The sequence below is a fragment of the Eubalaena glacialis genome, chromosome 13, assembly GCF_028564815.1.
Source record: "Eubalaena glacialis isolate mEubGla1 chromosome 13, mEubGla1.1.hap2.+ XY, whole genome shotgun sequence".
In the NCBI taxonomy this organism is placed as follows: domain Eukaryota; kingdom Metazoa; phylum Chordata; class Mammalia; order Artiodactyla; family Balaenidae; genus Eubalaena; species Eubalaena glacialis.
Genome location: NC_083728.1, coordinates 24,456,480 through 24,600,113, shown reverse-complemented (window position 1 = coordinate 24,600,113; position 143,634 = coordinate 24,456,480). Strand labels below are relative to the sequence as shown.

The window sequence follows — 143,634 nt, the reverse complement described above, 5'->3', positions numbered from 1 at the left end:
GTTGTGGTGCGCGGGCTCAGTAGTCGCGGTGTGTGGGCTTAGTTGCCCCGCGACATGTGGGGTCTTAATTCCCCGACCAGGGATCGAACCCGCGTCCCCTGCATTGGAAGGTGGATTCTTTTTTTTTTTTTTTTTTTTAATTAATTAATTTATTTTTTGGCTGCATTGGGTCTTCGTTGTTGCTGTGCGCGGGCTTTCTCTAGTTGTGGCGAGCGGGGGCTATTCTTTGTTGCGGTGTACGGGCTTCTCACTGTGGTGGCTTCTCTTGTTGTGGAGCACGGGGTCTAGGCACGCGGGCTTCGGTAGTTGTGGCACACAGGCTCAGTAGCTGTGGCTCACGGGCTCTAAAGCACAGGCTCAGTAGTTGTGGCACACAGGCTTAGTCGCTCCGCGGCATGTGGGATCTTCCCAGACCAGGGCTCGAACCCGTGTCCCCTGCATTGTCAGGCAGATTCTTAATCACTGTGCCACCAGGGAAGTCCGAGTCTGGGGTTTTATGATACTAAAATTCTGTATGAACATTTTCTATTCCTCAGATTCTCTGATTGTGAGATTGTGAAATTCTGAGATAATACATTTGACCGCTCCTATGATGCTGTGAGTACAGTGGACTCCTTGGCCCTGTGGCCTCACGAGCCAGCTGGTCAAAGAGAGCCTCACCGCCTTTCAAAGCGGAGGTTATTTTGAGGGCTTTGTGCAGGCCTCATGGCAGCGCATCCCGGGGCAGGAGCACCGGTGTGTCTGCTGAGGCACCACCTGGCCTTGGGTTTCGCTCTGTTCCAGAAGCCACAGGCCTGTTGGACAGGCTTCAGAGAGTGGCAGGTGGCAGCAAGAGAAGGAGGCAGAGGGAAAGATCTGAGGGAGGAAGATGGCATTCCCCACTTGCCGCTCTGCCCCCAGCTCTTTGTAGGAAGGCGGGGGAACGCTATTTTGGAGGCTTGGGAAGGAGGAAGTTGCTCGCACTTAATCCCAGACCTGATGCAGAGGGTGATTGCGGGTAGAACTTGGAGACCTTAGTTTCGGCTCCAGCTCTGTGACCTTGGGCAATCGCTGCCTCTCTCTGGGCCTGTTCTCCCTGGGGGCCCTTCCAGGTCTAGTTCAGCCTCCTGGAGGTGCCTCCTGGGTCTCTTCCCAGGGACTGTCAGTGAAAGGAAGCTAGATTAGCACTTTAAAGTATTATTTTTGAGTGCCTACCTTGGGAAATGTCACACGTTATTCACTCCTTCATTCATTCAACAAAAACATAGTTCCTCTAACCCAAACTTGTGCTAAGCACAGAAAAGAAAAAAAAAAAAAGAAAAGCCCCAGCTTTTGTTTCTCAAATTGCATTAATTAATAGTTCATTCATTCATTCAACGAAGTCCCAGTCCTGCCTCACAGTTTGCTATAGTTTGCAAGTTACTCGATTTATCTCTGTACCTTTTCCCTCGTCTGTAAAATTGGGATCAATCATTTCTGATTACCTCACAGAGTTGTTTTGAGAATCAAATTTATTTTTTTAAAAAAAGAAAGTGAACACTGTGAAAATTATAAACGTTTATACCAGTGCATGTTATTGTTGTTATTTTGTCTTTTGTTATTGATTTCCGAGTGTGGACAACCTAGGTGATGTAAAGCATACAAAATGAGTAAGACCTGGTTAAGTCCCTCAAGGGGCTTTTAATATTTGGTTAAAATAGTCTCTGTCTCCTTTTCTCTCTATTGCCAAAGGCAACTGCTTTCAACAACTGCAAATGAGGCCAGACTGTTTTTCCCCCAGCATCTCAATCTGTAGTTCAGTGAGCTGGTCATTAGGACAGCACAGAGACATGAAATGCAAGGATGGCCCTTCCAATCAGCCATGATCTTTTAAATCTCCTATCCTGGCCCCTATTTTATATCCCCAATGAAGTCCCAGGCTCACTGTTCCCTAATGCAACTTAACCTGACAACAAACAGTTATCAGGATTTACTTAGTTCCAAGCACAGGGCTAGCTTCTAAGGACACGATGATGAATACAAAACAGTTCCTGTCCTCAAAGAATTTACTATTTACTAGAGACAACAGACTAATAGATTTCAAATCACAATACAGTGTAGTTAAATGCTGCAGATAATTACACTCCAAGTCCTACAGTTGTTCAGCCACTTTTTGAACACCTGGAGTGAAAGAGAATTTACTGTCTTCCAAGCTATGCCTTTCTACCATGGGATAGTTCTCATTCATTCATTCAACAAATCATTCTTGAACACCTTCTGAGTCAGGCACTGTGCTGGCACTGGGGATACAGGCAAGGTTCCTGTCCTTATGGAGTTAGAATCTGGTAAGAGACACAAAGAATAAACAAAAAGCTACTATATGATGTCATTTCAGGCAATGATAAAGGATATAAAGAAAAATTAAGCAGGATAAACAGAAAGAGGTGGGATGGGGAGGCGGAGATTATTTTAGAGAGGGTGGCAGGGAAGTCCTCTTGGAAAGGGTGACATTTGAGAAGAGACCTTCATGAAGTAAGGGAACAAACCGTGTGAAGAAGAAGGGCATGGCAAGCAGAGGACACAGCAAATGCAAAACCCTGAAGTTGAATGATTTTAGCATGTTCAAGGCACAGCAGGGAGGCCACTGGAGCTGGAGCAGAGTGCCTGTGGGGAAGCAGGGGGTGCCGTGTCGTCACACGTAGGTGGGGGCTAGATCGCGGATCACGCAGTGGCTGTGGGCCAAGGTGAGGAGTTTGGGTTTTATTCTAGGTGATTGGGGAAATCATTGGAAGGTTTTAAAGCAGGGAGTGATGTGATCTAATTTCATTTACAGAGCATTTCCGCACGCATTCCCTCCTTGGCGGCTCCCCACAAGCTAAGACCAGCGAGAACCAGAATTCTCATGTTGCTGATGAGGAAACTGAGGTTCACATTGACTCAGTCGCTTGCCCGGGCTCCTATGATTAGTGATGAAGCTGGAACTAGCAAGCCCGTGTCTTCTGACTCCCAGTCTCTTATGCAGCAGCGCTTCTTCATATTCAGTTAGGAGTGAATGAAGTGATGAATTGAGCAGTCGATCATGTTCCTTTCGGGGACCCCATCAGAGCCAGGGGCCCAGAGTCTAGGTTGAGCGTGCACGTTGCCATTCACCCTGGGACCAGGGAGCTGCAGTGCCTTCCTAGAGTGTCCAGGGACCACAGTGTTGGTGTGTTTGTGTGTCCTCTCTCTGCCCAGGTGGATGAAGAAACCCCGATGTGGTGTCCCTGATCACCCGCACTTGAGCCGAAGGCGGAGAAACAAGCGCTATGCCCTGACGGGACAGAAGTGGCGGCAGAAGCACATCACCTACAGGTGCCTCAACTCCCTCTCCTCCTCCTTGGCTTTGGCTCCACCCTCACTCTGATTTTTCCTGGCCTGAGTTTCTGAGGCTCACACTGTAGGTGGGTCTGTGATCAGGGCCAGGCTCTGAGACCCCATGACTTTGTTCTCCTTGTAGCATCCAGAGGATGCTATGTCTCCAGCTTCAGGTTTGTTTGGTCCTTTAGGGGCTCATGAGTTATGCTCTGTTCAGATTCCTAGAGTTTTTAGTTACGGAAAGTGGGGTATGTTTGGTAACTTTCACCTGGGATAAAGAACCATGGCTGAACTCATCCTCCCTACCGCTGCTTGCCAAACCCCACTCCCTCTGATCTGGATCCCTTCCCCACTTAGCCTGATTGATGGACTTCAGCCGAGATTCCCAGCACAGAGTTCCAGTTGTTTCTTAAGGAGCATAAAAAGCTGGGAACTGAATTGCAACAGTTGTCATCCCTTGACTGTCTGGGCAAAGCAGGATCAGGCTCCAAGTCAGCCCAGTGACCAAGGGCAGGGATGATGGAACCCATCACAGCAGACGCAGACATCAGGATTCAGATGGGGTGGGGTCAGGGCCAGGCATAGGGCAGGCTCAGCTGGGCCCTGTTTGGCACCTCTCACGTCTCTGATTCCGTCTCAGGTGGATCCCTGGGTTCAGGAGTAGGATCTGAGACAGAGATCCTTTGGGTTGAGCTAAGGACTCTCCTGCTCACAAGCTGTAGAGACCAGAACAGGATTTTTTTCAGAAATCTGACAAGAGGAGGAAACTTAAGAAGAATCTGGGTTAGTAACTGGGTAGACTTAGAGTCTCCTGAAGAGTAGAGTTAGAAGTGGCTTCTAACCCAATTCTAACCTTAACTTCCATCACGCAACCTCTCTGGGCTCCAGTTTCCTTACCTGTAGAATGGGTGAATAGTCTTTGCCCCAGGTGTTCATGGGGCAGAGCAGCCAGAAGTGGTGATGCTCCATCGTGGAGAACCATGCAATATGGATACAGTAACCTTACATAGTTAAACCTATAACTGATTCAATCACACGCCACCCTATACCAGCTTCTATGTAGACAAACAGTAGTAGTTGGTGCCAAAGATTTTTTTACAGGATATTTCACTTAAACTCTCCACTGTTTAAGTGGTTTTTTAAAAAATATTTATTTATTTAATTTATTTATTTGGTTGTGCTGGGTCTTAGCTGTGGCTCGCGGGCTCCTTAGTTGCGGCAGGTGGACTCCTTAGTTGTGGCATGTGAACTCTTAGTTGCGACATGTGGGATCTAGTTCCCTGACCAGGGATCAAACCCGGGCACCCTGCATTGGAAGCATGGAGTCTTAACCGCTGCACCACCAGGGAAGTCCCTGTTTAAGTGTTTTTATAAATTTTATAAATGTACCTTTTTATGTATTGGGAGAAAAACTTAAAATTTAGGAAATGCCATGCACAACTTAATTTTTTTTCTACAAATTCAACACAAACTTTTTCAGAGATCAAATATAAAAACACTAAGTAAAAGGCAGGGGTGGGGACCCAGAGCCCTGCCCACCCAACCTCTTCATCAACCCCTGAGGTACCTCAGCAGAGTTCTAGGCCCACATGGCCTCTGGTGTTCCTTTTAGCTCTGCTGGTCTCTGATTCTTGGTCTGTTCCTCCCTATCAATCCTCCCCTCTCTCACCAGCATTCACAACTACACCCCAAAGGTGGGTGAGTTAGACACGCGGAAAGCTATTCGACAGGCTTTCGATGTGTGGCAGAAGGTGACCCCGCTGACCTTTGAAGAGGTGCCCTACCATGAAATCAAAAGTGACCGGAAGGAGGCCGACATCATGATCTTCTTTGCTTCTGGCTTCCATGGCGACAGCTCCCCGTTTGATGGCGAAGGGGGATTCTTGGCTCATGCCTACTTCCCTGGCCCAGGGATTGGTGGAGACACTCACTTTGATTCAGACGAGCCATGGACATTAGGAAATGCCAACCACGATGGTAAGGTCATGAGGGGACAGGGGGTTACTTGGCTGTCAGGGAAAGAAGCCCTGAGGAAGAGCTTGGAGGATACCACAGTTGAGTTTCCTGGTTTCTAGAGCTTCTTGTCCAGGAACTAAGGCCCTAAGAGGGTGGGAACTGCGGTCTCTGATAATATTCAACAGTTGATCCATCAGGGCCAGGGCCAGGGAGATGGGTCAGATCACTTAGTAAATGGTCTAATTGGATTGAGTTAGGAGGAAAGTTTAGGCCATGAATAAGACGATAAAGTAATGGATCAGAGGCTGGAGGAAACGGTTAAAAGGCTTAAAGCTGAAAGTGGTAGGCTCTGGCCTGACTGATGAGGGCTTCAAAGGCCATGCTGTGGGAAAACATGACAGACTTTCTCCCTTATGTCAACCTCACAAGTGAATAATAGGCCCCGTAGTTACTCTAGCATCCTCTCTGCAGTAATCGTAACAATACTCCTCAGGTTGCAAGAGTTCCTCATCAGTACTTACTTGCAAGGCAACTGCTTAGTAAGTAGGCAACTGTACATCATTATGCCCTTTTTTAAGATGAAGAGTTTGAGGCTCAGATGGCATAGCTGGTAGGCAGCAGTGCCAGGGCTCAAACTATAGTTCAACCACTGGCCATGTGACGAGGAGCGCATCATTCACCCTCAGTCTCCTCATCTGTCAGATGAGGGGCTGGATTAGGTGACTTCTGAAGTCCCTTCCGACTCTAATGGAACATGATGCACGTGTTCGAACATTTAAAAAAGACACAGTCTCTGCCCTTTGGAAGTCCAGAGTTGCGTCGGGGAGACAGACGTATACATAAGTCACACTGTTGCAAGGCAGACTGTACTGAAGGACGCAGCAGAAGTACCAAGAAAATGCAGTAGGACTCTGGAGGAAAGAGGGACAGAGGATTCAATTCAATTCTATTTTAGATTATAATAGATTAGAATTAGTATGTTAATATTCTAAGGCCCATGTCAAGTGTTTTCCACATACTGTATAATATGTATATGTTATTATCATCCCCATTTTACAGATAGATAAACTGAGGTGTAGAGAAACAGTAAGTAACCTACTAAGGTCCCACAGTTGGTGAATGGGGAAATACGTTTTCGAACCCGGACATGACGATTCCAGAGCCCATACCCTTTGCTACCATGCTGTTTCCATGGCTCTCCAACTGCAGGGCACACCAGAATCACCTAGAAACCTTTTTTAAGAATTCAGATTCCAGGCTCCAGGCCCCTAACCTCTTGCTATTCTGATTCTCTGGTTCTGGGTTCAGGCCTGGGAATCTGCATGTGGTCTCATAAATTCCCCAAGTGCTTCTGAGGCAGGCATCCATTACCTTGAGAAACACTGTCTTAATCCCCAGAGTTTCCCTAACTTGCCTGATCATAAGAATCAACCAGGTTCTTTTTATAAACATGAATTCCCAGGCCCTTCCCCTGGAAATTCCAATTCTTAAGCTTAGGCAAGTTGGGGAAACACTAGGCCTTCTTTTTCCTTGGCGATGCTTCAGGCTGAGAGCAGACTTTAAAGGCCCATTTCCTCAGAGGCTGTGTCTGCTGTCTGTAGGTGGGGACTGCCTCCTTGAAAGCATTTCATATCATTGCATGGATCCGGGATCACGACTCTTGGCCTGTCTGTCAAAGGGTGGTTCAGGAGGTGATGTGGCCAAGGCTCAGCCTAGGCAAAGTTATGAAACTGCTACATTTCTCTTTGTCCCCCACCCTCTTCTTTGGTCCTCTTTCCTATCCAGCTCCATTTCCTCAGCCCAGGAGTCCTTTCCCTTATGTCTTGGATGTGTTTCCTGGCTTTCTGAACACCTATTCTTTATCTTGTTCTTATTCTTGGATCAGTGTCAACCAATGGTGGTCTGTGCTAACTGATAAAGTGTGATGAGAGGAGAACTAACATTTTTGAGCCACTGTTATGTGCCAGGCACTGTTAGCTGATCACAGTCATAGCCCTGATAGAGATACATGAATTATTAAGGACATTCCTCCTCTACCCTGCCCTTCCCAGCTCTGGGTGTGCACTTCCCACACCTGCTCCTTGCTGGTGGAGACCTTGGACCAGTCTCAAAATCCTGAGAACTTCTGGTGGTGTGTGTGGGAAAGAGCTGGGACCTGTGGATGGGCACCATCCCAGCACCCTCTCATCTGTCCCACTCCATCCTGACGAATGACCAAGAATTCGGATAGAAATTCCAAGATAGCTAATGTCTTCTTTGGACGAGAGTCAGGACTTTGCTCTGGAAAACCAAGCATGAACTATCCAGATGCAGCTCATAACCCCAGCAATAGACTGCTAGGAACCGGAAGGCAGCCATTGCCATAGGATGGCCTTTGCAAGGAGAGGAAAGGAACCAAGATTGATTGAGCACCTATATGTTATCTCGTTTAATTTCCACATAAACTCAGCGAGGGCGTGAGTGCAGCCTCCCGGACATTTTTGTTTATTAGCTTTCTTCTCTATTCTAAATTTCCATTATGGAAAATTTTAAACTTAGCAAGTAGGGAGAATGATAATGTGAACCCCCCCCCAGGCACCCATCACCCTGCTTCAGCAGTTATCAACATTACGTCAGTGCTGTTTCATCTACCCTCCCTGACCCCCTGTATTTTTTGGTGATGTATTTTAAGGAAAATCTCAGGTCTCACCTCTAAATACTCTAGTACATACCTCTAACAGATTATCTTTAACACAACCACAAAATCATGACCAACCCGACAAAATTAACAATAATTTCTTAAAATCCAATACCCAGTTTGTGTTCATTTTCCCAAATTACCTCAAAAATGTCTTTAACGGTTGTTTGCTTGTATCAGGATCCAAAGGGCATCCACACATCATTCGTCTCTTAAGTCCCTTTTCATTTACAGCAGTCACCTTGCTTCTCTTTTCTCTCTGCATTTGTTGAAGAAATTACTTATCTATTTTATAGATAGCAGTGTGTATATGTCGATCCCAATCTTCCAATTTATCCCTCGCCCCTCCTTACCCCATGGTAACCGTAAGTTTATTTTCTACATCTATAACTATGTCTGTTTTGCAGATAAGTTCATTTGTACCCTTTTTTTTAGATTCCACATATAAGCAATATCATATGATATTTGTCTTTCTCTGTCTGACTTACGATCACTTTTACCATGTCTCTCTTCCCCATATAGCCTGAATAGATCTACAGGCCTGACTGGATTGACTTTTATGGAGAGAATGCTTCCCAGTTGGTGCTGGTCCCCCCGTTGCATCACGTTAGGAAGCACGTGTGACACAGGCCGTCCCACTCTTAGTGACGTGAAGGTTGAGCGGTTGCTTCAGGTGTGTCAGCCTGACCCAACCACTATAAGATTCCCACGGGGGACTTTATTTTAAAAAGGTTGCCTGAGCCCTAACCGCAAACTCCTGAATCAGAATCCCCTCCACCTGTGTGTTGAAAAGGCTCTCCTGGCGAACCACTAGAATGTAAAGGGGATTCTGATTCTCCACCACTTTGGAGTCTGTGTGAAGGGCGATCTGGCCCACCACACCTTTAAGCTGATTTCGGGGATTCTCCCAGGCACCCTGTGTCCTCATCCCTTTCCAATGGGTCAAGCAGTGAAGTCAGCAGAATTCGCTAAGCTCTGCTGGGGAGGGAGCCCAGCCTGGGGAAGGTGACAAGACGGGAAGAGTCATGGGGACCAGCCCTTCACAGGGGACAGTCCTTCTGCAGTTACTACAGTGATTCCTCCCCACCCTGGGAGCTAGACTGGGCAGGGTGGTGAGGAAAGGAAAGTTCTGAGTGGTTAAGACGTTCACACAGTAAGCGGCAGAAGAATAGAGAAGAAAGCCAACAAACAAAAATTCCCGGGAGGCTGCATCACGCCCTCGCTGGGTTTATGTGGAAATTAAACGAGATAATATATAGGTGCTCAATCAATCTCGGTTCCTTTGCTGTCCTTCCAAAAACCATCCTAGGGCAATGGCTGCGTTCCGGTTCCTAGCGGTCTATTGCTGGGGTTATGAACTGCGTCTGGATAGTTCATGCTTGGTTTTCCAGAGCAAAGTCCTGACTCTCATCCAAGAAGACATTAGCTGTCTCAAACCCAGGACTCCGAATTTTTAACAATCACCCCAGTTGATTCTGCTGCCGATGGTCCAAAGACAACACCTGGAAAAATACTGAACATTTGGCACTGTTCCATCCTGGCTTGTCCAGCACAGAGCTTTCCCTCAAGGAGCTCATAGTCCTGGGGCAGAAGAGAGTGTGTGCTCCTGGCTATGACGTAGGGTGGAAAGTGGTCAGGGCCATAAAGATGGTACAGATACACTGCTGGGAGAGTGTATAGGAGGAAGCAGTCACTGCTGGTTAGGGAAATCAAGGAAGGCTCCCTGGAGGATGTGGCATTCAGCTGAACTTTGAAGGAGTAAGGTTATTCCAGGTAGAGGGGACAGCATTGGCAAAAGAATAGAGGCAAAAGGAAATGTTGTAACCTTTGGGAGGTTTCAGGAGTCAATGAGATGGGACTCACCAAAGATGGAGGTCCCAAGAGAAGGAAATGAATCAGAGACAAGATACACTGGAGTAGCCAAGTAGACTGTTGGGTGCTTGCTAGGAAGCCCAAAGACTTGAGCTCCCAGCTCAAGGGAACTCTCCCTGTTGAGGATGCTGGTCCTTCATACATAGCTTAACGTGACCTTGCTAATTAACCGTGATAGTTCTGTGCCTGGAGGTGGTGTGAGTGCTTTCTGTACCTTGCCTCATTAATCTTCACCCCATTCTTATGATGAAGGTACCATTAATCCCTTTGTTTTACAGAGGAAGAGATTTAAAATGTCACACTGCTAGGACATGGCAGAGCCGGGAGTCACGGCAGTCAGACGCCCAGGGACTGCACTTCTGACCACTCTGCTTCTCTGCCTTTTGCCCTCTTGGGTGGTGAAGCCCTTACCAGCCTCCTGCCCATTAAGCATGTGGGTCTTCTCCATCCTTCTGCTTTTTCTGGAGTTCTCCTGCCCCTCCCCACTCTCCTTCCATCTCCCCAGAGCAGCCCCCACTTAACAGGTCTCTCGGGATTCTGTGCAGTAGGATGCCAGCTCCCCAGCTCTCCTCTGCCTTTTGGTCCCTGGAACAAACCCACAGACCCCTTTCCTTCAAGGGCTTACTCCTGTTCTCTGCAGAGACCCAGCACAGAGGCTAACAGAGTAATAGACACAGGCTGAGGACAAAGGTTTAGAGTCTAGCCAGGTGCCCAGAGCCCTGCTCCCTGGTTCTCAGCTGAAATCCCTGTGGATGCTCCCTGAGGAAGAGCCTAGTCAGGAGACAAGAGGCCCAAACAGCTTGTCCCAGGTCACAGAACGGGCCAGGAGCAGAGCCAGGACTGGACCCCAGGAAGCAGGGCTGCCTTCCATTGGTGCTAGCAGCCACCTTTGTTTGGGATGGAGCTCAGAGATGAGCTCACCCTTCCCCGCTGCCAGAGGGGCCAGGACCTGAGGAGGGAACTGGGGGCGGCCTGGCCTCCTCATGCCAGCTTGCCCTGCCCCAGCAGAAGGCCAGCCCCAGGCTCTTGGCCAAACTTCCCCTGATCTTGCCCATCCACCCTTCGCTGAAGGTAATGGTGGTGTCCGCAGAGTGGCAGGCATGCACGTGTGTGACTGAGTACGCCCCATTGGGCTCTTCTCTCTTCCCGAGACCTTAGCCAGGAAGGCCAGACACAATCCCCAGCCTCATCTGACCCTCGTGGGGCCCTCAGCCGGGCTGGGGTAGGGCAGCTTGGCCAGTGCCACTGGGGCCAGAGCACTAGGGCTCCTGACCACCTCCTGGGCTCTTGGCAGCCTCCCCTGCACTTCAAGGTGGCAGGACTGGACTGTGACATGCCTTAGGGCTGGGCAACAGAGGCAGGGCTCAAGGGACATTCAAATGCCAGAGGTCGAGGCAAGCAGGAGTCTATAACTGGACATAATATGAGTCAGGACTGTTGATTCGACGGCCTGCTCAACTCCCTGCCCCTTGCATGTCTTTCCCAAAGCCAGGGCTGCTTAATCCCCCCCCAAAGTCAGGCCTTGCTGTCCCAGGCCTGACCCAGAAGTTCAAGGGAGTTGGCTTTAAGAGGATCTGGTTGCTGGGACCCCAAGGGCCTTGTGCTTCCTTTCTGGTCAATGGGCTTGTTCCAGGGACCAAGCTGCTGTCTTATGCATGGTGACAGCAGCTGCCATGCAGCCTCATGCCCTCTACACGTCTTATCCTATCCAGTCCTCACACAACCCTCTGAAGTAGGTATGACCTCCGCGTTGTACAAACAAGGAAATTGGGGCTCAGGGGGTAGACCTTCTGACCAAATTCACAAAGCTCATTGGGGTAGAGCTGGAAATGAACGAGACCTGTCCCATTCAGGGGCCCAGGCTCACGACCACTCTGCCGTGTTGCTGCCTCAGCTTCACCCTCGGGATCCCGTGTCCCACTTTCAGTACCTGGACCTTTTGTTTTCACTCACATTCGAATCCCTGCGTTGATCTTGGCCATAGTTCAGTCCTTTCAGGACTGAGAGCTGCTGCACGACCAAGGCTCCGCCTGCCACTGGGTCTCTGAAGATGACCGCCAGCCTGCTGCCCCCAGGACTCCCCTCTGCCCGTCGCACCCCCTCTGCCTTGGCTCAGGCTCTTTTCATCTCTCACCGGGACCCTCACACTGGCTTCCAGACAGACCCCACTGATCCCCCTGCCTCTGGTCTCATCACCCTCTAATCCTTCCTCCAACTGCAGCCAGAGTGATTTCATCATGTCACCACCACCCCCCCAACACCAACCTGCTTAAACCCCCCACTGGCCAAGAAGCCAATCCAAATTCCTTTGCGTGGCATCACAAGCCCTGCTTGCCAGCCTGGCTGACCTCATCTCCCTCCGGCCCTCCCCTCCTGCTTTGCTCCGGAGCCAAGTGGAATGAAACTGCTTGTCCCTGGACGTTGTTCATAGCATTCTCTCAGCCAGGAATGCCACCCCCGCCCCTCTTCCTCTCCTTCCCACTGAATCCATTCTGCTGACTAACTTCTTATCTTTCTAGACTCACCTTAAGCTTCACCTTCATGACGCTTTCCCTGAACATCTTCCTTCAAGCGTAAATGACTCCTTCCTCCTCGGAGTCCTCACTCGACCCTTATAGACAGCTGTAGAAGCACCTGGAACACTAATTTCACTTATTTTGTTTCTCTGTCCCTATCCACCACTATATGGAGAGTTCTGGAAGGCAGGGGTGTGTATGTCCCAGTGTCCGGGACAGGGCCTGGCACAAAGCTTATGCTAGGTGTTTGCTGAAGTAATGGATTGACTGACTGACTGACTGACACCTGAGTGGGCGCCCTGGGCACCTCCCCATCTCCTCCTCCACAGGGAATGACCTCTTCCTGGTGGCTGTGCATGAGCTGGGCCACGCGCTGGGACTGGAGCACTCCAACGACCCCAGCGCCATCATGGCACCCTTCTACCAGTACATGGAAACACACAACTTCAAGCTGCCTCAGGATGATCTCCAGGGCATCCAGAAGATCTACGGTGTGTGGCAGGGGAGCAGGGCCACCGTTCCTTCCTTGGGCTGGGCCATGACTGCCTGCCTGTTGGGGCGGGGGGTTGGGGGGAGGCCGGGGACCTGGGCCTCTGACTGCTGTCTGCAAGGCTCCTCCCCCACCCCCCTCCTTCCCTGCACACTTGGGAAACCTAGGGGAGGGTCTGAGCTGCAACTGGGAGGGACAAAAGTGAACAGAGAGCCGCCCATTCCCCCTACTCTACCCGCCTCCCCCCCTCCACCCACCTCCCTCTCACCTCCTGTGGTTCCCTCTCAAGGGGTCCCACCTCTAGCCAAGAGACTCACCCATCTGCCCAAGTAATGGTGATACAATAGGATAAGTATTATTACCAGAGCTTTTTTCTTAAACAAGAAAAAAAGACAAACTAGGCTGATATCTTGCTAAGATTTGAGGGGCCTGCTACCAGGCCACCCCATTCTCTGTTCACACCGGTGTGGGAAGTTCTTGTTCTTGTCAAGTCGGTTGAGACGGGCAGACCAGTTTATTACGGCAAACGCATGTCCACATGGCACGGTCCCTACAGCCCCCAGGCTGTGGAGTACGGGAGGAGGGCTCCCTCTGGAGGCTCTGAGGACCTCACAGAGGAGGTCGCCCCATCCAAAGCCTGGAGGATGGGCAGGATCTCCACAGGTGAGGCAGCAGAGGACTGGATAGGTGGTGGGGACTAGGAGGTATTTTGAAAATAAAATGGACCCTATTTGCTGATAGATTAGACACAGGGGTGAGGTTTCTGGCTTTTGTAATTGTGGAGCAATAGATTGACCTCTGTAGCTCAGAGATCTGGGCTGGAATATTGATCTGGGATCTTTGGTGTTCAATACGGTAGCCACTAGCCACATGTGGCTATTTAAATTTATATTAATTAGAATTAAATAAAATTAAAATCTCAGTTCTTCTGCTGCACTAATAACTAGTTGCTCATTTCAAGTGCTCGATAGCCACACATGGCTAGAGGCTTCTGTATTGGACAGTGCAGATATATAGAACATTTATGTAATCACAGAACGTTCTATGGGACGGCTTGAACAGAGGTCTTTAAAGCCATGAACCTGGAAGAGATCACTTCGGGTAGTGATTCTCAACTTGGCAGTCCATTGGAATCACCTTGGGATTTCAATTTAAAAAAATACTGATACCCAGCCTTCACCCCCAGAAATTTGGTTTTAATTGGTCTGGGGTGACTTCTGAACATCAGGGGTTTTAAAAGTTCCCCAGGTGATCCTAATATGCAGCCCAAGTTGAGAAGCACTGACCTAGGGACCAAAATAGAGAGAAACAGACAGACAGACAGAGAGAGCGAGAGAGAGAGAGAGAAGGGGAGGGGAGGGGAGAGGAGAGGACCCAGGGGCATGCCGACCTTTAGAGCCAGGTGGATGAGGAAAGGCTGCCAGCAAAGCAGGCTGAGAAGGAACAGTACACGAGGTAGGAGGAAAACCAAGAGAGTGCAGGTTCTGGAAAAGAGAGAAGAGTGTTTTAAGGAAAGTGTGTGTATGATCTTGCTACTCAAAGTGTGGGCCTCAGACCAGTAACTTTGGCATCACCTGAGAGCCTGAAGAAACACAGAATCTAAGGCCCCACCCCAGACCCTCTGAGTCACAATCTGCATTTTATCAAGATCCCTGAATGATTCATATGGACATCAAAGTTTGGGTCAAGTCATGTTGGATTTGGCAACAGGGAGGTCATTGGTGATCTTGACAGCAGTTTCATTGGGTGACGAGGCAGAGGCCATATTGGAGCAGGATAAAGAATGGGGGGAGCAGACAGAGAGGGTAGGGGACACTGAGCCTAAGAAGGGACATGTCCTCTCTCATAACAGGAGAGAAGAAAGAGAAGATACCAGATTTGGGGGTGGAAAGATGGGAGTTCCCATCTAATGGCTCTTTTCATGGATTTTCTCAAAGACTGGGGGAGTAAACAATGGGAGAGGGGGGACAAGAGGCTGGAGTGTGACAGGCTTGTCTCAGAGTTGCCCAGGTGATGATGAGGCAATGGCAGCGGGGGGCAGGGCATGCCTGGCCCTTCTCTAAGATGTAGCCCCTCTCTCCAGGACCCCCCGCGGAGCCCCTGGAGCCCACAAGGCCCCTCCCCACACTCCCCGTCCGCAGGATCCACTCACCGTCTGAGAGGAAGCATGAGCGCCAGCCCAGGCCCCCTCGGCCGCCCCTGGGGGACCAGCCAGCCACACCGGGCGCCAAACCCAACATCTGTGACGGCAACTTCGACACGGTGGCCCTCTTCCGGGGCGAGATGTTTGTGTTTAAGGTAGGACCTCGGTGCTGCCCTCCCACTCCTTCCCCCACCACGGGGCGGGAGAGAGCTGCTGCTCTGGGATTAGGCCTGCTGTGGGGCCTGGAGGGGAGCTAGCCCAGCGGCCAGGCCATGGGGTCTCTTCCTGGTGCTGCTGGGTGAATGGACTTGTTTCCAAGAGGGAGGGGGGAAGTGGTGACCCTGCCCCTTCCCAAGGGTTAACGCTGGGGGAAAAGTGCTGGAGACCGGCCTCTGGTCTGTGACTCTGAGCAAGTCACCTCCCTTGTCTGGACCTCAGTTTCTCCATCTGAGAGCTGGGAGAGTCATTTCTCTAACGAAGGGCGTGTGCAGATCAAAGGAGTCATGGCTGTGAAGATGTTGGCTTGGAGTAGGGGCTGGCACAGCAGTGGCTGCATCTGTCTCCGGATCCTGCCAGGGCTGGTTCAGAGGAGCGCCTGACAGGAAGCTGGCCAGGCAACGTCTTGTCCCCTGGCCTGTGTCTGTCCCTTTAGCCATGGGTTGCAGGGTGGCAGCCTGCTCAGTGTGTTGCAGTTGGGTTCTCAGGGAAGCAGGCTCTGGGACAGTGTTTGGGATGCAGGATTTTGACTAGGGAGCACCTTTGGGATCCACATCTGTGGGAAGGAGGGGAAGGAAGCACGATGGGGCAGGAGAAGATAAGCAGCAACTAGACCCACTGCAGACCCGGCCACGCCCACAGCGAGTTCTGGAGCTAGAATGGCCCGTCAGAGTTGTCCCGTGTTGGGCCCCAAATGGCTGGAACTTTATTCAGTCAATGGATGAGGGAGGGCATGACCTTGAGGGAGCTCTCTGGAGCTAGGCCATCCCCAGCGAGGTTGACAGTTGAAAACTGCCTGCTGACCACACTCCCGGCCACCAGCACAAGAGGCCCTGCGCTGACAGCGTGTCTCTGTCACACTGGCTGGTTGCGGAGAGCTGCCCCACTCACCTTGTGGAATTCTCCCCAGCAAGCTTTGAGCTCTCACCAAGAATCAGGCGACAGGGGTCAGCCCCAGTCCTGCTCTCACTGCGTGGGTCAAGGAGAGTCACTTGGCCTTCCTTAAGACTCTGTGTATCTCAGATCTACTTAAACAGGAGTTGCGAAAGTCAAAATAAGGTTTAAAAAACTGGATGTGAAAGTACTTCGTAAAACACCTTAAAAAAAAAAAAAAACTTCTAGCTTTTGTACCTTTTTTTTTGGCTGCGTTGGGTCTTCGTTGCTGCGCACGGGCTTTCTCTAGTTGTGGCGAGCAGGGGCTACTCTTCGTTGTGGTGCATGGGCTTCTCATTGTGGTGGCTTCTCTTGTTGCAGAGCACGGGCTCTAGGTGCACGGGCTTCACTAGTTGTGGCATGCGGGCTCAGTAGTTGTGGCTCGTGGGCTCTAGAGCATAGCCTCAGTAGTTGTGGCGCACAGGCTTAGTTGCTCCGCGTCATGTGGAATCTTCCCGGACCAGGGCTTGAACCCGTGTTCCCTGCATTGGCAGGCGGATTCTTAACCACTGCGCCACCAGGGAAGCCCCTGTACAATTTTTATGTATCATGTTCATTCTTCTGCACCCTTGGATCCTCCAACTGAACGGTTCCTAAGCAAGTCTGGGTTTTATCATTCCCATTCACACATAAGAAAACCGAGGTCCTAGGAGGTTACAGGCCTCGCCCAGACTGCCTACCAACCAGGGCTGCAGTGGGACCAGGCACCAATTTGAGGAGGAGGGCTTTTTTCACATTCTTGGCCTATTGAGCTGCCATTTACTTAACGTTGACTATGTGCCCTGTACTGTTCTAGGCACTTCACCTATAATCTCTCATCTGACCCCCCCACTATTACCCCCCTTTGCAGGTGAGGCTCTTTAAGTACTGAACCCCAGGTCATGCAACTGTAAGAGGAGGAAACTGAATTCACACCCGGGGCTTGGGGGAATTTCCACGGCTTGCTTCCCACAGACCTTACCCTGCTGGCTGGAGCCAGCCATGAGGCGGGCACTCTGCCCAGGCTCAGTGACCAACCCCTGCTTCCCACCAGCCTGCGGAGGGGCCCCGCTGACGTCGGTGACTCTCCGCTGCCCTCATGTGGTCATCCCAGGCCTTGCATCATCCCTTCCAGCTACCCGACGCTTCCTCTGCCCACCAGGCCTGTCTGCTGGCTCTGTCTCATGGCCCCTTGGGCAGCAAGAGCCATCAGGAGCCTTAAGTGAAGAGAGTTGATGGGCATTTTATCTTCCTCATTGGGCTTTGAAAGATAGAAGCAGTAAATGGACAGACTTCAGGGAGGGTTGCAAGGCTGGGCCCAGGGGAACGTGTTGGGTTGTTGGGGCCTGAGCCCCAGGGCTGAGATCACTGGGTTCAAAGGCTATGCCTCTTTCTTTCCTTGCCTTAACCCCCAGGATCGCTGGTTCTGGCGCCTGCGCAATAACCGGGTACAGGAGGGCTACCCCATGCAGATCGAGCAGTTCTGGAAAGGCCTGCCCGCCCGCATAGACGCAGCCTATGAAAGGGCTGATGGAAGATTTGTCTTCTTCAAAGGTAACGTGGCCTGTGCAGAAGGACCTGGCATGCTTTCCTGCCCTTCTCGGGACCCCCTTTTTCCACCTGTAAACTGGAAGAGGCAGGGTGGGAGGCAGATGAGCTGCAAGGGTCCTTCTGGCCCTAACAGAAACACTGCCATCTGACAGGACGATCCCTGCAGGCAGGGAAATTAAGTCAGGGAGTGATTGTTGAGGGTCTGTATGTGCCGAAGGTGGTGGGGTGACAAGCCTCTCACCCCCACAAAGTAGAGGGTGGTGCAGACAACTGAAGACCATCCAGTGCTCCATGGAAAGCCACCCTGTGAGTTCTGTAAGAGCCCGGAGGGGGGAGGTCACGCATGCTGGAGAGGCCAGGGGAGGAGGGGGAACCAGGTGTATGGCAGGCCCTCCCTGTGCTAGGTTGTTTCACTTCGATTATCTTGACTTGGGCCAGGCCTCAGAAGAGTAAGATTCAGATAGTGAGGAGCGAGAAAAGCATTCCAAGGGGAAGGAACAGCATGGGCAAAGGAGTAGTTCAAAGGGCTTTAGAAGACCCACCAGACAGCCATGGAGCCCCACCAGAGAGCTGTGAGAAGTGGCCTGGAAAGGTAGTTTAGGGGAGAGTCCTGAGGAGCCCTGGCTGCCCAGCCAGACTGTGGTCTTAATCCATTAGGGCAATGCTGGAAGTTCACTGTTTGTCTCTGAGCAGCAGAGAGCCAGAGGGCAGGCAGCAATCCAGGCAGAGGCAGGAGGCCGTTTCTGAGATGGCTGCTGGAGTTGAGGAGAGCGATGTCTGTAAGGCCTGTACCAGGGAGGAGCAGTGAGGCTAGGCGGTTGACAAGGCCTTGTGAGAGGCTAAGTGCTGAGAGGAGAAGGAAAGAGAGGTTGATGCCACCTTCTTGGGGACCCTGGGAGGCAGACAGGTGGTGAAGGAGGGAGCCCCTGGGGTGGAGAGGAGGAACTCCGGAAGCCGACCTAGAAATGCCCAGAGGACGGTGGGCAATCAGGGTCCTGGGCCTGGTGCCCAGATTCACTGGGAGAGTGGCAGCCTCAGAGTTGGGTGTCACTGGTAGAAGGTGGGGGGAGTACTAGTGTGTGTATGAAGCCATGAGAGGCTGAGGTCACCCGGAAAGGAAAAAGGAGCAAGTCACATGAAAGGAAAAGAGGGTGGGGCACGGAGCCTGGGCAGCGTGGGGCGAGCTGCCCAGGATCTGAGACTGGATTCTGGCTTCTTGCCCCCTAAGCTCTGCCTGGGCCAAGGGGCCTCAGCCTCCTCCGCCACAGGGATCAAGCAGGACCAGGGCTGTCTCCCCCTGACACTGGCTCCATGACTGACTTCGGTCCCAGTGGATGATGGGCAAGTGGCTCTATCCACAACCTCCAGCACGAATGACCGGGGAGGGCTAATCCTGGGTTCCTCTTGGCCACAGGTGACAAGTACTGGGTGTTTAAGGAGGTGACGGTGGAGCCTGGGTACCCCCACAGCCTGGGGGAGCTGGGCAGCTGTCTGCCCCGAGAAGGCATTGACACAGCTCTGCGCTGGGAACCTGTGGGCAAGACCTACTTTTTCAAAGGCGAGCGGTACTGGCGCTACAGCGAGGAGCGGCGGGCCACGGACCCTGGCTATCCCAAGCCCATCACCGTGTGGAAGGGCATCCCCCAGGCTCCACAAGGGGCCTTCATCAGCAAGGAAGGATGTACGTAAGAACCCGGCCGGGTTTTGTGAAGGGGGGTCTGATTTCACGTGGGTCTCACCGGGGCCCACGGGCATACTCTCAGGGTATCCAGGTTTGAGAAACACTGCCTGGTGGCAAAGACAACTGCCTCATATCGACCCATGTTCACCCAGTAAATTAATCCTCTCTTACCAGCGGCCAAGTCACAATTTCTCATCTGTAGGGATCATTCGCAATTGAGAGATGTTTTCATAGACTGACTTCATTCCCTCAGATAGCACTTCTCAAACAGTGGCCCTCAGGTGTACTCTAGGAGTCCCTCAAGTTATCAGATCTGAAATGATGGATGTGGTGGTTCAAAGGTGCTTTTTCACAGGGCTTAAAGAGAGCAGCATTTTCTAATTATGAGACATTTCCTAAGCTCCTCCTGGAGGCCAGGCTGACTCACAGCCTCTCCCCCCTCCGGACTAGAAGCTTCTCAAGAAGAGGGGCTGGGACTTGCCAGGTGCAGAGTGGCTATCCATGGATATTTGTTCCATCTCCGCTCATCTGGTCAAAAGCACAGACCCTGGAGCCAGCCTGGCTGGTTTCATATCCCACCTCCACTACTTATTAGGAGTTTGTGCAAATCACTTAAGTTTCCTCAGTTTCTTCATCTGTAAAATGGGGATAATAATGGTACCTACCTCATAGGGCTTTGTGAGGATTAAGTAAGATAAATTATGTAGAGCACTTGGCCCATGCCATGTAAGTTTTAGCTGTTATCATCATTATCTTGTTGGGGTGTTTTAGTTTTTATGGAATGACAGGTGTCATTCATTCACTCCACAATAATTGCTGAGAGCCAGGTTGTATGGGAGGGCTGGGGATGGAGCTTGGAACAAGACTTGCCTTGCATCCTTGGCTCCCAGTCTAGAGGCAAAAAACAAAGTGGCAACAAATGCAATAACGGAAAGCATTTGTGAGAGAGCATCTAGGCAGAGGGCCATGTGAGAGAGGGTCGTCAGGAAGAGCTCTCCAAGGAGACATCACCGGTAAGAAAGCCAGCAGCCACAGGGGCAGAGCTGCTATTTGGTGGCTCTCCTGTGTACCTGATGCTTTACACACATGGTCTCACTTTCTGGGGAGCCTCAGAGACAGGTGACATCAAGAACTTTAGCCAATGAAAATCCCAGCCAAGGTGGGGAGCCGGCCAATAGGAGAGCGTGAGTTGCTCTGTGTCTGTGGACTGGCGGGGCGATAAGGCTGCTGCAGGGAGCCTTGTGGTGGTTGCCAAGCCCTGCTGCCTCTTTTCCTTCCAGCCCCTCCCCCAGCAGGGTCCCAGCAACCCTGCAATCTGTGTTGCACAGTCACGTGTGCCAAGCCAAAAATGTCCATGATAACTGCGAAGAGGTGGTGCCCTCCGTCAACAGGAGAAATCTTGCTCCCTGCCTCCCTTGGCTCAGGCAGAAGCTGGCTCAGCCCTAGAGCTATGGAGACAGTGCCGTCCAAGCCTTACGCTGGGGGCTTGATCTGACTCACATGGGGGAGGGGGGAGGCTATGGGCACACTATAGCAGAGCTGGGACCAGGGCTGAGAAGAGTCCTGTCTGGGAAGCACAAAATGAGCTTACCAATGCTACTTCCAGCCCCTCAGTGGCTTCCCAGCACCTTTGAGATGACAGGGTGGGCTGCTCCAGGTCCCAGGTGCCTCTCTGCAGCTGGGCGGGTCATCCTCAACAAGCCACACCACTTGTAGGGTGTGCGAAGCGCCGCAGGCCTACCTCCAAGAGTTCCAACACGCCCCCACCACATCATGTGCCCACCGGCCTTTCAGAGATCCTCTTGGGCTCCTCCCAGGTGGGAGAGGCGCCCCTCCTCCACGCTGCCACAGCACCCTGGGCCCGCTCACGCTGGCGCAGAACAGGTGCAGGGAAGTGTCTGGGATGGTGATGATGGGCCGTGTTTCTGCAGATTACACCTACTTCTACAAGGGCCGGGACTACTGGAAATTCGACAACCAGAAACTAAGCGTGGAGCCAGGCTACCCGCGCAACATCCTGCGTGACTGGATGGGCTGCAACCAGAAGGAGGTGGAGAGGCGCAAGGAGCGGCGGCTGCCCCAGGACGATGTGGACATCATGGTGACCATCAACGACATGCCAGGCTCTGTGAATGCAGTGGCCGTGGTCATCCCCTGCATCCTGTCCCTCTGCATCCTGGTGCTGGTCTACACCATCTTCCAGTTCAAGAACAAGGCAGGCCCTCAGCCTGTCACCTACTATAAGCGGCCAGTCCAGGAGTGGGTGTGAGCAGCCCAGAGCCCTCTCTGTCCACTCGGTCTGGCCAGCCAGGCCCTTCCTCACCAGGGTCTGAAGGGCAGCTCTGGCAACTGCCCACCGGGGCCAGCATGGCCCTAGGCCAGGGGTCATGTAGCTGAAGTGGTGGTGCATTGGCCTAGGCTGAGCATGGGGCAGGGAGTGATGGCAGCTGTGCACCAGGGTGGGTGTCTGGCACCCAGCTGCCAGCCTTCTGTCCTGGGTAAACTGCTCCCTACTCAAGGGAATAGGCCAGGCCCCATCAGGAGGCAGGGACCATGCCAGGAGGAGGCCCATGGTCACTGCGCCCTATGGCGTCCATGAGGTACCACAGCACCATCCGTACTTGGCTGGACCCAGCACCTTCTGTGAGAAGCCAGCACTAGCGCTCTCAGCCCCATCTGGGAGATGCCACCAGTCCTGGTCCCCCATTGCCAACACCTGCTGGTCAGATGTCCCCCCACCCCTACCCCACTGTCCTCCAAGGCTACAGGACCCCTGCTGCCGACACAGTGGGCAACAAGCCTGGGTTTCCTCTGCTGGCAACAGCAGATCCCTCAGGAAACCTGCTCCACACGTCAGGGTCTCCTCTGAGACCCAGGATTTAGGGTCACATGCTGCAGGCAGGGCTGTGGCCCAGCTGGGTCTGACAAGGACCCAGCTGTCATGTCGTGAATACTTCAATGTCCTGTCACTATTGTTTAAAGTCCCATTCTGCAAAGGCTGCTTGAGGCTTTAGGTGAATTAGAGGTGACTGTCTTGGTGATGAGGCCAGCCCTCCCCCCAGCGATAAGGACCAAGGTGCTGTTAAGGCCACTCTAGTGCCCAGACACGCCAGGAGCTGGGCCCTGCTAATGAGGCTAAAGGGCTGGAGCAGGAGCTGACCCCATCTCTGGAGGCTGATCTGAGTTTGTAGCTGTCCTCCACTCTCCCGTTCCTCTCCCCATCCCCCAAGTCCCTGGCCCTGCTCCAGCCTGTCGCTTGTGGCCTGAGGGCTCAGCCTGACTAGTGAGGTGAGACGGAAACAGGTCCAGGCCAACATTCTCACGGCCTTGGGGTAAGGGGCCCAGGGCAGCCTTCTGAAGTGCTCAGAGCCCACACCCCTAGCTACCCTGAGACCAATTCAATCTCTCAGCCCAGAAGCAGTGTTTATACCATAAGCTTGGCCCCTGCTAACCCAGCTCTCTGGGCCCATCACCCTGCATTGCTCTTCGGAAAAGGGCAGCCACAACTGGTAACAACCCCAAGCCTAGGGGCCCGCCCCTCACTGTCTCTGGCAGGAATTCCTAGAGCTCGGCTTGCCTCGCTCCAACCCAGTAAGAGGCAGCCCTGCTTGTCACTAAGGAGCCGGAGGCAAGACCAATGGGTTCAACTATCTCCACTGGCTCCCTGCCAAATCCGAGCGGCGGTGTCAGTCTTCAGGGTGTTGGCAGGGCCTCTGAGCCTGCATGGGCCTTGCCCCCACCCCGTGGCCTCTGGGCTTTGAGTCTGCTTAACCTGTAGCAGACAGGGACTCTGGGAGCTGTCTTGAGCAAAATCTCTCATCCCAGAGACACCTATATGGGTCCACTGTGTTCCCTGTCATCAACCTTCTGTTTTTTTCTCATTTTGGCCAAGGGCGGGCTCCCTGGGACGGGTGGGGAACAACTGCAGAGATATTAGTGATTCATAGGTTTGTACAGTGTTTTATACTTTGCAAAGCACTTTATTAGCTCACCCCTGTCTGCTCACATGTAACTCATGCAGTCCCTGGGAGGCCAAGGATAACTCTCACTGTGCCCTCAAATGAAGCACAGAAAGGCTGTTACTTGCCCAGGCCATCCAGTGGGCTTGCCAGACCCCTCTAGGGTCCAAGATGAGATCAGAAGTGTCTCTTTTATCCATCTTTTCTTGGCCTCCCTTCTCCCCTTCCGGGTCCCTCTCCACTCCTCAGGTTGGTGCTCTCACTTCTTGAAAGCTCTAGGCCCCCCAGGCTCCCACTGGCTCCTGATACTACCGAGGTCAGCTGAGAAAGAGCAGGAGATGGAGGCAGGCAGCCCAGGCTGCAGATGTGAGGGATGCAGGGCCAGGCCCAGAGAGGGCTCAGCCTGGAGGCTTCCAATCATGGATTCTCCTGCCTTGTGGTCATCCGTTTGTCCATCATCCCAGGACAGGGCAGACAGAGGGGCAAAGCACTGGGGGCCCCAGAGCCCAGCTTCCCCTCAGTCTGGGGAACATCACAGCATTTCAGTGTCAGTCACATTTTAAACTGATCAGCCTTTGTATAATGTTTTTTAAATCATTTCTAAATAAAACAAAAATACAGAGTGTGTCATTTCCCTGGGATGTGGGAACAAGGATCAGGTTCTGGGTGGCCTTAAGAAGTTTCTGGGAGACAGGGTGCTTTGGGGTGTCTGGGAGCTGCCCCATGCATCTCATCTGCCAGCCCAAAAATCAGATGCCCCCTCTCTCCAAAAGGCTGGCCCTGGAGGCCCTCTGTTACTGGGGTCTCAGGAAAACAGCCAGATAATGCCAGGGTGGCACCCAGGATGGCGGAGCAACCCCTCCCAGGAGAGGTATGGGCAGGTTCACTGTGGCAAGGTCTTCTTTGAAGTCAAGGCACATGGTGCCATGACCAAGGACAAAAGCAAGAGCCCAGTTCTTGGCAACAGGGAAAAATGAGGTGAAATTAGGTCAGCAGCCTTAGGGTCTTCTTACCAAGAGCCCTGGCCTGGTTCTGGAAGCCAGTGACAGGGAAGGCTGCCCCAGCACCCAGACGGCTGGAGAAACTGGGGGGTGGGGATGAACACAAAGGTCTGAGCTGGTCTGGGTGCAGGCTGAGAAGCCAACGAATCTGGGGTAGCGGGAGGGGCCAGAGGCAAGACGGTGCCCCAAGGCGAGACTGCGGAGGAGGCTTCCTTCCAGTCCCCAGCGAGCTCCCCGAGTCTCCGCGCGTCTCCGGGGTGGCGGAAGGTGGGGAGAGACGACAAGGACCAGGACCCGAGCAGGAGAGGCGGACGGGATGACAGGAGGCGGCGGGCGGTAAGTGCGGAGAGCGACGAGTCAGTACCAGGAGGTGCAGACGACAAGGAAGCGCACGTCGTCCAGCGGCCCCCAAGGGCCGGGCTCTGGCCAGGGCCGCCCAGGGCCCTCGGGCGCCGCGGGCTGGGGTTGGGGGTGGGTCTGGGGTTGGGTCTGAGGTTGGGGCTGGGGCTGGGGCTGGGGCTGGGGCTGGGGCTGGGGCTGGGGCTGGGGCTGCGCCGGCTGCGCGGCGCCCTGGCCAACGCTCAGCTGAGCTCCCATGTTCTGCAGGACGAGAGGCCCGTCAGGTACGGGACGGGCCGCACGCCACCCCCGCCCCGGCCCGGCCCGGCCCGAACCGACCCTCACCTCGCACCGCCCGAGCCGCCGATCGGAATCCCAGCGCCGGCCTCCTCTCCCGGCTCGCCTGCGCAGCGCCGTCTGGAAGGACTGGCGTCGTGACGCCACGGCGCACGAACCCCGCCCTCCGACCGCCAGCGACGAAGGTTTCAGGGTACAGGGGCGGGACCCAGCCAACCCGACCCCACCCACCAGCAACCGGCCAAACCCGCCCCGAAGTCCCGGGGCCCCGCCCCGCGAGCAGCTCGGAGACGCTTGGAGCCGCCCCAGCTACTCATGCCTCTCCAGCCCGGTTCCGCACCCACCGAAGGCCCTAAAGAAACGGGCCTACCGAGACTGGTCTGAGGCGGTCCTGGGCACCTAACAGCCAGGCCAGCAAACCTCCATCCACCCTGGGTCAAAGAGGACAAGACTGCCCTGTAGCCAGGTGCCCAGAGCCCTTCAGGATCCTCACACTGGCCTAGGGAGAGTTGAAACAGACTCTCATCTTTGAAGCCAAAAGTATGAGGCTGAAGTTGTGTGGAAAACGGGAGAAGTACAGTGGAGAGTGCTGCTTCCTCTTGTCCTGGGATGAAACCGCCCATCTGGTGATGGGGGGAGAGGAGTGGGAGACTGTAGAACTAAGGGGTGTGTGTGCATCCTACCCCACCTCCCCCCTGGAACAATGGTGCGGGGCTGAGTGCAGGCGGAGGTCCCCAAATAACACATTCAGAATGGCCGGAAGAAGCTGCCCTTTAATGGGTTGGCACAGACAACACAGCTCTCAGCCAGAAGCCATAGGACCTGCCGGCCAGCATGTGGCAGATTTTTGCAGTAACTATAGATTCAGGAGATGGGCACAGGTGAAGAAGGGCTGGGCATCCAGCCACTGAGTCCAGGTGAGCTCTCTGCCACCGCCCTGCCAGCATCCAGGACAGACCGGGTGGGGCGTGGAGACGGAGCCAAAGTCCAGAGCCAGGAGCCCATGGAAGAGTATGGAAGGTGACTCAGGTGAGGCTAGAGAGAGAAGGAGCATTGTCAGTAGGTGCTTCACAGAGCACAGCTCACCCTCCATTCTCAAGGTGCTTGCCTCCACCCTTACCCCCAGGACCTCTGTTCCAGCTCAGCCCCGAAGGGCCACACACAGAGCCCCTTCCAGATTCCACTGCTCCCACAAGTCACAAATCCAGTCTAGCACTCTCAGTGCTTAAAAACTAAAAGTAACTCCTCCACTCGGGTGGGTGAACTCAATAACTTATTCAAATCGTTATTGATCATAAATCAGAGCCTCACAGGTCAAGCCCAACAGACATTAGACAAGGGAACAAACAAGGTGGCTCAGAGAGGGGAAGGGACACGTCCAGGCCCCAAATCCTCTAGTGGCAGGGCCAGAACATTCTTCCTGGAGGTGATAATCACGTGCATGATTATAAAAGTGAAGTACGTATTTCTTTTTTTCGGCCGCGCCTCGCGGCTTGCAGGATTTTAGCTCCCCGAACAGGGACTGAACCCGGGCCCTTGGCAGTGAAAGCACCAAGTCCTAACCACTGGACTGCCAGGGAATTCCCTGAAGTACATATTTCTTTTTGGGTTTTTTTGTTTGCTTTTTTTTGTTATCTGAAGTTTTTATTTCTCTCTTTAAAGTACTAAAAAAGTTGGATTCTATCTTAGTTTTCCTAGGATTGGCTTTTCCTCATAATATCTTAAATAGAAGAAATGAAAGAACTTTGGGGAAGTTGAAGTACATATTTCTAATCCCCTACCTGACACCTTCCTTGTAAGGTCTCATGGGCACCTCAAACTCAACAGGTTCAAAACGAAAAGAGGCTAATGAGTTTTGTCTCTTCTTTTCCAACACCCATTTTTTTTTTTTTGTATTAATGTAATTTATTGCATTACAAGATGCAAGTAGAAAAACAATTTGGTCATTTCAATATATGCAGAAAAGAGATATGAAGAAATTCAATACTCTTTTGTTAAAAACAAAACAAAATGACAGCAACAACAACAAAAAACCCGTAAAATAATATTAGAATTTTAGTCTGATACATAGTTTAAAGGTGAAAGGTCTGAAACATTCCCTTTAAAGTCAGGAAAAAAAACAGGGTTACTTATTCTCTCCACTTCAACATTTTCTGGACCTCCTATGCAATGCAAGATTCTGAGGAACAGAAATAAGGAAGAAATAAAACTTTTCTGATGACTAAATCATCTGACTAGAAAATATGTGTACACAAAATATTAGAATAAGATTTGAGCAAAATTGCAGGATTATGAATAAATATATACAAAGAATGGCATTTATTGCTCAACACTGCTAATTTTCAGAGAAATGCAAATCAAAGCCACAATGAGATACCACCACACACCTGTCAGAATGACTGTCATCAAAAAGACAAGAGATAAATATTGGCGAGGATGTGGAGGAAAGGAAACCCTCCTACACTGTTGGTGGGATGTAAATTGGTGCATCCACTATGGAAAACAGTATGGAGGTTCCTCAAACAACTAAAAATAGAACTAACATATGATCCAGCAATTTCACCGCTGTATATATATCTAAAGAAAACAAAAACACTAATTCAAAAAGATACATGCACCCCAATATTCACAGCAGCATCATTTACAATAGCCAAGACATGGAAGCAACCCAAGTGCCCAACAGACAAATGGATAAAGGAGATGTATAACGTACACACACACACCACACACAATGGAATATTACTCAGCTATACAAAAATTGAAATTCTACCATTTGCAACAATGTGGATGGACCTAGAGAGTATCACGCTTAGTGAAATAAGTCAGACAGAGAAAGACAAACACTCCTATGTTATCACTTATATGTGGAATCTAAAAAATTAAACAAATGAATGTACATAACAAGACAGATGCAGACTCACAGATATAGAGAACAAACTAGTGGTTACCAGTAGGGAGATGGAGGGGGGAATCCAACACCCATTTCTTTATTTGAACTAACTGCAATGCTGACCAGGGCTGCTGACTGTAGGCAGTTGTGCCTGGCAGTTTCTGAAGTTTCACCATTAAATACAACATTTGCTGTAGTTTAGCAGGTAACAATTATCAGGTTACAGAAATTTCTTTCTGTTCTTAGGTTGCTAAGAAGTTTTTTTTGTTTTGTTCTTTAATTAAATGGTTAATTGTGGAAGTACTGTTTTCTTTATGAGGTTCAATGTTCCAAAAGGGGAGGAAGGGTATATTTTATTCATCACCCCATCACTACTGTCTGGCACATAGTAGGTGCTCAAAAAAAAGTTGTTGAACAAATAACAAAACCACTGGTACCACTTTCCTGTTCAGACCCTTTCAACTGCTCTCCAGTGCTGACAGCAGAGTTTGTCAGTGTGGTCTCCAAACTGCCCTCATCAGAATCACCCAGGAAAGATTATTAAAACAACCACACATGGTTGGCTCCCACGCCAAACTGAGGGAATCAGTATCTGAGGGGTGATGGCAAGAATCTACGTTAACAAGTATCCGAACATAAACCGAAGGTCAAAACACCTACAGTCAAAACTTCTCGACATGGGTATTCAGAGTCCTCAACACTGGGAATAAAACCTTTCCCCTTCACACCTTGCACACTTCCCCATCCCTGGTTCTGTCTAAAGTGGGGCATCCCCACCCTATCTTCGCATATTCAATTACCTACTCATTCCCTGAAGCCCAGACTAAATGATCTGTCCTCCCCAAAGCCTTCCTGGATTCCAGAAAGTGTATCACAGGAGCTTCCAAAATCACAAAAGGCACCTTTTACTTCTTCTTTGAAGGTAGCTAAGTTATATATGGCCACTACATCTTCTCTCCCCTGCTACAATCTAAGTCCCTCTCAGAGGCAGGATGTAGCACTAAGTTGCCTGACTATCCCACATGGAGTCTTGTCCATAGGGTTCAATGAACACCAAGCAATTGAATGAATGAAGGAGGGAAAATGAAGGGAAATTCTGCCCCTGGTAAGTAGGGAGTCTGCTACTGGACACTTGCTCTACTTTGGGGTTTCTATCCTCATAAAGACTCCTGTGCTCAAGACAGTACGGTACTGGCACAAAAACAGAAATATAGATCAATGGAACAGGATAGAAAGCCCAGAGATAAACCCACGCACATATGGTCACCTTATCTTTGATAAAGGAGGCAAGACAAGACAGCCTCTTCAGTAAGTGGTGCTGGGAAAACTGGACAGCTACATGTAAAAGTATGAAATTAGAACACTCCCTAACACCATACACAAAAATAAACTCAAAATGGATTAAAGACCTAAATGTAAGCCCAGACACTATCAAAACTCTTAGAGGAAAACATAGGCAGAACACTCTATGACATAAATCACAGCAAGATCCTTTTTGACCCAGCTCCTAGAGAAATGGAAATAAAAACAAAAATAAACAAATGGGACCTAATGAAACTTAAAAGCTTTTGCACAGCAAAGGAAACCATAAACAAGACCAAAAGACAACCCTCAGAATGGGAGAAAATATTTGCAAATGAAGCAACTGACAAAGGATTAATCTCCAAAATTTACAAGCAGCTAATGCAGCTCAATAACAAAAAAACAAACAACCCAATCCAAAAATGGGCAGAAGACCTAAATAGACATTTCTCCAAAGAAGATATACAGATTGCCAACAAACACATGAAAGAATGCTCAACATCATTAATCATTAGAGAAATGCAAATCAAAACTACAATGAGATATCATCTCACACCAGTCAGAATGGCCATCATCAAAAAATCCAGAAACAATAAATGCTGGAGAGTGTGTGGAGAAAAGGGAACACTCTTGCACTGTTGGTGGGAATGTAAATTGATACAGCCACTATGGAGAACAGTATGGAGGTTCCTTTAAAAACTAAAAATAGAAATACCATATGACCCAGCAATCCCACTACTGGGCATATACCCTGAGAAAACCATAATTCAAAAAGAGTCATGTACCGAAATGTTCATTGCAGCTCTATTCACAATAGCTAGGACATGGAAGCAACCTAAGTGTCCATCAACAGATGAATGGATAAAGAAGATGTGGCACATATATACAATGGAATATTACTCAGCCATAAAAAGAAATGAAATTGAGTTATTTGTAGTGAGGTGGATGGACCTAGAGTCTGTCATACAGAGTGAAGTAAGTCAGAAAGAGAAAAACAAATACCGTATGCTAACACACATATATGGAATCTAAGAGAAAAAAAAAAAGGTCATGAAGAACCTAGGGGCAAGACGGGAATAAAGACGCAGGCCTACTAGAGAATGGACTTGAGGATATGGGGAGGGGGAAGGGTAAGCTGTGACAAAGTGAGAGAGTGGCATGGACATATATACACTACCAAACGTAAAACAGATAGCTAGTGGGAAGCAGCTGCATAGCACAGGGAGATCAGCTTGGTGGTTTGTGACCACCTAGAGGGGTGGGATAGGGAGGGTGGGAGGGAGGGAGACGCAAGAGGGAAGAGATATGGGAACATATGTATATGCATAACTGATTCACTTTGTTATAAAGCAGAAACTAACACACCATTGTAAAGCAATTATACTCCAATAAAGATGTTAAAAAAAAGAAAAAAAAATAGACTCCTGTGCTAGCTGGGTATGGCGTGCCTTGAGAAGGATCCTAAATGGGGGGGTGGGGGGGGGACACTAAATATCCAGCACCTGCTGCTCTTCCAAAGGAAGAGATTCTAGAGCCTAACACCCCAGAACCTTCCAGGGTTAGGGCCCAAGAACCCACTCTTGTTTTAAACCCACAAAGTCCAGATGACGGTGATTCTGATGCATTCCCCACACCCCTGAGTCCCTTAGGCACCTGGGTCTCCTCCGTTCCTTAAAGAAGCCTTCCCTCCTTCCTTCAATTAAAAAGCTCTTTCCTGTCTCAGGCTACTGGCTGGGGACACTGACACACAGGCAAATACAAACTGCAAAAGCATGTGGTCAGTGATAAAATAAGACAGACTACAGAAGGGATACACTGAGCCAGCGTCTTCAAAGACGGCAGTGGGCAGATACTCAGGCAATGCTTGTGGACTGTACCCTATGCCTGCTCAGCAGTGTGCAGATGTGGCCTCACATGCAAGGAGAACCTACCAGTATGAATACAGTGTGGCTCCCATTACAGGTGGCATCTCCCTCCCCTCCCTTCCCCTCCCCTCAAAAGAAGAGAGGCCCAGATACCTGTCAATGAGGGAATCCCGCATGCTGGTAGCAATGGTGCTAGGCTGGGCTTCATTCAGCTTGAAAACACTCTCCACCACTGACAGCTCTGTGCTGGTTGTGTCCAGGCCACAGAAGGCACACCAGTCGTTCACTACCATCCCAGCGGCGATCACCTCGCTGCCTCGGTTCACAGTGCCCGCCTGCCAAGGGACGGCTCAGTGTGGGTCATGGCGCCAACAGCCAAAGTCATGAGGACTCTCCCCAAACGCTTCTCCCTGACCCTCAGCCCAAACCCAAACTGTGACAGGTAATAATCTAGATTCCCGAATACTGGGCAAAGGGATCTGCTCCAGCAGGAGACAGAGCTCAGAGAACAAGACTGCTTACCACAAGGGGGACCTGAAGGAGAGAGGCCAGCTCATCCTGGTCTTCAATTGAAGTCTTGGGATGCACCAGCCCTCCCTGATTGCTGAAGACACAGTAGCTTCCTACCAGCACCTGGTCAGCTACTGTCTGTCTGAAGACTTCCACCTTTAGCACATCAGCCAGGATTTCTTCTGTTTCCTGTCAGCCAAAGGTACTGTGCTCAGCCCCCAGAACAAGCAGATCAAAGAACCCAGGGCCTCCACACCCAGACCCACCCAGGGCATGACTCCCTAAGCTCATTCCGCTGCTATGTAGCTGCATATGGAAGCTTCACCCAGAAAAAGGAGGAAATACAGCTTGAAGCAGAGTCTAGACCAGCTATGGAGCCCCTAATATCCATGCATGCCCTGAAGAGCCAGAGGCTGGTCTCCACATTACCCTCCTTTCCTCTAACCCACAGGCAAGAGTTCACCTGTCAATCTTCTCTCCTAGCCCTGGCTTCAAGACCAGATGGGTCAATCTCCCTGATTCTGAAGGACTAATACACTCCCTAGCTTCTTTCGGACACTGATCACACCATGGAAGGCCTCTGTTCACTATTCCAACCAGTGTCTGAACTGCAGGAGCCCAGGTATAAAGAGAAACCACAAGAGATACCCCTAATTCCTGTCTGATGGGCAAGAATGGTGGCTAACCACTGACTCGGCTAATATCCTGTGACTCCTGGGCCACCTCACCCTGTCCAGGTCTGGGTGGACTAAGGCCACGTAGTCATTGCAGGTGGTGACATTGCCCAGGGCTGATAGCCGCTCCTCCACCCGCCGGATCTGCACTGAGTCTGGGAGGCAGTTGCGAATGTGTTGCAGCTCCTGGTCGGTGGCGTTGCTGGGCACCAGGAGACCATGCCTGTTCCCTGGGGAGACCCAAGTTAGGGAAGGTGGGACAAGGATGGACCATGAATACACAAGATGCCTGCTGAGCCCTGGGGGCTGGGGATACAATCCAGCCCAATTAGCTTCCCCAGCAAAGCTTTAGACCCAGACCCCAGTTTACTCCAAACCACTGATCCATACAACACCCGGGGGACCAGGAGTCCCACTGGGCAGGCCAGAGATGGCCTAGGAGTTTGTCCCAACACATCCTGCCCAATTCGCCATCATCAGCCAGGAGGAACCAGGACTGACAGGAAGGGCTCTTGGGCATTAGTTGTATTTTAAGAAACTGAAGTAACACTCCATACCTACCAGAATGGTGAAATTTTTTAAAAGAATGTCAATACCAAGTGTTGGCAAAGATATATGGAGCAACCAATAGGAGTATAAACTGGACAACCACTTCAGATAAGTATGTGGCATCATCTACTACATTGAATACCCAGCCATTCCTCTCCTAGGTACTATATATACAATAGAAATCCATACATTTGTTCACTAAGAAACATAGCAGCAATGCTCATAACAGACCAAACTGAAAACTACCCAAATACCCACTATCAACAGAATGAATGAATACACCGTGGTATACTTACACAAAACAGTACACGGCAACATGAATGAACCACAATTATCTTGTGACAACAATGACTAAACCTCTGCCTAACTCTGCAAGGACACAACTCTGAACTTCTCAACTATGGGTTTCTCCCATCATTAAAAAAAACCCACCAAAGGTCAGGTTAAGTTCTCCCTTGTTACATAAGAACTAGCTTCAAGTCCAAAGGTCATGGTTAGGGATAAGAATGTTCTGCCTGAATACGAAAATACTCAGAGTCCAAGATCATCAGGCTTATGATTAAAAATAAAGGAACAAACTCCTATTTGAGCAAAACTAGAAAGAAGGGGAGGCAGTAAAGGCAGACAGATCCAGCTCAAAGAAAGGACAAATGGCCAGAGTCAACCGCGGTGAGATATAGGGGTACATGGTAAAGGGAACTGAAGATTGAAATGGGTAACTGAACAGTATGCCCCAGAATCTTAGCTTGTAGTTTTTTAGAGGCAGAAATAGACGCTCAGAAAGTGGAAGCAATTTGCCCTGAGTCAGTGGCCGGGGAGAGATGACAATCCAATCTTCCCTCACACCAGGTGTGGAACTGGGCGAGTCACTTGGGTTCTTTGAGTCTCAGCTTCCTCATCAGTCAAATTAGGACAATAATGCCGACCTCCCAGGGTCTTCGTGAACAAGGACTGAAACAAGGGTAAAAGTGAAAGCCCTTAATGTTATTTGTGATTACAATGATCCAGAAGCCTTTGCCAGGGGTTGTCCCTGATCTGTTGACACTTAGGGTCCAGCACAGGCCTGAGAGATTCTGTAGTCCCTGGAGATAATGGATGAAAGCCTGGGAATCCCTGGGTCACCCGGGGTCCCTTCTAGGGGTATAATTAAAGGCGCTGGGAGGCTCCATTTCCTCCCTCGGCGACTTCCAACTAGCTTACCCACACACATGCGCCCGATGATGCGGCAGCCGGCGATGGAGGCGTGCACCACAGGGATGGTATCAGCAAGCTCACCCTCGAACACACTGTAGGGACAAGGACTCGGTGGTCACGGGGCTGGGGGGCCTGAGCCCTCCCTCTGCCCGAGCCCCAGACTCCCAAGTACCCCTCCCAGCCACCCACCCACACGCTGCCCGCGGGCCCGGGGCTCCCGCCGCACCTATAGAAGTTCTCCGACCCTCCGATGGCCACCAGGCAGTAGGTGTTGGTAAGTTTAGCAAAGCAGCCGATCTCACAGTTGTTCTCGAACGACGCTCGGACCGCCATGAGGCCTAGGGGCTGCGGGACAGGGAGCTCAGGGCCGGCGGATCCTCTCCCGGGACAGGGTGCCCGGGCTTCGACCCTGGGTCCGGGTCCGGGTCCCCCGGCCTCCGCGCCTCAGGCCCCGCCGCGACCCCGCCCCTCTCGGCCCCCAGCCCTCGGGGCCCGCCCACCTAGCCCCTCCCGACACGCCGGCCCCGAATTCTTCGGCCCCCACCCCTCACGACCCAGGGCACCCCGAGCTGACCCTGCTGCTGTCCCGCCACAACCGCTCACCACGTAAACGCTACCTCCGCACGCGGCAAAAGACCTCCTCGGCCCTCGGTAGGTTTCCGTTTCCGCCTCCGCCCTGGGAGACTTCCGAGAGAACGCGACGCACGCTGCCACGCATGCGACCACTCTAGCGCCAGCCTCTGGGCGGACTCTATGGCTGCAAGTGGTCTGGTCTCTACCCCGCCTGGCCCCGCCTCCAGCAAGCTCGCATTCATTCATTTATTCATTCAGTCAGGAGCTTTGTAGGAGATAATATCGACCCAGACCTGTGCTGGTTGGATGTGAGGCATCAGAATGGAGGAGCCAGGGATGTCTCGCAGCAGATGGGTTGATGATAGAGTGATATCTTAGTTCCCCCACCAGGCATCAAACCCTCGCCCCCTGCATTGCAAGCGGGAAGTCTTAACCACTGGACCGTCAGGGAAGTCCCAGATGGAGTTATACCTTGAAGTAAAGCCTGAAGAAGAAGAGCAGGTGTGGGAGAGGTGAGGGACAGTGAGGTGTGGGACAGATGCCCAGGCCGGATCTGGAGCCCAGGGGAGACGGAAGGGCTGAGATGTGGAGCTGAAGCCTGGGGTGGATGAAGTCACCCACGGAGAAGGTGTCCATCAGGGAGAAGTAAGACCACGACAGAGGCTGGAGAAGGAGGCGCGGCCAGAGGAGGAAAGGAAACCATGCCTAAGAAGGTATTGGAGAGGAGAGGATGGACGAAGCCGGGTGTCAGGGAGGGTCCAGAGTGGGCAAGGGTGTAGGGGCTGATGGGCAGCCACTTTCTGCCTCCCTCCCCCACCCCTGACCCCGCCACGCCCGCAGATGGTGGCAGTCAAGAGACCCGCTCTGTGGACGGATGAACTTGGCCCACATTTTGTACAAAAGCCCCAGAGTCTCTCAGAATGTCACTCTCAGCGAGCGCAGAGGGAAGCTTGGAGCCCCTTTCCTCCCCACCCCCCAGCCCTCCTGCAGCCGTCCACTCTCCTCCAAGGACCTCTCCATAGTTGGCCTGAATGGCGCCCTTCCCCTGTCCCCAACCTGCAGTTTCATTAACTCTGCCTTCTTCAGGATACACCAGGCTGCTGCTGGGTCATAGCATGTCTGCTTTTATTGATTTGTATCACATATACTGTCCCCGGCAGGTCGCAAGCTCAGGAAAAGGACCTACATCTGACAGAGCCTATACTTCTAGGGACACTCAGCAAAATGATGCTGGTGTGTGTGTGTGTGTCCACGTCCTCTCCATCCTCCCAGGTTCATCTCAGACCCACTCATTCAGTCCTCTCCCTGGTCTCTCTTCAGCTGGTTCCCTCTACCAGGAATTCCTCTAACCCTCGCCTCCATCTATCCAAGTCCTTCCCACCCTTCAAGGCTTGGCTCAAAGGCTGCCTCCTCTAAGAAACTTTTCTCACCACTCCATCATCACCACCACTTGCTGGCCTTCATTCTCTACCACCTTCTGTCACTGGTTAGCCTTTAATTAGATACACCAATCGTTTATGCATTGAATCCTTGTCTCCCAGGGACTGAGTCTGATTCATTTCTCAACCCTATGGCATGTCCACCACAGGACTGGGTACACAGCTTAGGTACAAAAAGATACTGAAAAAAAAAAAAAAAGATACTGGTTGGTGCATGCATGCCTGTGTGTGTGTGTGTGTGTGTGTGTGTGTGTGTGTGTGTGGTTATGTGCATATTTATGGTCTGTGGCTCCTAAGGGGTCTACGGCGTGCACCGAATGTAGCCATTCATTTAGCCAAATGACATTTATTGAGTACCTATAACTAGAATCCTGAGTGTTTTGGTTTATCACATGGACTGCATCTGTGGGTGTACAGTTTGTGGGTGTGAACCCTGTCAGTGTGCAGTGTATATTGTGCAGGCATTTGGAGCATCTCTGTTATATGAGGATTTTGTGTGCATGGGGACATGGGAACTGTTGATATTGTGTGTCCTGTCTGTGCAAAAACACGATCTTAAGAAATGAAGAGTCAGAGACACAGATTTGAGCCCCTGTCACTTACTCGGACCTGATTCCAAGCAAGTCATCAAACTTGCTGGGTCCCAGCTTCTAAATTTATATTATAGGGAAAATAATATCTATGATCCTAGAATTGTACGCCTACTAGAGCTCTATCTCGTAGGGTATTGTGAGGATGAAGGATGAGAAGTAACTGGTGAGAAGGGCTCAGCACAGTGACAAACGGCAGGTGCCCAGTAACTGTGGGTTCCATTTCCCCATATGTGTGCATGTACGTGTGTGAGCAAGAATCCCAAGCCCAAGGAATGTCTAACCTGGGCCTCTAGACTCCCTCTCCTCCCCATAAGGCCCCTGCTCGAGCTCCCACCCCAGAGTCTGGGACCTGAGCCAATCTAGAGTCACAGTGGATGGAGGACGGACATGTCCTTTCTGGGAGCAGAACTACAACTCAAAGCGGCTTTGGAGCAGCTTGGACTTGGACTTGTTGTACTGAGTAATGAGGTCCAGTTTGCTGTGGCCCAGGGTCAGCCGTTTCTCATCCCCAGACAGGCCATTGCTACTGCCTTTGCGCTGGCCACCTGTGGGGCCCCCGGGGAGGCCAGGCTCAGGTCCCTGCCTGGTGCCCTGTAACTGATGATACTTGATGATGAGGTCCAGCTGGCTGTGGCCCAGAGTCAGCCACTTCTCATCCCCAGAGTCCACTCCAGGCTTTCTGGCAGGGCTCGGTCTGGGGAGATCATTGGACCCAGGCCCCTCACCCCGGAATGGGCCAAACTTCATGATGAGGTCCAGCTGGCTGTGTCCCAGGGTCTGCCGTTGTTCGTCTGGACCCTGCTTGCCAGGCCTGGCCAAGGAGTTGGCTTCAAGGGGCACTCTGGAGCCCCCAGCCTTGGGGGACTGTACCTGGAGGTCCATTTGGCCATGGCTGTGGTCTGGGGACAGCCTCTTGTCCTCTGGGGTCCGATTGCCAGGCCTGGGGGAACCTGACTCAGGGGGACCCCTGGCACCCTGGGCCTGGGGCAGGAGATCCAGCTGGTTGTATCTCTGATTTGAGGCCAACCTCCTGTCCTCTGGGGCCTGCTCACTAGGCCAAAGGGAGCCTGAGTTGGGGGTCACCCCAGAATCAGGGCCTCCTGCTTCTCGTGCGCTGGGGAAGGGGACGAGGAGATCCAGCTGGCCATGGCTCTGACTCAGAGACACCTTATTCTCCTCCGCTGCCTCCAGGGCTGTGCCGGGTACCCAGCGGCCTCTTGGGGGGCTAGGCTCCTGGCTTCCTGTGACCCCATTCTCTGGGAGCCGGGACAGAGCTGAGACACACCGGGGAAAGGAGAGGAGGGGGCGAGGGCGAGCAAGCAGAGGTGACTCCCCTGCCAGGGTCACAGGGCTGCTGCTATTGTGCTTGAGGGCAGGGGAGAACTGGGACCAGGGGGACGCCCCCAGCTTGCTCAGTTTGGCCCAGTAGGGCCCAAGCAGGGGGCCGTGGTTAGGGTCTGACAGCTGGCATTGCAGGGAGGGCTGGCCATCGGCCTCACAGCGGGCAGGGCCCGGGGAGGAGGATCCCATACCCATGTCACTGCAGCCGCCGCCTCTTGGCAGAGCGGGGTAGGAGGAGTGACCCATGTGAGGTGAGCACTTGATGCTGCTGAGGCTGGTGCTGGAGCGCGACGAGGATGTGGTGCTGGGGATGCCGGGCCCGAAGGCCAGGGCCACTGGGGGAGGGCACGGTGCCCTGGGAGACAGGGGATCTTCACCTCCGCAGAAGCCCTCCACGGGCCGGGACTCGGCATAAAGACAGCGGAACTCCCGGTCAAAGTCTTCCACGATGCGGCCCCTCAGCTGCAGCACCATGCTCGTGTGGGCCTGGCTGCAAAGCCAGGTGAAGCTGGGGGCAGAGGGTCAGGGTCAAGAGGCAAAGTGCAGGACCTTGGGGCCAGGCAGGAGTCACAAACAGGGGAGCAAGACAAAACCACCACCACCCCGAGGGCCCAAGTGAGGGGGCAGAGCTCTGACTCCGGAGTCTGTTCTAGCCCTAGGTCAGCTTAGTGGACTTCGGCACGTGGTTTCGCATCTCAGCCTCAACTTCCCATCTGTAAAATGGACCAAGGGCCAGGTTCCCTGAAGTCCCTCCAATTCCGAGGTGCAAGAGTTATTTTCTATGCCAAGGGCATCAAAGTAATCCTTCCACAGAGTGAGCTCCTCCAGGGCCCAGCCCAGGGCTGTCTTGCTCCCCACACTGGCCCCTGGGCCCTGCACCATGCCTGGCACATGGCGGCTGCTCAGTTCATGGTGGAAGGGATGGATGAAGGAAGGAAAGTTCAAAGCTGCCAGGTCCCAGGCACCCTCGCAAGCTGGTGGCTCAGCCCCAGGCACCCTCCCCGCCATCCACTTGCTCACCTGTAGCTGCCCGCCACCACCTGCTCACAGTCAATGATGGCGAACTTCTCCAGGGCCTGCCCCGTGAAGCGGCGGCCTGCCTTGCTGCAGTATGTGTCCCCACACGTGCTCCGCACACGCATGTTCTGGGCCAAGGAGGGAGGGAGGTTGGGAATCACCTTTAGAGGACGGGGCTCAAGCCATGTCTAAATCCCCTGGGGTCTCTGACCCAAAATAGCTAGGAGAACCCGGCCTCCCACTCCCATTGACCCCCGATGCTCACGAACCACCCAACTGACTCTCCTGCCCTCCCTGACTCCTCACCCCACACCCCAGTTCCTGCCCCTGTCCCTTGCTGACCTGTAGGTGCCCTCCATTGAGGTCCATCTTGTAGCACATCTCCAGGAAGTGCCTCAGGTGTTCCTCGGCCAGAAGCAGGTAGACGGGGACACCACGCCAGCACGAAGCCTCCATGAGGTCACACAGAAGCTCCATGTCGGTGAAGATGTCCATCACCACAGCCACCACCTGGCGGGGCGGTGGGGGGAAGGAGCTCAGCCCTGCCCGGGGCACTGCCGAGGCCAGGGGCAGAGGCTAGATCCCCGGAAACAGCGCTGGACTGAAAAGCAGGAGGCCAGAGCCCGTGAGAACACCTGAACTGGGAGGGCTTTTAGTGGTGACCCAGCCTGGGGGTTCCTGACTTGGAAACTGGGGGGTTTCACTGTCTTGAAGCCCAGAAGGCTGTTTGAAAGTTTTTGTGTGCATTTTTCTAAGGACGGTTTGTTTATCTGTCATCTGATTCTCAAAGAGGTCTGTGGATCAGCTGTACCAGTCTAAAGGTCTACTCTACAGATGGGAAGACAGAGGCCCAGAGGGGGAAAGAGTCAGAAGCAAAACCCAGACCCCACTTCCCAGGCTAGCACCTCACACTCCCCCCACTAGCTCAAGCTGTAGCTCTGGCTGTCTGTCTGAGGCTCCCTTCTCACGGATCAGAGCTGCAGGCCAATTACTGGGGTCTTCAGTGCCCTTTGCAAGACCCACCTGTTTCCCTGAGAAGCTGCAGAGATCTGCTGTGACCTCTTACAACTGGGACCAAGTTTTCTGCTCAGTTGAGAGGCGGGGCTTGCAATATCTGCCGTGAGAAGCTCCTCTCCCAGTCCGGGCTGAAAGGCAGGAGGTGCGGAGCAAAGCACTCCAGCTCTGGAGCCAGACAGAACTGGGTTCGAACCTGCACTCTGCTACTTCCTAGTGCTAAGACCTTAGGTGAATTCCTTCACCTCTGGGAGCCTCAACTTCCTCATCTGCTAAATGGAGATAATGATAGCTACCTCTCAAGAGTTATGGGGAATTAAATGTGAAAATACTCAACACACAACAGAAGCTCAGTAAATGTTCCTCTCCTGCTGCCTCCTTAACAAACAAAGCCATTGGGCCACAGGGGGAGGAAGCACTTCCCAAGATCACTCTGAGAGTCAGTGACAGCCCAGAGTGGAAGCTTGGCTCCTGGCCCAGAGGTGGAGGGTCTAGACAGAGGGGATGAGGAACCAAAGCATTGAGGGATGCCCTAGTCCATGGCATAGGCCTGGCCACGGGTGAGGGGAACAAGGACAAGCAAGAAAGATCAAACGGGCAGGGGTGATGACAGCAGCCATCTCACTAATAACCCCATTCCCTGTGCCAGTCAGGTCTGGCCCTCCCCTGCCTGGGACATAGGTAGACTTGCCAGGGAGGTTCTGGAGGTACCAGCGGGATCCCAGCATCCTGGCTCCTAACATCTGCAGCAGGTACCCTCAGGGCTGCTCCCCTAGCAAGGGCACTGAGTCTATCCCACCCCAAACCCTGCCTAGGGTCATCTGATCCATCTCCCTGCCTCCTGAGTCAGAGGTCAGGGCTCCAGGAGTGAGGCTGTGCTAGTCTGTAGCTGAAGGCTTCCCAGGTACCAACACCCCACCTGCTCTGCCGCTTCCCTTTCTCCTGAGCCCTGCTCCCCGTCCTTGAGCCCAGCAGCTTCCGCCCCTCTTTCCTTTGGGTGCAGAGCTAAAAGCCCAGCCCTCAAGGCCATGCTGAGGCCCAGGCACCAGTGCCCCTTCCCCTGCTTCAGACCAGTGGAGATACAGTGCACAAAGCGAGGTGCGGTTGGGACCATTTGTCAGGAGGCAGGGCTGTGCCTGGGGCCCGGGGCCTGAGTCTAGACCCCTTTCCCTCTCCCTGAGCCCCGGGTTCCATTTCACCAACTGACTGGACCTGCTGAGTAAGTCCCAGCCCCTTTCTGGCCTCAGTTTCCTCCTCTGTAACTCAAGGGGGTGGCTCAGATGCTCACCAAGGTTGGGGTTCTTAGTTTGGGGATCACAGACCTTTTCGAGAATCTGATGAAGGCCATAGGCCCTCTCCCTCAAAAGAGAGAGGATCCCCTCTGCAATGAGCACCACTTCGCATGCGTTTTCAGGGTGTGTGTGGAGTCCCTGAGGCCCATCCCCTGTTCTAAGCTTGTTCATAATGTCCTCGAGTGCCAAGAGGTTACCAAGGTAAATAAAACACGCCCACACTCTAGGAGCTTGTGATCTGATAGGGGGCAGAGGTTCTCGTCCCAGTGCTGCCCCCAAGCTGCTGTGTGGCCACACTTTCCCTCCCTGGGCCTCAGTTTCCACATCTGTGAAATGAATGTCTGAAGAGACGAGGCCCTTACCGTGCGGGCCTGGCTGAAGAGGAAATGCAGAAGGTCCTTGATGCTCTTGGCTTTGTCCCGCTGGAAGTGGACCACAGCCTGCGTGGGCCTGAATCCCGCGGCCCGTGGCACCTCGGGCCAGCCCAAGTCCAGGTCCGGGGGGTCTATGTCGGAGGCCAGGGGGAAGTAAGTGCCGGAGGTGACTTCGGAGAGCAGGCTGAGGCGGTCAGGCCCTGCAGCCTCGGGTCCCTGGGCCTCGCCTAGCTCAGAGCCCCCGCGCGCATGGCTGGTCATGTAGTCCACATCCAGAGGGCTCAGGAAGGGCAGGTCCCGCTCCGCGGAGATGACCCGCAGGTAGGCAGCCTCACCCCGCTCCAGGAGGGCATCGGCCGCCAGCCGGGCGGCCTCGCTGTGCTGGAGCACCCGTGGGGAGCTCTCCCGCCACCGCGGCCGCTTCAGCTCCTCCACCCGGCCCCGCAGGGGCCCCGCCATGCCCTGAGCTCCCAGAGCCTCCGAACACGCCTGCCCACCGGCTACCCTCACCTTCCAGCAGGCTCCATGGCGGGCACCAGGGGCTGGCCGCAGCAGGAAGAAGATACCAGCAGGAACTGCCTCCCTCCCGCCTGCCCTTTGTCAGAGCCGTGCTCCACCCCATTGCCCCCGGCCTCGGGAACCTGTTGGGTCAGCCTCACCTGTCCGCCTGCAGTTGGGACTCGCCCGCCGCCCGGGGAAAGGGCAGGTCCTTACTCAGCACACACTCCCTCCGCCACCCCAGCGTCACCTGCTCCATCCCCACCAGGCTCCCAGCAAGTTTCCTCCAAACCCTGCCCTTCCAGAGTCCCAGTGAAAAATGCTCTCCCACCCCTGAAAAATTCTGTTCCCGATGGATGCGTTTCCACCACCCTCAACTCTGGGGAAGCTCTAGACCTGGTGGCGCCAGACCCCAGCCTTTCTCCCCTCCTCGGGGCGGGGCTGAGTATTAAATGGTTAGTGAGAAAGTTGGTTGAGAGGATCGGGGGACACACTGCATGGTCCGGAGGCAAACAGCAGGCCAGTTTCTGTTCTCTGCCCCCATCAAGGGCCTTAGACCCGGAGTCCTCAGGAGCAGGGTGAGGCTTTGCGCTGGGGAAGGGGGCTCAGCAGATGGCAGCTAGTTAGGGAGGCAGGCCGGGCAGAAGTGGTCACAACGGTGCCAGCCCCACCTTTCTGTGGAGGGATGAGGTCCCATGAGGGTGGCGGGGACAGCAGGAGACCTAATGCCATGTCTCAACGACCCCGTTTAGTACTGGCTGCACTTGCTTTAACTGATCTGTGATCATGTCCAGATCAGACTCAGGTTCCTCTATGTCCACAAAGCTTCACTTGGGGCCCAATGCATGCACATCGGGGCGGGTGCTGGCGAGGGGATTTAGGGGCTCCCTGCGTCAAGCTGGGCCCTGGGACTAAAGACGAATGGGGCTTTGTCTTTGAGGAGCCTAGAGGGGCCCAGGAGGGGCAGGGGCAGAGATCAGACCCCCGGGTACCCTAAGGAGGCCCTTCCCTGGGCCCTGGGCGTGGGGAGGCTGCGTGAGGGGCAGGGGGAGGAGTAAGCAGAGCCAGACTGTGGGAGGGTAACAAGCCGTAGGGGTAGCCGAGGTGGCAGGGCCTTATCTCTAGATTTGTTTAGGGGGAGAACAGGGGCCTTATCTGGGTCAGAGAAGCACTCCTGGGAGGGGAGGAGTCATGTTTCTGTGTTGCTGAGTTCCTGTGTTTATCCCTCAGTGTGTATATGTCTACCTGACGGTACATATTTTTGGATCTTTTAAAAAATTATTTTTAATTAACATAAAGTTTACCAGCTTAACCATTTTTAAGTGTGCAGTTCAGTGGTATTAAGTACACTCATATTGCTGTGCAACCATCACCACCATCCATCTCCAGAACTTTTTCATCTTCCCCAACTGAAACTCTGTACCTATGAAAGGCTAAGTACCCTGCTCACCCCCTGATAGCCACCACTCTACTTTCTGAGTGTGAATTTGACTACTCTGGGTACCTCATGTAAGTGGAATCATACAGTCTTTGTCTTTTTGTGACTGGCATATTTCACCTAGCATAAAGGTTCACTCATGTTGAAGCATGTGACAGGATTTCCTTCCTTTTTAAGGCTGAATAATATTCCATTGTGTGTATATACCACATTGTTTATCCATTCACCCACTGATAGACACTTGGATTGTTTCCACCTTTTGGCTATTGTGAATAATACTGCTTGAACATGGGTGTACAAATTTGGCTCTGTATTTTTTAATATTTCCCTCCATGCCCACATTTGTATTAGATTCCATTTTTTAAAGTAAAAAAACCACTGAATATTGGCAATTTCACGTGGCTCAACTCAACATATACAGGAACACCTCAGAGATATCATGGGTTCAGTTCCAGACCACCACAATAAAGCAAATATTGATATCTCAATAAAGTGAATCACACAATTTTTTTGGTTTCCCAGTGCATACAGAAGTTATGTTTACACTATACTGTAGTCTATTAAGTGTGCAATAGAATTATGTCTAAAAAACAATGTACATACCGTAATTAAAAAATACTTTATTGCTAAAAAATGCTAACCATCATCTGAGAACTCAGGGTTGCTACAAACCTTCAGTTAGTAAAAAAAAAAAAAAAAAATGCAGTATCTGCAAAGCACTGTACAGTGAAGTACAATAAAATGAGGTATGCCTGTACACTATACCTATGCATAACTATATACCTGGGCATGTGTGTACATTACATACTGTCTATTTGTGATGTTTGTGTGTCTGCTTGGCTGTCTTTAAGTATCTAGCTGCACATCAGTGTATATTTACCTGCGTGTGCATCTGTGTATGTTCTCGTGTATGTGTCTGGGTGCATATCTGTGTGCATGAATGTCTGGGCACTAGGGGTGGTCTTTGACCCTAACATGGGACTGTGGTACTAAGTGTCTGTACAAGGGAGCTCAACTGAGAGGGGCAAGGATGGGAAGACTGAGTTGAAAAGGGCTCCAAGGGATCCCGGATACCCTGATAATAAAAGCGTATAAATCAAACTAAATCCCCCAGGGCTGCAGGACTGTCCACCCGTCCTATGGGCTGAGTGGCTAAAGGGCAATGGGAGGGCAGACAGGTATATCCTAGCCTTGGGGCTGAGCCTAGGGGTGGGGACCCAGGGTGACGAGAGCCATACAGATAGCTAAGCCCAGACCCTGGATGCAGTGGGTCGGGCACAGGCCCCTTAATAACTGTTATTAAGAGGAGGAAAAGTATTTTCCTGTCCAGGGGGTGTGTCAGGCGCCTGCCTGGCATCATTCGGCTATCCTAGGGGCCACTTAGCCTTGTCTGTTCTCTCTTAGAAGCTGAGTGGCACCTGGGCAGGTGAATGTCGTGTGGGGCTGGTGGGAGCAGAGGCTGGGCTGCAGCCCTTCAGCTGCAGGCTGCTCTGATGCCAACACTGCCACACACCTTTACTGTGGCACTTCTGGGTCAGGGGAGACAAGATTCCTGGGAGAAGCAGCCAGGGCTAGTAGGGGCACCAGAGTGTGCCTAAATCCCTTGAATCAAGGCAAATTGACCTAAGAGCCTGACACAGGGACAAGTTGTGAGGATTCCCAGAGACTGGCTCGAGCTGGGTATTAAAGGATGAGAAAGATTTTGAGATGTGCAGGGTGGAGGGCTGGGCCTTCCAGGCTGGAGGACTAGAGGGGCGGGGGCCTGCCTGCTGAAGGTATTGGGAGCAGCAGTGCAGGGAAAGGGCTGCCGGAAAGGCCGTCTGGAGCCACACCCTGAAGAGGGCCTTGCTGAGGCCCAGAGGTTGGCAAGATCCATCGAGCAGTGTTTTAGGATAACTTAGGAAGCAGGCCCCCGGGGGCAGAGTGGCCCAAAGCAGGAGTCCCAGAAACAGCCCAGATGGTGTGGTTTGCTGTTCTTGAGCACCACGCAGGCCTTCAGGAGGCCACACTGGCTCTGGCACTTAATGGGTGAGCCAAACAATCACAACTCTGAGTCACAGTGGCTTAATCTGTAAAATGGGACCAACAGCATCTCCTTCACCAGGTTGTTGTGAGGAATAAGTGGACTACTCTGTGTCAGGTGCCTGTCTGAGAGGACGAGGAGCTCAGTACATGCTGAATTTAGAGCTTTTCCAGCCATGAAGGGGCAGGGGCTCAGTGACAGCCTGACGGCAAACGAAGCAGCACCACAGAAGCTCCTTCGGGTCCGTCTCCGGCCCCTTCCAGACCAAAGGCCAGCCCTGAAGGTGAATATGGCCCTGGGCCATGTCAGTGGAGTGTGGCTCTGAGATTTGGCCTCTCATCCCAGCTCACAGGAGTCAAGGTCCTCTCTCCACTCTGCATACACAGATGAACACTGGGCAAGTAAGATCACAAGGAGTAAGGATTTTGGCATTCTGTTTTGGAAAGGTAACTGTGTCTGGGTCTGCACTGTAACACTGTGACGATGGGGTCTCACCCTTTCCCCCACGTCCTTCCCTCCACCCCCTCTACCCATCCGTCCACCGTATCCCATCCCACAGTGGGAGACCTGTCCCCACTCCCCATGTTTCCATAAGGGGAGAGAATTCCCACTCCACTCTCCTGGAGGGAAAGGGTGAGAGGACCACTCCCTAAATCCTCACAGGCTTCATCCTCCCCAGAGGAGGGGAATGGCTTGGCTGATTAGTGGCTTAGGGAAGGAGCTGAGCTCAAATATTTCTGGGTTTCTCTCTCTCTCTCTCACCCTTGGTTCTGCTGTAGGCAGAAGTAGCATATTCTCCATTGATCTACATCGTAAAATTCCACAGGAGGTTCTGTCCCTGCCAGGGAGAGAGGTCTGCCCCTTTTTTGGGGGCGGGGGGGTGCATGTTTATTTTGGGGAGGATATTATTAAGTCCATTTGGCCCAAAAGCAAAAGCTACATTCTCCAATCAGCTTTATCAGAAATACTGGTAAAGCCCCCAATTTGATGTCCATGTGTCTGTCTCTTATTTTTCAATTCATTCTGGACTTGGGAGGGGAAGAAATATTAGCCATTGATCTCTTAAGCCCCCAACATTATTGATCCAGCCACCTCTCCCTCCCCATCCCCTCTCCCTCTGCCCATTCAGTCCACCCAACATATATCTAATGCTTACTGTAGGCCAGCACTGTGGTCCCAAAGATGAGTAAGACTTGGTCTGTGCCCTGGAGGAACTCAGTTTAGTGGGGAAGGCAGACTCATAAATAATTATAAGCCACAGAATAAGCCGAGGTATAAACCAATTGCTTGGGGTTTAGAGCTCATGAGCCATTCTGGAAGCTTAGAGGAACCATGTTCCACCCTCCACCCCCAATTAGAGTACAGCCCTGTTGTAGGCTCCTTCTCAGATGGTGACTGGGAGGTGAAGGAACTGTTTCTGGCCACAGGGAGAGAGAAAAAGAGGGAAGAAGCAAGCCAGCACAGGTCAGTGATTCTGGTTCCCGACTGTGAAAACTTGAGTGAGCCTCTCAAGGCCTCAGCCTCCCATCTGTAGAGCAAGAGGCTGGAGGTCTCCAAGTCCCTTCTAGTGATCACATTGTGTTCTATCACTTTTTGACGTTACGGGTCAGTGCTTGAAGATTCCCTTCCCGGAAATCCCTGGCCAGGATCTCCAGGACCTTTTCTCACCTCATCAGAGGGATGGAGGCCCTTGACCCGGGCAGGGTCTGGGCCCTGGGCTCAGCAGCATGGCTCGAGGAGGGAAGTCCCCTGGAAGCCACAGAAAACTTGTGAGGGGTGGTTATCACCAGGGCAGAGTGAGGGGGTAGAAGATCATGGCCAGGGGCCTGAGGTCTGGCCTGTCCTCCCTAAGGCCAAGTCTATGGTGTCAGTGGTCAGGGCACAGTGGGATGCAGTGGGAGAAGGCTGAAGGGGGCAGAACCAGGGTAGCAAGCAAAGGGCTTCTCCCAAGGGAAGAGTTCAGTTTGGGACTGTCGTGTTCTCGGCCCACAAACCTGCCCACTCCCCTTCCTTCCCCACCTCACCCCAAGGGCTGATAAACTCTAGGTTCCCTGGGCATGGAGACCAGCGTGAGCTCCCTTCCCTCTGGGCCCTCACCTCAGAAATCACTTGCCCCCCCACCTGTCCTCCAATCTCTGGTCTCAGGAAAGGCTTCCCTCCTCCCCTCCGAAGCCAGGCCCTTGTTCTCCAGACTAGGCTTCCACTTCCAGAGGGATCTAACCCTAATTCCTCACATTTGAGGGACGCTTCCTACTCCACTCATTGCTTTTTCTCCGTTCCTTCTCATCTAGGCGCCTCCCAAGATACCACAACTGTTGCCATAACCTGCTCTCAAAAAGTCTTGTTCCTGGAAGTCTAAAGCCCTTAAGCTCCACCCACTTACTCCCGGCCCTACGCTGCTCTTGCAGCACACGGCCTTAGCCGCCTCCTCCTCCTGGAAGGCTCCACCCACACCGCCCACCCCTGGCTTTTACTCCTGATTCCGCCTCCTACGCTGGTTCCTAATCTCTTCCTACCCCTGGTGGATGCTTTCTCCCACGCCCACCCCACTCCCTTTTCTACCCTCCACATTTCGTCTCTGGGAACTCATCCAGTTTCATGACTTCAGGTGTCCCTTCTATACACAAGACAGGGCCAAAGTCCTTGGCCCCGAGGTCCTCATCATCCCCAAAGGTCCAGGCCTGCCCTATGCCCTTGCCCTCCCTGATGCATCTTCCGTCAGACCAGCTCCCCATACAGACACAACCAACATGCACCAAAGCAGTGGGGTGGGGCTTGAAGACATGAGACTGGTCAGCTTCGCTATGAAAGTGGTTTCTTGCACCGGTAAGTGGTTTCTCCTCAGTGGACCTGTTTCCCTAGTGCATCATAGGGGCAATAATCCCTGCCCTATCTCATAGGATAATGTAATTAGCACCCGAAAAAAACCACAATGCAAAGATTCTTCTTTTCACGCTCCCCTCTTCTGCCAGACATCACCATCTCTCTGCTCCCAGGAGAGCCCTGAACAGCTTTCTTCAGGCTTCATGTTCAGTGAGGCATCAAGTGCTGACGATTTTATTCCCTGCAATGCCTCTGGGGTTTGAACTTCCTCTGAATTTCTACAGTCGCCCCCAGGCCTTCAAGCCTAGCTGGCTAGAATCCTTCCTGACTGCGCCCATCCACCCTGCACGCCGCTGTGCATCTGCACTCCCATCAGGTCACAGTCCCTGCCAGATGCAGCGTTACCCAGACTTCCCTGAGCCGTGGCCCCATCTGTATCTCGGCAACCTTTTCTTCCCTGGCAACCGACTCAGCTGCTCCACTTGAGTCTGAAGTTTCCTGCTCCGTGCCGCGGATCCTCACTTCCTGTTTTTCTTTCCACCTACCTAAACCTTGCCCGTCCTTTATGTTCCAACTCCTCTCGAAGGCTTTTCTGAACCTTGAACCTGAACTCCCTTGTTCTGACTTTTCCTGTTAGTATGTGTATGCGCCCACAGAAGCCCACGTGGCTGGAACACTGCTTTAGTTTTCCTTTTACTTTTTAATGTACCACAACTGACCCTTTCCCCATCTAGTACTCCTTTTCTAGAACTAAAAGCATTGGACTTGGGTGTCAGAACCGCCTGAGTCTGCATGCAGGGTAAATCTGGGCTTCCCTGAGCTTCAGTCCCCCTCAGCGGTAACATGAACTTACAAATAACACTTACCTCACAGAACTGTCACTGAGGATTAAATGAGATACTAACTGAAAACACCAAGCAGCGCGCAAAACAGAAACACAAAAAACACTGGCTGAAGTGTAGCCTGGGCTTTAATCTCAGCTTGATGTAAGAAAGCAATACTTGCAATTTTTTTAATTTTAGGCAAATCTGAAATCTTAGGGGTACTATTCGCAACATTGTTCAGTGTTTCTCATTTTAAGACCCTATAATATATTCTTCTGGGAAGAGTAAGGAAAACATTTGTTTCTTCTGATGAATAAGTGTAATTCCTTTCATGTGACAATGGGAAGTACATAACCTTCAGCCTGTCTCATTTCTGCCTTTGGCTTCCAGGGAGCTCAGAGCAAGGTTTGATACTCAGTTGCAGATTTCCTCACTGACCTGTGGGAAGCAGTGTGGGGTGGGGAGAGAGCAAGGGCCCCAGGGCTGAAGATGAGGGCTGGGCACTCTAGGCCCCTTCTTACCCTGGTTCATCTTCCAGGCCTCTCTGAGCTGTAGTCCCATCTCTTGTGTAAAGGGGATAAGAATCAAGAGAACAATACCTATTTTACAGGACTGCTGCGAGACAATGCACACGTGAGATCACACTTTATAAATTGCTGAAAATGTCACGTGAAAGTTGGTTATCAGCAGGCTAGGTTTTCTAACCTACCAATACTTGCATCTTATCTTTTAAACTTTGTTTCAATCGTTTTGCAGTTTTTACATCTGTGTCTCTTAATTTGCTGTGATCCTTTCTGGACGTATACAGAGTACAAATAAAGGACAAAATTATTCCTAGAGAGCAATCTCCCTGAGAGCAAAGAAAACATGTCTTTCACTTGTTCTGTATAATAACAATTTGCAATAGAAAAACGTTTAGCTATAGAACGAACATCTGGCTTTCGTTCCTATTCGAAGGCCAAAGGAGGTACTTCGTACTGAATTATTAAAATAAGCTGAACTGTAGTACAGACTGAGAGAATGGTCCAGAACGGGGCTTTTTGTTGGGCTTGTATAGCTAATGATTGGTGATCTAGGCATTCATTCCTTCTTTCATTTATCAAAGCTTACACTGATGCCTACTAAGGTCCAGCCATGCTGCTGGACGCTGGAAAAACAAAGGCGACTGATCCAAACACCAGTGCCCATTCTGAAGGTGCTCACACTGCAGGATGGAGGGTGGGTATGTAAAAAATAGTTCCTCTGGAGAATACTGCCTGGGGTGAACAGGAGAGGGTGGTATTAGGGGACATGTGGAATTTCTTTAGTCAGAAGAGCAGACAGGATTCCAGGCAGAGAAAACATACAGGGTAGTCTCCTCAGGTAACCCCAAGTGGTTCCGTTGCTCAGAAAAGCAATGGGTTAGAGACTCAAAAAGACAAACAAGGATCAAACTAAGAAGAGCCTTGCAGCTTCCAAGGAGCCTGGATTTTATTTTGGCGGGGCGGGTGTAGTCAGTGAAAGATGCCTACGGCCAGGAAGTGAGGGCTTCGGGACATCACAAACATGACAGATCGACTGGCTCTTAGAAACATGGCTGCGTGTCATTAAGTTGCAGTGTTTGGTGATTACTCTTCTTATGGAGACAGGACTTGGCTCTGCAGGTGGGGGCCGTCTGCTGCTGGAGGTATTCATATACGGCCCGTATGAACATAGGCAACTGGGATGTTGAGAAGGGGCGTCAAGTTCCGGACCAGGGCTGGACTAAATGACCGCTAACGGTCCTTCCAAATCTGAGATTCCATGATTCTAAAGCAAGCCCGGAAGCTGAACTGGTGCTGCAGGCTGGGATCTGTGGTTGGGGAGCTGCCCTGGGCAGCAAATGGGTTAAGGCTCAAATAACTTTTATATATAAATTAATGTGTAGAGTTGAGAGCCAAATCTGTTCCATTAATTTTTCCATTCATTCCAGGAGCAGTTAGGTACACACCGTAAAGTTTATTTTGGTGCATGGTATACTTCACTCCATTAAAAATAAATTAATCAGCAAATTCCTGCCTGGCCCAGCTCTGGTTTATGTAAATAGTGCCCAGCTGTAATGAGTTACAAGGTGTTATTATCTCACACACACAGGAGGCTTCACTCTAGAGCTCCGTGTGCAACAAAAGCATCTTAAATAAACTCAGAGAAGGCGGTTTGATTTGTAATGTTTTCACAGAAGTGAGATATACCTCACCCTTATAGAGTTTCTTTATATGACTCATTTTATAGCAAGTTAAATGAAGGAAGTTTGATGGGGGGAGGGGCAATATGGTTCTCCGCCCCCTTTCTCCAATTTAAAGAAAATTCCCCCAGAGATGACCCACACTCAGAGGGAGGAGGGGACTGGTCCTCAAGTGCACAGACCAAGGTGGCTCTGCAGCACATGCTCCTGCAGTTGGGAAGGGGGTGGAAGGCTGGGCATGGGGCTGGGTCCTGGGGCGGTGCAACGAAGCCAGGAAGCGTGTGTTCTCCTCTCCTCCCCAGTACCTCGTGTAAGGGGGGGCCAAGAGAGGAAGAGACAGCATGTTCCTCACCCAGTTCACTGGGAGTGTGTGTGACAAAGGGACCTTTCTCTCGAGGCCTCTTTCCAAATGACTCAGGATGTGACAAACCCCCTGGCCATAGAGGCCTCCTGGGTTCCCAGGGTTGTGGCCTGGAAGGCTGTACCTTGGCCAGAACAGCGACATCTCCATGAACTGGAGGCAGAAGCAGCAGCAGAGACCCCCGAGCCTCTCCCCCTCCCTGCCTCTAACTGAGCTGGGCAGTGCTCCTCAGCTCGTGGCATCCGCCATCCCAGGTAAGTTGCTAAAAGACCCAGGAATAAAGAGCCATGGCAGAGAGAAGTCTCTGTTTCTTTTAATGGCCAACTCAACCCCACGGCTCAACGCCGGAGGACAGAGCGTGGTTACCCGTCTTGACTCAGCAGCATTACAAACTGCTCCTAGGCCACAGTGGGCCCTTGGGGGGGAGGGGGTGTCCCCTTTCTAACCTACCCCCATTCCCTTCTGTGGCCTTTGGGAAAAGCTGTCAATCGCATGTTTCCTAGAGGGGACCTGCGGAGTGTGTGCAGGGGAGCTCTTGCTCAGGGCTTCTCTTGAGGGAGATGACACCTTAGAAGGGCTAAGGGTTCTCCCAGCACCGTACCCTACCCAATCAGACTCCTGGGCGTACTAAGAGGAAAATCAACACAAATGGGGCCAGGTATTTGACAGATGCTGTTCAAAGGTCAGTTCAGGCCACTTCCTGCAGGATCCTGGGCCAAACAGCCACCTCTCTTCTGGCAGTTCCTCAGAGCTAGTTGGCCAGCTGTTCGGAGGGCCCAGCCCATCAAAGACCCTCGTCGTTGTAAGTTGGGGAATGGGGCTTCAGGATGCTCTGAGGATTCTTCTCCACTAGAGGGCGCCAGCTCACCTCCCCTGTCAGAAGCAGATCCTCACCGTTCATGGAGTCCAGGTACTGTATCTGCAATCAGGAGAACAGGAAACAGGAAAGGGACAAGGGCAGGACAGACGTGAGATGGCATAAGGAACCAGCCTCCCAAAGGAGAGAACGGGGCGGGGGCATGAGGGGCTTCTGACCATCCCAGCTCCCAAGCCTGGGGAGGGGGGGGTGGGGGGGGTGGGGTAGTGGTCTCTGATCTCCCGGATTATTTCATTTAAGGGGGTTCGAAGAAACAAGTCACTAAGGAAGCTCTCTCAGGCTTTAGGGAATTCCGCATTGTGCCTCTGAATGGACAAATGTCTGACACACAAGCCCTGACTTTGTGGACCAGAAGAACTGTGTGTCTGACTGTCCATTCAGGGTGGCGATGTTACCCACGGTGAGCCAATTCCCTTCTCTGAGATTTAAGTTGCCCGGTCTGAGAAAGGGGCCCATAATAGTAACGTGTACCCCACAAGATGAAGGACACTGCTAGTCACTGGAACTTAAAAAAAAAAAATGTGTATGCTTCTACTGTCCTCTAGTGGGCCCCGACCCCAAGGTTAGTGGGCCCCAGCTTCACCCCTCTAGGATGACTGAGGGAGTTTATCCCCCTGAACAATGCGGAGAGGGGACACCTGTGATGGAGAACAGGAGCAGCTGCAGGGAGGCATGGTCGGGCAGTTTTGCAAGAGGCAGGTGCTCTAACGAGTGGCAAGTCTTAGGCGATAAAGGCCACCTCTGGGAGGATTCCCAGGCTCCTGCTAGTAAGGAGATGAATAAGGACAAATGCTTTCAAGTGCACAGGCAAACTCTAGGGCGAGAGCTGGATCAGAGCAGGAGTCAGCACTGGATTCAGAAAGATGAGGCTCCATTTGAGGGTGAGAAGGCAATTGGGGGGGAAAGGACAGGTGGCAGGAGTCCAAAGGCCTCATCTTAGGCCTTGCATCGACTCCCTCTTCCAAGAATTCCTTCACTCCCGCTGCCTTGTTTTTAGGCTGCAGACCCTCGCACTCACCCCCAGTCTCTCACACACACCTCAGGTCTGGATTTCCACATGTCTCCAGTGCAAGGAGATCAACTGACCTGTTATTTCACCTAAAAGCCACTCCTCTTTCCAATTACTCCATTTCTGTCCCGAATGCCACCACTATGCCCATCTCCTGGGTTGAAAATTTCAGCATGATCTCTGACTGGGTCTCAGGCCATCTACCAGACCAACTGGCATCAAGGCCCAGGACTAGCCTCCTGGCCTTCCCTGATCCACTCAGTCAGACTTAGTCCCTCCTTTCTTTAGCCTTTCATAGACTCTGCTCCTGCCTGTATACATTGCAGACTGACTTATTCCAGGGTTAGCCTTGTGCCTGACTGGCTTCCTTGCCAAATCATGAGCTGGATCCTTGAGGGCAGGACTGGGTCTTACTAATTTCTGCTTTCTCAACAGAGAGGCTGGTACAATAGGTGCTCAAAAGGTTTGCTGACAGAACTGGGTCCCCATCAGAGCTCGCTGCTTCCCTAAGAGCTCCGTCACTGTTTTCCTGGTGCCTGCCTCTCACTGGGGCAATCTGGGCCTTCTTATTGGTGTGGCAGCCCCTTCCTTCAGGGCCCTCGGAGAGGTCCCAGCTGTGCCCTTGTTGTGGCCCCTGGCACAAGCCCACCGCGGTAGATGGAAAAGTTGGGCTGGTCTCTCAGAAAACATAGCATTTGCTTTGCCAGTTGCTACTCCTGTCTGAGGGCGAGTCCAGTCAACAGTGTGAGTCTCAGAATTCTCTGTGGGTGGGGTCCTCTGGCCACAGTGCCTCCTTCCCGGCTCTGGCAGATTTGAAGAACGGTCAAACAGCAGTCCTGGCTTCTGGGGTTCTCTACCCTCTGAAGAGCCTTAGTATGTAGTTTTCCAGTAATCAACCAGCTGGGCCTGCTGGCCCTGTCTTCTCCTTGGAGCCAGAGCCTGGCCTTCCCCTCCTGGCTGTTGGAGGCTTGAAGGGCATGGACACAGGTGAATAAGAGAATAACTGTGAGGTGAGGCCCCTTTGGCTCCAGGGGCCAGGCCCGTGAAGCAAAGGTGTGACTCATGGGACAGCCTGAGCTGATGAGCGGTCTGGAGCAGCTGAGGCCTCTAGCGGCTGCATGAATCACCCAGCTGGGGGCTCTAGACCAGCTGCACAGCCTGACTCACTGGGAGACCCTGGGAAAGCCTACATGTGCCTCTTCCCTGCCACTCAGCTCCCTCATCTATAATGTATGGATTTCCCATCAATACAGGATCTGGGGGCAGAGAGAACAGGAGTGAATTCTTCCTGGGCTCGAGGAAAACTATGTAGTTAAGCAGTCCTCACCCTGGAGCTTTCTCTTAGACGCTTTGGTGTCAGGGAGCCCTGGGCAGCCAGAGGGGTGAGGAATGAAGCAGGGGGACTCTGCTTGACGACAGATAGCACCCAGTGGGAAGAGGCTTACAGGATGTTGTGGAATGCTGCCCGGAGCCCAATCCTGTTGGAAGCCAGGAGCTGGAAACATGAATCCTGGGTGGGTACCTAAGGGGAGCTTCACTGCACCCCGTGCTGCTATCTTACAGGAGGACTGTGTGTGCCCAGGATCAGTACAGCACTGTGCACACAGCAGACAGTCGAATGTGCAGTGAATGAAAGACAACAGGTTTATAAAAGCAGCAGACTTCTCGGTGCCCTTTATTCTTCTATTCCTACTCCGTGACCCCTGACCTGGCTCATGGCTGGATCCACAGAAGGTGTTCTTGATCAGTGCCCACTGCTGACATGATCTGGTCAGAATTCCCTCAGACTGGACTCTGGGAACTCAACCTCTTATGATCCTCTGAAAGTCCAGCATCCACAGACCTCAGGAAGGACCTGTTGTCCAGGAGGCTCTGGAGGAGAGGGGAAGGACTGCTCACCTGTTTCCTCACATACTCCACCAACAATTCAAGTTGTTGAGGGTCTTCACATTTCTGGTTGAAGAAGGTTCTCCAGAGGGCAGCAGCCAGCCCACGATCATCTGAAAGGACCCCCTAGAATACACAGCACAAGTGTTCTTCTGGGGCATATGGCAGAGCCAGGATACAAAAGCTGGGGATACTGTGAACACGCTAGCAACACAAAATCAGCTCAGAGGGACCTTACAGATACCATGAGAGAGAAATGGGGCAGCTACTTGGTAGAGCTTGGAAGGGGTCTTCAGAGAGCATCTGGTCTGACCCTTTCATTTTATACAGGGGAAGAACATGGGACCCAGAGGGGCCAAGTGACTGGCTAATAAGGTTGATACAGAGATGGGGCACATGTCTGATGGACCCTCCTAGGCCACAACTCCCTCTACAGCCCACCCAGGCCCAGGCAACACCTGAGAGGCAGAGAAGAGAGATGGGAGCAGCAGTGGTTCCACTGCCGTCCACAAGGAATGGGCTTGGAGTACTGTGAGTATATATTTCTTCCCAAGAACAGAGGTGAGTGTAGGTTGCACCCTCTCCCCGGTCCAAGGACACACATCTGCAAGGCAGCTAGGTCTTTAGCGATGAGAGCCAGGTACCTTGGCCTCAGTGTCACCCAGCTCTGGGCTGGCTATGGCTGGCCCAGCCTCTCCCTGCCTGTCCCTAAGCAGAGCAACAGGCTGTTCGGCAGGATTGCCATGGGCCACAGGGGAGCACTCAGAGCCTGTGTGTGCCTAACATCGGCTGTCCTGGCACAGAGGAGAGAGAGCTCTGTTGGGAAGCCCAAATATCACAGAGGCCTTCATCCTGGACTAGGACCATTTTCTAACTTGGAACTCTGAGGAGGGAGAGAGGAGGGTCTTGCTTCCTGGGCAAGGGTGACTACAGGGAAAGGCCCTGAGAAGTTGCTCTGTCCAGGTGCCAAGGTAGTGTACGGAACCAGACAAAGTGCTGACTGGGGCTTGGAAGTCAGTTAGAAGACGGGATCAAGCCCTGGCCCTGCCAGTACCAAGCTCAGAGACAGTGGGCAATTTAATAAAGCTGAGTCTCGACCTTCTCATCTATTAAACAGAGACTAAAATGCCTGCCCAACTTACAGCACCTTTGAATTATAAGAGATAACGTAAAGGTGTTTTGTTAAGTGTAATATGTTAGGTACAAAGATTAGGAGCTTGTTTTGGCATGCAGCTGTGAATACAGTTGAAACAACAGTGAGATCTGGGGATCAGACCACCTGAGTTCAAATGGCAGCTCTGTCACTTGATAGCTATGTGGCCTTTGGAAAGCCACTAGCCCTTCCTGAGCCTCAGTTTCTCACAACCTAAACAAGCAAAATAAAACCTATCCCACAGAGTTGTGAGAATTAAGAGACAATGGCCATGAAAGGCTCTGTAAGTGGTAAAGCATTACACTAAGAGCCAGGATCACTTATTCGATGTCATGCTGTGGTCTGGCCCCCGAGGCACTGCAGTACATGAGGTCTGGCTTTAGGCCTGCTGCCAGGAAGGGCCATGTCCAGTATGGGGTACTGACAGTTTGGTGGAAAAACCATCCACCTGTCCCAAATGCCCCCTGCTAAACACCCCTACAATTCCAAGAGACTGTCCTGGCACAATGGCTGAGTCGGGAAAACCAGCTTCTTCCGGCAGATGGGGACAGGAGCCAAGGACAAGCTCAGGCACATCACTGTTCTCCAAGCTATTTGCTAACACAACAGCCTGCCTGTGTCTGAAGTGCCCTGGGCACATGCCGGAGTGCTGCTGGCAGCGACTCACATATGCTACACGAGAGGGAACAGGAGTGGGAGCGAGTGTTATAAGGACTTAGAAAATGAGCCTAGAGCGCAGGACAGCAAAAGCCCCGGGAGCCACGGCCTGCCGCAAACAGGCAGCCTTGGCGATGGGTGAGATGGCTGGGAAGGGCCAAGTCCATAATCAGTCAGAAGGAAAAGGATGACTCAGAACTCAGATTAACAATGATAGCAACCTGACTGTTCCAGACTGTCAGAGCTCCTTCACATACCTGGCTCCGATGGCGAGGTATGCCAGGAAGAACAGATGCTATTACCCTCGTTGTAAAGGTAAGTACACTGAGGCTTAGAGCTTCTCTAGCTAACTGGTGGTAGATTTGGAAACAGAATGCGCTGGTGAGGTCAAGGGATGGCGCTGACTGGCTCTAGTCAGGATGCGGTACCTGGCACAGAGTGGGAGTGCAACACAAATGGCTGAATAAATCAACGAACCCAACTGCTGCCTTCTTTCCACCACACTTCTAGTAAGTCAGTGAAAACAAACTGGTCTGAGAGAGGAAGCGGGAAAGAAAAAGGGGTGCCTAGGAGGCAAAAATTAGTTTGCATAGCAATTTTCCCACAATCTACTGGGATGCCTACTTGTTTTCCCTCACGCTACAAAAAAAGCATCCTTCAGGAAATTGAGACACCGAGGTCTAGAGTAACCGAGAGGCAGCCAAAGGGACTGTCCTGGCCCTGGAGGACCCTGGTTATAGTTAAGAGTTTATTTAAAGTGGTGGAGCCTCACTCAGTGAGGGCTGATCTGACACCACTACGTGCTTAGCATGATGGTAAGAACACAGAGTCACAGTGATACGGTCACAGCTCACAAGCCGCTTGCAATCTAGTTGAAGGGACAAAGCTAGAGCACATCAAACAGCAGCACAGAATTAAATCCTGGAGAATGAACAAATGTTAATCTGTACAGGAGACTCTGAGGAATAGTCAAGACATGGTTGGTTCCTCAATCTTCAGTCTTAGCTTCTATGAAAACTCCTCAGAGACCTTCCCAGTCCACACTAAGTACACCCACCCTGTTATTCTCTATCACTGTGCTATATTAATTAGATATTTATTTGCTTGTTTACTTATTTACCGCCTGTCTCTCCATTAAGAGATAAGCTCTGGTGGGAAAGAATCAGACCATGTTTGTTTTATTTACCAGCATATCCCCAGTGCATCACACATGGTAGGCACTTAATAAATACCTGTTAAATGGATGGATGGATATTGAAATTCAGGGTAAAAAAACACAGACCTAGAGAGGTCAGGGAAAGCTCTGTGGAGAAGGGGGCCTTAAGAATGGAGACTATTTGGAGAGCTACAGGACATTCTAAGCAAGAGAGAATAATATTAGTTCACTGAACATTTACAGAGAGAGTGCCTACAAAGTGCGAGACCTTGAAATCCTCAGGTTCAAAGCTGACAGCCTCAGCTACTGCCCCCCACACCTGGTTGTCCAGGACAGCCTCAATCAGACACGGCATATCTGTGGAGCAGTGAGGCAAATGGTCTCACTCAGAAAGAAGGTTACACACTGGAGGGCCATGGGAGATAAAGGTGGACAGGACATGTCACAAATGGCGACAGTTCACAGAAGGCCTGGAAGTTCCATGGAGGAATTTGGACCTAATGAAGTAGAAAACAGGAAGGTTCCAGAAGTGTTCAGGGGTGGGGCACAATCCAAGCAAGATTCTAGGAAAAGGGTGCTGTAGAACAGCACTGTCCAATCGAACTTTCTGTGATGATGGAAACAATCTACAGCTGCACTGCCCAACACAGTAGCCACTACTAGCCACACACAAGTACTGAGCACCTGAAATGTAACCAGTGTGACTGAAGAACTGCATTTTCAATTTTAATGAATTTAAATCAAAACAGCCACATGTGGCTAGTACTAGAAAGCACAGCTCTAGAACCTTGTGACTGCCGGTGTGGCCTGCAGAATGGCTGCACATCCCCTACAGCTCGTGGGCCACGCAGAATCGCAGGCCTCACCTCAGACCTGCTGGGTCAGAATCTGAATTTTACCTAGGACTCCAGATGATCTGCATGCACACTAAAATATAAGAAAAACTGTTCCAGAATTACACCTTTAAATTACTTGGGGAACTTTTACAACTACAGATGCCCACCTACAGTTAAATCCAGAACTTCTGAGGGACAGGGCCCAAATAATGGTATTTCTAAAGTGTCCCAGGTAGTTAGTCTATTTCCCAAACTTTCCCACTCTGAAAAGTCACCTGGTGTGCTTGCTGAAATACCAGGCCCCACTCCCATTGAATTGGAATATTTAGTGCAGTTCTCAATAATTAGATTTTAAAAGCACCCCAGGTGACTCTTGCGCTCAAGCATGTTTCTAAGATGGCTCTGCCAAGATGGATTTGGGATGGGGGGACAGAACATCTTTATTAATGTGGGTGAAAGGAAACAACTGAGCCATCTGCAATAAAGACCGCAAACAAATGCTAAGAGAAAGAAAATTATATTTCTTCAATTCTAAGCCTCATTCTTTTATATACTGTAAGGTTTCTGAAATCAGAATGTATCTAATTTAACAACTGATGCACAGATTTAAGCAGTGTTTCTCAATTCCCACCCCACAAAGCTCATATTGAATTAATGATGTATGCAGTATGCAGTCTTAATTGCTCTCTTATAACTGAGGATATTTAGTAGACTGGGAATTGGGAAACCTCAATTTTAACTAGTCCTATGACCCTAAGCAAATCATTTAACTAAATTTTTTTGTAAGCTCATGTCCTGGCTTTAATTATTATCTTCAGGGTGATAACATTTCCTCCAGCCTAAACTCTAATTTCTTACTTTCATCCTTTATGCATTTCTTCCCTTCTTCACTCTTCACCTGCCATGTGCCAAGCACCATGCCAGGCAACAGAAATACAGAGTAGACACTGCAACTACACAGGAGAAATCCTCACCCAGTGGGGTGACAGTTAATGCTAATGCAGCAAGTGCTGTGGAGCCCAGGAAGGGCAGAAGCCGTTGAGCCTGGGGAAAGTTCTTGGGCCTGTGTCCCAGAAGGGGTGATGCTTGCACGAAATCTGAGGGTAACCACAAAATGAACATAAAAGCACATGGTTTGTTAAAAAGATGAGGTATGATGAATCCTGGTGGTATGCATACAGGTTCATTACACCATTCTTTTGCCTTTTCCATGTGTCTGAGATTTCTATAACAGTTGAGGAGAAAAAGATGAGAGAGATGCTACAACATGGATGAATCTTGAAGACATTATGCTAAGTGAAATAAGCCAATCAGAAAAGAACAAAAACTGTATGACTCCACTTATATGAGGTACTTAGAGTAGTCAAAACCATAGAGACAGAAAGCAGAAGAGTGGTTCCCAGGGGCTGGGGGGAGGAGAGAATAGGAGAATAGTGTTTAACGGGTACAGAGTTTCAATTTGGGAAGATCAGGAAAAGTCCTGGAGATGGATGGTGGTGATGGCTGCTCGACAATGTGAATGTACTTAATGCCACTAAAATGTACACTTAAAAATGGTAAATTTTATGTTATGTAAATTTTACAATAAAAAATGAGATAGAGCTAAATGTTCTCATGTAGAAGGATACCCAAGATATATTGCTCAGTGAAAAAAGCAAGTTGCAGAATAGTAGTATATGCAGTGTAACTTACATTTGCATGAAGAAAATAAATACATAGGTGCTTGTGTATGCACGGGTAACGCTTATAAGGACACCCAATAAACTATTAACAAAGTTTTTCTCTGGGACAGAGAATTGGGCAGGAGAGGAAAGGGCCCTTTTATTTTTTATTTCAACCATTTATGCACAGTTTTATGAATTTTTTAAATGAGTATGTATTGCTTTTATAATTAAACCCCCCAAAAAAGTGTGTGATTTGACCGTGATGTTCATGTGTGCATGTCTTCCTCTCTCTGAACGCATCTGGGGCTGAGACTGTGACTGATTTGCCTTTGTCCCTCCATCCAGCACTCCACAGGCACTCAATAAATGCAGACTAGTTGAATGATCTGACCATATTACATAGTGCTTTCTTTCTCAAGTACTAGGCAAACTGCTGGGCACACTCATTCTAGTTGCTGAGTCAGTGAAGGTGAGGAAACAGTAAAATACTAAGCCATAATGGCAGGCAGTGATGGTGGCCCCTGAAGCTTCTCTCAGAGGCTCTCATCAAATGCCTTTGTTGGGGGAGGCCATTGTTCTGCCTAAGGCTTGGTAAATAAGCTTACCTCATCATATCCCAAGATTGCCACATAGAAATTATTTGTCATAAGCATCATGTTCTTCTTCAGGATATAGGAATTAACCTACAGAAACAAAATGGCAAAAACAAAAGTATGAAAGAAAGGAAAAAACCAAAAAGTATGATTTTTGGCTCTTAACTTAGCAGAACAGAGAGAGAGGGCCCCTAACAGGTCAAACTGCCTGTCCATCCTCATTTCCCTGATCTGTCAGGACTCTCCCCAATTTGACAGCTTCTTTTAGATTCTGGTCCCAAATTATACAAAGCAGTAACTCAGTTTTATGAACTGAGCCCCAACTACGCGTCGGGCTTTGTGCTAGATACTATGAACACAAATTAAAAGAAACGTTTCTTGACTGGAGGAGCACACAGTCTAGTAAAAACAGACATGTAGAAAATAATCACACTGCAATGTACTGCCTCATATTCTATCCCAAAGGTGGTGAGTGATAAATACATTTTAGTACAATGGTCTCCACTTGGTGGGGCTGGGAAGAATTCTCTAGGAGGTAATGTTTAAGTGGACCTCAGAGGAGGAGGAGTCTGACAAGAGAGGGTTGGGGGGAGGAAAGAGGACATTCTAGACACAGGGAATAAGCTGTACAAAGTGCAGGGGCAGGAAAGAAAATGCGGAGTGCCAGGGAGGGCGAATGGGCAGGAACACTGGAAAGGTAGGTTGGGACCAGGTTAGGAAATGTCTTAAGGGTTACTCAAAGGAGCTTGTTGTAGTGACAGGACAAAAGAAGGAAGTGGTCAGAGGTGGGAAGAGGAGGAAGAGAGGCAGGGCTGTGAGTGAGATGCTGAGGAGAAAGGTGGGCCCCTGAGGCTGTGGACAGGAGGGGAGAATAAGACGGGCTGAAGAAGTAAGACTGTTAATGTGAATGGACTGTTTTAGAAATGCGATGCCAGTGAGACCGTGGAGACTCAGGTAGAACTCCTCTCAGAGAATAGCCAGTGAGCCTTCAGAACCTAGAGTGCAGTTCACGGAATCTCTTCAATAGGATAAAACTTTGACCTCCGGGAATATGCGAAAGGAAAGGGTACCGTATTTCATTCCTTTCTGGGATCCCAGCAGAAAACCTGGTGTAATGTGTAATACATAGAAAGGACTCGTTGACTATTTAAACTGACAAGTTTTAGAAACACCCCGAAGTCATCTGGAACTTTACATGGAGAATAAGATTTGTGCTTAACAACCATGACCACTGCCCACCATCATCTCCTCCATTTACTGAGCACCTGTTATGGGCCAGATGCTTTATGGACATCATCTCCTCTAACTGTCACCGGGGCTCAGAGAGACAGATATGCTATAGTCATGCTTTTAAAGACACAGAAAACTGAGACTCAGACAGGTGAAGTGACTTGCTCTAGATCCCACAGCAAATTAGTGATAAATCCTCCAGGTCAGTCTGAATCCAAAGTCCATGTGCCTGACATTCCATCAGGTTCCTGCCTGCAGGAAGATAACTTTACTTTGGATCATAAATCAAATACTGAATGATTTCATCCTGTGGTTCATAACTGGTCTCTGAAGGAGGGCAGAAAGGAGTAGTGAAAGGATCTGGATTTAGTCAGAAAACTGGGTTCAAGTCATAATTCTGCTGTATACATAGGACGTGATCTTGGGCAAGTCAAGTAACCACTCTGAGTCTATGTCCTTGTCTTTTAAATGCCCTATACAGAGGGCTGGTTTGTAGAGCAAATGAATTAGCATGTACTTCATTCACTCATTCATTCATTCACTCCACAATGTACACTGGAAGCCTTGGTAAGCTGCAAAGTGCTCTGCAAATGCAAGGAATTATGAGTAATACCTTCTGGTTTGTTTATATAAAACTAAAACCAGCTCCAATACTTTATAGTCATGGACAATTTTCAAAAAGCGAAAGAGAACTGTGAAGCTCAAGACTGGAAAATGTGAGATTGGATGCAGCTGCTTGTGTAATCCATGACCTTTCCCACCCCACCTTCACCCTAGGCCAAAACAGCCATCCATCCTCTGTGTTCCCAGGGCTTTCTGTCTACACTTCTCCTGGGGGCACAACACAGTTTAGAGTTGCTTTTGTACCTGTCTCTCCCACTAGTTTGTGAGCTGCTCAAAGGTCATAAGAAACTCTGTCTGATGAATCTCAGCACCCCTGACACCTAGGCCAGGGCCTGGTCAGAGCAGGGTTTAAGACTGGCATGCTGATGACTGAATCCTCACAAGGCCTGAGTACCACACATAGTGTGTTCTATCCAATAATATCCTTTTGTTTGTTTCCTTTTTTTACTGCTGAGTACCTTCCATGTTTCTGAAATTTCAGAACTGCCAAACTTCTTACTGCACCATCTTTCAGAATGGGCTAAGGTAAAAGAAGAGTCAAGGAACAAGCCAGAGCTAGAGTTAATTCCTTCTGTAATGAGAGGATGGGACTACAATCCAGATCTGTTGATGCCCATCTTGGGGCTCTCCCTACTCCCATACTAGTCGTTCTCCTAACTGTGCAAGAAGAACCAGAGCCACAAAAGGACAATGTCAGAGAAGTCAAGCACAAAGGCAGCATCTCTCAGAGGTAAGCATTCACTGAACCTGCTCAGCAGAGCTGGCTTATACAAGCCAGTAAGCTTTAGAGCTGGAAGGGCCCTCAGATATCACCTAGCTCATCCCTTTGAGGAAATGGTAAACTGAGACCCAAAAGGGGAAGGGACTTGTTCTCCAGGTCACAAGAACCTGGTTTCTGGATGAATGCTTTCCCTATTTCACCATCTGCAGGGCATTTCCAGAGATCACCAACACATTAATCTGCAAATTTCAATTCCGGCTTTCCAACAAGGCTCATTTACATACAAACATACTTTCTCCTCTTGGGATGCACCTGCATTCTGGCTGGCTATTGCCCAGAAAGAATGGAGAGCAGGAGCAGAATTCCTTATTAGCAAGGATCCTCTGCCTCCTGGTCCTATATTCTAACTTCAGTGACCTGTAAGCTGCCTCTCCCCCTCACCTCTAGCTGAGAGATGGCAAGCTGCCACAGCTAGAAATGGTTTTCAGATATCATCACCCAGGCTGGATTAGATCATGAAAAGGGCCCTTCCTGGAAGAGGGTGGAAGCTCCATCAGTGCAGACACATGATCTGCAGGCAACAGGTGAGGGTAAGTGAGAGCAGCTTCCTGAACTACTGGACTCGCCCTGAAGGGCCCTTCTAGCCAGCCCAGCAGCCAAGGGGAGCTGGATATTCCCTCTGGTGAACCTCTGTTGTGATCTTATTCCCTCACTTAAGCTTTTGTTTGCTGGTGCGCAGCTTCTGTGTCCTCACTGCCAGATAATTCCATATGGAGCACCCTGCCCATGAATACATAGATGGACAAACCAGATGAGAAACTCTCCCCAGTTAGCATTGGGTTGTTCTCTTATTAAGCTCTTATCCTTTCCATAATGCTTTGCTTTTTATTAAAAACCCATACATAGGGCTTCCCTGGTGGTGCAGTGGTTGAGAATCTGCCTGCCAATGCAGGGGACATGGGTTCGAGCCCTGGTCTGGGAAGATCCCACATGCCGCGGAGCAACTAGGCCCGTGAGCCACAACTACTGAGCCTGCGCGTCTGGAGCCTGGGCTCCGCAACAAGAGAGGCTGCGATAGTGAGAGGCCCATGCACCGCGATGAAGAGTGGCCTCCGCTTGCTGCAACTAGAGAAAGCCCTCGCACGGAAACGAAGACCCAACACAGCCAAAAATATAAATAAATAAATTTTTTTAAAAAACCAAAAAACAAAACAACAAAAAAACCCATACATAAGGGGTTTCCCTGGTGGCGCAGCGGTTAAGAGTCCGCCTGCCAACGCAGGGCACACGGGTTCGAGCCCTGGTCCAGGAAGATCCCACATGCCGCAGAGCAACTAAGCCCGTGCGCCACAACTTCTGAGCCTGCGCTCTAGAGCCCGCGAGCCACAACTACTGAAGCCTGCGCGCCTAGAGCCTGTGCTCCGCAACAAGAGAAGCCATCGCAATGAGAAGCCCTCGCACCGCAACGAAGAGTAGCCCCCACTCGCCGCAACTAGAGAAAGCCCATGCACAGCAACAAAGACCCAACGCAGCCATAAATAAACTCTATTAAAAAAAAACAAAACCCATACATGTAGCACCACCACAAGGAAAAGTTTCCTTTTATATCAGTTACTCATATTTTCCCATTTAAGCTATTAAAATTCATGCAGATATTTATAAGCCATCAGGATTTGGTGACTGGTATTACTGAATGTTTAATAATAAACTAAACAGAAGAAATCAGAGGGTTAAATGATGACTGCAATTCCTGTAATGACTTAATTAACTTTTATTGAGTACATAAACTATGATGTCATTTCTAGCCAACCATGGGTCTGCTTTCCTAGCATGTCACAGGGTGGGAGCACTCAATAGGAGGCGAGGCTAAACGAGCAGCAAGTCTCGGCCGAAATGGGGAGGGGAGCAAGGCTCATGTGGCACACTCAATAAATTATCCGTTCATTTTTAAACAAAGTCCACAAGTTATAATATATTTGCCATGCACTTTTTATTACATAATAAAAATGTTACCTTAAGGATTACTTAACACATACTACAGATGTTATAGCAGAGGCAGGCACAAGGGGCAAAGAAAACAAACACGAGCAGGCCAGGGACAGGTCCTGGAGTTTACATCCCAGGGGGAACAGCACAGTATATTAAAAAGGGAATGCAAAAATGGTCAGGGAGGGGGGCATACAAGAGTTCAGGGTTACTAATCAGCAGATTAATGAATGAGACAACCAACGGGGAACACAAGCAAAGCAATAATGAATCTTGTAAGGCACATGTTTAATTAATGTAGTATTCTCAAGGAGGAGTATTTGCTTTAAAGAGATGCCAGTTCATTTGAGGCCAATTCGCTGCCTTCTTTCCCCTTTTCCCTGTTGCTGCTCTTAAAGACATTTATGTGACTGCTTAACAGAGGAACCAGATTATGTGGACGGAGGGCCTGACGGAGGATCAAGTTTAAACTCCTCTGTGAGCTCTGTAAGGTTTTTCATGATCTGTTCTTGGTCGTCTTTCCTGCCTCACCTCCTCCCACCTCCCCACTTTTATCTCACCCTCAGTCAGAGTAAACTATGTGCAATTTCCACAAACATGTCATGCTCTCTTATAGCTCTCAAGCACACTGCTGCCAGGAATCCTTCTCCCTTCTTTATCCACTGGGATGCTAACTCCTTCTTATCCTCTAAGACATAACTTACAAATCATATCTTCTGAAAAGCCTCCTCTCTCCCCAGTCTACAAAAGTGTCTCAGAAACAGTTCCCATAATTCACTATTTACCATGTGCCAAGAACTACGCTAAGAGCTTTATACATATGAGCTCACTTAATCCTTCCCAGTGACTCTCTGAGATAGGTGCTATTACTGTCCCCACTTTAGAGAAGAGGAAACTGGTGTTTGGGAAGGTTAAGGTTATACAGCTAGGAAATAGTGGGTCAAGATTAGAATACAGAGCAGTTCAATTCCATTGCTTATCTATGTTGGAACAAACACCATAAATAATGTGGCTGCCCTTTCATATGCCCTATACCTCAGGTTACCTGTAGAGGCTGGGCGAATGCTACTATGGTCTTGGGTAAACACAATGCAGATATTCCTGATCACAATGGTAGCTAGAGATGGGCTACGAGATGGGTGATCAGTGGCCAATTACTAATACGTCATACATTTCTAGCATAAGCTAAGCCCCACTCCTGAGTAAACTGGAGGGAACAAAGTATAATTATGGTGTAGGAGGGGAGAATGGAAGAAGGTTGGTATGGGTAACACAACAACTGATGAGAATGAAGATAAGAATAAACTTTAAGGCTACTGAGGCAAAGCTGCTAATAGTAGCAGGCTAATAAGGATTTGTTGCAATGAGTGAATGATAAAGCGTGCCTAGAGTTGCTGACTGAAGCCTAAGGAATATATCACATTCACCATAAGGCTACAACGCAGCATAAAAGATGGCAGGTCAGGTTTTAGTTGTCTTTCTAGGGGTTAGTAATGACATCAGCAACACTTTGCAATGTCAGCACCATGGGCTACAGTCACTGCATGGCAATAAACTAGTGTGCACTGAACATCAGCCAGTCTATTTAAATTTAATGTTAGAAATGAGCTCACTGTGCAACATTATATGAAATACACAGAAACGGGTGAAAGTAGATAGAAAGAGAGAAGGGCACATGGAGAGACCAAATACACATGTGTGCATGTAACTCACTCGCATTATGACTAAAAGACCTACTGAGGATCCTTCAGCAATGATCACAAAATACAACAAATAAAACTCTCTGTGTGCGTGCGTGTGCATTTGGTAGGTCCAGAGAAAACTGTGTTAACACCAAGAAGAAAGAAAAGGAAAAATAATAAAATATGAAAAGATGGACAATTTCTTTTCCTTTTTTTAGAAAATGATGTGAACATATGAGTATAGCATGTTCCAGCTGTGATGAAAAGCCAACCTAAACAAGGCATGAGATAATCCTTACATCTCATTTTAATAAATCACTTCAAACTTTTAATGCACCAGAGAGGCTTGCTACATTGAAAGGCCTTTAAAAATACTTTTCCTTATTATTTATTTATTTATGTGTTTTGAAAGTCCCAGTTTTATTGCTTGAGATCTGAATATTCGAGATCTGCATAGCTTGATAAGGTCCTGAAAAACAAGGTACGTGGTTGTAACGTTCTCAACCTTAATTTCTAAATGGTTACAAAGCACAGGAGCCTTTTCCTCAGGCTTGGAAAATAGCAAAGCAAGAGATGGCTGTCCTTGGAAATTACAGTCATTTACCCTCTTAACAAGGCATTCAAACATATCAGTAAGCCCGTAATCACCTTGAAAAGAAGCTGATGAGGTATATTAAGGTCCTGGGAAGATCAAACTATCACGCCAAGTTCATTTTCTTCCATGCCAAGACATACAGCTAAGAGGGAGATAGCGCTAATCTACTCTGATTTCTGAAGTCTTTGACTGCATCCCACAGGACAAGTCTCATGCGCTGTTGTCCCAATTCTATAAACAAGGAAACAGAAGCTCAAAAATGTTGAGTAACTTGCCCCAAAGTCACACCCTGCTTGTGTGCTAGCAGTGTTGGAATTTTTATCTCAGACAGCTGGCACCTAAATCTAGTGTCTTCTCTACACTGTCACACCTTTCTGCTTCTGATGAGTCATATCAGAAATGGAGAATCACATAAGCAAAAATTGCTAATTTCAGTACGCTGGAAAACAAAAGTAAAATGGAAATGACCCTGAAGTGTTGAAAAATCATCCTAGAAACTGAGATGAGATTCAACAAGGTCAGATGCACACTAGCATGTCTAGGCCAAAATAAATAAATAAGTAACAGGATGAAGGAAGGGTCTGACTACGTGGTCGTAATTAAGACCTAGAGCAAATCCCTGATCATGAGCTGATAAATGAGAAATGTGAAAAGGTAATCATAATTGAATACATCAAAAGAAATGCAATATACAAAGCTCAGAAAGTTTTCCTTCCTCTATTATTGTAATAGTCAAGAGTCTTTGTTTTAGCTACAGTACTTAAGAATAAACATGAAGAAACCAGAGGAATTTCAATGAAGAATGTCAGATTGGAATGATCACATTGGGTTGGCACTGGTCACAAGCCAGGACAGTCGATTCTATGGCCAACAGAAACACCCAGAGGCCGTTCCATGGGTTGGCCTGGTTGCTCACATCATCAGCCTCAATGGATCAGTAGATCTTGGAAGTATTCTGATACTGTCTAAGGTGAAAATCACTCACTCTCTCAGCATCCCTTCCTTAGAGCCTTCCTACTCCTCTCCAACTCCATGTGAGTTAGTAGCCTGCTGATCCTAGAACCATGTCCCCTCATCACAGAGAGGGGCCCAGAGTCCAAGCTAATCTAATGAGACTCATTTCTGAGTAGAAACATCCAAAGATAAAAGACAGCTAAAATTGGATCATCCCAAAGAGATTACTAAATTCCTATTACTAATACTAGGATCCCTGAGCTTCCTTGTATCTTTCCTTCCTGAGGCCTGCTGTTTAACTCTCCTTTCCATTCTGTGAGCTTTAGTTAGCCCCCAATGAACTCCTTTGTTTGCTTAAATTAGCTGCAGTCTCTGTTGCTTGCAATCAATGGATATACTGTCATTCATCAACTCAATAAAACCTCTCCATAATAATAACATTAGCTAACCATTAACATTTGTTGAATGCCTACCATGTGCCAGAAACCATATTAAAAACTTTATATGTGTTATCTCTTTAATTTTCACAATAATCCTAAAAAGGGGGTGTTACTGTCATTTTATAGAAAAGGAATCACTCCGTTTTCTGTGAAGTCTTTCAAGCTCCCCAAAGCTTACTGCTTTTTCCTTCACATGGTTTTTAATATTTCCACCAGGAAGATGCACTGTATTATTTTAATAATCTGTTTACAGGTTGCCTCCCTCCCCCCCCACTGCATTAGAACGTGAGCTCCTTGAGGGCAAAGATGGCACACTGCTCAGCACATGTCTGTAGAATGAATCGATATATTATTTCCTGTCATAATTACCTCTTGTATTATTGATGCCCACGTACTTTTTACAAATTTTAAGAAAGCTCCCTGAATACAAGGATTTGGGAAGGGGTTGAGCAACTCTGTATACATGCTGCTACTGTTTTCATGGTTTTCAAACACAACTCTGCTCTAGCCAGAAGAGGTTCAACTCCTGTCCTTTTAGTCTGTTTTCACATGGCCTCTGAAACTCCACACCTCTCTCAAAGCAATCTCTTCCACTGAAAAAAGTTTCAAGACCACCTCTAGTTCCACTACTACCATCTAATAGAGTTCTAGATTTGGAGGCAAAATACATACACAAGGGAATTCCCTGGTGGTCCAGTGGTTAGGACTCCACACTCTCACTGCGGAGGGCCTAGGTTCAGTCCCTGGTCAGGGAACTAAGATCCCACAAGCCGCACGGTGCAGCCAAAAAAAAATAAAAATTAAAAAACAAACAAACAAAGAACCCAAAATACATACACAAGCAGTTTCAAGTAAAAAGGAGACTTTATGACTGAAAAGAGAAGGAACTTCATGATTGCCAGGGTAAAAAAACACAAAGTGGGCAACTGAGTTTTCCTCTCTCATTAGTCACTCTAACAAGATAATAGCCAACTAACTCTCTGATGTGAACAGATCAAACATTAACAGACCTTTGATCCCTGCCTGCTCTATAACAAGTACTATGGAAGAATAATTAGGAAACTAAGAAGTGCTTTTCTGCTTATATTTCCAAGTTTAAGAAAGGACTTAATGCCCTGCAAACAAGTGCCAATGCATGAAAGTTTTGATCAGGATTTGGTTTTCTGTCGTTAAATACAAGATTTGGAAAGTGAAAACAGTCTAACTTATTAATGGTCACCAATGGCCAATAAGCAAATTAGAACCAATTAGCAAGACAATTATCTGAAGCATAAGCAAAGGATAATTCCATTCACATCTACTAGGATGGCTACAATTTTAAAAAGAAGAAAAAAGAAAAATAACAATAACTGATGAGGATGTAGAAAAACTGGAACCTTCATGCACTGCTGGTGGGAATGTAAAATGGTACAGCTGCTAGGGAAAACAGTTTGGTGATTTCTCAAAAAGTTAAACATAGAACTACCCTATAACCCAGTAATTCTACTCCTAAGTATATATCCAAAAGAATTGAAAGCTGAGATTGGAACAGACATTTGAATGTTCCTATCAGCATTATTTACACTAGCCAAAAGATGGAAACAAAGTGTTTATCAACAGATGAATGGATAAACAAAATGTGGGATATACATACAATGGAATATTATTCAGCCATAAAAAGGAATGAAATTTTGATATATGCTACAACATGGATGAACCTTGAAAACATTATGCCTAATGAAATAAGTCAGACACAGAAGGACAAATATTGTACCATTCCTCCTATAGTAGGTACCTAAGATAGGCAAATTCATAGAGACAGAAAGTAGAATAGAGGTTACCAGGGTCTGGGGGGAGTGGAAATGGGGGAGTTATTTAATGGGTATAAAGTTTTTACTGGGAATGATGAAGAAATCTGGGAGATAGATAGACAGTGGTGGGACTTCCCTGGCGGTCCAGTGGTTAAAACTCCACACTTCCAATGCAGGGGGTGCAGGTTCGATCCCTGGTTGGGGAACTAAGATCCCAAATGCCACGGGGTGCGGCCAAAAAAAAAAAAAAATCCTATGATAGACAGTGGTGACGGTTACACAACATTGTGACTGTATCTAATGCCACTGAACTGTATACTTATAATGGCTAAAATGATAAATATTATGTTATATATATTTCACCACAATAAAAGATAATTCCAATTACAAATCGTTCTTCCCACACAAGTATTTCAGTCTGCGACTTAACCATGTGTATGTATATATTAAAGCCTCTCATGATACTTCTCGATTTTGGGCAGTAGTGTCATGAAGTAATTTACGTTCCTTGCTAGACCATAAGCTGTCTGGGTGCAGAATTCTACATTGCCTTGCATGCATTTGATAAGTATATATTGAGTGCCTACCATATTCTAGGCATTGTGGTACATGCTGGGCATAAAAGGTGAATAAAACGCAGAACCTGTTCTCAAGAAGTTTGTAATCTCATATGAAATGACATACAAATGATTGTAACAACATACTGTATGTAAAAAATGGCAGTGGTGAGTCTGGGGGCTCAAAGGCTTCAGAGATGAGGTAACATTTATTATATTGGGTATTAAAGGATGACAGGGATTTGTACTTTTTAGATGGAAAGAATAGCATGTGTAAAGCCACAGAGAGGGTAACAACTACAGCATCCTCAGAGGAAAATCTGTAACAAAGAGCTCATGATGGGACGAAGCAGAAGGTAGAGCTGGAAAGGCAGTTTACGTTTGACTGTAAATGGCCCTGAATGCCACATGAAGGAAAGACAAAGAAGAGTTCTTAGCATAGGGAAGCTGCACGGATAGATTTGTTGTTACTGTTATTTCACTGAAGTATAGTTGATTTACGAAGCTGTGTTAGTTTCAGGTGTACAGCAAAAGTGATTCAGTAATATATATATTACTGAATATATATATATGGATAATTAACAATATATATATTCTTTTTCAGATTCTTTTCCATTATATATTATTATAAGATATTGAATATAGTTCCCTGTGCTATTGGATAGATTTGTTTTTGAAAAGTAACCCGGGACTTCCCTGGTGGTCCAGTGGTTAAGAATCTGCCTGCCAATGCAGGGGACACAGGTTCAATTCCTGGTCCGGGAGGATCCCACATGCCACGGAGCAACTAAGCCCGTGCGCCACAACTACTGAGCCTGTGCTCTGGAGCCTGCGAGCCGCAACTACTGAGCCCATGCACCGCAACTACTGAAGCCCACGTGCTCTAGAGCCCAAGCACTGCAACTACTGAGCCCACGTACTGCAACTACTGAGCCCGTGTGCTGCAACTACTGAAGCCCGCATGCCTAGGGCCCGTGCTCCACAACAAGAGAAGCCACTGCGATGAGAAGCCTGCGCACCGTAAGAAAGAGTAGTCCCTGCTTGCCACAACTAGAGAAAGCCCGAGCGCAGCAATGAAGACCCAGCGCAGTAAGTAAGTAAGTAAATAAATAAATAAATAAAACGGGAAAAAAAAGAAAAGAAAAGTAACCCGGCAAGTACAAACCATAAAGCTGGGGGAAGGATCGGAGGCAGGAATCCCAGAGGAGGCTGCTGCAATGGCTCAGATGAGAGTTGGTAAGAAACTGAATTAATGTAAGTGGCAAAAGGAATAAAGAGGAAAAAGTCCAGCAAGATCAACAGGATTTGATTATGAAGTGAATGTGGAGCAGAAGGTGAGGCCATGACTCGCACCTAATCAGACTTCACTGAATGCCAGCTGAAAAAAAGAATGCAACAGTTATACGCAATCATAAGCTGATGACTTTCTGACCCTGGCAGCGCGAAGCGTAGACAACCAGTCTTGTAGGGTTTTAGCAGTCACGGTGCCCTCAATGTCTCCTATGTTGTGGTAATGGAAAATCTTACTTGGACAAGATGTAATATGAGCAAGATGTGTATTTAGCTTGAGCCTGCGGGCGTCTCCAGCAGAGCAGCAGTATAGCACACCAGGGCCTAGGAGCCTGAGCCCCTTTCCTAGTAATTTGTTCACCACGTGTCAGCGGCTGTCATTCCTCTGGGTCCTCTGCATTCTACCTGCAGCCATGAGGTCTGATTTCTGTCATCAAGAAGATGCTGACACACCTAGGTCTCCAGAGACACTTGCAGGCTCCCAAATGCACCCTGGACCTCATGACTGTATTTATAAGTGCAGAAAAGCTGCAGGCACAACTTTGCTTTTTTAATGATTTTCTATTAAATTTAGGCAGACTGCGGACAGTGGAGAACTAGAGGATGCTTGCTCCCCATCAATGCTGGCTATCTCAGATGCACAGACATATAACCAAACAGCTGAAAATGGATAATTAACAAGTTTGAGAGTTCTTTGCTAACGGAGCCTGGGCACTGTCACTTGTCCTGGGTGCTGAGGATCTAAACAACCTAGAGGATCTAGAGGCAACACTGAGCTCACAGGCCCCAGCCAGAGTCCTTTCCCACTCAGCGAATTTAAGACAGACATCATGTTACCTGGGCAGCAACATTTTCTCAGACGATCCAAAATCTAGCCCCTTCCCGATCTTGAGATTGGGAGCCCTTTTATCAAACAGACCTGAATTCTCCTTCTCTGCAGTAACGGGGAGCAAAAGAGATGGGAAACTCTAAAAACTGAATCACACATGTTAACTGGTGACTCCAGCTGGGCAGAGGAGGTCAGACCAAAATCTATAGCCCCAAACAATAAAGTGGATATTTCCATTGTTCTGTATGGATCACAGAATGCTTGTCTTTTACTGTTGTTTCCTTACTGCTTACTGTTCAGCACCATACAATTTCCAAAATACTGACCCTGTGGTAATCTGAGAAAGAAGCTGTTCCCTGCTGTAGAGATGAGGAAACAAAGGCTCAGAAAGGTCAGATGACTCGCCTAATTATCACTCAGCTCATAAATGCTCTAGATGTTTACAGAAACAAGGCATTCTGACTCCTAGTCCAACATTCTTTTATGACTCAAATAGAATTGCCATTCAGCTGATAGCTTATAGAATCTTGTAGAAGCATCCTGGGAATGGCTGAGCCTGGATTCTGGGTAGGACTGATATGATCACTCCTGCTCAAGTAATGAGGAAGCCAAGGGTGAGGCAAGCAAGGAGTAGCGTCCGAATACCCCCTGAAAACGGAATGGACACTTGGCCTTATGAGCTCTGAGAGTGACCCCATCTCTATAGGGTAATCCTTTTTTGTCCTCTTTTTTCTGTACAATGTTCTTAAAAGGGTAAGCATTTTTTAAAAAACATAAATTTATTTATTTATTTTTGGCTGTGTTGGGTCTTCACTGCTGCACATAGGCTTTCTCTAGTTGCAGCGAGCGGGGGCTACTCTTCATTGCAGTGTGCGGGCTTCTCATTGCGGTGGCTTCTCTTGTTGCAGAGCACGGGCTCTAGGCACACGGGATTCAGTAGTTGTGGCTCGTGGGCTCTAGAGCACAGGCTCAGTAGTTGTGGCGCACAGGCTTAGTTGCTCCGTGGCATGTGGGTTCTTCCCGGATCAGGGCTCGAACCCGTGTCCCTTATATTGGCAGGCGGATTCTTAACCACTGCACCACCAGGGAAGCCCAAAGGGTAAGCATTTTATAAAGGAAAAAGAAAACTGCTGCTGGAATGCTGTATCTGTTAAAGAGATGCTCTGTCTAGTGATCTGTATTCAAGTCCCACTCCAGCCTAAGAAATATTCTGAAATCTAAGCAAATTCTGGGCCCAAGCAGCTCCATTTCCCCACCTTGTGACTCTAGAAGACAAATCTCTGAGTCTCAGTTTTTCCATTCAAACTATGCAAAATTGCCTTTCTTTTTTCTTTTTACATTATCACATGAGATAAAAATGCTTAACAATAAGTAGTAAAGTTTATACAGCAAACACCTATCTCAGTCCCAGGTACTATTCAGAGAGTCTCACACATGATAGCTCATTTATTCTCCACCAAGCTGTAAGGTGAGGTAGGTAACATAGCTATTCCTATTTTACAGACAGAAAACTGAGGCACAGAGATTAAGACTTTGCCCAGGGTCACACAGCTGGGGTGGGACCTGAGCCCAAACAGTCTGGCTTCAGTGCCCACGTGCTCTCAAACACCGTGACACTGCCTTGGAAGGGAGGTGAGAAACCTGACCCACTCCTTCACCTGAGACGAGGGCCTGGCAGTCTCCGTCCCTCCCTTCAGCACCTGGGGGCTGCCTAGTTCCCTGTGCCATCCTGCCACCACTCTCAACCCTGCTCTGGGCCAGCTTCTCCAGGAAGTCTGCAGCTAAAACAAAACAAAATGAAACAAAAACCAGGTGAATTCTATCTTACTTGTTCATCTATTTAGTTTGGAACTTAATCTATGAAAGATTCAACTTCATTTCTCTTCTCGGCAAAGACTAGATTGTAAACCCTGTAAGATCATTTCTCTATGGCATACGCTCTACCAGCAGCATTTAGGGATTAGCACGTGGTGAGAGACCAAAATGTTCCTTGAATAAATAAATGAGTGAAAACAATCCTTAACAGCGCCATACAAATTAATAATGCTGCTGGACCTCGAGGAAAAAAAGAATTCAGCAATGCCTTCATCATTCAACAAATGCATATGCGTGCTAACCATGCACCAAGCACTGCTCTGGGAGTTGAGGCTACAGCAATAAACGAGAGATAATTCCTGAACTCCTAGAGCTTACATTCTAGGGAGGGAGGAAGGGTCACAATAAGCAAAATAAAATATATAGGATGCTAGATAGTAATTTAGTGTTATTACCCTAACCCTGTCATTCAAGGTCCCTAAGATTGGAAGTGCCTGTGTCTAGTGTACAGATGTGGGGATAGGGTGGGAGCCTGCTGCTGCTAACAGTTGGCAAGCACCGACGTGAAGGTAGGGAAATGACTCAAGGACAGAACCAGGGATGTTTGATGGAAACTTTACTACAAATTCCTGAAGGACAAGGCCACATGGTCCCATCTGTGTCCCCAGCACATAGCAGGCACTGAGTGAACACTTCATGATGGTACAGGGCATCTGGGGACTGCAGGAAGGGAAAATGGGAAGCCCCATGCCTCCATATGTATCACTCTGCTCTGCACTGCCATGCCAGATGAGAAAGGGTCAAGGCAATAGTTGAGGAAAATTAACCAAGAACAAATATTATTCAGAATATACTTTACCCAGCACAGATGTCTCAATACCTGTGTCAATTTTTGAAAGGATTATCTTTACTTCATTTACTTCAAGAGCTTCATTCCCTTTGGAGTCCCTTGCAATGCAACAAAATTACTTCTTAAATCAAATCAAGAAGCATTTCCTGTGTACTTACAATGTGCCTTGCTCTGTGCTGGGCCCTAAGGAGGTTAACTCAAGGATGCCCCGTGATTCTTGCACTTGAGAAATTTATAATCACACTGGTAGAATAACACACAAATGTAAATCTGGATGAGTTAGGGAAGATTTCAAGAGGAGACGGTAGACTATGGACAGGCAGAGACTGGAAGAAAAGTGGGGCAGGCAGAAAAGATAAGAAAATGATGGTGAACCACAAGGAGCCTTGAGGACAGGTTAGGGGGTATGGCATCCATCTAGCAGGCACCAGGGAGCCGTTGTGGGTTTCTGTGTGATGAGTATTTGACATGAGTAGTGTTTAGCAAGATGAGCCAAGATGTTAAATGATTTGCAGGATGGAACTGAGATGAAGAGTCGAGAGTCAGGGGGACCAGTGAAGTAGCCTACAGTGAGTTCAGGTGAGAGGTCAGGACCTGTTCTGAGTGTAAGACAACTGAAGTCCTGATAGTGGTTGTTTTAATGAAGGGCTCCTTGTAGTTCTTCCTGCTCCTTTGAGCATCAGAGATGTCACGTTTATAGCACATATGGCTGACACTCAGAAAAGATCAGCTAAATAGATGGCAATCAACATGGAAAAAGAAGTGCTTGCTTTCCAGCTAGGCCCCTTCAGCTCTAACCAACCCCACAGCATCATTCAGCCAGCATTTAGGGAAACGATCGGGAAAAGGAGTGTTACAGCTGTCTCACCAATGGATCCAGAAATACTCGCAGCACATCCAGGGCAGCTGCAATCAATGTATAGCTCTAATGTATCCTGGGTCTGACATCTTGGCTTCCAGAACTTTTTTTCACACAGGTATCCCGACCTTAGGAGAACCATCACCCTCTGGTAGTGCCCAGTGCCAGGTTAAACCCACAGGAGAAAAGAGCAGACAGCTGCCTACTCTGTGGTAGGACATGGAGTGGGGGGCATCATCAATCCTCCCTGACCCCAAGAGCTCCCCAGTGCTACTGCAATCACTCCTCCTTCCAAAGACACTAGTTACAAGAAGCCCCCATTCAAATGCAAATGTTATCAGGGACCATTAAAACATTATCCTATTAGCATCCATCAACAATTTAGCATCAGTTTATCAGGAAAGGTAGCAATAGGGAGCTGATTCTAATGAGTTAGGAAAAGACTCTGTGAGTTCACTCACTCATTCACTAACATCTGATAAAGGCCTATTATGTACGAAGCACTGCACTAGACACAGGAACACTGACCTTAAAAGAACCAAAAGAGGTCTGTAAGACAGGAAGACAAAATGGAAGGTGTATATGGTAGCTCTAGGGAATGGCAAAGGTGGCAGGATGATATAATGAAAAGAGCAACAAAATGAACCAGCAGTGAGTTTTAATCTCTGCCCTGCTACTAATATGTGACACTGAACAAGCCACTTTCCTTGCCAGGGTTTAGTGTCCTCAATCGGAAAAGGTTGAATTAGGATTATCCTTGTGGCTGTCAAGCTTCTAGGAGATTGCCAGCCACTGAAGCGGCACAAAATATAAACACTGACTGCTTTGCAAATCTGATCAGCTAGGGCTAGCCCTGATTGGGGCTTCCCGCCACCAGCCAGAGCAGTCTGGACTTCCTTTACACAGTCCCTGGGGGTCGTCACCAAGTGAGATTCTTCTGACATCCACATCTACCCACTGCTTCAAACCAGACAACTCTAGCATGTTTGAACTCCACTCTAGTCTCTCATGGGCCTTTGAGCTGAGGATAGTAGGGACAGTGCCAGTCATCCAGGGCTACAGGGCAAGAGAGGCTTGGAGAACAAGTGGGAAGTGTGGCAAACTACTGTTCACTCTTGTAAATTCTCCCCAGGGTTGGAAAATTCTTATCTCACAGATTTTTGTCTGAGCTGGAAGGGGCCCTTAGAAATAACCTGGTCCAGGTTCTTCATCTGAACCCGCTGATTAACGGTAGGACCAAGTTTTAATTCCCTGCTCTTCCAGCTCTAAGACTAGTGAGTGGTTTTTCAACTTCCCCATCCTATTTCCTCTAGAGGAAGGATCCTCTTTGCCAGGCAACTCAGCTGGGGACCTAAAGCACAGCAGATGATAAACATCTTCTGTCTCTGAAAGAGAAGAGGTATACCCATAAACAAGTGTGCTCAAAATACCAAAGAAAATAGAGTTCATGTGAAATTTGAAGAATTTTAGCAAAAGGGCATAGGACAGGGATGAAAAGAAGTAGTGTGGGAGACACTTAGAATGCCATGGAGTGCTTAACGGGAATCATCTCCTACTTGCCCCATAACCAGGTACAAACCACAAGCCCATTGATTCTTAACCCCAGCAGCTGAACTACCCAAGGCCCAGAAAAGGGGCAACACACACAGTTTACACCTTTTATTATTCTGATAGAAATTTCTCTCCTGGGAGCAGAAAGGGGTCAAAAGTCCAAAACCAAAATTATATCTCTTTATAAGTCTGAGCAAAGAAGCATTACAGCAGGTTTTTTTGTTGTTGTTTTTTAAAGCCTCAGTGAACACAGCAGAGTAGGAGGTGTTAGAAAACTCACTACAAGTAATTTATTCGCTGGGAACCACAAAGGCTTTCCTAAGAACAGCAAAAACACCATTAATTTCCCCAGTACCTTCCTTTCAAAGGACTCCAAACACTTCACACATATCGTTTTAAATTGTCCTCAAAGGCTCCAAAATAAGGGGTTACTATTTCCCCAGGTTCAGATGGAGAAACTAAAACATTCATGCCTGCCCTATCTGTCCAAGTCATCCTAACAGGTTCAGCTAACATCGACTGAGGGCCTCCTATGCACATGACCCATGCCAGGCAAACGGGCGATACAAAGACGAAAGATATGATCTCCATCCTCCAGCGAGTCAGAATCCAGTGGGGCATGACAGATGTGTACACAAATCTTTTTGAAATAAGGCAGCCTATGCTAGGTGCTGTAGAAAAGGTCCAAATACAGTGCCTTATTTTACCAAGTGGCACTAAAATGTGCCAAGTACTGTGCTAAGTCTTCACTACCATCATATTGTTTAAGTCAGACTGTGTAGCTTATAGAGAAAGAAATGCGAGGTAAAGAGACTTGCCCAGGGTCTCAAGGCTGCACTATGGCAAAGCAGGGATTAGCACCCAGGTCTGTCTGGCTCCAAAGCCCGTGTGATGGGAGGTAACTGCTTGGGCAAACGGTCTTTGGAGAGTCTAGCACAAAGTACCCATACCTTAGAGGTGAAGAGCAGGACACATGGGCCCTCACTAGGTTGTTGGGGAAAGGCCTGTCTCCTCAGCCCGAAACTGCATATGCATGTACTCATCCGGATCCTCCACCACAGGGACTGCTCTTGTGGATCAAGAAGCCAAAGGCAAGGGTCTTCCAAAAGGGAACAGAGATCTCTCTGAGCAAAGAAAGACTGCAAGGTCCTGAGCACTTCATCTTCTGTTGGTGGGCACTGAAAAGTGGATCCAGGCCAGAGGGTGTGGAATCCCCTGGCTGGCTGTGACAGAAAGTCTACAGCCTGTGGGAGCAGGGCATGGTGGTCATGGTATACATACCAGCAGAGCATTCTTTTCTCAGAGCTGGAGTGGAACTCCTGCAAGGGAAGGAGCCCCCTGCTGGAGGTCCCTAGAGAAGGGCCTGACCTGGAGATAGGTCTGCAGAGCTCACCTGGTGGGGGTAACCTCTGCCTCGTTTGCTAAGGCTCCATTTTGGAGGCTAAGGAACAAAGTGCCAGATTTGGAGGAAGAAGAGCTTATGGGGCAACAGGCTACTGTCCCCAGACCAGACAGGTTAGAGTGCATAGTCAGCCCTGGGGAATCCCTGGGTCTTAGCAAGGGTCAGGTTAATATATAGCTCTATATTAAGGCTCCAGGACAAGAAAGAGATGGTAGAAGGAGAAGGTCCTCCAAACTCTGGAAGGAAAGTTGGGCCTGGAACTAAGGAAGCCCAGTCGCCAGCCTAGCAGTCTTCCCATTTAACACGTGTGATCCTTCTGCAATTGTTTTCAAACCTTAATTTCGACCTAACAAGACAACAACAAAAATCCTTTGATGGATAAAAGTAAAAGAAAAGTGTTAAGTAATAGTGTGTGTGAGAGAAAGGGGATAATGAATAATTATACCAAAATACCCAAATAAGGGAAGCTCTATACTTTCTGGCAGCCATGGCAATAGGAAAGCAGGATTGTTACACCATTCTCATTGTTAAATCAAGGGAGGCATACAAGTTCATCAGGGCAGAGAAAGTTCTTAATTCTCAGTGCAGAGACACTCATATATACACAAGCGAATGTGTATCTGCACACATACACATACGCTTACCCCATTTCTCTTTCCAAGGAACAGGGCAAGCCGCTCTCCAGAGCCCTGCTGCCTCTCTCACACCACACTACCACTGCATGCAATGAAGCACTTCAACAGTTAAAACATTTTTGTGCCAATATTTTAAGAGTGCAGAAGGTTCCAAATTACATGTAAAATAAACAATGCCAGACTGTGAAAACTTTTGGCTGCAACGTTCTCTGATGTTAACAAGAGTTTCTTTATTACTGTAACCTTTCAGAAGTGAATAAAAATTATTTCTCTGCCCTAGTTTTGCCCTCCAGTAAAAAGGAAGAGAACAGGGACCATGGAAAGAGCTGTACAATGACCTCTCATGAAGCCTAGGAGGCTGGGAAGGGGGCAGTTTAAAACACAAAGCCTTCCATATATGTTTCTAGTCAAAGGTTAGAAATTTAGTTTGTGCTGTGCTGATCATATTGTAAAATTTCACGTTCCTAGTATTTTTATGTAACTAAAACTCTTAGGGGGGACAAAAGGGCATTTTCAAGAGCCCAAACTAAGCTGCTACTATGGAGAAAACCCAAATCTTGATCAAGGCTCCTTAGCCATTCGGTGAATCTCCTGACTCAGAAACTGAGTCTGAAGTGCCCTTAAAAAACAGGGAAGAAGACCTATAAGTGGCCAGGACTTTGACAAAATGTGTTATTTTGCAGACCTTTGAGTCAATGAGTCTGTGAATACTGGACACACAGAAGGATCTCAAAATGGAGCTAGTCTGGACAGTCTGTTTTCACCACTGCAGGAGAAAGAGGAAAAAAGCCACCAAACAAAGGCAAACATGCTCTTGTCCTCTCACAGAACACTGCCTTTACCCATGCCATTCCTCTGCCCAGAATGTTCCTGTCTAGCAAACACTCATCCGAAAAGATACAAACCAAATGTCATCTATCCCAAGCTTTTCTCCTCTGGGCAGAGCAATTTTTAAATATCATAATCTCTTAATATTATAATTACCTGTTTATATATTTGTCTTCTCCTACTAGACTGGGGAATCAGGGACAATATCTTTGTCATCTTTGTATCTCCAGTGCCTAGCAGAGTACCTGGAAGCTAGCAGACCACAATAAAATGGTTGGATAGATGGGTAAAACCTTGTTTGTGTCTGGGAACAGAAATCAGACAGAGAATGATGAACTGCTAAAAAAATAGAACACAAGCTCTGGGATTTAACACAAGGCTAGCTTTTCAGACTTTCACAGAGTTGCAAATGTTAAGTCTGGAAGAGAATTTAGAAATCATCAAGCTCTCCTCCCCAGAGAGGTGAGGTGATTTGACTTATTCAAGCTCACCCAGAGAGTGGCCGGGCTGGCCAGAACTCCTTCCATTATACCACACCATCCTTTCTCTTTACTGTCAAAAATTGCAGGTATAAATATTTATTTGGCAATAAGATGAGAAATATGATTAAGACTACAAATTATGAGAATGTTATTTCATTATAAACAAATGAACAATGGATGTCACACTAGGAATTCAAATAACTTGATATAAAATACAATATCTGAGTTGCTCAAAAAGCTTAACATAGCATACCATATGACCCAGCAATTCCACTCTTAGGTATATACCCAAGAGAACTGAAAACATATGTTCAGATAAAAACTTGTACATGAATGTTCACAGCAGCATTATTCAAAAAAGCCAAAAATGGAAACAGCCCAAATGTCAATCAACTGATGAATGGATAATAAAATGGGGTATATCCATATAATAGATTATCCATAAAAAGTAATGAAGTACTGAAACATGCTACAACATGGATGAACCTTGAAAACATTATGCTAAGTAAAAGAAACCAGACACAAAAGACCACATATTATATGATTCCATTTATATGGAATGCCCAGAATAGGTAAATCCATAGAGACAGAAAGCAGAGTAGTGGTTACCAAGGGCTGGGGGAAAGGGGAATGGGGAATGACTGCTAACGGCCATGGGCTTTCTTTCTGAGGTGATGAAAATGTCCTGGAATTAGTGGAGATGGTTGCATAACATTGTGAATTTACTAAAAAAGCACATTCAAAATGCTGAATTTTATGGTATATGAATTATATCTCCATTTTTTTTTAATGGAAAGGAAATACAATCTCTGCCTTCTAGTAATTTAACTGAAGGAGTCAGGACCAGAGATGCTTAAGGACTCACAGGTTCTGAGTTATATGACAGTAATATAATGCAAGTTTGGGGAAGAAGTAAACACTTTTAAAATCTTAATGCTAATGCTAGAACCACAGTTTTTAGCAACGACCTTTCCAGGCAGTACAGAGTAGTGATTAAGAGCATGGGCTCCAGAGTCTGGCAAGTTTGGGTTCCAATCCAGGCTCTCATATTTACTGTGTAAGTCTGGTTCAGTTACCTAACAGGTAGGCTAAATAATGGTCTCCCAAAAGATATCTACATCCTAATTCCTGGAACCTGTGAATGTTACCTTATGTAGCAAAAAAGGACTTTACAGCTGTGATTAGATTAAGGATCTTCAGATGGGAAGATTATCCTGGATTTCCAGGTGGGTCCTAATTGTAATCACATGCACCCTTGTAAGAGGGAGGAAGAGGGTGCTTAGACCCAGATAGAAGAGGAGAATGCAATGTGCCCACAGAGGCAGAGACTGGAGTGATGTGGCCACAAGCCAAGGAATGCCAGCAGCCACCTAAAGCTAGAAAGGGGCAAAGAACAGATTCTTCCCTAGAGCATAGCCCTGTTAACATCTTGATTTCAGCCTAGTGCAAATGATTTCTAGCCTCCAGAAGTATGAGAGTAAAGTTCTATTGTTTTAAGCCACCAAGTTTGTGGTAAGTTGTTACAGCAGCTATAGGAAACTAATATACTAACTTTTCTGATCCTTAGTTTCTCCATCTGTAAAATGAGGATAGGATTTCACAGGTAAGATTGTTGTAAAACATAAAACTGAAATGGTGCTTATAAAGTGCACAGCAAAGAGAAAGTGCTCAATAATTGTTAGCTATTACTATCGCTGAACTCTGTTTCTGTATTATGCTGAAATCCTCAACTTTCATGTCCTCTTAGCAGGGAGAGCAGTAAGAACTGGCCATCAGGAAACCCGAGTTCTGTTCTTCGGTTGGTTTCTAACGTAAGCTTACTCAGCTCTCCCAGAGCCAGTTTCTCCATCACTTAAATGACAGGATCAGACTAGAGCAGTGGCCCTCAAACTGGAGGGTTTGTTAAAATACAGATTGCTGGGCCTCACCGCCAGAGTTTCTCATTCAGCAAGTTCCTAAGTGATGTTGAAGCTGCTGGTGTGGGGACCACTTTGAGAATCTCTGGATTAGATTATTTCAAGGTTCTTTTCCAGTTTTAAGTCTGAGGTTCTCCAGGAACATCCAGATGTAGCACTCCAGTAATAAACACAGCTGTATCAGGCTGAAATAGCCTTTAAACTAAGTTCTTTTCCCCATGGGGGACAGGAGGGTGTGAGGTTATACGGTAAAGACTGCTTTTAACTTTTGAACGAAGCAGAATGAAAAATCTTAAGCAATGGTGGGCACAGGAAGAGGCTGTCCCCTTATCCAACGTGCTGGCCCCATTTTAATTTATCTTAATCCCACCCTTCTGCCTTTTCACCAGACCCCTCCCCCTAATGCCCTCCTCTAGAAACACATCTAGGTGTCTCCTGAATACATTTATTGGCTTTGCACAGTATAATACCGCCTTTGTTAGTCTCCCAGCCCAGCCTCTCCAAGCACGGTGTTCAGTCTCGGTGTTCCTCTACTCCTAAAAAAAACATAACCGAGGAGTCTCTGAAAAATAATTGTAAAATCAACTAAGGCGAATTCAGACGATGTGGAGATATTCAGACTCTAAATGCTGGAAAAAGAAACAAATTCAGAACATTGATAGCATTCTCATCTGTCTTTTTTTTCCCCCTTTATCTCTATCCGTCCTGTTGAGTAGGAAACCTCTGCCGTATTGGGTTAGAAATTCTGAATAAAGGGGCCTCAGGCTTGGGACTGCACTGAAGAAATGGAACACCTCTAGATTCAAGAAAAGCTGTCCTCTTGGTCTTTGGAAGTCTTTGGTAACAAGACAGGGGAGAAGGAACCTGCCATGAAGTTGATTTCCACTTCCCCCTCACCCCCAGAGGTATCATCGTACAGTAAAGCAGACACTGGACTGGGATCAGCACACCCTAGTTTTTGGTCCTCATTTTGCTGTTTTCTAGCTGCATGACCTTGGGCAAATCAATTAACTTCTCTGGGACTCCATTTCCCCACCACAGAAGTGAGAGGGTGGGAACAAATCTATAGTCCTTAACCTGAGATGGGCATCAGAAATCTTCTGGGGAAGTTTTTCAAAATACACACACCTGAGCACCTTCAGACCCAGAGAATCTCTGAGGCTCCCAGTCTAATGTTCTAAGGTTCATCTATCCTATAAAGTGGATTAAAAGTATAAATGATGAGAGAGCCAGGGAATCCATGGGGCAGGTCAGAGAGAGAAAAACGAACCGTTTTTTGGGGGGGGTGGGGGGATGGGTCAGAGAAATTGAATCCAGGTGCCCTAAGAGATCATTAAGTCAGTATTTGGGAGATAGTGCTGGCCAGACATTAATAATAGAAGCACATACATACACCCAACAAGTATCTGAGGGGTGACTACGCTAGGCACTCTGTGTTAGGCACTAGGGATCCTAGGATCCTTATCCCATCTAATGGGCGTGACCTCCACAAACCCGTAATTACAGTACAGCATGATAAGGCCTATCTCAGAAGTTTGTGCAAAGTGCTGGAGGAATACAGACAAGGGAGTGGCCAAATATACTAATATTACTGGGGGGTGCTGGGAAAAGCTCCTTGGAAGAGGTACTATCCAGCTGTGTCTTATAGTGCCATGAGCAGAGGAGACAGGATTAAGACCACTTCAGACAGAGGGAACTGCATGAACGAAGGCCCAGAGGCATAAAGGAACATGGAATATTATAGCACCAGTGAAAATGAGGCATGAGTGGAACATGTGTTTGAGTGTGTGTGCACGTGCTCAAGCATGAACATTTGCATGTAAGAGAAGCTTGCTGGAAATTAGACTAGAAAGGTGGGCTGGGGCCAGAATGTGAAGGCCTCTCCCCCAATTTTTCACTTTGTAAAGCTTCAAACTTTTTTTTTTTTTTAAGGTGTTAAGAGTAATACAACAAAAGGTTGTTGTATTACAACCAAGAAGGTTCTCCGATATAACTACGAAGGGTTCTTTATGCCATTGCTAAGAAGTTTGAATTTTGTCCCTCAGAGATTTCTAGACAGAGGAGGGATATGATCAGATGTGGGATTTAGAAAGAATACCTCTGGCAGCTTATATGGTGGCAGGTTCACTAGAGGGGGAACGTCCAGGAACTAGTTAGGAGGCCATGTCCAATAAAGGACAGATGATGAGGAACTGACATGAAGCAATGGAACAGAGGAGAGGATAAAATCCAGAGATATTTTGGGCAGAAAAGTCACAAGACAACTGGATGCAGAGGATGAGGAAAGAGCTGAGGACATTCTAAGAATTCTAGCTTGGGGGGCTGGACTGGTGGTGATGACCTTAGCAGTGAGACAGGAAACACAGGAAGAACAGGTTCGTGGAGCTCTTTATCCCATCTCCTGAGTGAGATTTATTTAGGAGTAGCAATAGTGACCCCTGAAAGAGAGGTGTGGAAAATGGCTTTAGCTATGCCCGATGCACACAGCTCTAAGCAGTATTCTATGGTACAAAAGATACCAAATGGAACAGGGCACCCAGAGAGATTGGAGGCAAAAGAAATGTGATGCATTGGAGAGGTAAACAGTTCTGCAATGATGAGCTGAACTGGGAGTATTTAGCATGAGGAGTACTTAAGAAGGTATTAGGGGAAGGCAGGACTGTGTCATGCACTGAGTCAGCCAGGGCTTTGTAAAATTGAATTAGGTCACTATTTCTCCTACAGAAATTCCAGGAGGTAAATTGAAGATAAAAAAGTGGATGGGGCTTCCCTGGTGGCGCAGTGGTTGAGAATCTGCCTGCCAATGCAGGGGACGCGGGTTCGAGCCCTGGTCTGGGAAGATCCCACATGCCGCGGAGCAACTAGGCCCGTGAGCCACAATTACTGAGCCTGCGCGTCTGGAGCCTGTGCTCCGCAACAAGAGAGGCCGCGATAGTGAGAGGCCCGCGCACCGATAGTGAGAGGCCCGCGCACCGCGATGAAGAGTGGCCCCCACTTGCCGCAATTGGAGAGAGCCCTCGCATAGAAACGAAGACCCAACACAGCTATAAACAAATAAATTAAATTAAATTAAATTAAAAAAAAAAGAAGCCAGGGTCACTAGAGTGGAGTGAAACAAAGGGCAGAAAGGTAGACGATGAGGTCGGAGAGATGGCTGGGGCCAGATCGGGTAGTATATGGTTGACCGCCAAAAGGACTTAAAAAAAAAAAAAAAAGTGGATGAAATTCACTTATTTATTCAGTCAAGAAACATTTACTGAATGCCTACTAAACACAAAGCTCCACTGAGGCACCGTAGGAATACAAAGACAAACAAGTAAGAATTAGACCTCAGGAAACTCACAATCTATAACTGAACGTAAAAATGGCCATGAGAGAGATAAATGACCATGTGCAAAGACAGCAGTTTCACGCTTTATTTAATTTCAAATACAGAAACGTTTATAACTTCTCTTTTAGGGACACTCCCTGAAGTGGCGTGAATCCAGTACGCCACTCAGAAGGTCACATGACCTGAGCCATCAGACTGGCATTCTGGTTGTATGCACCCAGGCATCCAGTCAGTTAGAAAACTACCTAAAGCATACACTCCATGCACTCTTGCTACCTCTTAAGGCCTGAGGATAAGAAACTTGTGTAGAGAAAGGAACGCATCTATTAGAGGTACATCTTCAGCTGGCTCAAATTCATGGGCCAATTCCAAAATGGAATTGCTCTGCCTTCTAAGAATTTAGTCTTCTCTCCCCTAATAAATATCCACTGCAACAACTTAGGACATTTAAAAAATGTTCAAAAGAACGATTGATATTGGAAAACAAACATGTATTCTTACAAGCTTCGAGCCCATGGGATTACTTTGTATTTACACTCCACCATTCATATTACTGGCCACAAAAACTATACCCTTAAAGTGGTCCTTGCCTTTTAAAACAATACCTTTGGCAGTGAGTTTTAATTCTGACCTAGAGATGCAAAGTATAGCAAAATTTTTACCTCATGGTAAAACAAAGGAGTTTGATTGAAGATTTTTGTGGGGGGAAGGAAGAGATGGGAATGGAATTACAGAGGTCTGGAAGGAAATTTCCAGAAAAACTAAAGTACATGTAATTCTTATTTCTACTACCTTTTATAGATTTAAAGCTTTTCTGGTTTAGAAACATAAAGTACCTTATTTACAAATTGTTTCTTTTTAATCAAATAATTCCACTAGAAGATGAGAAATCATGGACAAAGAAAAAGAAAAATTGAGAGCGGAGACAATTTCTCATTTCTTTTTCTTCCAATATTTAAGACTAATGAGCAAACAAATATCCTCAGAATAAAAAGGATACCTCCTCACCCTACTTTTTCCAACACTTATAGTGGGCTTCCAGAACCATCTCCTTTCATCAGATATTTACCAGGCACACATTCAGCCAAGGAGCAATGATTGGCACTTTGGAGAATACAAAGAGGGATGCATGTGATCCCGCCCCCCTGGAATTCACCCAGAAGGCAGTCAATACATGAATGACACTGATGCAATATAGAAACAGTAAAAGCCAGAAGAAGGGTAAAGATAAATTATTAAGGTACTTACAGCTAGGGGAAACCGGGATTGGCTTCCAATTTGAAGTGGACGGACATGAAAGAATTGGGGCTGGCATGTTAGGGCAATCTAGGTATATGTACCACATGAGAAAAGACGCAAGACGTTCAGCTTGGCTGCAGTGAAAAGTATGTGAGGCAAAGATGGAATGTGATGTTCACCGAGTGCTTCCTATGTACCAGACACATGTGTAGAGGTTTCTCATATTTAAGGTTCAAGAAGAGTTGGAGAAATGAGTTTGGAAAGGTAGTCTGGAGTATGATCAGAGGACTTTACAAAGCAAAACGCTAGTTCTGAAAAGCAAAGTAAAACTTTACAAAGAAGTCCAATTCAGCCCACAGCTCCTCCACCTCTTTCCAGGCCCTCTGCACCATTCCATCAAGCAGCTCTGCTACAGAGAGAGCAGGAGACCATGAGCTGACAGGAGGTTCACCCTTATTCAGAAAAGCAGCGAGCAAGAAATCACCTGACATCCTGCTGAAGCCAACTGTCACGCCAGGGACCACTGACAGAGATAAACTTGCCATTTCTTAACTAAAGCCCATCCCCACCCACTCCTACCTTGTCCCCACAGTTTGGAAAGCTTAAACCTGCTTATTGTAAGCCACAAGGTGGAGATGTCTGGCAGGGCAGAACTGAAAGGAAGTCGTTTAGCCAGCCTAAGGTTACCATTAACACTTTGAGCCACTGCCTTGAGCTAATTTTTATGTTTGTTTTTTAAGTTTGGTTGAAATGTCACAAATGGAAAAATTAAGTAAAGCGCTCCAGTTAGCAACAAGACTGGACACACCTGGCTGCAAACCCAGCAAAAGAAAACTTACTTCATTAGTAGGAGAGGTAGAAAGTGAAATTTACATCTGAAATCTGCCTGCACCAGGAGAAAGTGCTGAGGCCAAAGGCGCTGTCTGTTTTTACAGCTGTGTCAAGTCCTAGTTCTCTACTCTTACCAACACTCAGGAGTGAGGCAAGGGCCCAAGGAAAAATGGTCTCCAACCTCTTCAGCTGCAACTCAGCTCACAAAGGTTTTTAAGAACCAGTTAATGAAATAAAACAAGACCAGATGAGGTGATATAATGAACTTTATTTCCACAGCTAATTTATATGTTTAAATCCCAAATAATGTTTTTTTTTTAAGTCAGAACACTCTAAATTATTGATGTGATTTTTGTAACCTCAAATTTAACACTTACTTTTTATACCAGCTTCACTGATGATATATGAGGCTGCCATATTTTTCACAATAGCTGGGCTCCTAAAAAGCTGGTAAAAAGCAAATTTTTGGAAAGTGAAAATTTTCCCACCAAATGAGACTGGAACTCTAATTTCAAAGGATTTCTTGATCCAAATTTCTAATGTGTCATTAATTCACATTCTCAATCTTCCCCACACAAATCCACTCAAGTAAAGTAATGGCCTCTAAGAATTCTTTGGCATAAGAAAAATCACCACTACATTGATCAGTCTTATAAATTCTACTTTTTATATGAGTTTTCTTAAAGATGCCAAATAACACAGAAATAGATTTGCAAATTACCACCTTCACATCATAGGTTTTCAAAGCTGAAAAGAAACTTGGAAATCATGTAGCCACCCGCCCCCCAAGTTTTTTTTTTTTAAACCAAGAAACTGAAGCAAGGGGAAGAGAAAAGACTTGCCAGCCAGGGTCAGAACCAGGCCAGACAGGCTCCCTCTGGCTGCTACTTTTCTCCAGCCACATGCCATTCTTCTCCAGCCTAACCTTCTCATTTCTTTAGGTTGTACAAACGCCAAAGACTGAGGTCCCCTCTACACACACACAGTCACACTCACAACTTAGAAATGGCTAATATATAATTTTCTTGCCTGTATAAAGGGTGTCTGTTTATAGCATGAGGTTGGAAAGGGAGGAGCAAATCAGTTATAACAGAAACGTAATAATATTAATTCCCCAACTCTTTCAAATCTCTATTATTTTTTATAAATTTATTTATTTATTTATTTATTGGCTGTGTTGGGTCTTCATTGCTGCGTGCGGGGTTTCTCTAGTTGCGGCGAGCGGAGGCTACTCTTCATTGCGGTGCACAGGCTTCTCACTGTGGTGGCTTCTCTTGTTGCTCGCGGAGCACGGGCTCTAGGTGCGCGGGCTCAGAAGTTGTGGCGCACCAGCTTAGTTGCTCCGCGGCATGTGGGATCTTCCCAGATCAGGGATCGAACCCGTGTCCCCTGCATTGGCAGGCAGATTCTTAACCACTGAGCCACCAGGGAAGTCCCTCTATTATTTTTAAATCATCTTTTATTTATAGTCTTTGTAACTAAACTTGAGCTTGGCATTTCTGTTCACGAAGACAAATTTAAGAGTCTATACTTGGGGAGCATTATGGATCATCTGAAACCCTGCTATTCAACGTGTGGTTGCCCCTCCCCCACCCAGCCCCACCAGTGGAATTGGCATCACCCAAAGCTTTTTAGAAATGTAGACTCTCTGGCCTCACCGAAAACCTACTGAATCAGAATTTGTATTTTAACAAGATCCCCAGGTGAACTGTAGGCTCATTAAAGTTTGAGAAATGCTGGTCTAACACACTTCTCTATAGGACAGCATCATATGTAGAACAATTGAGATAGAAAAAAATGGTTGGATAAAATGGGAGAAAAAAAAAGAAAGGCTAATTCCCGCAGGACTGCATTGATGTACACCTGGACCAGAGACTAATAAACCGAGTATGATCTATCTGACAAATAGGTTGACTTTAAAACAGAATTTCAGAGGCTGAAGTTCAATTTATTCATTCATTCAACAAGTATTTATTTATCCAATGTTTACTGTGTAAACAAAAAACTGGATAAGACAGGTTTCCTGCCTTTATAAAGCATACAGTCAAGTAGAAGGGACATTATAAAGTAACAAGGGAGAAGGTTCAAATTGCTGAACCTTGTGATGGAGATATATATATATGTAGGTCCCAAAGGAAATTCGTTTGGGGGTGGAGGTGGGGTAGAGTAAAAGGTTCCTGTGGTCCAGGAATTGACAACCTATGACTCATTAAGCTATTCAGGTTGGGGACAGCTGTGGTCCACATGGCTCTAGTGGTCCCACTTCCAGCAGAGTTTAATCAACAGTGATAAGAAAACAGACTAACTCATAGAAGAACTACCGTGTAACTGCATGGCAGTCAGCCGAGCCTTTGGCTGGCCAGGGGGTATCATTGGTCATCATTAAATGGGATGATTTGAGACTGCCAGCACTACTGTATATCCACTGTGAGCTGCCACAGAGTTGGGTAGTAAGTACTTGAGGGCATGTGGAACACTCAGCTGGATGAATAGCTTGAAGACTGCTGATCCCACTCTGGGCAGCTAAACAGCAGTAAGGGATGACAGTGAGAAAAATGAAGAAGGAAGCAAAGAGTGTAATTACAAAGACAGGTGAATACTGACTCCAAAACAGATGATTATAATGACGAAGATGATGATGACAGCAGCTAAAACTTTGAAATATGCTATCATCTTCTTAGAATGAACAGAAATGCTAATGGTCTGCTGTCCCAGAGAAAGGCATGTAAATGTCAGTGAAGCTATCTAAAGATGAACCCATGTCTACTGTGCTTTCTATACACGCATTTCCTCCAAAGTCATGAGAATCTGAAAATACCCTCAATCCAGATTCTCAGTAGGCAACCATCATTTCCATGATTTAGTCTCAAAGACTATAATTTCACACATAGAGTGAGCACATGATACCATCAGACAATAACATAGGAAGTGTGTGAAAATAATTATAGTAGATAAAAGTAAGACATGGGAGATCTCCCACTTAATTCCCATGCAGCATGGAAAGGTCTCCAAGATATACTGTTGAGTAAAAAAAAAAGTTGCATTTAAGTGCATAGAGGATGATATCATATATGATAAAATATATACACGCAAAACCACGGAACTTTGCACTGTAATGAAAGAAACCAAGTTAATCCATTTTGTGACCCTGTCTGATGGTTTGGCTTTAGATGCTCCCAAGCTAGGAGGCAATGATATGGGAAAAAACAAGGAACTACAATCTACTAAAACACAGTCTAGATACACAAAATACACAATATACACAAAGGAAGAGATTACTATTTATATAACCAATTGTATCCTAATGTTTTGGTTTTGGTTTTCTATTGTCATCATATTCTGTTATATACATACTACATATTCTCCTTTCTCAGGTTATTAAATATACTAATGTACCTTTTCAGTAGATACCTTGCCAAAGTATTCTAGGTTGTCAGTGATCAAGAAGCTTGTTTTTAAGTTCTTGAGGACAGTGCAGGCCCCATGCCAGGGTCTTTCCATCCAAACTAATTGTGAATTGACACACTGAACTGGTATCAAAGGCAAAGTGTCCTAAAACTGGATTATTATTATTTGATTTTATCTGTTCACCAAATCCATCTCTCCTATCACCATGATTTGGACTTAATAATCCCATCTCCGTACATAGGATGTACTCACATTGACAAATCATGATAATGTGTGCAAATACATAAATAAAGTGTCTGTAGCATGCCAGTCTTCATAGAGGCAGAAGTGACTCTAGGTGAATTACCACTTGACATCAGGCCATTCTAGAACAGATAAAACTTCAACTCAAGTCAGGCAATCCCTCATTGGAGTTTTCCAGGACCAGAATCTGATAGCACTCACTTACCCCCATGATTCTGCCACGCTGCTCAACATCCTCCCACATAAAATGAACTATGATACGACACATGTATTTCCCACTCCGGCCTTCCTGCTTCATTCGGACTAGACACATCCTGGGTGGGAAGAAGACATAAAGAGTTACTGGCTGTTTGTATTTTTCACATCACACATTTCCACTGAAAGTCAGCTCATCTGAGTGATTTTATCAAAGGGCACAGAATCAAAAAACTAGAAGTGATTAAAAAAAATCTTTTATTGAGCTATAACATAGACACTGAAAAGCACATAAATCTTAAGTGTACAGCTTGATGAATTTTTACATATAATATACACCCATGTAAGTACCACTCACATCAAGACATAGATTATTTAGAGCACCTCAGAAGGCTCCCTCATACATGAAAGGGACCACTTTTAGTTGTTTAAAGATAAGTTTGAATCCTTCATTTTACTGATGAAAACAGGAGTTCTAAAGAAGGAAAATGATTTGCCCAACACCACAGAGCAGTCTATAAAGGTGGGTATAGTACTGAGCTGTCCCATATGGAAGCCACTAGCTACATGTGGCTATTGAACACCTTAAATATGGCTAGTTCAAACTGAGATGTGGTATAAGTTTAAGATGTCAAAGATCCAGTTCAGGAAAAAAGAATATAAATATCTCAAATTTTTTACATTGCTTACATGTTGAAATATTATCAGGTATATTGAGTTAAAGAAAACCTATTATTAAAATTAGTTTCATTTTTTTCTTTTCACTTTTTTAAATGGAGCTACTAGCAACTTTTAAATGTGTGACTTGCATTGTATTTCTGTTGGATAGTACCCGTCCAGAATATAGATGACAGAAAGTATTATGATTTCATCTGTATAATTATCAAATTGTTTCCCCCATTAGAATGTAAGTTCCATTGAAGGCAGACATCAAGTCTGGGTTTTTTTGGGTTTTTTTTAATCATAGTATGTCTAGGGCTTAAGTATAGTATGCACTCAATATATATTTTCTGAATAAATAAATGAATAAAACATCTCAGGGCCAAGTTTAGGGCTCTTTCCCCTATACCACATTGCCTCTAATCAGTCCAGAATGCTCTCTGCTTAAGACCTTACATAAGAATGTAAGAATTATATTATGTTTTATTAATTAATAAATACAATATTATATTTAATTATACATAAGAATATAAACAGGTTCACCAACTTTCCAAGCTAGTTCCTAATCTCATTCTTATGACCATACATATTTCTATTATCTCTTGTTAAATAGTTATTAAGCAGCTACAATAGGACTACTCACCTAAAAGACAACTCCTACTATAATTATGGAGTATTCAGTCTAAACCGACAATTCTATCTCCATACACAATTAATCCTGCCCATTTAAATCTACTAGCAATAGTAAGGTCCAATGGAATGATTCCAGCCTGGCCTGCCTCAACATCTCTGTTAATGACTAAGATGGAGAAAAGAAAACATACTTATCAAATTTGTAGATTGCAAGAAGCTGGGCAGGAAGACAAATATGTTAGATGACCCAACCATGAACCAAAAATACTTCAACAGACTGTTTCAATGGGCTAAATCTAACAGGGATAAATCTAAGGTCCTGCACTTGGGTCTAAAAGAACAGCTGTAGAGGTACAGGATTGGTGAGTCATGCCCACCTATGTGTGAAAAAAGCCTTACAGGCTTACGTTGACAGTATACACTGAAGGGGAGTCAAGAAGATGATATGGCTGCCCCCCAAATTAATGTGATTTTAGAAACAGTAATGCAAATATAATATCTTCATGTACAAAGTGAGATTTCTGTTCTATTCAGCACACGTCAGACTCTACTTGGAATACTGTCGACAGTTTTGAACATTATATTTTAAGAGACAAGAGGAAGAGTTGTAAGATCAGAAGATATTTAACCTGGAGAAAAACAGGACAGTTGCCTTAAATATTGCAGAAAAGTGATTAGACTGTTTATCCAAAAGGTAGAATCAGAACTAATGGGTGGGTCACAGAAGGAGAAAAACTACTCAACATTGAATGTTGAAAGTAAAAACTTTCTAACAGGGGAGTTTCTGAAGATTTGAATAATGTAATGGATGACCTCAAAAAGTAGAGAATTTGCAACTCAGCTATCTATCTGACGGAAGGCTGACTTACACGATCTCTAAAGTCCCTTCCAACCTCGGGATTTGCTGATGCTGTGATTCTAAATTTGTAACCTCTGAACCCAGTTAGTGCCTAAGAAATAACACTTTGTGACAATAAAAACAGGTCATGGAAAAAGACTTGGCCACTTTATATGATATAGAGCATATTCCAAGGCAGAAACAAACTGGGGAAAGTTCAACAGTCCTTCTTCATAAGATTTTTCTTAAAGTTAACCAAAGTTAGCCTCTCCACCTGAAAAGACGCTGTGTGTTTTGATGCTTAAGTGTCGTCAGAGGCCAATTCATCAACAGCAATAGTGAGGTAATGGAATTCTTCATTTATATGAAAATTCTGTAGCTTGTTAATACACCTGCCCTCTGAGGTTTAAAAGGCACAGATTTTCTCAGACCATAAATTTACTAACTATATCAACATGGAGTGAAGTGTTTTTTGTTTCAGAGCAGTTTGTTTTATAGCCCTTACAGTCAAATGGTTATCTGGGTTGAAAAGGTAAAGCAAAATGAAGATACTTTCAAGATGCTGACTGACACTAAATTCACTCAATGGACATAAATTGAGTTCCTACTGTGTGGAGACTAGAGTGATGGTTAACAAGAGCCCAGCTTCCAAGGAGCAGTTAGTCTCCTTAGGGGAGACAAGAGCCCTACGAGAGAACGCAGTAAGTGTCCCAAGAGGAACACAAAGTGCAATGGAGTTTGAGAGGATTACTCTTGGCTGAGTGGGATCAGGGAAAGCTTCATGGAAAATGAAACATTGTACCTGGGGCTTGGAAAGGTGAGCTGCAGTTGGACAGATAAAAGATGAAGAGAGGGCTTCCCTGGTGGCCCAGTGGTTGAGAATCTGCCTGCCAATGCAGGGGACACGGGTTCGAGCCCTGGTCTGGGAAGATCCCACATGCCGTGGAGCAACTGGGCCCGTGAGCCACAATTACTGAGCCTGCGCGTCTGGAGCCTGTGCTCTGCAACAAGAGAGGCCGCAATAGTGAGAGGCCCGCGCACCGCGATGAAGAGTGGCCCCCGCTTGCCACAGCTAGAGAAAGCCCTCACACAGAAACGAAGACCCAACACAGCCATAAATAAATAAAATTAAAAAAAAAAAAAAAAGATAAAGAGAATTTCCAGCAGGTGGAACATTATGAGCAAAGACAGGGCTGCGGAAAGCTCAGCACATGGACGGGACAATACCTAGATTTTGTGGAAGGGAAGTACAGGAAACAGAAAAATATGCCAGAAAGGTCATGAAGGGTTTTAAAATGTCATGCTAAAAGTCTGGACTTCACTCAGTAGACAAAGGAGAGCCACTGAATGTTTTTCAGGAAGAAGGGGTGTAATAAGATTAGGGGTGTAATAAGACCTTGGCTTTAAGAACAGATAAGTCTCTCAGAAGTTAACCCTTTCTTTCTTCCCAGCTGGAAACCCTTTCTTTCCAAGGCTGAAAAATGACAAATTTGGTGAATATTTACTTCAGTAGAACTACGGTATTCACAATTGTCTGATCCAGAAATTTAAATTAAGTGTGCATCTACCTTTTGAGAGAAATGCAACAGCAAAGTTTGCTGCAACCTGCACCTAATTTTGCTGATACTAAGAGTTTAAAAAATATAGATTCAAGCCTGATAAATGAAAGAAGGGCAAATTCTAATTATTCCTAAAACACCGTACCTAATTAGTTCAGTAGACAATTGATGACAATTTGAAAACACTATCAAATATAAAGTTCTACAGTAAATTTCATCTCACATAGTTAAAGTTATAAAATCAAAACAATCAGTCTTCTCATCAACAGGAAGTGTACTGAAGATAACCATGAGTTCTACTGGGAAAATAAGATTCTGTTCCACAGGGCTGTCCATTCATCCACCACCACCAAACTCAGCTAACTAAAGGCTCAACTTATTTTTGTCCTGAATTTGTGAATCAAATTCTCTAGGTAGTTAAGGACAGAAAAGTCGTCTTGTTGTGAAGAACTTTTGTGTTTGTCCTCTTCAAGGAAAAAGCATAGCTGAAGGCTGGGGCCCACATCTTAGATAGTCAGCTGCCTGGAATGTCCAGATCAAGCTGAAGGTCAATTCTTAGGGTACCTAACCTTGAAGCCTACAAGTTCAGTCTATTCCTTTCTTTGTTTAGTAAATGTTTTGAATAGATAATACATGCACATGTTAAAAAAAACATTAAGTCCCCTTCCTACCCACATCTCCCAATCACCAGGTTCCTCTCCCTAAGGCAACCAGTTAGCAGCTTCTTAGGAAACCTTCCACATGTAATCTATATATATACCAACTTAGTGTATATGTACTCTTTTTACATAAATAGTAGCTTCCCTTTTCTCCCCATTTCCCACAATGGTAGCATTCTACATACACTTTTCTTACGTTGAAAAAACAATCTGTTACAGAAGGATGGTGGTGAAGAAATCTCAACTCCAACTCTGTGTTTCATCCACAGATACTACAGTCACCCCAGTGAGACCCTTTTTAGGATAATAGAGTTGTAGTAATTTATTTAGCAGTTGTTAGGGTAACATCTGATCTAGGCTGAATTCAGCTTATCTGGCAATTTTTTCCTATTCTAATAAGACTACGAAATAGGAAGAAAGCAAAAAAAACCCTTTAATAGCAAAAATGGACAAGTGCTGTAATTAACAGCTAACACAACTATGTGCCAGGCACTGTGCTAAGTGATTCAGATACATTACTTCATTTAATCCTTACAACAACTATAGGAGGCTGGTATTCTTACTGTCCCCACTTTATAGTTGAGGAAACTGAGTCTTAGAGAAGTAACTTGCCCAGAGTTACAAAACTTGTTAAGTGTCAAAGCTGAGATCTGAACCTTAATAATCTGATCCCAGAGTTATACTGTTTTTCTGCCTCTTTAATGACTAGAACGAACCTTCCAGAATCCATTTACCTTGTTTTTCATTTAATCCTCACAAGGGCAATAATTTAAGTTTCAAAACTAGCATCATATTAGAAATAAAATATCAGAAGGGAAAAGACTGGCTAACCTGAGGCAAACACACCTACAACAGCAAAAAGTAACTGCTGGCAGACTAAAAGGAAAGAACCTAAAAATGTATTTAAAACAAACACAACAGCAGTTCAACAGGGAGGCTATAGCTACGAGTACAACTCAAAGAAGGCAGCCTGGCAAAATACAGTTAAGAGTTACCAGAACCGGGACTTCCCTGGTGGTCCAGTGGTTAAGACTCCGTGCTCCGAATGCATGGGGCCCGGGTTCGATCCCTGGTCAGGGAACTAGATCCGGCAGGCAGCAACTAAAACCCGGCACAGCCAAATAAATAAATAAATAAATAAAATTTTTTTTTTTTAGAAAAAGAGTTATCAGGACCTCCTGAATGATCCAGAATAGGTTAAAGTATGTTGGAAGGTAAAAAGAAAATGAGTAAAACAAGTTCAAAATGGTAAACAAAAAAGATTTGATGGTCCTGGTACCCACTACAAAACAAAGCCAACACGTGTCACAGGCTCTGACCATACAATAATGTTTGAGTCATTAAGTAAACTATTCCACAATTGAGAATACTAGGTTTAAATAAAAGATCAGGACAGCTCTACTTCAATTTACATCATGGATGCATTCCTCATAATAAATGCTTAAATTAAATGTTGAGAGGTCAAGTTACATTTTGCTACTGATTAAACTTCATAATTTCAGAGCTGTTCTGGGGGGAAGAGGTAGGGGGAGAGGGGAGACTTCAATGCTAAAACATAATAAAAATTGCCCTTAAGAATGCAAAAGAAACTTTAAAAAGAGACAATATTCCACTCAAACCTAAAACTGCTCTAAAAAATAAAGTCTATTTTTTAGTCTTTTTAGAAAGAGACAATCTAGTAATTTTAAAATTCTTGTATTAAATAATTAATTTAATCATTCATTTAACAAGTACCTACTCCGAGTATAGACTTAATCTATGCATAAACTACTCTCTGTTTAGGAGCAATTCCAGTTGCCCCTCCCGAGTTTGATGATGTTGTTAACCCACAATTTATTATTGAGGTTTTGAGCTTCACAGTACTATCCTTGTCTCTCAGTGATTCCAGTGCCTCATAAATAATACTGATCTCTTTTACATATAAGGAAAGCAAATAACCCAGTTAGCAAAGTAAAGAAAAAAAGGAGTGTTCAAACCCTAGTCTGATGGTTCTCTAATATCTAAAAGACAGGGGGAAAGGGAAGAAAGACTCATTCACTAGGAGTCTCAAAATATAAAGGGCTAAGATGTAAATTTTGCCTTATGGCAAATAGTAATAATGATAACTACCACTTATTAAGTCCTCTAATATGAGACTTGTCACTGTAAGATGCATTTTCATTCACCACCTCTTTCAATGTACATCACCATCTAAGTATAACTGTCCCCATTTCACAGGAAAGAAAACTGACACTCTGAGGAGGTTAAGTACCTAAAGGTTGCTCAGTGAAGGAGAGGGGAGCTGGACTAAAGCCTGGGCTCCCCCTCTCTCCCTCAAGCCACAGTGCCTCCCAGGGCAGTGTCAGTATTGACTGCTCCCCCATCCTGTGACAGCACAGCTCCAAGGGCCTCTTCCTGCTAGGTCAGATTCAGAGGAAGACAACAACACTGCCTGCAGAGTTCAAAGGAAGGAGAGTTTCCTAGCCACGCTTTCCTCCTCTCTGCCTAAATCTGGGAGGGAAGAATTCTTGTTATTCCTGACTCTGACCTCCTGCCATGTCCTGGCAGCTCTCAGCATCCTGTCTCACTTGCTCGGCTTGGGCCTTCTGACAATGCCAGTTGTGTTTTGGCCTTGTTTCTCCCTCATGGTAGTTTATAAGCCGCTCAGAGAGGATCTGATTTTGAATTCAATGAAGACTAGTGGGCACTTGGGCAGGTGTGTCACTCTGGCTGCTATGAAGGAATCCTAAAGGGACTTTCACGTAGCTTGTTTCCCTTACTCCGCCACCGGCTGGGGCCAAGAAAGCAGAGCTGACATGGCCACACTCAAGTCTCAGCAGTGTGCTAATGAATGAGTTTATTTATTTGTGAGCTGGCATGCTGACCCTTTCCTGGGGCTGTGTGCATGGCTATCTCCACCTGGTTTCCTAAACTCCCTCCCCACCAAGCCTACCCTTTATGTGGGGAGCATGGGGGCCACAGGATAGTCTGTGGGCAAACAGACAAGTGGGGCAAGGCACTTCCTTAAGCCATCTCACCTGACAGACAGCCTCCTCCAAGAGCTACACCTGGCCTGTGGCCTGCCTGTCAGATCCACTATAACGAACAAGCTCCTGGGGAGCAGGTACCAGTGCTCTTAGGTTGTGCAATGTTGGTAAAATGATGCTGCACAGGCCTTTGGTTTGGGCAAAAAGCTACGTGTGTGTGTGTGTGTTTAAACAGAGCGACTCTGGCTGGGGGAAGCAGAGAGAGGATGTGCACATGGCCCGGGCTCACCATATACAGCAGGTCTGGAGCTGCTGGAATCCAGCATGAGCTCGAAAGCCCTACAGCTACATCAGAACTGCTGTGGTGGTGTTAAAGAGCCCTCTTGAAAAGGCCAGGAGTGTCTGCCAGGGCAGTTCTCTGGCTGGACTGAGACTGGACCCAGTCTGTTTTCCAACCCCTTCCACCTCCACACTTCACTTCTTTCTCTTCATTCCCAGAGGCTTCTTCCCTTAGGCTTATAAAAATGTTCCAGTGTTTCCCCATCTTAAAACAAAAAACAAATAACAAAATGCTTCCCCCCTCCATCCTGTTTCTCCCTCTAGTGATCATCCTCTCATCTTTCTTTCTCACTTGGGACATCTTAAAAAGTAGTTTACAATTAATTCTTCCTCTCCTAATAACTCAAGACCCCATGTCCTCTAGTTCTAGACCCCAGAGGGCCAATGCAACTGCTTTCTTTGACTATCCCCAGGCTGCCTCCCTTCCCCGTGCTCCAAAAGATCTGTATGTCTGCTTATCAAACACGGCCCTTGGCACCCTGTACTATTTTCAGGTTTACTTGTTGCCTCTCCCAGGACACAGACAGTGATTGCTAAGAAACACAATTTCATACAGTTGCTGGTCGGTGGTATGCAGTTCAAATTCAGGGCCACAGACTCCCATCCCACGACCACCGAAAGGGGACACGCACGCAGGAAGCAAAGTGTTGCAGAAGGAGCAGTTTGCAGAGTCAGTTTTGGATTTGAGTCTCAGATCCTCCATTACTGATAAAGAGGCCTGTGAAAAATCCTTTAAAATCGCCAAGATTGGGGCTTCCCTGGTGGCGCAGTGGTTGAGAGTCTGCCTGCCAATGCAGGGGACACGGGTTCGAGTCCTGGTCTGGGAAGATCCCACATGCCGCGGAGCGACTAGGCCCGTGAGCCACAACTACTGAGCCTGCGCGTCTGGAGCCTGTGCTCAGCAACGGGAGAAGGCCGCGATGGTGAGAGGCCCGCGCACCGCGATGAAGAGTGGCCCCCACTTGCCGCAACTAGAGAGAAAGCCCTCGCACAGAAACGAAGACCCAACACAGCCATAAATAAATAAATAAATAATTAATTAATTAAAATAAAAATTTAAAATCGCCAAGATCATCTCCCCATTTGTAAAATGAGGGAGCTGGACTAGATCTGTGGTTTTTAAACTGTGCTCTGAGTTTCCAGGGAGCTACGTAAGGGTCCCTTATCAGTGGGCGTGTTGGGAAGACCTGAAGTGAGCAGGTCATTCCCACTTCTTCAACCCAACTAGCAATCCTTTTATCTATTCATACACTGTGGCTGAGCATAAAAGCTCATCTGTAAGAAGGGCTCTGTTGGTTTCCTAAACTCCCTCCCCACCAATGCTTTTTCTGCCTGCAATGCAGAAATTTTTCATCCACTCTTTGACTTGCTAACTTCTACTCATTATTCAGGGGTCAGTTTAAATGTCATCTCTTCAGTGAAGCCCTCCCTGAGTGAGCCACACCCCCTCAACTAAGTTATGTATCCCTCTTCCCCCACAGAGCCCTGTCACTTACTCTCACAGCACCCATCCCAGTTGTATTTTATTAATGATTTCTTTCAGGTCTCTCCCCCACACCCTCAGCCCTATGAGGGCAGGGAACAAATCTGCTGCATACCGTAGGTTCAATTAGAAAACAAATGCTGTAATTTTATGGATTTATGTTTAAGAATAAGCAGGTACTTAACTAAGTAATAAATAGTATCACTAATATTAAATATTATTCGTATTAATAAATAATTATTTAATTAGATACTTCAGTAGTTTTAGTTACCAATGAGGAAAGCAACTTAAAGCAACTCAAAGTTAGCCAGACCCATACTTGAATTTCCTCTCTACCATGTACTAACTAGTTCTGTGGCCAAGCTCTCTGACTGCTCTGTCTTTGATCTCTCATGTAAACAGGAATAAAGCAGTTATAAGAATGTGTGAGATAATATAAGTAAATAATTTTTAAAATAGTACTGTAAAGGGCCTAGTAGTTATTATATTTATGATATACCTGACTTTAAAATAATTTTTAAAAATACAAACTGCATTTTCCTCTCCACTCTACCTCCATCATAGGCATATTCTAATTTTATTTATTCCATTCCATTTTCTAAAATTAATTTCTGCATCTATAACATACTAGTGTTCCATGACAAATTTTGAAATGGGGGTCTCTGCAAATCTATTAATACTTAGAACACCAACATAAATTCTACCTACATACATCTCACCCCCCAGGGAAACTTAAGTAGGCGCAGAGCTTTGCCACTCTCCCCACTAACAGGCAGTGGCACCGACCCTTCCAATTGCCATAGGAGCCAAGTCAGATCTGAGACAATAGATTATTTAATCAACATTTATCGAGCCGAAGAAATATCTCATTTTCATATCTCTCCAAAAGGAAAATAAAAATAATTCTAGGTCTCAATAAATTCACCATCCACAAGGAATATTGACACATATATGATAAAATATAAAAATGTTATGTGATGAATGCTAGAAGAGAGGTAACCAAAATATTAAAGGAACTCAGAAGAGGAACTAACTCTGCCTTCAGAGGGAAGGGAAGGCTTCAAAGCAGAGATATCTGAGTTGGATATTGAACAAAAAATAGGAGTTTGTCAGGTGGAGAGGAAGGAGAAGGACTTTCTAGGCAGAAGAAAACTTTGTGCAGAAGACCTGAAATTTCTATTACATAGTTTAATTTTTCCTTGCAGGGGAGGGAGTGATGGTGGTAGTGGTACCAGACGAGAGTGGCACAGGTGGCATATTTGGTGGGATATGAATGCCATGCTAGGAAACATACTTTATCCTGAGAACAATGGAGAATATTAAGGAGAGTGTGTGTGTGTGTGTATACTAATCCAATTTATATTGAGAAGACCAATGGCACAGGAAGAGGGAAGTTGGAGGCCAAACACTAGTTTTCAGGTACTGTTACTTGTAACACAGTGAAATCAATTTAGTGGGTGACATCTTGAATTTCTGTTTTAAATGAATTCAAATGGAGTAGAAAATATCAGAGATCATCTGACATTGTAAGGATAAGTTTTACAAAACGTTTGTGTCAGATACATGTGTGTGTTCTGGATTGCAACGTAAAATGCATTTGTTACTATGGGTCATGGTCAAAAAAGTTTCAGATGGTGAAACTGGTGCCTGACCAGATGAAGGGAGTGAGGGAAAAGTCAAGGAGGCTTCCCAGGTTTCTGGTGTGGGTACCTGAATGGATCACAATGCCACTGTCCCAGACAGGGAACAAAGGAGGAGGTTGGCTTTTATCAAGTCCACATGGGAATGCTGGAAACCCCACACAGCAACCTCTCTCAGCATTTTTTCAGTAGCCATGGTGAATACTAATTTTGTTCAGCAAAGACAAAGGACACACAGTCACCGAAGCTGCAAGCTCATAAGAATACACAACTGATAAGGGCCTTCTAGGAACTGGAGGGGTCCCAGTCCTAAATCCCAATACACATAAAAACTTGGGAACCAGAGAAAGCAGACAGGATAAGGGAAACATCAACACCTCTTACAGGGAACTAACAGGATATGAGAAATCCTGTCCCTATTCTGAGAGCCAACAGGGAGTCATCACCCTTGGGAACCTAAGCAAGCTTTCTGTAAAGTCCACTGCCAGGGTATTCTAGTTTTGTGGGTTTTTTTTTTTCCCCACGGGGCGGGGTGGGGGGGGCGGATTCTATTTTTATGACTGCTTTCTAAGCCTCCCCACCTCTCCCTCACACTACCACCCACAGGAGGTATTTCAACCCTGCACATCCCTAGCAATCCACTGAGCCCTGTAATACTGGACTTGGTGATCCCTCAGTTACCCTCCTGGAGCTTCGGGCTAAGAAAATAGGACTTAGAAGAGCATAGCTTTTCTGCAGACTTGGGGTGGATCCCTTATTCCCTCTAAGAGAGTTTCCCCAATTCTTCTTGAAGGATCATAGCACAATTGGACACTAAAGTAACTTTCTGGTGACCCTTTCCACTACATTCCTCCACAAACCAGCCCTGAGTGCTTCAGACAACTTGGCTGCCCTCAAATACTCCATGTTCTTGTACATGTTCTATGTTTTGCTCCTAATAATTCCCGCAACCCAAATGCCCTCCTTTTCTCTGACAGAAATTCTACTCACCCTTCATGGTACATCTCAAATGTCACCTCTACCACAGAGCAACTCTTTATCCAATACATACTTCCTCATCCACCAAATTTGGATTTAGTCACACCTCCTTGTCCTTCCATAGTATCTGCTTATGCCTTGGGCACAGCACTTCTTTCATTGTCATCCATTACAGGCAATTGTACTGTGCCTGTTTTCCACTCGACTAAGTTTCTTGAAGGTGCACGCCATGTCATATCCTACTCTCTAGTGCCCCCCAGTCCTTAACACAATAAGAGTTTGCTGATTCATCCCATCGAAGACCGCAGATCATGAGAACCAAGGAGGAAGGATGGAGGGGACACCAAGCATAGACAGGCCTCCCTCCCCCTACTTAACTGGTGGTGGTACTCCCCACTCTTCTGAGAAATTAAACCAACCTCAGCAAGGAAGGCTCAGCAGGCACATTTGGAAATGGTGGCTAACTTGAAAGAACTACAAGTAGTTTCAAGGTTCTCCCAGCTGCTAGCAGTCAGGTATTGACCTTGGGATGTGGTCACAAGGATTATATTTTTTATTTTGCCATCCACTCCCTCTAACACTCTGATACCTCTGGCTATTGGGCAATAAAGAGTCTTTCATTCTGACTCTGAATATTATCTTTGAGCTCCTCTGGGAACAGCCTAGCCTCCTCTCAACCCTCCCACCTTTCCAGTGAGTAATTCCACAGGGCCACCTCTGCAGTCCTCTCCTCTTGAAAAAGTAGTTTTCCTCTCAGTACATCCAGCTGCCCTCCCTGAACCTTTTCCTAACCTTCACCATACAGACAGAAGGTGGTTGGCCTTCTTAGCTGCCTGACTAAAAGACATGGCACATTTCAAGGGTTTTGATAGTTGCAGCTTCCTCTGTGATCCTACAGGCACTACTTACTCAGATTTATTACAGAACTTAGCCAGTCCAATTTATAACTGACTATTATATATGTCTTATCTCCCTCACTAGACTGTGAGCTTCCTGACATAGCTTACTGACTGCTCAGGACACAGTGGACACTCAACAAACTACCGGCTTAGGAAAAAACAACATGAACTGCCACCTTAGGCCCCTTAGCCAATCTCACTGACTATGTGAGTTCAGAAGAAATATTTCAGAGGTGATCAAAACCAAAAAGTCTTTATATAGTAGTCAGTCCTGTGATGCAAAGCTCAGCTGAAGGCAGTCTCAAACAAGGGTCCTTTTGACAGGGCAACCATTCCCCACGTTCCTCAGATACTCACTACGGTCAAAGTAGTAAACTTAGTTCTCCAGAATTTACTTTCCCAAGATCTGGCAGTTCAATAAATAGTCCCCAGCCCCCACTTCAACGTCTCGCCTATATCCTTCTGACCTTTAATACTGTGTAACATTAGATGAAAAATTGATTTTTTTGGCTACTTAATTTGCAGCTGAAGAAAAAAATATACTGTTTAAGGTGTTAAATATTTTTACATGCAACAAACCTGGCATGAATCTAACCTGTATGCACATTTTAGAGGTACAGGCGTAAATGTCAGTGCTATAATTTGTTATAGGTTTCTGATGACCAGCAATGAAAATGACCACGGATGCTCACAATTCAAACCACTTTTACGTAAATGTGAACTTTCCTAAAACAGCGAAGGGAAAGAACTTTCCACCCAAGCTCACAGGGTCTCTTACAGATACTGATAGCATTGTTCACTGGGTTAGGTGTTCTTTGAGAAAATCCTACAAATATTAGTTTCTTTCTGGGACTATGCTTTGACCTTTAATAAAAAAATGTGCTATAAGACACCAGTTATTAAAATGAAAGGAACAGCTTTTAATGCCTGAACTGCCATTTCATATAATCAGCCCTACTGAAGGCTATACCTTAACAAGTCAGCAGTGTTTTTAAAAAAAAAAATACATTTGGTGACTTCACTTAAATTGCTCACTTACCAGACATGAAGTAGAGTTATGAGAAACCATGAATTGAATGTATCAGGCATCTGACACCCTAGAAAATAACAATAAAGTATAAATATGTGAAGGTTTAGAAGAGGAATAAGGACTATATTTGAAATATCAGTAGGAATCTGCTCAACTAAAATATATGGTAGTCACGGTGCTCTCTGATTATGCTATCATAGAGAAGGCCAATGGAACCACAAGGCAAGCCCATGGGTTGAAAGAGCATTGAATGCAGTCAGACAAACAGGCTTCTAGTTCCAGCCCTGTTACCACCTTGCTGTGTGGACTTGGGAAAGTCACTTCTCTTCTCTGAGCCTCAGTTTTCTCACTGTCTATAATGTGGCCTGGATGATCTTTATAATTCCTTCCAACTGTGATTCAATGTTATTTTCCCCTCCTGGGCTCCAATTCTTCTGGAAAGCTAGGCAGACACCACCTTACCTACCCCACTTAACTAGAGGCTTTTTTTCACTTGAGCCCTGCTGAGAAATGGAAGCTCTTCTTGTCCATCTCCCTTTCCTGTTTTCTTTCTCTAAGGTGACCCAATGGGTATGCTAAATGATTCAACCAAAATAAATGATCAGAAGAAAGAAGCAGGACTCTAGGGAGCTACAGTTGAATAAGAAAGCAGATAATATCTAACGAAAGGTTGTTCACCACCCCCAGGAATGACAAACCAGGTAGGGCTTCTCCTTGGTTTAAGAAACCAAAAATCAGCTCAGGGCTTAGACATCCAAGCCTCTCAATTCTCAGATCTCTAAGAAATGCCTCTGGCTGGAAGAGGGGTCCCCCACAGAATATGCCCTCCTTATTACACGGCAGGGAGAAAAGCTGGAGCAAGAGGATAAAGAAAAAAGAGAGGGCTTCCCTGGTGGCTCAGTGGTTAGGAATCCGCCTGCCAATGCAGGGGACACGGGTTCGAGCCCTGCTCCAGGAAGATCCCACATGCTGTGGAGCAGCTAAGCCCGTGCACCACAACTACTGAGCCTGCGCTCTAGAGGCCGCGAGCCACAACTACTGAGCCCGCATGCCGCAACTACTGAAGCCTGCGAGCCTAGAGCCTGTGCTCCACAACAAGAGAAACCACCGCAATGAGAAGCCCGCGCACCACAATGAAGAGTAGCCCCCGCTCGCCGCAACTAGAGAAAGCCCGCGTGCAGCAACGAAAACCCAACGCAGCCAAAAATAAATAAATAAAATAAATAAATTTATATAAATAAATAAATAAAAAAGAGAATCAGTGGGAAACTTGGGCCCTTAGAGTAGAATCTGTCCTTTGGAGTAATGACTCAAGAAGGAAGTAGTATCTTCTGCCTTTCAGCAAACAAAGTATACAATGTACTAAATGATAACAAATAGGGGCCACTAAGATAGAAAACACAGAGCAGGACCCCTGTGAGGTACACTAACAACGCCAATAATAATAAAGAGCTGTAATTCATTGTGTGCTTACTATGTGTCAGAAATAATAGGTACCTTACAAGCATTAGTTCAATGACTCCTCCTAACATTCCTAAGAGGTGGGTATTGATATTATCCGCATTTGACAGGTGAGAAAACTGACTTAGAGAGATCATGACAATTACCCAAGGTCACACAGCTATGAAATGAGACATCTGGGATCAAATTCAGATCTGCTTGATTCCATACACTGTTGGCTTAATCGCTAACTGCCTCTCTAATACTAGTATCAGAAACTAACATTCACTAAGGGTCCATATTTCCTGTCAGGTCCACCATTAGTCATGTCAATACATTATCTCACTTCATCCTCACTTTAACCCTGAAGAAAGGCATTATAAGCCTCATTCTAGAGATAAGGAAACGGGCTCGAAAAGGCTAAGTAACTTGCGGGCAGCCACAATATTAACAAGCTAGTGGCTGGGCTGGGATTTCAGTCCAGGTCTGTCACAAACTGACACCAAAATACTCTGGTGAGCTTACTGGGAGGTGCCCAGCAGCTGTCAAGTGGACTTCCTCTTGGAGCCCAGCAGGAGGGAGGTGAAGGCTGGTCTGGCTAGCCATTCAGCTATTAAAACACATGCCATCTGAGAGTGGGCCAACCACCCTCTACCTAGAACAAGAACAGCCATGAGAAACTCTCAAGCCCGGATCTAAAGTTCGGTCTTTTTTGGATGCTAGAACAAAACATTAAAAAGAAAAGTTTTCTTGGAAGTCTGTCTTTCAATCTGGAAAATGAAATTTGGCTGCTTCTAAAGGACAATCTGTTCAGTTGCTACCTCTACATCAAAGCTTCTCAGCAGCCTCCAGGAGCCTTTCCAATTTTCTCAAAGAGGGAATCAGTTCTTCGGCTGGAAAGCACAGACAGACAGACAGGCCAGCAACCGGACTTGGGTCACAATTTTCCCTCTGGGGGTCAGCTCAGGGCTGAGGATGGGAAAAGAGCTGGCATATGACTGACTGCCTGTACCCACTGGGGTCAGAACAGAAACCCACGGGGTAAAGCCCTAAAAAACAAGACCACTGCAAGTTTGACTGTGAGCAACTCAACAACATAGCAGACTCTTTAGCTTCATGAAATGTCTTTAAACACTTCAAAGTTAAAACCTGCTATAGGGTCTTGCCATGATCACACTCTTGCTCCAGTACACACTCAGTGCACTATTTTCTGAGGCTAGGTACTTTCCTCCTCAACATCAAGTTGGATAAAATTAAATAATTCATTACTATTATGGGGCAGCAGGATTAACATAGTTGTTTGTTTAACGCAGACACCAGCGTCAGACATCCTGATTCAAAACCTTAACTCTACCTCTTACTTGGTATAGGACTCTGGGTAAAGTTACTTTACCTCTCAGTGCCTCAGTTTCCCTCTCTGTAAAAATGGGAAAACAAGAGAACCTACCTTACAGGATTCTTGTGAGGATTAAATGAGATAAGGCCTGTAGAACGTTTAACAAAGTAGTTAGTATTTAATAGGTACTCAATAAATATTCACTATTGTTGTTTTTTAGTGAATTGTTTAAACACTAGGGTTTAAATTATCTTTGAAAAAACTCACTATTTAAGACTGCATCAATAAAATGATGAACCTCAATCTTTTTTTTCTTCAAGTTTTAAAAAATATATTTATCATACACTTACACAAAATTGATACATTTGATAGCTGAGTATTAGTAGCAGAAAGAGATAAAGGTAGAACCTCAATTTTATTAACTCAAAATTTATTCACTAAGGAGCCTCCTCTCCAAGGTATGAACTCTTAAGGGCTAAAAACAAAGCAGTCTGCAGACAACAGTGTGGTATTAAACACAAGCTTTATTGATTGGCTGGACGCCTCTGCCCTTAAGTGCTCTTTATAACAGAAATGATCTCCAAAAGACCAGTTAGCAAACACTGCGTGCTCACAGAGGGTACACTCATTTATGCCACAATGACATCATCAGAACATCTTGGAAACAACAGTTGGCTCTTAAGGTATCTCACCAGTCAGAATCCCCAATATCTAGGTCTCTGGATCAAGACGTCTGAACACTTTGGCTCCGAGATGACAGAGTATCTATAACTTTGGCATTTTGTGGGGGCCTGTCCAAGAGGCTGATAGGCATATTGTTTACTGAGTAAAGAACTCAATCTTCATGAAATATAACTGGTCTCACTTTTGTTGGAAGAGTGAGAATGACACTGACCAGCTACCTGGGACTTTCTATCCTTTTAAAAAGCTACTGAATTCTCAGGACTCTAAAAAGTCAAGCCCTAAAATACCAAAAATCCAAGGGAGCAATAGCCACTTTAAAGATGTAATCTTAGGAAGCAATATATCTATACACATTCTCTTCTTTTACCCCAAACCTGTCTGACCTACTCTTTAGAATCCAAGATGCAAGAAAATCAGTCTCATTATTTTATAGATATTCTTTTCTGCCTCTAAATGGTACTTTTCAGATTTGCTCCCTTTTTTATTCACTGGTCACAGTTTGGAACCACTTTGGTTTGATTCTGAAATTTAATCTAACCACAAATGACAAAGATGGACCACAATGGAGCATAATACAAAGGAACATGATATAGGTCTAAAAGGTAATTCTCAAAGTGAGTCTTAGAAAACCTGAAGTAAGAGTGGTGTTACTGAAAAATGTGACATCAGATAACTACTTCAAAGGGCAAGGCTAGGACAAAGCTCACTGAGATGTACACACTCTAATATACATAAACATCAGTTCACAATACTAACAGAACATCTCACAGAGGTAGTTCTCATTTAAAAACTATAAAATAGGGCTTCCCTGGTGGCGCAGTGGTTAAGAATCCGCCTGCCAATGCAGGGGACACAGGTTCGAGCCCTGGTCCGGGAAGATCCCACATGCCGCGGAGCAACTAAGCCCGTGCGCCACAACTACTGAGCCTGCGCTCTAGAGCTCGCGTGCCACAACTACTGAGCCTGTGTGCCACAACTACTGAAGCCCACACGCCTAGAGCCCGTGCTCCACAACAAGAGAAGCTACCGCAATGAGAAGCCCGCGCGCTGCAACGAAGAGTAGCCCCCACTCGCCGCAGCTAGAGAAAGCCCGTGCACAGCAACGAAAACCAAATGCAGCCAAAAATAAAAATAAATAATAAATAAAAATTTTAAAAATTAAAAAGTAAAAAAAAAAGTAACAAAATAACTATAAAATACAAAAAATTATAAAACACAAAAATATTAAAATGGATTACAATTTCTATTTTGCAGTTATTTTCATTCACAGGCAATATTTTATAGTAGAAAAATTCCTGGATTTTAAGCCAGATGACACAGGATCAAGGCTTGACTAAGCAACCTTGGGCAAATCACTTAGCCTTTTTATAAGTTTCAATTGTTTCTGAAAACAAAAGAAAAATGAAAATAAGAATACAAGCCCTTCTCGTCTCACAATGTTTTGTAATTCCTAAATGAGACAAAAATAAAAGCATACCATGTAAGTGTGAATTATTAAAATATAATAGTTAATAATTTTAATAAATTTTTAGTTTTATACGTAGTTTACAACAGATTATAAATTGAAGCATGATATATTAACTTAAATATGTAATAATAGTCTCATTATTCAAGAATCTTCAATAATGAGGATTAGCTAAACAAAGATAGCTAGTAAACATCCTTTCAAAATAATTATAATAAGTTTATGAGTTATTTAATATTACATAGATGTGTAGGATGAGGTTTTAAAAAGATCTGATGAAAAATACTTGAGCGGGCTTCCCTGGTGGCGCAGTGGTTGAGAATCTGCCTGCTAATGCAGGGGACACCGGTTCGAGCCCTGGTCTGGGAAGATCCCACATGCCGCGGAGCAACTAGGCCCGTGAGCCACAACTACTGAGCCTGCGCGTCTGGAGCCTGTGCTCCCAACAAGAGAGGCCGCGATAGTGAGAGGCCCGCGCACCGCGATGAAGACTGGCCCCTGCTTGCCGCGACTGGAGAAAGCCCTCGCACAGAAACGAAGACCCAACACAGCCAAAAATAAACAAACAAACAAACAAATAAATAAATAAATAAATAAACTTGAGCACATGGATTCAAGAAACCACTTAAGAAAAATCCAGCTTCTAATATTAATAGTCTCTTCATCAGGTAGAGAAAGAATATTTTCTCCTTTCAGACTAATTTTTCCTAAAGTAAGAAATTGTTAGAGATTAAAAAAGGAGGAAAGTTTTCTTTCCTTACTATGAGTAAATAAGAAATGGAAGGTGTATACTAAATTAGGATTACAACTCAGCACAGTATTTTAAGTTTCCAATGAAATATTGTCTCAATCTGCTGAAATAGTAAAATCGACAAAACTTGCATTTAATTTTAAAAAACAAAATAGTTATTAAATAATCAAAACTTCATCTCTTTCTTCATTGTTGTTAACATAATTATATATAATTATTGGCTGTCCATGAAAAATATCAAGTATATTTAGTTAAGTGTTTGTTGCTTTGAGGATAATGACTATTACCACAGATGTGCACAGAACACATTTCCTTCCAAAATCTGTGGAACTGGAAACAGCTTAAACTTTCCCAATGACTTTATAAGTATCTGCTTTAAATGACTTGTTTATAACTACAACAGTTTATATTAACAAAATGAATACTGTATTGATATAATCAACTGCTAGTGATGATGATCTAAACCAGTAAAACACTTTTGGAAAGCAATTTATCAATGGGATAAAAATAATAAAATTATATGTGCCTTTTGACTCAACAGTCCTTCTACAGAAAGAAGAAAAATCATTAGGCATATTCCAGGGTTAACTAAAACAATTATAAACTAGAAATAAAAGAGGAATGATTGGCCAGAAGTTCATGTCAAAAATACTGAGTAAAACATCCCGAATGTAAAACAGGATGTGTTTACTCTGAGTACTCTTATGTAAAAAGATGCATGTGTGCACAAGGGGGAATGATGATGTCAAAGTACTGGACAAATTTTTAGGTTTTTTTTCAAACTTGTTAAAATGTCTTATTTATAGGGTTCTTTTGGCCTTTGTTTATTCTATTAAAAGAGAAAAATAAGCAGCTTTTGTTATACATTTTGTTCAGGAAAAACTGTTTTACTAGTAACTTAAAAAAAAACCGATCCTACCAAGACACAATCATAAAAATGAAAAGTAGATTCTTTTTCCTTTTCACAACTATCAAAAATAGTAACTTACTTAGAAAGAATTCCTCGAAGTCAGTTTTCTCCACACAGCTAGTATACATGCGCAGGGCCGCAATCTTAATCTTCTAGACAAAGAAAATAAAACCAAACTCAAGACATGACCAAGTGAATGTTCTAGTGCCATTAGATGTAGGTCACAGAATCTTATTTTTTTTTCAACTAGAGGGATGGGTCCAAACCTGTCTCTAGCCATTCACGGACTTCACACAATTTTACGATTTTGGCATCAAAATGTCAAAAAGGTTTTTCCAATATTTAGACGAACTCTCTCCTTTAATTCAAACCCATTTCACCACGTTTCAGCCTCTAAACCACCATTCAGAACCATCCACATTAATTCTTTATAATCTGAAACCCTTTATATTAAAAAAATTACCCATTCTCCTGACCAAAATCAAACAAAGCCCTCAATCCTTTGATCTTTCCTCAGAAGCTCTATTAACTATTCTTTTTTTTTTTTAAGAAAGAAATGGAAAATTTTATTTGAGCCAATTTAAGGATTATAACTGGAGAAGAGTATCTCAGAAAGTTCTGAGAACTGTTCTACTCATTAGGAATCAAGACACAGTTATATAAGTTTTTTGAGCAGAGGGCTGTACATCAAATGAGTTACTATTGACACTTTATATAATCTAGACCTTCATCGTGGTGGGTCATATGACCCCTTATAAGATCAAGAGGAATGTTATCTTTTAAGGAGTTGTCTTGCTGATGCTAGGAGAATGTTGTTGTTTATGGTTGAGCAGGTATTCCTGCCATTGGGGGAGGTTTGGTGATGCATAATGCACATACACAATCCACAATGAGGGGGGAGAGGGTGCCAAAGGGCAGAGAAGATTTTTTGTTTAAATTTTTCTTGCCTTGCCATAAAATGTGAATTTTATTCCACACCCCTGTGGTTGAATGTAGGACTGCTGCTTTCCATTTGACCCCTTCTGGTCCTATTAACTATTCTGTAAGTCTTTTTTTTCCCTGAAGGGAGGGGGGTCATTGTTTTTTATGTTTTCCCTAGTTTTATAGTTCGCTGATTAACAGAATACGATGTTTATAAATAAGAGTTTCTAATGAATGTAAAATACAGTAAAAGGATCAACCTTTTACTATTCCCCAAAGCACTAAGAATTCTCTTAGAATCTTGATCTGGGTGGTGGTTTTAATTTATTCACTGAGCTGTATACTTAAGATTTGTATATTTTACTGTATGTACATTATACCTTCACAAAAACCTAAAAATGAAAAATAAATTCTTGTAAGGGTTGAACTGTAGGTCTGAAGACCAACTCAGTGCTAAAAGAAGAAGAATTTCTAAGGGCTTTCAAAATATTTCCTTAAGGATACAATTAAATTAGTCCATCAACAAAAGGCTCATAGAAGCTTATTTTTCCTTAAAATGACAGAGAAAATTACTCAAATATACAAAGACTAAAAAATACATATATGCAAAGAGAATGGCATAGCAACTGAAGAAAAACCAATCTAGAATTTTAGCAGAGCTGTTTTGTTATTAAGGTTCAAAGTCACCAAGGATATACTATATCCAATACTATATAATATTCATATTTCAGTTTCTGATGGGCAGAAATACCTATAATAAATTAAAATATTATGTCTTTGATTGCAATTAAGATTTTTTCATTTGCTAATGTTAAGTTTTCAATGATTTTAGTCTAAAGTTCATATGGGGAAAAACAGAACAGAACATGTAACAAATGGAAATCAGATATACTTATATGGGCAGTAAATCAGCATTGGAAGTCCACATTTAAACAAATGGTGAGACACTAAAGAAAAAAAAGAGCAAATTAAACCTAAAAGCAAGCAGAAAGAATGATATATAAAGATAAGAGCAGAAATCAATGAAACTGAAGACAGAAAAATAACACAGAAAATCAAAAGAGGCCAAAGCTGGTTCTCTGAAAATATCAATAAAATTGACAAAAATTTAGTAGAACTGATCTAGGGGGGAAAAGAAGGAAAAACAGAGAAGATACAAATTACCAACATCAGGAATCAGAGAGGAGAGGAACATCACTATATATCCTAAAGATATTAATAGGATAATAAGGGAATATTTTGAACAACTTTAGGCCAATAAATGCGATTACTTAGATGAAATGGACAAATTCATTGAAAGATACAAACTACCAAAGCTCACGAGAATAAATAAATAACATAAATAGTCCTATCTCTATTTTAAAAATTGGATTTGTGGCTAAAAACCTTTCCCCAAAGAAAACTCCAGGCTTGATGGCATCACTAGAGAATTCTATCGAATATCTAAAGAAATGATACCAAATCTACACAAACTCTTCCAGAAAAAAAAAGGAAAGAACACTTCCCAGCTCATTCTATGAGCCAACATTACCCTGGTGTCAAAACCAAAGTCATCAGAAGAAAACAAAACTACAAAACCATAGCCTTCAAAAGCATAGATCCAAAACTCCTTAACAAAATACTAACATCAATATTTTAAAAGGAGATCATATCATGATCAACTGGGATTTATCCCAGGAATGCCAAGTTGATTCAACATTCACAAATCAATAAGTGTAATTCACCATATCAGCAGTCTAAAAAAGAAGCATGTTTAACTTTTTAACACCTGAGGTTCTGGGAACTACTTGACATCGAACACATTTTGGGAAGCACTGGTTTGTACCATCACCAAACTAATGATATCCTAATGATATCGTTATCCTAATGCTTTGGGCTTGACAGGCCTATTCCTATCCTTGAAACAGAGAGTTTAGGACATGTATAAGCTTTTGTTTCAGTCAACAAATAATTTATTGAGCACCTAACTCAGTGCCTAAAGCTGATTTGGACACTAGGAATACAGCAGTAAACAAAGCAGTTAAAAACTCTCTTCATGGAACTTATGGCCTAGTTCAACTATCAATACATTTATAATTTTAAGTAAAATTCCTAATGGCCTATGTCTTGATTTTTTTTTTTAACTCGGCAGTTTCCTTCTGATTCTCATATATAGTCTTCTGGTTCATAATCAATCACTCTGCCTAAGGAAAGGCACACTTGCCTCCAAGGCCCAAATCGTTTCATGAGAAAGAGGTTTTTCCCCACAACATGTTCATGAAGCAAGCATTCATTACAAAATAATGAAGACCTCACCAGATTGGCCAGTGTATTTATACAGTGCTCATACTGCAGCAATCAGGAGCATTTTATAGTTCCTCACTTTTCCTGCAGCGAGGCCAAACCTTTATACCTGGGTGAGCCATTTTCCTGGACAAATCTCTAAAGCAAGTCCCTTAAGACCATCACACAGGGACTGGAAATAACAACTCAGGGAAAGAACCTCTTCAAGATTCATGCATTAATATAAGTTAAAGAAGTAGGTGGACTAAATTTCCATCCAGTCAATACAAATTGTTCTGGTCCTCAGATGACTTCATTCTAACTTTGGAAGACTTCATCAGTCTACTTGACTAAAACACAAGCACCTAAGACAGGTTTAGGAAATGAAAATCAGCTCTCCCACTAACTGATGCATTTTGTGCCATCCTACAAGATAAAAAACGAATCTAGTAAAAGGCTTACACTAAAACAGCTGTGTGAGAGTTGGAAGGGGCTTTGAAGTCATTTGAACTTTCTATTCTGTACTGGAATTCCTTCTACAGCATTCTTGATTCACGGTCAACTATCTGGGCCCCTGTTCAAACAAGTCCAATGACCTTGTGAGGCTACCTATCCCACTGCAGGACAATTCTTGCTAAAGTTTTGTTATATTGAACATAAATCTGCTTCATGTAACATTCATTAAACATTATCTGCACACTGGAACACCTCAGATTAAGTCTCCATTTTTTTTACATTTGCCCCTCAAACACCTGAGAAGAACAATTATGTCTTCTCTTTTCCAGGCAAAGTATCCCTATTTCCTTCAACCACTCTGCATTCAACAGTTTCTGAAGCATTCACAAGGCTCACTGCCCACTTCTGAATGCATTCCAGTTTGTCAGTGTCCTTCAGAACAGGAATAACTTTTTGGCTTAATGCTAATCTGAAAAGTGCTTATTCAATGACATGTGGCTCAATCTGTTAAATGTTATCCTTATCTGATATTGCTCCATAAAGATAATGAAAAAGAACGGTTATTTCAGGATAATCAAATAGGTAAGGGAAAGCCACATTTAAATTCCTAAATATGGATCTAGAAGAAAAATGGAACTACACATGAAAACATTACATAAAAAGATGGAGGAAAGCTGGCTGATACTGCTGATGCAGCGAGACAAGCAGACATTTTACTCCCTAATGAAAGACATGAGAAAACACAAAATTGAAAGATTCTTGCCAGTGCAACCCAATACACGTGTCTGCCATAGATTTCTGAGTCAACATTTGCTGAAAAGGGCTCTCAATCTTTCAATATGGAAAATTATACCTATATCTTCCCACCCAAAATATACTAGAATGTCATACTTTGATGTTTTGATATTACAAATTAAAAAAATGAAGGTTACAGGAAGTAGACACTGCCACATCACAAAAGAGTTTTTAAATGCAAATTAGGGACTTAGTTGAGGTCACAAGGGAACCAAGAAAAATCAGAGACTAACTTAAACTAAAACAGTGAAGAAATTTTCCTGATGATTTAGTAATCCTCCAAATGGTAGCCAACTTTCCCTCTGGAATCATAAAAATACGGACAAGACAAAAGCATATGGAAGCAACCAAGTGGAACTCAACCATCAAGAAATGAATAAAACAGTAAATTTTTTCTCTTTTCTTTCTTTCTTTCTGCTTTCATTTCCCTTTTCTTTTAATTTCTTACTTTCAAACAAAACACACATTTTAAGTTTTTAAATCCAAATGTATTATCGCAAATATTTTTTTTAATAAAGGAAAAGATCCTGGTTAATAATATTACCAAATATACCAGTGATTATCATTTGTCAAAGAATTATGATGTAAAAAAAGATAACTTTAATGAGCATAACTAATATTTCATTAATGATTAAGAAGACACTTCATAACCTTAGGGTCTCAAGGACATCATTATAACCTAGTAATGTGTGTGCTACCTTCTATACTTTTCAAAGCCCCTTACAAACAAAATGCTTGTGGAATCACCGTTCAATTTATGTAAAACGGAGATTATAGAGAGAAGCCTATATTTGCTACAGTGAGAATTGTTAGGAAGAGAGCCAGATATTATAAGAAGAAACTAAAAGTAAAGTCCACAATAAAATTGAAATTCTAATTTTACTCCAACTTGTTAAAATGGTGTAACTGGAATAATTTAGTCATTTTGGGCAAAGTTATGATATTTTCTAGAAAAGTCTTCCCTACTGATTTGTGTTGGTTTGCTTTAATATATAACTTATGACTGATTAGGCTTATCCAACATTCTAGCAACCTTGAAAAGTATTAAAAGGTACTTTTGCCATAACTGTAGAGAGAAACAGTAGTACTAGGAGATAACTGGGCTGAGAAAAACCCAAATACGTGTGTTTTATTATTTTAATTGGTTAGAGGCATTGCTATAAAAGTCCAGGGGCAGTAGCACCTGACATAGAGAGGACATTCATTCATTTATAGCAAGTACCATAAAAGAGATAACATGCTAGGCCAAGACTAGGAATGATTAGGAATGACACAGTTAGCAAACAGCCCTCATAATATGAATTACAATAAATCATAGAATTGATTAATTTTTAAAATGCTTATTAGTAAAATTTTAAAGAAAGTCACTACAATGATCTAGGGAAAATCACTTATGAATCACAGAGAGTGTTTCCTTAAGAGCAGTGCCCATCAGAACATTTGGCCCATCTAACTTCTCAGAACTCATCTATATGGCATATCATGTAGCAAAGAGCTGGAAAGACCAGTGTTATTGGATTGCCTGCTACTGAGATACTTCTAAGGAATCAGGTTAAGGAAGTAGAGGGAGTATTTCAGCCCCACATGCTGTATAGACCTGACTTGGAACGGGGGGCAAGGGGACAACAACATATTTTGAAGCTCTCAAAATAATATAAGCATTTCACAAAAAGCAAAGCAGAAGCTTTAAAAAAATCTTCTGTGAAGAGCAGAAAGCACAAAGCTCAAGAAGAAAAATGAAAAAAACTTAAAAGACTTTACCCATTTACTGTATTTCAAAGGTCCTGTGAATCCCATGGCTTCTATTATCTTTGTGAAGGCACCAACCTTCTCCTCAACAGGCTGTGGGGAATCCTTGGTAGAAGAAAGCTATTCAAAAAGAAGGAAACCAAAATTAGTTGCAAAAAAGTTTTTTTAAAAGAATGCTTTTATTTCTCACTAGGGTCTAAGGGCATTTTTTATTGCTTAGATTTTTTTTTTTACCTAGAATTTTTAATTCTCATTTTTCTGGGTACCTTATCACTCAGTACAAACACATCTGGAACCCTAATAGGTGTCCTCTAAATTCCAGAGCAGACATACCCACCTCACTGACCATATGTCTATGAACCCCTGTCTAGGAAATGATAGATTTGGGGTATCAGCATAAAAGTCCTATGGAAAAGAGTACTTTAAAAAAGAAATCTTGACCCCCACCTCCCAAAGAACAATTCTGAGAAACATGTTCTATGTTTATTGACATTATGGGAAAAGGAAAGAAAAATACTGTCTGAAAGCAGTCAGAAGTCATTCAAAGTCATAATCAATCAAAGCATGCACTGAATAAATGTTTTTAAACTTTGTATTTTTTATTAATGACTATAGGAGATATAAGTTTTGTAGTTTGCAAATAAATTCAAAGGAAAACCTTTTCTAATGCTAAGCCTCTCTAAATGAAGGCAGGCTATATATCCAATAAGAAATTCTCTGTAAGTTAAATATTACTTTATTTTTAACATATAAAAAAATCTACAACACTTTTTCTCTAAAGTGTTTTCCAAGCAAGAGAGTACAATGGAAGAAATATAGGACATGGGATCAGACACCTTAGGTTCCAACATTCAGTTGGTCTGTCTCTTCCCATCCTTGTGACCTTGGGCAAGTCACTTTACTTCCCTGAGCCTCACCTTCTGCATTTGATAAAATTTCCTGCCTCATCCAGCTAACAATTTTGCTGAATTTCAAGTAAGAACACTTGTGTGAAAGCACACTATAGACATAGAAAGAACTTGTAAGTCTCACCTTATTTGTGGTATGACAATTCCTACTTAGCTGAATGTCTACTACTGATCCACCACATGCTAGGGCCTGGCTCATCTGGGGCCACTGGGGGATTTAAAAAAAAAAAAAAACAGAGGTAAGCTACACTAAGCATTCACTTAGAGGGTTAATGTGATCAGAGTTGCTTCAAAGTAAAAAATACAGAATCTTTCTAGCCTTGTTTAACTCAATTCCTAATGCTGTCTACTACATGCTCAATAAACATCTGTTAAATATCTGAATAAGTAAAAGAACGTAAAGTACCTTTCACAAAATAGGTACTCAATAAACAGTAGAAGCTTTCATCATCACCATCGTTATCAACATCATTGTTGTTCAGATCAGAACTGTCTTCCTCCAATGCTCACACTGCATTTGAAAGCACTTTGGCAATGTAATAGCCATTAGTTAAAATTACATGCCAGGCACTATGTATTTGCCTTACATATATTATCTTATGTAATCCTCACCACAATCCTACCAGGTTGGTATTATTATAATCAAGATGAGTAAACATAGTTTTGAAAGTAAATTCCTAAGGAAAAAAACAATATGCAAGAGATCCTCATTGTAGCATTGTTCACAAGAGTGAAAACTGGGGAATAAGCCCAATAAGAAAGGAGGTGGTTAATTAAATTAAGGTACAGTCACTCAATGGGAAATCAGATAATCAGATTTTTAATAGGCTTTATTTTTAAAAGCAGTTTTAGGTTCACACCAAAAATGAACAGAAAGTACAGACTGCTCCCATATACCCTCTCCCACACATCCACAACATCCTCCCCTATCAACATCCCCCAACAGAGTGGTACATTTGTTACAATGGATGAACCTACACTGACACATTATCACCTAAAGTCCACAGTTTACATTAGAGATTATTATTTTTAGCAACATGAAAACACACTTATAATATGTACAAAATTATAGGTAAACACATGAATGCATAGGGGCAAGTCTAAAAAGGAACACACAGAAATGAAAGAGTTATTTTGCTATGCTGGTAGAATTATGGAAGAGTTTAAGAATCTAGTTTCCAAACTCTCAGTAATGTTATATTTCCTTTACAATATAAAGGGGTGGGGAAGGAGCAGCAGGAGGGTTCAATTCTGGCTTATTCCAAGAGATGGGACACATGAAATGAAAATGATTTTTTCTTTAATCCTAATGAAGGAAAAAAATAGAATTTCTAAATGTGGAGAGTTACTATTTACTTTTCTTTCCAAACAAGGATATTAAAAGATTAGTCAGGATTCTTCTGGTCAGTCCCAAGAAAACTTATGCTTTAATTCACAGGTATCAAGCAGGCTTTGTAACACAGAGACTAAACACAGAACACCTCCCATTACATCACATATATCAGTGTAATGGTCCACTAGAACATGAAGCACTTAAACAGCCTGAAAGAACACAACTAACAGCAGTTTCAACAAGCTGTGCTTTGGGGCAAGGTGTATGTCATGATCTTTTTCTTCCCCTATAGCTCCAGGAGTAACCAATGGATTCCTTCTGTGACTGTCTCACCAACTGCTGTCCTATCATTATTTATGGGTAACATTGAACACGATATTGAACTACCAAAGTACCTAGGTATCTAGCACCAAGGACAACATCTAGTTTCCCCATACCTAAACATATCTATAAATACACACATTTACTTTTTTGTATTACCCATTCTTGCCCTTGCCCCCCCAAAAGATTCCCTTGACCTTTAAAAACATTAATTTTTCCTCTGTTTAAACCAAAAAGATATCAAGTAACTTTCTGTAAAAGAGAAAAAATACCCCAAAATACTCAAATGTCACTTTTTCAAAGACGCCTTTTCTGACCACTTTATCTAAAATAGTTTCTTATCATCCCATTATTCTCTATCATAGCAGTACCCTGTTCACTTTACTCATAGTACTCATTACAATGTACAATTATATATTTATTACACACACTTATTTTCTATCACCACCACCAAAAATATCCATGAGGGTAGGAACTAGGTGTAGTACCAGAATCAAGTACAGTGTATTATACACAAGAAACCCTCAAACATTTGTTGAATGAACAAACCCAACCACCTGTATGGTTATTTCTTATTATATCCTTCTTGTTCTTATCCACACACATGCCATGCATACATGTTTCATTTATCGAACCTTTATTAAATACCCACAATATGCCAGCCCTTGTGCCAGTTTTTACTATCCTATGGAGCTCATAATGTTGTGGAGAAGAGAAAGAAAACTCACTACACAAGAAAGAGAACCGAATATCACATTTAAAAATGTTTAAAGACCACCCACCAAACACACACACACACACACACACACACACATACACAAAGCGCTAGAAAGGATACAGAGCAACTAGAACTCTCATACTCTGCTGATGGGAGTGTAAAATGGTACAATCACTTTGGAAAATTATTTGGCTGTATCTATGAAGCTGAATGTATACACATTCTGTAAGATTCAACAATTTCATTCCTAAGTATATATCCCAACAGAAATGTGTACATATGTTCACAAAAAACATGTACAAGAATGTTCATAAAAGCACTATCAATAAAAGCCCAACTGGAAGCAATCTAAATATCCATCAATAAATAAATGTCATATAGAGTGAAGTAGGTCATAAAGAGAAAAACAAATATCATATATTAACGCATATATGTGGAATCTAGAAAAATGGTGTAGATGATCTTATTTGCAAAACAGAAATAGAGACAGACGTAGAGAACAAACATATGGACACCAAGGGGTGGTGGATGAATTGGGAGATTGAGATTGATATATATACACTACTGATACGATGTATAAAATAGATAACTAATGAGAACCTACTGTATAGCCAGGGAACTCTACTCAGTGCTCTGTGGTGACCTAAATAGGAAGGAAATCCAAAAAAGAGGGGATATATGTATATGTATAGCTGATTCACTTTGCCATACAGTAGAAACTAACACAACATTGTAAAGCAACTATACTCCAATAAAAGTTAAATAAATAACTTTTATTAAAATAAATTTAAATAAATAAATGGATGAATGAATTGTGGTATAGTCATATAATAAAATACTATACAACGAGAATGAATAAACTATTACTACAAAGAGTAACAGGTGAATTTCTAAAACAAAGTTGAATGAAAGCAGACAAACACAAGAGAATACATGCTGTATGTTTAAAAGGCAAAACTACTCTCTGATGTTCGAAGTGAAGACTGTGGTTTTAACCTTGGTTAGGGAGAGTGACTAAAAGGGGATCAAGGAGCTTCTGGGGTTCTATTTCTTGTTCTGGGTGCTGGTTATGTTCACTTTGGGATAATTCATTGAGCTGTACACTTAACGACTTATATCTTTTTTATATTTTTATTATACTTCAATAAACAACAGAAATTTAGTGAGAAAAGATCTGGAGTCATCAGAAAAAAGATCACGGATAAGTCTTAAGAAGTGGGCAGGAGGGGGGAGGAATAGATTGAGAGGTTGGGATTGACATATACACACTGCTATATTTAAAACAGATAACCAACAAGGACCTACTGTATAGCACAGGGTACTCTGCTTAATATTCTGTAATAACCTGAATGGGAAAAGATCTTGAAAAAGAACAGATACATGTATATGTATAACTGAATCACTTTGCTATATACCTGAAACTAACATAACATTGTTAACCAACTATACTCCAATAAAATTTTTTTTTTAATTTTAAATTCATATATCCATTAACCCAGCAATCGTACTCACTCCTAGATACTCAGTCTTACACGTATAATCATACATTTGTGAAAAGTGCATTGTTTATAACAGCAAATTATTAGAAACCACTTAAATGTTCATTTATTGAGAACTGTTTCAATATGTATGATGTGTCCATGCAATGGAATACGATGTAGCATTTCTTAAATGAGTTTTAGATGTACAGATATGAAACTACCTCCAAGTTACATTTGTTAAGTGAATAAATGATGTATAGTATGTAATCTGCATTTATGTATGAAATTATAAATTTATCTTTGTTGTTTAAAAAAAAAGAATGGAAACAAACAAAAACAAAAAACAAAAAATCGAAAATAAAAGCAAAATTTATTTAATTATGTTCTAACTAATACATAGCACTATAAAATTGCACATAGTTGACTGACTGGTTTATTCATTCTATCAAGCCACAGATATTTATTAAATGCCTACTGTATGTCAAAGCCCTGTTCTAACAGCTTGGAACACTAGAGTGAATGTCTTACAGAAAGTCTTTTAGAAAGTTGTCTTTCAACTTGTATAGTTTCATAAATACTATATAATGATGATAATGAAGATGAGTACTGACCATTTAAATACTGTGTACTTCTTTCTTTTTTTTTAAATTAATTTTTATTGGCATATAGTTGCTTTACAATGTCGTGTTAGTTTCTGCTGTATGGCAAAGTGAATCAGCTATACATATACATATATCCCCTCATTTTGGGATCTCCTTCCCATTTAGGTCACCACAGAGCACTGAGTAGAGTTCCCTGAGCTATACAGTAGGTTCTCATTAGTTATCTATTTTATACATAGTATCAATAGTGTATATATGTCAGTCCCAATCTCCCAATTCACCCCACCCCCCTTCCCACATGGTGTCCATATGTTTGTTCTCTACGTCTGTGTCTCTATTTGTTTTGCAAATAAGATCATCTACACCATTTTTCTAGATTCCACATACATGCGTTAATATATGATATTTGCTTTTCTCTTTCTTACTTCACTCTGTATGACAGTCTCTAGGTTCATCCACGTCTCTACAAAAGACCCAAATTCATTCCTTTTTATGGCTAATATGCCATTGTATATATATACCACATCTTCTTTATCCATTCCTCTGTTGATGGACATTTAGGTTGCTTCCATGTCCTGGCTATTGTAATAGTGCTGCAATGAACATTGGGGTACATGTGTCTTTTTGAATTATGGTTTTCTCTGGGTATATGCCCAGTAATGGGATTGCTGGGTCATACAGTAGTTCTATTTTTTAGTTTTTTAAGGAACCTCCATACTGTTCTCCATAGTGGCTGTATCAATTTACATTCCCACCAACAGTACAAGAAGGGTCCCTTGGGCTTCCCTGGTGGCGCAGTGGTTAAGAATCCGCCTGCCAATGCAGGTGACACGGGTTCGAGCCCTGGTCCGGGAAGATCCCGAATGCCACGGAACAACTAAGCCCGTGTGCCACAACTAGTGAGCCTGCACTCTAGAGTCCACAAGCCACAACCACTGAGCCCACATGCCACAACTACTGAAGCCTGTGCTCCTAGAGCCCGTGCTCCGCAACAAGAGAAGCCACTGCAATGAGAAGCCCGCGTGCCGCAACGAAGAGTAGCCCCCGCTTGCCACAACTAGAGAAAAGCCCGTGAGCAGCAACGAAGACCCAACACAGACAAAAATAAATAAATATATATATTTTTTTAAAAGACATATTAAGATTTTGCTTTTATTTTTTGCTTCCTAAAAGGTTCTAAAAATGAAAAGATCTCCCTGATAGAGAGAGGGAGAGAGAGAGAGAGAGAGGGAGAAAGAAATGAGGAAGGAAGGAAGGAAAGAAAGATAGAAAGAAAGAAAGAAAGAAAGAAAGAAAGAAAGAAAGAAAGAAAGAAAGAAAGAAAGAAAGAAAGAAAGAAAGAAAAGAAAGAAAGAAAGAAAAAAAGGGAAAGGAAAAGAGAAAGGAAAGGAAAGGAAAAAGGAGGGCAGGACTCTAGCAATTCTTGAACACTATATGTATCTGGTCCTTTTAGCAAAGCTATAAGCTCCACCAGGAGACAGTCTATCTTATACTTCTTTTATTTTCTGTCCCATTGCTCAACACCATTCTGGGCATGGAGTAGGCACTCAATAAAAACTAGGTGGGGTTTTTTTTTTTTCCAAATAGAAGGACAATCTGGAGAAGGTCCAGTAAAGAACCACAGGAATGATCAAAGAGATGAATAAAAGGTCCTAGTGGAAAGGTTAAAATAAATTGAAGCTGTTTAGCTTGGAGAAAAAGCAACTGAAGAACTAAGGAGTAACTTAGAATAACAACACTTGAGCTGGAAGGAATCTCAGAGATCTTCTAAGTCCAACCTTTTCCTTTCACAGATGAGGAAACTAAGACACAGGGAGAGGTTGCAACTTGCTTAAGGTAGTTTTAGGATTAAAAAAAAAATTTTTTTTAAAGTTTCAATTTACAAGGTGAGGAGAAAATTTACCCAAGTAGCATGAACACAAATAGCAACAAAAATAGCAGTTACAATTTACTGAAGATCTCCCATATGCCCAGCACCTGTACGCTTGCTGTTTTACTTATGTTATCTCACAACAACCTTGAAAAGTTGATACTATTTTTTCCCATTTTAGAATTAAGAACACTAAGGCTCAAAGAAGTAAAGTTCATTAAGGGGTAAAACATGTATTCAGAGCTATCTTCTTTCCCCTGTATCTAACTGATTTCAAAAACCTGTGTAGAGTTTTCAACAACACTGGCTCATGTACACTTAGCACCCAGATCTTAATTTCTAAATATTCCAAATATCATTCTCCAATAAAAGGAACCAGGGCTCCCGGGGGGAAACTGTTAACTCTAGGGCTAGAGCAAAGAAAATACAACATGAACCTTAAACATCTTGTGGTGCCAAGAAACAAGGAAGTGTTCAAAAAATGAAGGCACGTGGAAAGGAACTTGAAGGAGTTCTCAACAGCCAAACATGGAACAATTTGATCAACAAAATAATGAGAATAATGCATTATAACTCACAGAATAAATATCCATTAGCTCATACTGATACAAACAAAATAATTGAATAAATAAATAAATGGAGAGGAAGTGACAGCTCTTCCTTACAGAAGAATTCCAATCAAGAAATGTAGTACGCAATGATGGAATTAGAAAATGACCATCAAGCAAACACCATAGTAATGACTGTTGCAGTCAAGAACCATAAATAGAATTACCACGTGATACCACAATCCCACTTCTGCGTATATGTCCAAAAAAATTCAAAGCAGGATCTTGGAGAGATGCTTGCACACTTATGTTCATTGCAGCATTATTCACAATAGCCAAGATATGGCAGTAACCCAAATGCCCACTGACAGAAGAATGGGGATAAAGAAACTGTGGCATATATATAGATATAGATATAGATATACAGATATAGATATAGATAGACAGATAGATAGAAAAATGGAATATTATACAGCCTTAAAAAAGAAAGAAATCCTGCTCCCACCCCTCACCCCTGGGTGCCCACGGACCCAACAATAAACCCTTACAAGACATTTTACACAAACATTTACAAGTTGTTGTAATAAATTATGCAGCTTAGGCTGCTTCATCTTTTGTAGTTCTTTGACTTTTTCTTAATCCTTTAAAATGAACATCACTGATTGATCCTTTCAGTCACCATCTTCTAAGATCTTGGAAGTTTTGGAACATTTTTATATTTATGCAAAAAAAGGAACGAAATAGTTGAAATAAAAGTTTTTATCAAAACTCCACCTCCTGGGGCTTCCCTAGTGGCACAGTGGTTAAGAATCCGCCTGCCAATGCAGGGGACACAGGTTCGATCCCTGGTCCAGAAAGATCCCATATGCTGCGGAGCAACTAAACCTGTGAGCCACAACTACTGAGCCTGGGCTCTAGAGCCTGCGAGCCACAACTACTGAGCCCACATGCCACAACTACTGAAGCCCATGCCTAGATCCCGTGCTCCACAACAAGAGAAGCCACCACAATGAGAAGCCCGTGCACCACAAAGACCCAATGCAGCCAAAAAAACAAAAAAAAAAACCCACAACATTGTAAATCAACTATATTTCAATAAAAATTTTAAAAACTTCAAAAAAAGAAGTATGATGAGAAACAGGATATTTGCATAATCTCAAAGTATCTTCTCACAAGACACCTCCTAATTACAAAGGGGAAAATAGTACTTTATAGTAGAGAAAGCTGACAGACACCAATTTAATAACCAAGTCATCAAAGTTAACATCACCAGTAATAACTGGCATCATGTATCCCCTGATATGACCCACTGAGAAGGAAACAATATCACTTTTGCCAAAAATGCATAGACTAAATCTAATTTTAAGAAAATATTAGACGAAACCCAATTGAGAGACCAAAAAAAGGACATTAATGGGGAAAAAAAGTAAAATTGGAATAAGGTGTATAGATTAGTTAATAGTATCACATCAATGTTCACTTCCTGGTTTCAATAATTGCACTATGGTCATATAAGATGCTAACATTAGAGGAAGCTAGATGAAGGGTATAAGGGAACACTACCATTTTTATAAGTTTAACTTACATTTTCTGTAAGTTTAAATTATTTCAAAAGTTAAAAAAAACTTTTTAAGTAGACTCATCAAAGTATGACAGAACTTCAAGAGGTTATCTAGAAAAGACAGATTAGAGTCCAATGTCCCTAGCCTTTTGAAAATGATAATAGGATTACAGCATTGGACATTACCTTAGAGATCATCTGATACTACCACTCATCCAATGGCGGATACTTTTATGTCAAGCCCCTAACATAGCCTTCCAATCATTGCTTGAATACTTCCAGTAAAAGTAAATTTACTTTGTCAAAATACAGCCAACACATCCCATTACACCACAATCCTAGTTAATATAAAGTTCTTCCTCATTCTAAGCCAAATCTGCCTCCCTGTCAGATATGTACCTAAGGATGTCATTCTGAGGCAGAGTTTTCCAATCAGGAGAACTCAAAGATGGGAAGATGTACCAGTGAGGTAACGTCAATATGACAAAATGTCCAGTTTATTTACAATGGCTAAAATTACATCTTGTCAGCATGAGATAAACAATTTTAAGTTATTTACATGGATGCTTTGCTATAATGCCGTCCCAGAGCCTAACATAGTACCTGGTATATATTAGGTACCCAAGAAATGTTTATTGATTCAAAGAATGCGGCACAAGTCAGAGATTGATATAATGAGTTCCTCCTTCCACCATCTCTGCACACATTATTTACAAATGATTTAGAACTATAGGATAAATTCTACTAAAATTTTCCAGTGCACAAAAATAAAAATAAAAATAGAACCTAGCCCAACTCTGAAAAGAAATAGCTACATGACTACCCAAAGTAGATGCCTCTTCTGCACAAGCATATTCTTCATTCATTCAACATACATTTAGTGCCTTCTCTGTGCCAGACTTAGTGAGAAGCCCAGGAAATACAGGTAAAAATAAGACATGTCCTCAGAAGGGCAAGGCTTACACACTAGCTGGAGGGAATGACTCTATATTTTAAGTATTTTAATATATTTATTTATTGAAATTATATAATATATAATTATATACATCAAAAATAATTTTTCATTGCATTAAATATGAAAAAGAAAGTGAATGGCTACAAAAGGAATTTATATAAATTGGTAATGAAAATAAATTCCCAGTAGATAAACAGAGAAATGATGTAAGTATGTAATTTTTACAAACCAGAATATAACTGATAAACAGAAAAATGTTTAACCCTGATAAAGAAATGCAAAGCAAAATAAGGTAACAGTTTTCTACCCAATTAGTTTAAATTTTTTAAAAACACCCAATTTAGGGGAGGTAATGATGAAAAACTAGTTATATAAACTTGCTGGTGGCAGTATAAATTAAAACAACTTTTTGGAGAGGAAAACTGCTTATACCCTTTGACCTAGGGTACACCCTCCTAGAAGTTTATCTTTAATAAATAATTAAAAATAAGAAATACTATATAACAATAAAATGGTAACCACATTAAAGTCTACAAAAAATCTGTAAATAATTTTAATATAAACAAAGGCTAAATAAATAACATGTAGCCATTTAAAAAATTAATTATGAAATCTATCTAACAATGTGAATAATGTCTGCTCTAATAAGTGAAAAAGCACCAGAACATAAAATTCTGTGGATATTTGTTAAGGTACCTAGGGAAAAAATTAGTACACACATACATACTTAAGGACTGGAAAAGAACCAGTAGATGTTTTCAGGTTTGAAGTCATGGGTGATTTTTATTTCCTTTATTACTAAATTATTTGTACAATTAACAAAAATCAGGAGAAAAAACTCTCAAGGAGGGTCCAAAGTAAACTACATTATAAAGAATCATGTGATCAGTGGTAAACTAAGGCCTGAAATAATTGTTCCTTGGATTTTTATGTTCATAAAAAGGAAAAAAATAAAGAAACATTTCTTACCCCAAATAAAAGCGGCACAAAGTGGCTACAAAAAGAAAACTGAAGAAAAGTTAACTCTGAGATGAATATCTGGAAACACTCCCAACAGTAAAAGTCATCAGACTGTAGCATGGTATCCTAGGCTAAGTTCCACTGCTGGGGTATTTAGAAGCAACGCCCTAGACACCATACAGTAGGAATCAGTCCTGAGCTGGCACCACAGAGACCCAGAAGTGGTCTCATGAGGTTTTTCCATCACACAATTTGGTTGGCTAATCTATAAATACATGACATTTGCACATAAACACTAAGGTTTTTTCATACCAAGCAAAGGAATAACAAATCTTACCTGGGAAGTACCAGACAGAGCCCTGCCCCACTGTCCCTGTGTATGAGACACAAGTAGCAATCGGCTGCATACTGGAACCCACTGGGAGATGCTAACCCGGTTCCTCTAGAGAAAGAAAAAAAATAGTCTGTCAGGAATCTCTATCAGACTCCATGTGTAGAAGGCAAAGAGTGTACCTAAGTCTCGAAATCCTGCCAGAACAGGGCACATGAAAGGAGAATTTCCAAAACAGGACTAGGACCAAGCCTCCCCATGCTCATCTCTCCAAGGACAAAAGGTACCACTGCCTACCACAGACTAGATGAATTCTGGTAATAGCTGACCCAAACTGGAGGACATGAGCTCCCTCTCAGGAAAGTAACAAAATAAACCTACTTCAGGCATTTTACAGTTAGCTTATCATTTAAATCAGAGTTTGTAATTCCTTTTCATAAACACTGATTTATAAGCTCTTCATAAAATCCCTTTACAGTAAACAGTGCCAGGATTACCATAATCCCCAAAAGGATGAAGAAACTAGGGCTGAAATTTTTAGGGTGGGAAAACACACTTGGGCAATTTGATTTCCAAGACAAAGAGAGATTAAGTGGCTGTTAGAGCTATGACTGAGGTCCAATTTTTCCCTCTGGCATTAATTGACCTCAAAAAGGTCTCTGGACTAAATGAGCATGGATCCAGGAGTTGGATTAGTTAAAGGTTAGGCTGGAGAAAGGAGGAGCTCTACCTTGCTAAATGAGAAGCCTGCTTTACTTTATGAACCTGAAATACAACCCACTGTATAAATGGCATCCACGTACACAGCACTGGAAATCTCTATTCTAGAAACCAACTCTGGGAGATCAAAGAGTTTCTTTCACTTGGCCCGTAGACCTTATAGGGCCATAATGAGGACTGGATATACCAAACTGTCTGAAAACACTTTGCCAAGCATCAACTACAATAGTAGGAGTCAAAGATCCGGATCCTAGCTTAAACTCAGCTACTTTAATATAATCTTTGAAAGTAATTACACCTTTATGATACTCAGTTTCCTCTTAACAAATATTAGTAATACTTACAAGCACTTACTATGTGCCAGGTATTTTTCAGGTACTTTACATATATGAACTCATTTAAACCTCATAATCACCACCCAATGACTTAGGTATATTGTTATTATCCCATGTATATGGATAAAGAAATGGAAGTATGGATAAGATAAGTAACTTCCCAAGGTCACATGGTTAATAAATGGCGGGGTTAAGATTTGAATCCAGAAAGCCCAACTCCTGGATCCATGCTCATTTATGGGATGAAAGGGTAAAGGAAATATCCCCAAAGTCCCTTCTAGCTCTACCACTCTATGACCTAGTCTTGAACCAATTAAAATACAGCATAATACTATGGGAAGAGTCCTGTACTTGGAATCAGAAAGCACTGATTTGACTCTTGGCTCCCCTGTCAGTGAGCTATGAGCCTTTGTTGCCTCTTCCATAAAATAAATAAAAATCCCTACCTCTCAGGATTTTAAGGAAAAAAAATGTCCTTTGCAGTATGTCCAACTCAATAAATATTAAGTTGAATCTGAATCTCCATTTCCTCATGAGTAGGCAGGAAGGGCCAGGGGTAAGGGGGAGAAAGTATTAGAATTTTAAACCTAGAGATGCTTTCTAAAGTTGTGTAACTGTTTCTAATAGGCTACTCACAGCAACTTATGTTTCAAATTAAAAGTAAAGCTTAAAAATAGGATTTTATTTCAGCTGAGGTTTGACCTGTTGGGATTGTTTTCAAATGAGATACAATTACTGGCTTCTTGTTTACTAACAACTGACACATTTACCAGAATCATTCGATGTCAGATGTTCCTTTCCTAAAAATGTAAATACCGTGCTAAGATGAAACTTCAGCAGATTCAGGCCCAAAGAGGTGGGGGGGGGGGGGGGAAGGTAAGAGGAAATTACAAGTAGGAACAATGCAAACTTTTGGAAGATTTTCTGAAGAATTTCATCATATTTTTTCCAATGTCAATAAGAATTTTCTCTGTAACATTTGACTCTACTTGGTCTCATGACAATACTTTAAATCACTTCTTATTAGAAGAAAGTAGTAATCAGCTGCTCTTTTCTTTCCTTCTCCAATCCTACAACAACAATTCTTTGTCGAAATCCTTAATTGAAACTGAGGTGTAGCAGAAAGGGTCTCTGAATCTCAAGCCTACCATTAAATAGCTGTGTGACCCTGAACTAGTTACTCAAAACTCTGGACCTCCATTTTCCCTTACCTAAAAGTAGGAATAATAAAAGCTACCTCACAGGAGCGTCCCAAGGACCACCTGTGAAAGCACTTCAATAACAGTAAAACACACACACAAAAGCTTCACTATTGCTGTTAACAACTGTTACTGAATTATGTAAGTAAACTCCTCTTTCCCCAGCGAACTGTCACAGCAGCAAGAACCATTTTCTTAAAATATTGCTTTGAACCTGGAATTCCCTTTCTCAAAAGCTTGCAGTGCCTCCAAGTGTCTCTGTAGTCAAACTTAAACACCTGATCTTTACCAACTGGACTCCGACCCATCAATATACTTACATACTCTGCCTTGCATTCTCCACTCAGCAGTTCCAAAACCTGACTCATACTCTCTGGTTGGAGAATTACTGCTCCTCTCCACACAAGCTAATCCCCTTGGAGTTCCTCTGGGACTCTCTTCTTCACTCCTACCCAAAGCATGAGCTCATCTGCTTCAACCTAGACTCCAGGTTCTGGTTCTACTGATTCTACTAAGTCCTTTTTCCTTCCCACCTCTCCCAACACTTCATTTATAAATATATATCAATAAATCTGTGGAAGTACTTATCATCCTCTTATAGGTACTAATACATTAGGTCTATAACAATTAGCAAACCTCAGTTCTCCCAAGTTCAGAAAAAAATTCCAGTGGTTAAAATCATTGCTTTAACTTAGGATAGTATAAACACCATTACTCAGTGGGAACTGGCTTTATCGTCCTTTTGCCTCATCAACACTTCAACCAAAATTTTAAAGATAAGTTTTATGTTTGTATTTCCTGTGCATATTGTGATTTGCAGGTGATTTTACATTGTATTTCAAAATATTCTCACAGATCAGCTCTTTTTGTGACTACACTTTAATCAGTCCACTGACCAGACTGTTTCTTCATGTGGTTTTTAAGATATATAGTATTTTCCTTTGCTCACCCATGAGCTGGAAAAGGCTTTACAGGTAGTCAATTCTCCTATTCCCCATAGTTATGTTTTACAAAGTGACCGCAAACACTAAGTTAGCAAACACTGAACCATTGCTCCTAGGGGAAAAATACAGGGTTATGTTCCTGCAAGCCTCTGGTCACAACATTTTCATCAACCAAACAATACATGACCTTGTTATTTGTGTTTCTGTTTAAAGATACCTTATTTAATATGTTGTTGATTCATTAACATTGAACTCACAGCCAATAGCACTAACTCGCTCCTGAACAAAACTTATCTAACACACAAATCTTCTCCACAAGAAACATCACAGCCTTTTTGCACTTAGCAGCACTAGACAGCACTTCAGCACTACACCTGGGGGCCATTTTAAACAGGGAAATCACCAACAAAAGCACAAAAATGCAAAAAACATGACACTAAATAGACCGTGAGAAGGATACTTGTTTACAGCATAATAGCTGAAACAAGAAGTCAGAGTATCACCTCAGCCAGGAATATGCATGTTGCAGTTCAAATTTTTCACCCCTCTGCACATGTCTACAAATGACTGCAAAAGCACCACGAGTATTGATTTGGGTTACAAATAAATTTTAGCAAGTATGTGAATTCACAAATACAGGAAGGATTTGAGCAAATCAGTAAATATATTAAGGATGAGGGATCAGGTTTCTATCAGAGAAAGGAGTTAACAAATATGAAAAGGCAAAAGGATAGAATAAACCCTGTGCTATTGGGTTGGATTTAGAGTAACTGGTATAAGTTTTTAATATACAGAGATAAATAAAGAAATCAACATATGTGTGTTTATGTATATGTATACACATACATATACTTCCTACTCCTGTACTGATAGGACCTGTAAGCAATGACACCCCAGTTGCAATGACAACATGTAGCATCCAAACTTGGTTTCTAAATAGTAGTATTCACTGAAAGGAACTAGTCTTCTCTGGAGAAAAGTTGACTCCTGAATGGGGTTGAAGCTCCTCAAACCTTATTCACAAAGGTCTGGAATTATTTGATCTGTCTAGCAGTTCCTTGGAAGACTCCATCCGTCTTGGAACTCCTCCAGTATGAAAACCATTTTCCCCAGGAGCTCCCCAGGAGCGTTAGTGGAAAACAAATAGAGGCAATTGTTTAACTTTGTGGCTGCCTGAGGCAGTGGATAATACTTGGGGAAAACAATAGGCTAACCAAAAAGTTTAAAAGGAAAATCAGAGGAATGAGATATGCATAGGGACCTTGAAAAGCTCTGACATATTCCTGGGAATTTGAAGGCCATGCAGATGCACAGGTTTGTGCACATGCCCAGAACAGGAAAGACCTGAGACTACTCTAAGCTCTCATCTGTGGTTGACCTTGCGGTGCTTCGCAAGCAGGAAGTGAAGGTTAAGGCAGAACTGTCAAATGACTGGCAGAAGGATGAAGGCATGCTCCAAAATGCACACAGAGCCCCTCAACAAATACTGAGAGACTCATTGGTTCCAGGTATTTAAGGAAATCTCCATCCAATCATTACTTGACCACTAAGCTAACTGGGCAGAGACCACACGACAAAGAATACAGACTTCACAGAATTAATTCAGAAAAGTCACTAAACAGAAAAATAACAACAAACTCTGGGAAAAGAAAGTCCTGATTTCCAGAGGTGCCACATTATATTATTTAAAATGTTTAGTTTTCAACAAAAACTTATGAAACATGTAAAAAAACAAAAAAAGCATGGTCAAAACAAGGGAAAATTTAAAAATCAATAGAAACTGTCCCTGAGGAAGCCCAGACATTAGACAAACCAGACAAAGACTTTGAACCAGCTATTCAAAAATTTTAAGATCTAAAGGAAACCATGACTAAAGAACTAAAGCAAAGTATGAGAATGGTATCTCACCAAATAAACAATATCAATAAAGAAAGAAATCTTACAAAAAGCCAAACAAAAATTCTGGAGTGAAAAGAACAATAAGGGACTTCCCTGGTGGTGCAGTGGATAGGACTCTGCACTCTCAATGCAGGGGGCCTGGGTTTGATCCTTGGTCAGAGAACTAGATCCCACATGCATGCTGCAAGTAAGAGTACACGTGCCACAACTGAGGAGCCCGCAGGCCGCAACTAAGGAGCCAGCGAGCCACAACTAAGGAGCCTGCGAGCTGCAACTAAGGAGCCCATCTGCCACAACTAAGACCCGGTGCAAGCAAATAAATAAATATTTTTTTTAAAAATTTTTTTAAAAAGAAAAGAACAATAAATAAAATTAACATTTCACTAGAGAAGTTTAACAGCAGATTTGAGCAAAAGAAAGAATCAGTGACCTTGAAGATAGATCAATTGAGATTATCCAGCCCAATGAACAGAAAGGAAAAAAAAAAATGCAGAAAATTTAATGGAGTCTCAGAGACCTACCAGCAAACGTATCTACACCATCAAACATACCAACATATGTATAATGAGAGTCTCAGACGGAGAGGAGAGAAATAAGGAACAGAAAAAATATGTGAAAAAATACTTGCAGATGGGACTTCCCTGGGGGCGCAGTGGTTAAGAATCCGCCTGCCAATGCAGGGGACATGGGTTCGATCCCTGGTCTGGGAAGATCCCACATCCCACATGCCACAGAGCAACTAAGCCCATGCGCCACAACTACTGAGCCCGCGTGTCACAACTACTGAAGCCCACATGCCTACAGCCCATGCTCTGCAACAAGAGAAACCACCACAATGAGAAGCCCGCACACCGCAACAAAGAGTAGCCCCTGCTCGCTGCAACTAGAGAAAAGCCTGTGCGCAGCAACGTAGACCCAACGCAGCCAAAAATAAATAAATTAATTAATTTTTTTAAAAGACTTTAAAAATGGTCCACATCAAAAAAATCTTAAAAAAAAAAAAAGAAAGAAAATAAGTGTTGGAGAAGATGTGGAGAAATTGAAACCCTTGTGCTTTGCTGGTAGAAATGTAAAATGGTGCAGCTGCTATGGAAAACAGAATGGCGATTGCTCAAAAAATTAAACACAGAATTACAATATGATCCAACAATTCTACTTCTTAGCGCATACCCAAAAGAAGTAACAACAGGGACTAGAACAAATATTTGTACACCCATGTTCATGGCAGCACTATTTGGCAATAGCCAAAAGGTGGAAGCAACCAAAGTGTCCATCAACCAATGAATGGATAAATGAAATGTAGTATATGCATACAATAGAATATTATTCAGCCTTAAAAAAAGGAAATTCTGTCATGCTACAACATGGATGAACTTTGAGGACATTATGTTAAGTGAAATAAGCCAGTCACAAAAGAACAAACACTGTATGATTCCACTTATATGAGGTACCTAGAGTAGTCAAAATCATAAAGACAGAAAGAATGGTGGTTGCCCAGGGCTGGGTAGAGTGGGGCATAGGGATTTATCTTTTAATAGGTACAGAGTTTCAATCTTTGAAGATGAAAAGAGTTCTTTGGATGATGGTGGTGATGGCAGCACAACGTGAATGTACTTAATACCACTGAACTGTACACTTAAAATTGGTTGAAATGGTAAATTATGTTATGCGTATTCTACTACAATTTTTTTTAAACTCCAGTGTGGCTTTCTGCAATTTATACTACTATCAAAGAAAAGTAAAAATTATTACCAATGTCAAAACAGCTCATAAAACCATAAAAAAGTCCAAGTGCACTGCTCAAATGTCCAGTTCCTCTGCTAGATCTACTCAGCAACAGCAGTGTTTCAGTTTACTCCTCCTTCCCAAACCCATCCTTGGAGAAGGGTAAAAACTGGTCAAAAAGACAGAAAGAGGAAAAAGTAAGGGGAGACTAATGAGAATGTTTCAGGAATACTACTTCTCGGTGGTTCAATTTTCTTGTCTGCAAAATGGGGGAATAATAGTGCCTACTTTTTCAAAGGGCTGTCGTAAGGATTTAGCAAGTTCACACATATAAAGTATTTAAGAGTGCTTACCACATGGTAAGTGCCCTATAAATGTTACCTATCAATATTATTGCTAGAGAAATCTCAACATTTTTGTTTCAACTACAACTTATATTTCAGTTCTCTCTCCTGAACACCAAATATCCAGCTGCGAAAACAAAAACCAACAACAACAACAACAACAAAACACCAAACAAAAAAACCCCAAAAACTCCAGCTAGATTTTCTCAGTGAAGAACACTGCTATTAACTCAGTCATCCTAGGCTGACCTGGGACAAGCTGTTAGACTCTTCCCTCTTCCTCATCCTTAACATCTAATCTCTCATCAAGCTCTGTAGACTATTTCCTCAATACCTCTTGCAACCATCCCTTCTTCTGTAACCACACTGTCCATCTCCCACTTAGTACAGGCCTTCCTCACTTCTTCCAGGATTACTTTAGTTTCTGACTGGCCTTGGGGACTCTAATCTCAGCCCTCTGTGACTGATCCATCTGTTACATCCACCCCTGTTACAGGGATCTATTAAAACAAAAATCTACGTTTTTTGTTTACTATGTTGACTTTTGTTTTTTACTTTTTTATACTTTCAAATTAAAAATTTTAAATTTCAATTTAAAAATGAGAGAAGGAACAAAGTGTTCCCCTGATCAATGGTGGCTGGAAGCAGGGAGAGCAATACAAGGATTGCAAACGGGCACAAAGAAATTTTGGGGAGTGACGGGTATGTTCCTTGTTTTTATTATGATTATGACTTTTCAGGTGTATACCTGTGTCAAAACTTATCAAATTATACAAATTAAATAAGTGTGATTTACTGTACATCAATTATTCCTCAATTTTAAAAATTTAAATAAGAAAAAAACAAGAGTAAATGCATCAAAAAAACCTTTAAAAATAAATCTTCCCTTCGTTTAAAATACTTCAATGGCTGCCCTCTGCCTCAAGATAAATCTCCAACCCCTAACTATGACATGCAAGGCAATGTCTCCTCTACTGCCATTTCCCCACAAGTGCCCCTGAGTCCAGCCAGAGAGATTTACTTACAGCGCCTTTGTTGTCTAGCATAGTAGCATAAGCTAATGCTTCTCCTCTATTTCCTTTCCCCTATTCCCCATCTAATGCTCCCTCATTTAGTTTAAGGATCTAAATGCTTGTCCTCAGGCTGGGTTAGGTGCCTTTCTACTCTGCTACCATAGCACCTAGTTAAGACTTCTATCACAGCATTTCAAGAATTGTTATCAGTAGTTTTCTTTTCTGTCTCTGCTATTAGATTATAAACATGAGAATAAGTTCTACGTTTTTCATCCTCAGTCCCTTGGAGAGTTCCCAGAATGCAGTAAACACTCAAAATAGTCGCTGAATTAAAAGGAAGGGGAAAAAAGCATTTAAAATGTCACTTGTATCAATTGATTCTCTGATCAACCCTATCAAACTTACCCTTAAGAAAATCTGAGGCTCAGAGAAGTTAGGTGATTTGCTCAAGGCTATACCCATAGTAAGTAATGGGGCCAAGCTTTCAAAAAGGCTCTTCCAACTCCTAGACAGGTGCATTTTCCTGTATTTGTGAATTCCTCACAGTGCCTAACCCTAATGCCTCTTCAGCATAGGTGATCAATAAATATCTGCTACTTTCATGTTTACTGTAACTCTCTAGTCCTAAGGGAGTTTCTGTTGCTTTGTCACACATTACAACATATGATAAGAAGACTTCAAAGAGTTACAGTATACAGTATAAAGTGAAAGTGACTTTCCTTACCTAATCTTGCTTTTTACCTAAAAAGATGAATAGAAAGGGATAAATGGGGGGTAGAAAAAGATTCAACTAATAGAAGGCAGTTAGAAAGGTGGTTTCACTGGATGCTACCAACTAAGAAGAAATGATCCTGTAACCATCCACACGCTCAGTGGCATGCTCAGCTGGGGCAGCCACTAACTTCCAAGACAAGTCAAGGTATTCATTTCAGATCTACGGCCCAATAAAATTCTCATATTTCCCCCCCAAAATATCTATCTTAAAAACACCTAGGGGGCTTCCCTGGTGGCGCAGTGGTTGAGAATCTGCCTGCCAATGCAGGGGACACAGGTTCGAGCCCTGGTCTGGGAAGATCCCACATGCCGCGGAGCGACTCGGCCCGTGAGCCACAATTGCTGAGCCTGCGCGTCTGGAGCCTGTGCTCCGCAATGAGAGGCCGCGATAGTGAGAGGCCCGCAAGGCCCGCGCACCGCGATGAAGAGTGGCCCCCATTTGCCGCAATTAGAGAAAGCCCTCCCACAGAAACGAAGACCCAACACAGCCATAAATAAATAAATAAATAAATAAATAAATAAATAAATAATTTTTTTAAAAAAAGAAAAAGAAGACAATTTCAGTTTCAGACCTGATTATTTAAAAAAAAAAAAAAAAAAAAAACCTAGGATGGGACTTGCCTGGTAGCACAGTGGTTAAGAATCTGCCTGCCAATGCAGGGGACATGGGTTCGATCCCTGGTTTGGGAAGATCCCACATGCCGCAGAGCAACTAAGCCTGTGCACCACAACTACAGAGCCTGTGCTCTAGAGTCCACGAGCCACAACTACTGAGCCCACGTGCCACAACTACTGAAGCGCGAGCACCTAGAGCCTGTGCTCAGCAACAAGAGAAGCCACTGTAGTGACAAGCCTGTGCATCACAACGAAGAGTAGCCCCCGCTCACTAGAGAAAGCTCGCACGCAGCAACGAAGACCCAACGCAGCCAAAAATAAATTAATTAATTTAAAAAAAAAAAAGCAACACACATCTAGGAGGGGGACTTCCCTGGTGGTTCAGTGGTTAAGAATCCACCTTCCAATGCAGGGGACACAGGTTAAATTCCTGGTCGAGGAACTAAGATCCCACATGCAGCAGGGCAACTAAGCCCATGCACCGCAGCTACTGAGTATGCGAACCACAACTAGAGAGAAGCCTGCGCACCGCAACTAAGACCCAACACAGCCAAAAAAATAATAATGATAAAAATAAATAAATATTTTTTAAAAAAACAAAACACTTAGGAGGGAATTCCCTGGTGGTCCAATGGTTAGGACTCTGCGCTTCCACTGCCAGGGGCCTGGGCTCGATTCCTGGTCAGGGAACTAAGATCCCACAAGCCGAGCACCATGGCCAAAAAAAAACACTTAGGACATCCTAGTTGCCATTTCCTCAGCAGTCCTCAGATCTGAATCAGTTCCTGCCCTGGCATCAACAATTACTTCACCAAGTGACTTTCTGTAGGTTACAGGAGCTACTCTTCAAAAAAACTTTTTCTACGCAACAATAGAGGGCACTGCACTTTGCTAGGCTGACAAGGAATACAAGAAGTAAAATCACAGGCCGTGTATGCCACATATATAAAGATTAGACACAACTATTTCTAATATCACAACTCAAAAGAAAGCTAGAGGCAGGAATACACAGTGTCTGCTATGAAAAACAATCTCCTTGACCCAGTTTTTGAAAGACTTGATAAAATTATAAACTCTACTATCCCTCCATGATTAGGACCCAAGCTCTGTATCCTCCTAACTTTTGTTCTCTTTAATTTCTATAAGTCAGAGTCAGCTAGAAGTTCAGGACTGAATCACAAGAGGTGCAGCAGCTTCCCATATGGGTGTTAATTAGTCGAATAGTTCTTCATCACTTATTTCATTCCTTCAACAAATCTTTATTGGACACCTATGATGTGCCAGACACTGTGCTAGGCAGAGTGAAAACGACAGATATGACCCCAGTTCTCGTGCAGCTTTCACTCTAACAGCCTTTAAGAGTATTCCACTTAACTATACAGTTAATAATTGATCTACTGATCTCTGAAACAAACCCAAAGAACGTCAGAATCCCAAAGACCTGCAGATTTACGTCCTCGCTTTGCCCATAGGGACTCTGAAGCCCAAAAGTGACTTGCCCAAGGTCACTCTGAGCATTAGTGACAGAACAGGAACTAGAACCCGGGTCTCCCGAAACTACAATCAGTGCCCCACGCGCTGCCTCTCTCCCTGAGGGGAAGGAGTCACAGGTGGTGACCAAGGAAAAGCAAGCTTCGTCAAATTTATATCTGACGTCAGTCTCACGCCTTCTCCAAAGAGGGGGAAGCCACGGCTAAACCGAGGGTCGGGGGAGGTGGGAAGCTGCCTCAGTTTCCCCGCAGAGATGCGGCCGCGCAGCCTCGCTACCGCACAGGCTCCGCTCCTGCACTTCCGTCCAGTTGCTCCCGCCCCGCCCTCTCCGACTCCAACCCGGAGGCCCGGTGGGCGACAGCACAAAATTACTCCTTCACTCACAAGCACTCGCACCAGCAACGCCATGTTTCCCGACAACCATTTCCGGGTGAAAGGTGGGCTTCCGGAGTCCCCGCTGCCACCACCCCTCCGCTAGGTCATCTTTTCACCGGCGGATGCCCGGCAACGGCGGCGCAGGCGCACAGATGTCGCTGCGCACACGAGCGCGCGCTTTTGCCGCTGTGCGCGAGGAGGCAGGGCCTGGGGCGCGGCCGGACGGTTGGGACGCGCGCGCGCCTCCCGGTCTTGCTAGTCTCTGCCAGACACGTCGCGGAGGCTCAAGTCATCGCAACACCTGTCCTCTTTGACCTCTGCCTCG

General features: G+C 45.0%; 5 protein-coding genes and 1 non-coding gene across 9 annotated transcripts in view; 2 read left to right on the top strand and 4 right to left on the bottom strand.

The window, feature by feature from the left end:
- MMP24 (matrix metallopeptidase 24) overlaps positions 1–21,595 on the top strand; it is a 43,346-nt gene extending 21,751 nt beyond the window's left edge. Inside the window, exons 3-9 of the mRNA XM_061208195.1 lie at positions 3,193–3,309; positions 4,985–5,289; positions 12,663–12,824; positions 14,907–15,121; positions 17,510–17,648; positions 19,060–19,326; positions 21,258–21,595. Of these exons, the coding sequence (XP_061064178.1) occupies positions 3,193–3,309; positions 4,985–5,289; positions 12,663–12,824; positions 14,907–15,121; positions 17,510–17,648; positions 19,060–19,326; positions 21,258–21,595 (1,543 nt within the window). The remainder of the gene's footprint in view (positions 1–3,192; positions 3,310–4,984; positions 5,290–12,662; positions 12,825–14,906; positions 15,122–17,509; positions 17,649–19,059; positions 19,327–21,257) is intronic.
- Positions 21,596–23,858: 2,263 nt separating this feature from the next.
- Positions 23,859–25,071, bottom strand: MMP24OS (MMP24 opposite strand). Of its 2 annotated transcripts, XR_009703298.1 has the most exons (3): positions 24,971–25,071; positions 24,299–24,886; positions 23,859–23,885 (listed from the first exon to the last, which is right to left on the bottom strand). XR_009703298.1 is itself a non-coding variant. In XM_061208910.1 (2 exons), exon 2 carries the CDS (start codon positions 24,881–24,883, stop codon positions 24,644–24,646), a length of 240 nt encoding a protein of 79 aa, XP_061064893.1. In that variant the 5' UTR covers positions 24,884–24,886; positions 24,971–25,071; the 3' UTR covers positions 23,859–24,643. The 2 variants fall into 2 exon arrangements, 1 of the variants encoding a protein (XP_061064893.1); XM_061208910.1 differs by having other exon boundaries at positions 23,859–24,886.
- Positions 25,072–25,677: 606 nt separating this feature from the next.
- Positions 25,678–34,721, bottom strand: EIF6 (eukaryotic translation initiation factor 6). Its single transcript, XM_061208202.1, is given in 9 exon segments — positions 25,678–25,957; positions 31,133–31,314; positions 31,502–31,678; positions 32,218–32,393; positions 33,913–33,998; positions 34,133–34,251; positions 34,510–34,533; positions 34,535–34,624; positions 34,626–34,721. Coding segments are annotated over 9 exon segments (960 nt in total). The 3' UTR covers positions 25,678–25,947.
- Positions 34,722–35,641: 920 nt separating this feature from the next.
- FAM83C (family with sequence similarity 83 member C) lies at positions 35,642–42,020 on the bottom strand. Its single transcript, XM_061208870.1, has 4 exons — positions 41,538–42,020; positions 39,212–39,379; positions 38,873–38,997; positions 35,642–38,360 (listed from the first exon to the last, which is right to left on the bottom strand). The coding sequence occupies exons 1-4, from the start codon at positions 42,006–42,008 to the stop codon at positions 36,920–36,922; spliced, it is 2,205 nt and encodes a 734-aa protein (XP_061064853.1). The 5' UTR covers positions 42,009–42,020; the 3' UTR covers positions 35,642–36,919.
- An 8,587-nt stretch (positions 42,021–50,607) lies between these two features.
- LOC133103646 (ubiquinol-cytochrome c reductase complex assembly factor 1) lies at positions 50,608–143,353 on the bottom strand. 3 transcript variants are annotated; one of them, XM_061209131.1, is made up of 10 exons: positions 143,319–143,353; positions 131,882–131,986; positions 121,320–121,403; positions 120,300–120,407; positions 114,184–114,256; positions 107,528–107,585; positions 93,845–93,953; positions 61,564–61,641; positions 55,505–55,618; positions 50,608–52,638 (listed from the first exon to the last, which is right to left on the bottom strand). In XM_061209131.1, the coding sequence occupies exons 1-10, from the start codon at positions 143,340–143,342 to the stop codon at positions 52,504–52,506; spliced, it is 888 nt and encodes a 295-aa protein (XP_061065114.1). In that variant the 5' UTR covers positions 143,343–143,353; the 3' UTR covers positions 50,608–52,503. The 3 variants fall into 3 exon arrangements, with proteins under 3 accessions (XP_061065114.1, XP_061065115.1, XP_061065116.1); XM_061209132.1 differs by lacking the exon at positions 121,320–121,403; XM_061209133.1 differs by lacking the exons at positions 121,320–121,403; positions 131,882–131,986 and having other exon boundaries at positions 143,319–143,351.
- Positions 99,192–99,264, top strand: TRNAR-CCG (transfer RNA arginine (anticodon CCG)). The gene has a single exon. It is a non-coding gene; the product is annotated as a tRNA-Arg (tRNA).
- Positions 143,354–143,634: the final 281 nt, after the last annotated feature.

Bases quoted from the DNA above. Each gene is read 5' to 3' on its own strand.
- MMP24OS (XM_061208910.1), bottom strand. From the start codon at position 24,883: ATGGGAGCTCAGCTGAGCGTTGGCCAGGGCGCCGCGCAGCCGGCGCAG.
- LOC133103646 (XM_061209131.1), bottom strand. From the start codon at position 143,342: ATGGCGTTGCTGGTGCGAGTGCTT. The intron at 131,987-143,318 runs GTGAGTGAAGGA...TTCTTTCTCTAG, and splicing joins CGTTGCTGGTGCGAGTGCTT to AGGAACCGGGTTAGCATCTC. The intron at 114,257-120,299 runs GTAAAGTCTTTT...TTCTTTGTCTAG, and splicing joins CTTTGAAATACAGTAAATGG to AAGATTAAGATTGCGGCCCT.
- FAM83C (XM_061208870.1), bottom strand. From the start codon at position 42,008: ATGGCGGGGCCCCTGCGGGGCCGGGTGGAGGAGCTGAAGCGGCCGCGG. The intron at 39,380-41,537 runs GTAAGGGCCTCG...CCGCCCCGCCAG, and splicing joins TCTTCAGCCAGGCCCGCACG to GTGGTGGCTGTGGTGATGGA. The intron at 38,998-39,211 runs GTCAGCAAGGGA...TCCTTGGCCCAG, and splicing joins TCAATGGAGGGCACCTACAG to AACATGCGTGTGCGGAGCAC.